The sequence below is a fragment of the Xenopus laevis genome, chromosome 3S (genome assembly GCF_017654675.1).
Source record: "Xenopus laevis strain J_2021 chromosome 3S, Xenopus_laevis_v10.1, whole genome shotgun sequence".
In the NCBI taxonomy this organism is placed as follows: Eukaryota; Metazoa; Chordata; class Amphibia; order Anura; family Pipidae; genus Xenopus; species Xenopus laevis.
In genome coordinates this window covers 28,515,764-28,659,942 of record NC_054376.1, presented here as the reverse complement: position 1 = coordinate 28,659,942, position 144,179 = coordinate 28,515,764, and the positions used below count along the sequence as shown (strand labels likewise).

Here is a 144,179-nt window from a genome sequence, read left to right as displayed (position 1 = left end):
GGCGAATTTGGGGCGTTTCACATCACCAAAAAATTCACGAATTTCCTGCGAAATTCGCAAAACGGCGAAAAATTTGATGGCGGTTTCACAAATTTATTCGCTGCCGGTGAATCACAGGAATTTGCCTTGAATTCACGCCTAGCGAATAAATTCGCCCATCACTATTAGGTGGCCTACATATTTTATCATAGGAAAATGGGGTGCTCATTGGGTAAACTATACAGGCATAAGATCGCTTATCAAGAATGCTTGAGCCTTGAAGTTTTCAGTAGTTTGGATTATCATATTTTATCTTAAACATTAAATAAACCCAATAGGATTGTTTTGCCACCAATATGATTTCATGTAGCTTAGTCACCAAGCTACTGTATTATTTTAATCAAATAATTTAGTTTTTAAAAACTGATTTTCTTTTTCCCCTGTAGTAATAAAACAGTATCTTGTACTTGATCACAACTATAACATAAGATGTCCCAAAACCCAGCTCATGCTTCCACCTATCTTTCGCTTCGGGAGAAGCCCTCGGATGCCACCAGGTCTTAAAGGAGAACTACCCCCCCCCCCACCATAAGCCCCTCCAAGCTTCCAGGCACTGCCCCCCTCTCCCTCTCTTTGCTGTCATGAAGCCTGCCAATGCTTGCACAGTTGGGTCAGGTCAGGAATTCACATCAACTATGCATTCGCAAATCAGCGTTGAGACCTAAAGACTTTTAAGATTTTAAACTTGGGGTTTAGGCTTTCTGGGTATTTTATTCCATGTACAATATTTGTGTCTGTGCAAACACTGTTAGAATTTGCTGTATTAACATAAAAAGAGGCAGTCAGTATGTAATGGAATAAGGGCATGGGGAAATGTAACAGGAATATTCAGGAAAGGGCGACTCTAGTTCACAGCATCGTTGGCTTAGAAAGTGCACTTCCATTCACAATTCAGCTTGTTACTGTAGTGCTATATTTAGCTTTAATTCTCTGCTTTTAATATAGAGAAGCAATGAAGCCTGGCATATGCAGGGTGGGAGGGGATCTAACACATGAGAAGGTTACGGAAAGGTTTGAGGCAGGAGATGGCGTGTGCCTAGGTGCAGAGATGAGACAGGCCATTCCATGCAAAGAGGAAGAGGAAGTGAAGGTACAAAATGATAGATAAATAAGAGGAAATATAATTTATTTATGTTGGCAAAATTGCATATAGAGCAAAAAAATTTGTGTATTTAATTGAGTTGCTATCCAGTGATAGGGGTTGTGAAGGTCTCTCTCTGAAGGGTGATCGGGACAAAGTCAGCATTCTGGCTGTTTAATATGCAATATGGACAGAAATGTGTGGACATCTACCTTTCCAATATCTTATTGCTAAAACCAAGGTTATCAGTGGTGGAACTACCGGGGGAGCAGAGGGTGCAATTGTACCTGGGTCCGCACCCTGCGGTCCGCCGGTAGTTTGCGTGCTCTTTAAAAACCTGCTTCCAGAGCAGTGCACACTTCTTTCAGAGGGGGTGCACGGTCTGCACCTGCTCCCACCCCTCCGTCGTTATGTTACTGAAGGTTATTAAAATGAAGGTGGTCCTCTCTGCTATAAGACTATAAAAGTTTTCATTCATCTAGGCCATGGTATATCTAGTATAAGTAATTCTAGAGCAACTGGACTTTCTGAGTAATCATTGAAGACATTTCACTACTCATCTGAGCAGCTTCTTCAGTTGAACTCACTGATAGGGAAGTCTTTAGCATATAAACTCTTCTGCTATAAGAGCCTCTACTCTTCTTATTAGGCTTTCCACTAGACATTGAAACATCGTTGGTCAGATTTGCTTCCATTTATGCATGGACAATGATGTTGGATGATCAGGCCTGGCTTTCATATTCATTCCATGGGTGTTCCGTTGAGTTGAGGGCTCCAATATCAACTCTATATGGACTGTTATTTGTATAGATGGTTCTTAACATGAATTTATAATGTAGTGACACCTGGAAATGGTGTAAAATGTCAGTTGCAATAATTAGAAGGGGTGTCCACCTATATTTGGACATGCAATGAAGCTAGTCTGTTTTTAATTGAGTGACATGCAATTAGATAAAGAGGTCACTTGATTTGATGTTTAGGCTCCATCCTCTTGCAATGTTGCTCCTCTGATGAAAAACATTATGACCCCCCCCCCCCCAGTCAAACCCAGACTGGCAATGTGGTGTTTCTGGCAGAGGGTCTGCTGTAAGAATCCATAGACAGTCGTTATTTATAGGGCTGTAGGGGGATTCTTTGGGCCTCTGTATACTTGGAGTGCCAGGGACTATTTTAAATTCCAATGTGGACATTCTCCCAGTCCTTCTGAAATATACATATTGGATGAAAAAAAAGTACAGAGGATTAGAAACAAAGAATAAGATGAAGAAAATAAGTGATAAGTTCTTACAAGTCTGGTCAGGCACAATGCCCAATCTAGACCCGCTGACCTGCAATTTGACCCCACCACCCTGCTATACACCCCCTAACCAGACCTGTTACCCGACCCACACCCGCAAGGGTTTACTCATCATCCCACCCAGGGACCTGAACGGCCAGAAATGCAACACTGTGTACTGGAAGTGACATCACTCCTTCGGTGCATCAACCAGGTAAAGGAGCAAAAATTGCTAGATTGGCAATAGACCCAGCAGCTGAATGGATAGCCAGGCAGGGTACATTTAGTCTACCTGCCCGGTTGATGAATTGCTAACTTTCTTTTTGGGTTTTCTTCCGTTATCTGACCAGCTGCAGGTCTCTAATGTAAAGTATAGTGAATCATATGTGTGGTTCTCAGTTAATGTCAAAGATGTTGGGCAGATCCAATTGCCTAGTGTTTTGGCCAGGGCTGGATTTACATAGCGGGCGCCCCTAGGCCATGTCCCCCGCAAATTTTATCATCTGGACTTGAGCAATGGGGATTGACGCACGGAAAATTTAAAAAATGATTGTATCTCCAGTGTTTTTGAACCAATGTGGGTGTGGTTGGACAGCTTACCGCCCCCCTAAAATCCTGCCGCCCTAGACCCGGGCCTAGGTGGCCTTTCCACAAATCCGGGCCTGGTTTTGGCTAACATAAAGGAACAGATTTCAGAGACCTTAAAAGGGAGACAAAGTGGGGAGAAAGAGGGGCAAATTTGCATTTGTCTTTGGGTAGTGTTATAACAGGGGTATAGTTTCCATAATTCATGCAACCAGCAGAAAGCATTTAAGGAGTCCTCTCTCAAAGCACATACCTGAATGGCTGGAATGTGTCACTGGACCTGTAGCAAATGTCTGTACATTGTTTTAATATGCAAGTACAGAGAGAAAACCATGAATTTAGTGACTGCGGCTGTCAATTTGGCGCATGAAGAGCAGGGTCAGGAGGTGCAGAACTTCAAAGAGAGGGATAATGTGGAAAGTTTACGGCGCATCATGAGGATTTTTTGCCATTGCTAACGGTATTCTCACCGTTACCCATAAAACATTCTCTAGTTTAAGAAAACTCAGCCCCCAATTTCTCATTATTATTTGTTAAGCACATCTCTAAAATGAACCGCAATAGTTCCTGAGGCTGCACGGGAGAAAACTAAGGTTAACACAATGTACCCCAAGTTAATTGGAAATATCTCTCAAGTTACAATAACTATGCAGTCATCAGTACTTGTACCCGTCTCCTTTTTCTACCCCAGATTTCTGAATATCTTTCCATTTTTCCATTTAATTTCTCGAAGGCTTCCTGAAAGAGTTAATTTTTATGAAATAATGATCATCTGTAATAAACCTGTTATGTTTATAGCACTGAGAAACTGAATTGTCACTCTCCCGTATCTATGAAACTCATATCAGGTTATTTCAGTCTTAATATTTATCGGTATTGTCATTTATTTTTCATTAGGAAAGGTTGCCAAAGTATCATATTGTTATGCATTTTTCAGTGATTCTGGCCACTTCGGAAGGTTGAGATTGACGCTAGAAACTGTCATCCCAGAATGCTAAGTGACTGGTTTATAGGCACCTTAAGGTGCTGCAGAAATTATAAGGTAATTATATAAGCATTTCTTAACACTCATCCCTGTCATGTGGGGGATGGTTTACTATTGCTCTGACTTATCGTTCACAGTTTTCAGTTCTTTATTGTCTATATAAATGGAACGAAAGTAGAATGTTATAAAAGCCATTTATCAATATAGGCATATTAATTTCTGAGCTAAAAATGATGTACACTGCATTAAATGTCTTGATTTGCACCAGGGATAAACAGCTGCCATTTTTAAAATAGTTTTATGTTCTACAAGGTATTTACTCAGTGGCGTAACTACAGAGCTGCTGGGGGGCCCGGGAGGTATAGGGACCCAGGAGGTATAAGGGCCCCAAGAGTCCCGAATTCATGTACAATTTCAATAAATATTGGTAAAACAGGTCAATGTCTAGACATGTTGGGGGCCTGAAAAATAACTTGCTGTGTCCCCCAGTAATATTTATTTGCTCCACTGGACATACCATCTCCACCTCTTACTCTTTGGATACCTGTACATTGTTTAGACCTGTTACAAAGCTTTCAACTACATTTTTGGGTTCTATAAAGTATGAGAACCACAGCTCTGACTGCCTATATGCTCAATCACACTTTTCTTCAAGGTCATTGTCACGGTCTTATGGTTCCTATAGTTCTATACAGAGTGGAACCACCCAAACCTAGGTTTTTACTTCTAGTCTATCGAAAGCTACAGTACATCACAGTTTTATTCACTACAGGTATTGGACCTGTTATCCAGAATGCTCGGGACCTGGGGTTTTCCGGATAACGGATCTTTCCATAATTTGGATCTTCATACCTTAAGTCTACTAGAAAATCATGTTAACATTACATAAAGCCAATAGGCTGGTTTTGCTTCCAATAAAGATTAATTATATCTTAGTTTGGATCATGTACAAGCTACTGTTTTATTATAAAAGAGAAAAAAGAAAGCATTTTTTAAAATTTGGATGATTTATAAAAAATGGAGTCTATGGGAGATGACATTTCCATCATTTGGAGCTTTCTGGATAATGGGTTTTCCGGATAACGATCCCATACCTGTACTAAACAAACCTACTGATCCTACTTCAGAGAAAATATACAGTATATATGTAATGGTCAGTAGATATGCCAACTGTTACTCTTCAAATTTAGATGGATATCCAGGAGACATACTTCTGGATATGCATTAAAGATAAAATGATACAATTCCGATACCTTCATAGGACCTAACGTCATACAGGCTTCACTTAATTAACCCTGTGTGCCAGATGAGTGACCTAAATGTCTGGTCCCCAGATTATAAATGTCTAGGCTACAAGACCATTTTCCAGAAGCACAATTCATGTAACCCTATCAGGGTACGGTGAAGCATTGGCTGACCCCCCCCCCTTTTTCTGGACCCCCCACACACTTACCTATGCTTGCTTATTTCTTCCTTGTCTCCCCTCCCATTACATGACACAAACCCACACATATAGAGAGGTGTTGGTAGTTGCACTGTTTATTGGGTTTACAGTTATGAGGTTGACAGTGGTTGACCATTCAATTAAGATATGTGTTTCTATTTGCAAATTTTTGTCCCTGTAACGACCTCCTAGAATAAACACCAATTGCTGCTCTTGTTTTACTGTTAGTTGTGGTTAACCATTGTATGTGAAAAAGACTGCAAAATAAAAATTGTTAAAAATTGTTCAAAAATTCAAAAATAAAAAATTTCAAAAAAATTCAAAAATTGTTACAAAAAATCTTTTCACCTAAAACTTCTAAAGTTAAAGTTCTGACCTAAAGTTCTCATTGGCATACTTAGCCCCCTTTCAGACTTGCATCCCACTGACCACGATATGCCCCTTTGTAGATTTTCCTTTCCAGGACACTTTTCAAGTTAGCAAGCTCCCTGTAAGAGATTTGCTCGGGAGATTTCTCAATTCTCTTTTCTCAAACGCACCAATTCCTTGTTGGTTCCACAGCAGAAAGCCCAGGGCCTCAAAAGGGCATTAGTGAACACATCTGCAGGGTTTCCCTTGTGCATCTGAGTGTACCAGCTGTCTTCAAGGTTCCTCATTGATGAGTACATTACACTCCCTATGTCCACAAATTGATAATAGAAAGAGGTCCTGGGTAAAGAAAGGTCTTTTAAAACTTTGGTGTGGGTTGTTTCCTTCTGTCATACTTATAGTATATTGGAGAGGAGATAGATGACCAATGTAGGCTCACACCGTCAGCTGTGTATTTTAAATTGGTAGGCTGTTTGTATGATGTTCCCTGGATACTCGGTCCTAGCATCCACAAATCATGCAAATGTATCATAAAGGTTGGGAATCATACAGCAGACAGAATAACTGCTAATAGGCTTTTATTTTGGCCTAAATCACCATACATGATCATCTGACATTAAAGTCTGTGCTAGGGCCCACCAGCCTGGGTATCTTACATAACCTCAGCAATAGTGCAGGATTTCTGACCAGGCTTTTTGTTGTGGCAGGGTCTGTGGCAAAAATGACATTGTGCTGGCTGTTTATTTGAAGAAGTATTTTCTCATGGATGGCCTTTAGCTCTTGTTGGGGGCTGTACTTTAACAAACAGTTTTGGTTGACATGCTGGTTGGCAGGTTGGTCAACAAAGATGTGTTACTTTCAAAGCTCTATGGTCCATGCTAACCCCCGACAAATTATTCCCACAACTGCTGCTCGGCAAGGCCTCACTATTTGCTAGACCATGGGGTTGTCACCACTATTACGGATTTGGGTATTCAAAATAAAGCATATTTAGTAAATAGGCCAGAATACTGTTCAAACACTAAAGAATAAATATTTCCTTTGAAGAATCCTACAATCCTCTTTCATCAGAGCCTCGCTAGCATGTCTACATGTCACTAGCACTAGAGATATTTACTCTGAATTCTAAAGGGATTGTAGAATTCCAAAATGATATTGCACAGGTTCTTACTAGTTAGCTCCATTGTGGAGCATGAGTACCACCCAGTGGCCAGTTTTTATATTCAGCCAACTCACAATATTAAGCCAGAATTTAGAAGTAAATTTATTTATTGAAATAACATTTGTTTTTTAATTATTTCATTTGGAAGAATGTGAATCTTTTTTTTTGGGGAGATGGCAGTCTTCTGTCTAATTTCAAAGATAAGAACTGGGAGTCAAGGGACTGAAATCTTTACATACCCTGCCCTCCAGGGTCCCTATTCTGAACTATACATTAGGCAAGCCAGGTTTCATTCCAGTGGTTTAATGTTATGCTGGTATTTCATTGTCCTATGGGCAACTCCCAGCAGTGTATAGTGGCCCCTTTAATCACCTTACCCTCAGGTGGATCCTGGTGCACAAATCAAGTAGCTTGGAAATAACAGCAGTCCAGGGGTTGCTTTCTATAACCTTACTTTGGTTACTGTCTCTTTAAATAGCAATTAACCCTTTGCAATCCAGGGTGCTGAATCCCTTTTGCATATGAAAAGTAATGGGAACTGGTATTTACAGCGCGGAGCACACCTCAGGGGGGTTCCACTAGGAAAAATAAAACACACACAAGGTGGGATGCACCTTTTACACCTGCCACCTACTGGACAAAACCTTGAACTACAATGGACCCAGGAAAAGGGACATAGCTGCCTGGGTGAATCAAAGGACTACTTAGGTGTCCAATACAAGGGGAAACTGCCTAACCATATCTAAACCTCAGGGTCTCTACATCTGTCCTTTACCCTTCTACGTAGTGAAGGCCCATCCTCTGGAGAGAGGGTCAAATGTGACCAATGCTCAGCATGCAGGGCCGGAACTAGGGGTAGGCACAAGAGGCACGTGCCTAGGGCGCAAAGTTGGTGTGCGCCACGCACTTACCTTATATGCAGCCTACCCCAAGTCCGGCAAGTGGGACCATATTGAAAAGTGGGTGTGCTCTGTAAAGTCGAAGTGCTTTGCGCACGACCATGCACGCGCATCTTCGTTTGCGCGCGGTTACGCACACGCGCCCTTGTTTGCCCACGCTTAAGCACGCGTGTCCTCGTTTGCGCACGGTTATGCTCGCGAGTCCTCGGCCAGCTGGGTAACAGGTTGCCTGGAGACCTAACCCGGCACTGTCTGCATGTTTCCTAGCCAGACAAGTTATATATTTCCGCCTGGATGGGGTTATACTTACCACGTTTCCATTATTTTCAGAGTCACATCTGGACTGCGCATTCAAAATGGTGCTTGCATCTGATTCACTGGGTCCAAGACTGGTGCGACTTAGATGCACCCATGTGGAAATTCTGGAGCTAACTCTGTAACTTGTCAGTGCTAAAATATGTTTAGATGCAAGTAGCTTAAAGGGGTGGTTCACTTTTAAGTTAACTTTTAGTATGTTATATAATGGCCAATTCTAAGCAACTTTTCAATTGGCCCTCATTATTAGGGATGGGCGAATTTTTTCGCCTCGTTTCGCCGAAAAAATGACGCCCATAGACTTGTATGGAGCCGTGCGTCAAAAAAAAGACGCGCGACAAAATAATTTCGCCGCGCAACAAATTTTTTTGGGCGTCTGCGACATTTCGCCAGCGGCGAATTTTTGGCGAAGCGAAACGGGTCAAATTCGCCCATCCCTGCTCATTATTTTTTTTTTATATAGTTTTTGATTTATTTGCCTTCTTCTTCTGATTCTTGCCAGCTTTCAAATGGGGGTCACTGACCCCATCTAAAAAAATGCTCTCTGTAAGTCTACAAATGTATGTGATTGCTAATTTTTATTACTTTTCTATTCATATACCAGTCTCTGAAATTAAAGCATGGTTGCTAAGGTAACCTGGGCCCTATTCACCAGATTTCTGAAATTGCAAACTGGAGAACTGCTGAATAAAAAGTTAAATAATTCAAAGACCATAAATAGTATAAAAAATCAAAACAGTTGCAAATAGTCGCAGAATATCATGCAGGTCTGGGACCAGTTATCCAGAATGCTTGGTATCTAGCTTTTTCCGGATAATGGATCTTTCCATAATTTGGATCTTCATATCTTAAGTCTACTAGAAACTCAAGTAGCCATTAAATAAACCCAATAGGCTGGTTTTGCTTCCAATAAGAATTATTTATACAGTATCTTAGTTGGGATCAAGTACAAGCTGTAGCCTTAAGTACAAGCTTGTGGCGTTTCCACAAATCCGGTCCTGTACACAATAAAAGAAAAAAGGCAGATTAAGGGTAGAACTCCATGAGTGATTTTCGTCGGATCAACGTCCGGCGACAGTCAATTGGACTGAATGAAAAGTCGCAGGTAAAAACTACATTACATCTGACGCGACACAACTGTCGGATGTTGACGCAGAAAGCAGCGCCTTTATCCAACAGTTGGACCATGTAGTTGTTACCTCCGACTTTTCATTCAGTCCAATTATATCTTGGCGCATGCGACTAAGGTCGGACTGGGCCAGCGGGGTACCGGGAAAAAAGAAGAACACAGTGCGCACGCACATACACTTGTGCACACACGTGCAAACAGGCTTGCACCCACTCACGCACGACACCGGCTGCAGAGCACATCGACATGGGGCCCTGAGACTGAAGCCCCGGTGGGCCTCGGGCCCCCAGTCCGACCCTCCATGCGACTCCATCCGATTTGTTGACGCGTTGATACAACGAAAAATGCTTGTGGAGTTCTACCCTTGGTTGTATAGGGCTGCTGCTCATGTCTGCGGGCCTTATGCAATCAGACACTCAGAGTTAAACCTCGTTGTGGGCCAGTAGTTCCCCTTTAAACATTTAAACATGTGGCATAAATAATGATCACAAAATGTTCTCATTTGGTATTTTTAAAATGAATGTAGAGCTCTTCATTTAAGAAAAACTCATTTCACGCTGCTAGAAGCATCATTGCGGCACATTAAGTAGGATCAAATCTTGGAAGTGAAAAGTAAATAACTAAAAAAGCACATGAAGGGGCTGCATTTGCACAATGTGACTAAGCAAACACACAGAGCAAGTGCAGCCAGACCAAGGGGAGTATCTCCATTTACTCACAGCAGAGTGAATTAAACCCATTTCATAATTCCTACTCAGTCGATGCTGTAGCTGGGCAGAACTCAAGCCCTCTTCTTGTAAAATTACAAATATTAAAATTCATTGATTTGACGTGACTTATCTCTCCCACTGCCATATTGATGTCTGTGAAAGTTCCTCCAGATTGCAGGTCTGATATAAACAGTAGAAACCCTGCGACTCCTCTGTGACTTTTCCCCTGAGACAAATATCATTAAAGTGGAGGTTCACCTTCAGTGTGTTATATGACATTTTATGTTTACATTCAGGGACAGATTTACTAAGGTTGGAATGGTAAATTCAAATTCAGATTTTCAAATTTTTTTTGGTCAAAACTCAAAATTTCAAATAAATTTAAAACCACCAACTCGAATCTGGATTCGAATGTGAAATTTATCACACCTAGACCCCGGAAACAGTCCTAATTCGATATTTTGCCACCTAAAACCTGCCGAGTTCATGTACATTTGAAGATGTTAATGGCCTTCCGGACATTGGAGTTTTCTTTCAAATTCGATTCAGATTTTTAGGTTATTCCTATTTGAATTGAATATATTAAAGTTAAAAAAAATTCACATAACTTCCAAATTTAACCTTTCATATCAAACCCCCTTAGACTTCTGCTACTACTGATTTCTGCTGCTTTACTTTTTTTCTTACCCAATGCTTACCCTACTTATTAAAGTGAAATTCTATAAATACCTGAGAACACCACACTTTTTTCACCCCACACTTTCATTTCCCTGAGGTGTTTTAAGGGAAAAAAATTGCCTGTTTTAGTTCATTCATTTGGGCTTATGTAGAAAAGGTGCATAACAGCGTATGAACTTCCAAATATACCTGTAAATATAAACTTTTTTTTATAAACATGTCTGATTTCATAAAAGGAATCCATAATAGTATGTCTTTGACTTGTAGGTACCATTTCCCAGCCCCCTTAGGCTCACAGTGTCATTAAACCCCCTCACTTAACTTTTTTCTATTGGGAAGTAATGGATTCCCTAGATTTCCCATTGCTTTGCATATTAATAATAATAACGCATATGGAGAGTTGGGAAATGGTTCCTACAAGTCACTCCTTTAAATCTGTGGAATAAGGTATGTCTTATTATGTATTTGAAGTTTAGGTTGTTTTCCCCAGGCCCACCCCCCCCCCTTCCCCGGTGGACAAACCTGTAGACTAGGGTTGCCACCTTTCCCCACCACTAACTCCAGGCAGGGCAATGGTATTGGGGGCAGGGCAATTATGTCATGGGGCAGGGCAATGACATCAGTAGGCAGAGCTATGACATGTCAATCTTAAGGGATTCTGCCCGGTTTCCAAAATTTGAAAAAGTTTTGGCCGGAAATCCCTCCTGAAAACAAGACTGTCCTGTGACAACTCTATTATAGCCCACTGCTCGAACCTCCCACAGCTTGCACCAATCCCTGGCAGTAGCAGCTTTCCCGTTTCGAATTTCCCATCAATCTGGTTGCTAGGGTCCATTTTAACCTAGTAATCAGGTAGTGGTTTGAAAGAGAGACAGGAATATGAACAGAGGAGGGTCTAAATAGAAAGTTAAATAATAAAAAGTAACAATAAAAGCTTCACAGAGCAATAGTCTTTTGGCTGCTGGAGTAAACGGCCCAGTTATTATGGAGCAGATTTATCAAAGGTCGAATTAAAAAAATTCAAATTTCAAGCTATTTTTTATGTACTTTGACTAGGGAATAGTCCAAATTCGATTCAAATTTGAAAAAAAATTTAATATCGAAATTTATCATGTACTGTCTCTTTAAAAATTCGACTTCGACCATTCACCATCTAAAACCTGCCGAATTGCTTTTTAAGCCTATGGGGGACCTCCTCGAATTTATTTGGAGTCAATTGGTGGACTTTGAAAAATCAAAGGGTTTTTTTCGGAAAATCGAATTCGGCCAAATACGGACCTAATCGATCGGAAACTGACCTATTCGACCAAAAAAAACTTTGACTTAATTTCGGTTGGTCTTTTTGAATCTCAAAGTTTTTTTCAATTCGAAATATGCCCCTTAATCTTTAGTCAATATTAATGTAGGCTTAGTTAGCAGATGGGTAGCTAATGGTCTTCTGTGGAGAGCTATGGGAGCATAAATTGCTCTGCATCTCGGTAATAAGCTCAGATGTGAAAGATATTCAGTCCAAGAATACCTGTGACACCCAGCATGATATCTGGCACTGTCACTAGCTGTGTAGAATACCATTATAACAAGGCACTACCCAGGGGCGTAACTATAGAGGAAGCAGACCCTGCGGCTGCAGGGGTGCCAGAAGGTATAGGGGCCCCATGAGGCCCTACTTTATATACAATTTAAATATATATTGGTAAAACAGGTCAACCTCTAGATATTTTGGGGGCCTGAAAAAAGTATTTGCTGTGGGGCCCAATAATATCTAGTTACACCACTGGTACTACCCACCCCTTTCTCCCTAATAAGCATGGAAGGTAAATCACCCCCCAGTCTGGTAATAAGGGCAGCATTGCTGGCACGTTGATGACTACATAGTTAGAACTTCATTAACAGAAGCAAACTAATTATTATCAGCTAATTTGTTTAGCAAATGATGTGGTCTACTTCCTTTAAATGAAAAAAAGTACTTTTCAGGTGCAATTTGCTTAATAAAGGGCATCCAATTTTCCCAGGGAGACGCACAGAGACAGTGTCAGGAGCAAGTAATTTCTCTTCTTCAGGCTTATAATAGTCAAAGACTTGGTGCAAATGTACAGATTGCTCCTCCCCCTCTAATCTTGCTTCGCTTGTAGTAAACTCTACCCCTGTATGTGCCAGTGCAGGAACCAATGCAACACAATTGCACATCCAGCCTTGCTGCAAGATTTTACACAGTCTCCAAATTGATCTCAGCAGTAGTTACGCTGCCCTATATATGCCACCTCTATCAACCCATACCTCCCAACTGTCCCATTTTCAGCCGAACAGTCCTGCTTTAGACAGCTCAACCTGCAGTCCCCCGTTTGTACTGAAAAGTCCCAACTTTCTCTGTGCTGAACAGCCAGAAAAGGAAACAAAGTTTCTAACTTAATTGGCTTTTGGCAGAGAGGCCAGAACAGCCACCAGGTGCAACTAAGATACTTTGTGACAATTTTGAGATAAGCAAAAAAGTAATTGTAACAATTTAGATAAGGCGGTCCCTTGGGAAAAGTTAGACCCTCAGTTAAAATAGCAATTCACCTTCACTGAAAAAAACAGAAATATTTTCAAACTTTCATAACCTGTCAAATTTTGTAAAATGAACATGGGAATTAGGGGGTGTGGCCACAAAAATGGGCATGGTCCATTTTTGCTGCGGCTAGCATTAATGAAACCATTCACACAGCTGTCAACCAGAGAGAAGAGACATCTAGGGGATCTATGCGGCACAAGCCCACAGCCAAATATTTTAAATGAATGTACTGGGCATGTGACCATTAAAAAAATCAATAGAATGCTTAAAAACCATGAGAATGCAGTAGGATAATGGGAGATCTTGGGCATGAGCCAAAATCAGGTAGTGCCAGGGGCATAACTACAGATGAAGTAGATCCTGCGGCTGCAGGGGGCCCAGGAGGGATATGAGACGCCAGGAGGTCCTAATAAATGAGCTATTTCACTTTATATTGGTAAAACAGGACAACCTCTGGAGACGTTGTTAATTTGCTGTGGGGCCCAGTAACATCTAGTTACACCACTGGGTAGTGCCCAAAAAAATAGAGGGAGTTAACAAATTAAAATGGGGAAAGAATTGTTTCCAATTATAATAGATCCTGATCAGACCCCAAAACAGACCAGGCGCCTGAATAGCTGGAGCCTCGGGTGGGCAGACATCTGGAGAACTGATCCTATTTTCTTTTTGAATTCATGTGGCAGCACCAGGGCACTTTAAGCTCTCCTGCAGGCAGGGGAGGCAGACCCTATGCTGGTTAAATACTTTGCAAAAACATAAAAGTGAAAGGGTGAACAAAAGTTCTTGCTTCCCACCCAGGTTCATTTATTCAGAGAACCTACACTAAGCTGCAAGGTGTAAAAGCGGTGAACTAACACACACACCCTCCTGTGTAAGGTTTTGGCTTCTCACTACCCTGGTTGGCACGAACTGGGTGCTGAACCTCTTGTATAACATAGTCTGGCTAATTCTAGAATAGATACAGGATAAGAGGCAAGAGATTCCCCTCAGGTCTTACTCCTATGGGTTTTATTCTAGCTTGATATAACATTGTCCTGTCGTTTTTTTTGTCTCTGCATAGTCACCCCTGGGGAAATTTTGGAGAGACAAACTGGGAACTCAGTGATACCGACTAGCAGAATTTCAGGATACAAAGTCCAAAGCACTGCGGCACACTGACAGGATGATTGTGTTTGTATTCGTGGTATTTATTGGCTCCAATTCAAGTAGACAAAGGGCTAGCAGAATTTCAGGATGACATTCAATCAGCGGAAAGGTGCATATGATATAGATCTAGTGAAAAGCCACAGGGTTTCCATTATAGAAATAAGAAAAGACAGAAGCGGAGTGTGTGCTGGCAGTTATCCTGTTGCCATGCTACTATTTCATTTATACTGTAGAGATAGTCAAGCACCGGGTGTATTTCAGTAGCTGTAGTTGTCGGCTTAGTCTTCTTCTTATTGCCCACAAGGTGGTGACACAGTATAAGCTTATAATACACAAAAGCCATGAATATCTTGTAAATTATATCCTTATAAACGGTGAGTAGTGATGTCATCAGTTATAAACGGTGAGTAGTGATGTAATTTCTGTCACATGACTCACTGAAATTTGTGTATTATAATAAATAAAGTACCCCCAGTTGTAAAATATGAGGATATTATAAGTTACCTCGGAGTTCCATGACCTGTATAAAAACACTCGGCCTTCGGCCTCGTGTTTTTATATGGTCATGAAACTCCTCGGTAACTTATAATATCCTTATATTTTACAAGAGGGGGTACTTTATTCACTATATATTTTATCCATAGTTTCTAGCATCTCTCTGCTGGCTGATTTTATTCTGTCTGACACAAAGGGGCAGATTTACTAAAGGGCAAAGTGGCCATCACTAGCGAATATTCGGTAGAAATCTCACCCGCAGGGACATCGGCAATTTATTAACAGACGTAGAGGACAATCTGTTAGCAAAAGAGACCATCAAAAGCGCAGTTTCACTCCCTATTGCCAGTCGAATTTTCGCTCAGGTCGCTACTCCACAAATTCACTAAAGTGCAAATTTTACAGAACGTTACCCCTTTCACCAGAGTTTCCTGTGCAAGCTTAGACTTGGCAAATTGATACGATGAAGCTACATCCTCCTCAATCTTATGTTGGAAAATCATAAAAGTTCTAAAAAAAAAAAAAGCCATTTTTTCCTTTTTTTAAAGCAGAATTGTCTTCAAAAGTCCTATCTATTAAAGTGTTTTTCTGTTGACATTTCTGTCCCAACCATTTGAGGGGCATGCCACATTTGCTCATGTCTAGGACATTAGAGGGTCTTTTTTGTCTTCATTTGGCTTCCTTGGACATTTTTAATAATAAGTGGCCACTTCCAGCAATTTCACCAACATCTCTAATACAGACATATATATGACCTATATATACCTGCCTTATTCAAACTGACCTAAGCGTAAGAGTACTAACGAATTTTGCTCAGCAGAAATGAACGCTAGCGAAAGTTCACTATGAAATGCTTTGAATGAATTAACGCTAGTGAAACTTCGCCATCGCTCAGGCTACAGAGACGCAACTTCGCATTTTAGTGATTTAGCGTAGTGGTAACAAATGTACACATGGCAAAGTGGCACGAAGTGTGGCAGAGCGTTTGCTTGCGAAAATTTGCCCTTTAGTGAATTTGCCCCATGTGTCTGCAAACTTCAGACTTTAGGTAGCATAGACTAGTCAATACTCTAGGGTAATTACAAAGGTACCTTAAAGGGGAATTCCAGCTTCCAGACCAAAATAAAGAGGCCTGTATAACACAGAACCCCCTAATATATCCATCATAAATACCTGTTTCTTCAAAAAGTATGAATAAATGTAATTTTCTATGCTGTAATCCAGCTGTTTAACAGTTCTTCTCTTTCTGCATCATTTGAAATCCTGGCAGGGAAGGAGGGACTAAAACACTGATGTTACAAATTGTAACAACTTCTCCACAGCTTAAAGACAGCAGGAACTACATAACCCACAATGCATTGCACTCTGATATTCCATTCCTTATTGAAATCATGTGTGCAGGGAATTGTGGGGTTTTGGAGGATGCAGACTGAGGACAGATGGCTGTTGATACAAAGTAACAGTAGTCAGCCAGCTCAGCAAAGTCGTCAGAAAGATAAGCAGAAGAGCAGGGGGCTAGGCTTAGGGAACTGTCGGAATTTAAAATTATGAAAAGTCTGCATATTTTTTAATTGATGTATATTGCAAAGTTGCTTGAAATTATGTTCACTTTCTTAAAAAGCTCAAGTTATGTTTTTGTGGAGTTTCCCTTTAAACATCAGAGTGGCCTGCCAGTTATGAGAGGATCCACCAGTAGACCCAGGTCTTCCAGATCTGGAAGGCAAATTTGCATGTCTAAAAATGTAGTCAAACTACAACTATCAGCACCCCTGAACGTACAGTTCTTTCCAGGGTGGTAACAGAAGCTTTCAGGCTCTATCAAGTCACCTACAAGCTCCCCTATCTCACTTGCATGGTAGCCCCCAAATTCAGAGACTAATTGAACTGTTAGCATACAGGGAAGTAAAAGGGACATCAGTCAGAAGCCCCGTTCCTTATTAAAGGACTAAGAGCCTTTATCAAGGTAATCAGAATTAACAACTCTTATACGCTCCTGCCACAGAGTATACAAGCACAAACATCTCCAATGATTGGTGTAAAATAAAAATTCAATACGACTTGTTGTTAAATAAAATTCCCACAAGATGTCACCATATGGCCTTGTAAGATAAAATTGCATCAACCTAGGGAGGTGTTCTCCATAGATCCATACAGTACATAGAGGGAACGAGTGACTTACCTTGGGGTAGGGAAATGTAAAAGTGAAACTATCACTAATAATTATTGATGGGCGAATAAATTGCCAGGCATGGATTTTTGGCGAATTTCCACATTTCGCCGCCCACCAATGTTTTCATGAAACAAAAATTGTCACCTATAAAAATTATTCGGACACCCATTGACTTTAATGCATATAGACAAATAAATTATTCACGCATATAACAATTGTTGCTCGTGTCAAAAATTGCCCGTTTTTTCAGACAAATTCGTGCATCACTACTAATAATATGACTGAGGAATTGTTTGTTTTCCGCACCTTCTAACCACTTGCCATCAGTACTTGGAAGTTCAATAATTAAAAAATAGTCGTGCTGACAACTCTTGAAACTAAACAATTGGTTTGTACAGAGAAGAAAGGAACTGCTAAGAAAAGTTAATGGTGGCACACAATATTATATTGAGTGTGAAATTAATTGAATATCGCTGGAACATGGTATAAGTGAAAAATCATAACATGATATGTGATTAATTCATGATCACTTCAATCCATAAATAAATTCATTATGTGAAAAGCAAAATCAAGTGTCGTTATTGTGTCTTATCAGAGTCAATTAATAAATGATTGATAGTTAATAGATAAAGTGCTAACAGTGCATAGAGTGCCAATTATCTAATACGCAGTTCACATTCCACTGATATATCAAAAAATTAACCAATTAAAACATAACATTTCATAGCTCCTTTTAAATGAAGAGGGAACTCATAATTTTAAAAACATTTAAAAATAAAGATGTATAGCGATCTGGTATCATGATTGTAGGGAATGCAGCATGTTGTAAGGAATACTTACCTTCGCCGGTCCGGCGCTGCTGCCGCCGCTTCCTCCTTCCTTCCCAAAATGGGAGTCTCCAGCTTGATCTGACACCAGCATTAGAATGGACGCAGCGTCGTGGCACTAGTGTCATGATGTCATCACGTTTGTGTGGCGGCAAATGAGTCCTATTTAAGGCACCAGAACATTAGCCATTGCCCTAATATAGGTTCTACCTATGTGTTCCTGGGTGCGTTTTATCTTGTGATTATTGATTCTCGTGTTTGACTTCGACCTGTTTATTGGACTTTGAACCTTTCTGCCTGCCTTGACCTTGACCCTGCCTTTGCCTGGACTTTAACGATTCTTCCTCTTCACCCTTATCGGATACCTTGAACTGTGTTGGGCTGGTGTTTCCTACTTGGTCCGCTATCCTTACTGAGCCTCTGGGCCCCTTACACATATATACTAAATTAATATACTGGTCCCACCTAGATCTTACATTGACCTATATGCCCTCTAATAAATTGTATCTAGTTTGGTGGGGATCAGGTGAGTGTAGACAGACCAACAATTGATAACATTCACCTTAGTGCATCACTACAGACGTTGAGTCCAATATGGTGTGCAAAGAGAAGGTCAACTGAGTTACACATAGTTACAGATACTGCCCGTACTCTCGGAAGAGACAGGAGTGTCACTGCTCATTGAACTCATGACCCATTCTCTCCTACATCGGGACAAAGCAGAAGGTTCCAGGTGCTACAGTAGAATGTGCTGCTAATTGATTGATTGACAATTATAATGTCACAGTTCAGCTCCTGTTCTCATGTGCTGCCTATTATGGGTTTTGTGTAATACATGACAGGTGACCTCTCAACAAAGCTCTTCAGACTTGAACCTTGAGCAACTTAAGTTTGCACCAACTGTGTTATTCCTACACAAACACGAGCATTGGGGGGGGGACTGCAACCCCTGTTGTAAATGATGGAAAATTTGGCGCAGTTCAACCGAAATCTTTCCCTAAAGGTAGGATAGTGGATGATTGTTATGTGCTCTATATATATGTATTAACACCAGCTAGTATGTCTGGACAGACACACATTTACTGAATTACAGGGCTGCCCTCTGTCCTGTCCAGTTAAATCTATGCTTTTTGAATTTGTTGTTTCCACTGCCAGTCCTTCTGATGGGTCAAGCACTATATATTTTTTAGTAGCAATGAGGCATGTTTATGTGTACCACATGCCGCTAGAAGGCTTCTCTATGTCCAGAAATGTGGCTCATCTTTTGTTTTAATACAGGGGTGCCCAAAAGTTAGATCGGGATCTACCACTAGACCTTTAGCTGTTGATCAGTAGATCTCAACACTATTAACAAACAGCTTGTCTAAATTACCCTCCTGTTTCATGCTTTTCATTCAGATATTTATTATGTTATGGTTACATAAGAAACAGTTGTTTGTTAAATATAGCAATATAAATTCTCTCATAAATCAATATAATATTTTAATAAGTAATATTTTCCATGGAACAGAATTGCTAACAATGCTTTTAAGGATGTAGATCATAATGGGACATCACCCATAGTAAAGTATGGGCACACCTTTCTTAATTATTATTTTATTTATATATATATATATATATATATATCTTCGACATTGACATTGTTTTTATGTTTTAATTTTAAACATTTATATATTTATATATTTAAACATTTAAACATTTATACACTATAAGGGTTGTACTATGCAGATTACTATGTATCACTATATAAATTGTAGCAGATTTTAAAGCTATATATTGAAACAATGTATGTTTGATTCACAGGTCACGCCCGCAAAAGGAATATATCGTGATAATTGAATAACAAGGGCACACATGGGTTAATACATGTAATTGGAAAATGGGTGTGGTCTGGTGATGGGTCACTGGTGGGTGAGTCCCTATATAATGTGTTCATTTGTACCAAAATGTGTCTTGATAAAGGTCCCAGACGCGGACCGAAACGTCGATCAAATAAATAAAGTAAATTTTAAAGAAAAAAAAAATATATATATATATATATATATATTGAAAGGCTTAGGGACACAGCCCTTGTGCAAATCAGAAAAGAAATACACAATGTAGAAAAATACTGAGGCGCACCAGAATTCCTCTTTTGAGGAAATTAGAGAAAAATATAACCATGCAATACAGGAAGGTTGTCGCCCCCTCTGTCTGTTGTTGTTCAATGATTCCAAGCATCTTCTGGTGGAATACTGGAAGTTGTAATTTATCAATAGCTATTATATCCTGCATAACTATAAAATATGTTACAGTTTTATTAGTTATACATAATTAAATACATACCCTGGCCAGAGGAAGATACATGCACCTTGTCAGAATCACCCATATCGGAATTTTAACCCTGTTCCAATGCAATGGAAGGCATTAAGACACTCAATTAGCCATGGTGATAAACAGAGATGCTACAGTAAATACTGTGTTTATTTTTTGCCTGCTTTTCATCTTTCCTCTCTGATTTATTACGTTCTTTATTCAACAATGCTTCCACCATACAGACTGAAGAGGGATGTCTCCAATGCATGACACTCATTTTGTGCAATATTTAATTTTTCTTACTCTCATTCCAGTATATGCTTTACCTCCAGATGTCGGTAAGTTTAACAACAGCTACACTGCAGGTCAGACATCCTCAGTGTATACTATATAATGAAGGAATCTGTTATATACAGTATTATACAGTATAGGGGAATTTTTCCTTAATGGGGACTTTCCTTGCCACGTGGCAAATTTACCTTTCCATATTGTCTTCAAAGGAAAAATGCCAGGTTCTGCCAGCACTGCCCAACATTCAAAATGCAACTAGTCTGGTCAGCCTATACTTCCATTTAGTTAATGATGGTGGATATTCTTTGAGGGAAATTCACTAAAGGGTGAATTTTTAGCTTCGGAAGGCTCTGCCACACTTTGCGCCACTTCGTCAGACGTTAATTCACAGCGCATATGCTAATTCATCAAAATGCAAATTTACATTTCGGCAGACAAATGCTGGCAAAGGTTCGCCAGCGAAAATTCATCAGCGCAAGCATTTCCTATCAAACTTTCACTAGAGTTCATTTCTGCCTAGTGAAACTTTGTTAACACACTTATGCTTAGGTCAATTTGAATAGGGCGGGTACATATAGGTCATATATATATATATATATATAATGTCTTTATTAGAGATGTTGGTGCAAATGCTGGAAGTGGCCACTTATTATTAAAAATGTCCAAGGAAGCAAAATAAATACAAATGAGATCCTCTAATGCCCTAGACATGAGCCCACCCTAACACAAATGTGGCATGCCCCTCAAATGGTTAAAAAAGAATTATTAAACAAATATATTTAACAGTTTTAAACTTTTAAACACAAGTAGTTTAAAATGTGAAAAAACACCAGCATTTTGTTTTTTTTAATGACTTTTCGGCATACAGGATATGATGTCACTGACATACTGACTGAGGAGGATATGGCTTCATCTTATCAGTTCGCCAGGTATAACCTGGCGAAGGAAACTCTGGTGAAAGGGAAAATTTGCACTTTTGTCAATTTGCGGAGTAACGATTACTTGTCTGAGCGAAATATATATACATATACCAGTTGTTCAGCATATACCCATAAATAGAATCTTCAAAAGTGTTTGCCCATTCTGTGGCCAGTAACCAATTTATGGATAGTCAACTTACAAATGCCCAACAATAGCTTTTAGGATGTCTGAATGGAATTTAGGTGGGACAGCATCTACCCCTAAGTCTGTACCCTTGGATTTCTCTTCTGGGTTGGTAAACCCAAGGCCATAATTCTTCTACTTTCCCCATAGGAGCATGAGGCTGCTCACTAAATACCCTAAACTTAGCTCTCACTCCTAGAGAGAGCAATAAAAAGAGCTATCCCAACAATTACCTTCCTTTACTAGGCCTACCTCTATATAGGATATAATTTTCTTCTACCCTCCTGCCAAGGTGGAATACAAGAAGAAAGACTGCAAGCTCTATCTGATTTTCCCTTTTATGCAATAGAACAACAATCCTCCTGGTCAGTTTTGGAAATGCCAGGAGTATGACACAGGATAAGGAAACAGTTTATCCTCCTAAGTGCAATTTAAAATACAACATAGCTGTCAGTAACCATAAGGGGACTACCTGAAAAAATCAAGGGTAACTACTTTATCAGTCCTCTTCAACTCTTTCTAATTCTTGTCTATGCATACCTAAGCTAAGATCTTTTCTCTTCAGGTTTTGAGATATGAAGGGGGATATGTAGCCTGTGCTGTGATTGCCATCCTGTTCCTCATATTCATGCTGGTTTTTGGGATAATTTTCTGCATATTCCAGTCCCATGGGTAAAGAATCTTTGGAAGTTCTGAGGGAATGTGCTGTCAGAGAGTTCCAGTGTCCCTGCTTCTGTTCCGGACTTGCACTGTTGTATTGTAAGTCAACATTTTCATGGTGACTGGGCAGAAGACTCTTTTACCCCAAACACCCGAGTCTCTAGTAAATAACAGTTTATTTATTTCCACCACTTTATATTCCCCAAATTATAAAGCAACTGGGTTTCCTTCAGGAGGGAAAGATCTAATTATTTTTGAACAGGGTCCAGGTATGATCCTAACCACAGAAATAACCATAGATAAACCTCTGATAGTCACTAGAGTTTAGTATGCCAAAGTCCTGGAGGACCTCTACTAACCTAGTCAAGGAGGTCAGAATTGAACAGTGGCACTGAGCTTAGGGGCAGTAAGAGATATTGAGGATGAGGGCTGCAACAGCTATATAGTACTTCACTGACCACAGAAAATAAACCCTATGAATAATATAGTATATCCTTGTAAACACAGATTATCTTGATGCTCACTTCTTTATCATCTAATATATCATGTAGAGCAGAGTGAGTTGATTCATCTCAGAGAGAACTCACATTTAGTTACTATCACAACACAGAATTGATTCTGTCAGCAATGGAATTCCAAGCTGCCTCTCTGCAGCCATTTGACCCCATTTGGAAACCACTGTCATGTTGTTTTACCTCTAAAGCACCTCAAAGTCATTTGGAGAACTTGCTAAATTTCCTAAAAACCTATGGACACCTAAACCTGCAAGGCAGTTAGGATCCATTGCTCCTTTGTCTTTCATTTAACTAATAATAAATACATGTTTTCATTAGTGCCAAAAAAATCTTAGCAAATTACATCAGACATAAACTAAAATTGAGCATACAACCCTTCATCTGCATGCCTATTGTTCACATTGCCCTCTGATGCATTTCTCTCCATTGGTGAGTACTCATTGCTAACAGTATGTGCTTTGATTGCTAATTACATTTAGGATGTAATCACAGTTTAATTGATGACAAACACATTAATAATAAACAATAGTTTGTTTATTTAGACGTTTCCTGGTACAACAGATCCATCACCCTCTGGTGTAAGTAGACGTTGAAGTGTCCAAACTCACAAACTCTCTTTCCTCCTTTCCAAAACCATTTGTAAGAACAATTTAATGGATTACCCATAGCAACCAATCAAAAGGTAGGGTTTACTGGTCTCCTTTTTAAAAGCATACATCTTATTTGTTGCTATGGGTTACTGCCAATTTAGTGCCTTTTATTACATATGGGGGTTTGTGTCTTATATTACATATGGAGGCATCCATTAAATTGTTCTTTAGATAGGATCCTCCTGTCTATACTTCTTCCATCCCTGTTCACTGGCTCCATTGTTACTTCCTATCTTTAATAGGAATGCACCGAATCCACTATTTTGGATTCGGCCGAACCCCCGAATCCTTCACGAAAGATTCAGCTGAATACCGAACCGAATCCGAACTCTAATTTGCAAATGCTAATTATGGGTAGGAAGGGGAAAACATTTTCACTTCCTTGTTTTGTGAAAAAAGTCATGCGATTTCCCTCCCTGCCCCTAATTTGCATATTCAAATTAGGATTCGGTTCGGCTGGACAGAAGGATTCGGCGAATCCTGGATTCGGTGCATGCCTAATCTTTAATCATGGAGATTGCAGTCTGGGATATTGCCCAATGTTTGCTTCTAATAATTAAACTAATATATGTTTACTGCTATGGGTTACTAAACAAGAAGCAAACTTCTAATTTACCTGTGTTACCTCTAAAAGATTTGCTTGAGGTCACAAAAAATAGATACAATAGTCAATGAGTCATTGTGGGAATCGAACCCAAGCCTTCCCAAGGGCCATGGGACACAGAGTTTTGCATCTCAGATAGCATAAAATTGACACTTCATTAACTATGACCACTTTCTATTGACTACAAATGGGAAGCACCACTGCTCATGGCGAAGATCATTGTTCAGAAATATAGACAGGGTTGTATAGAATGAGCTTGCATATTAGAATTGAGCAAATTAGCATCATTGCCAAAAACACAGCAACTGATTATTTCCTTTCACTATTCTAGCAGCAGCGGACTAATCGAAGATAATGGATTATTGGTTTCTTTTTGTGTACTGGGGCAATAAGTGTTTGTAAATGACCCTCGGCAGGTCTTGACACATCTATATAACCTATTGATTGGATTGACATGAAAGGGGATGTGGAAATCACATTAAATTAGATAATACAGCCAGAGCTAATCTAAGAAAGAGGCGATTGATTAGATGGCACTGATTGTAATTAATCGGATGCTGATAAATAATCTAGGTGGCGTCACTCTACTAGATAAATATTATAGAAGTCATGGGTTGGGAAGAAGCATGGTCAATTAGGAAATAAAGCAAATATTAATGTGGGGTGGAACTAATAATATACAGGATATTGACCTGGGAAACGCTCCCTGACATCTGGGTTCCATGGAGTTGTCAATAATACTGGGGGCTCAACCTGCCTGTACAGCGGGGGTCCCCCTGTGAGCCACATTCAAATTTAAAACGTTTTTTAGAGTAACACAAGTATGAAAAAATTACTGAGCGTGCCAAATAAGGGCTGTGATTGGCTATTGACAGTGCCTACGTGGACTGGAAGCCTACAGGAGACTCTGTTTGGCAGTACAACTGGTTTTATGCAACCAATAATTGCCTTCCAAGCCTGGAATTCAAACTTAAGCACTTGCTGCCCATGAGCCACTGTTTGGGGATCACTACTGTACAGGCTATACACAAGGCTTTGAAAGGCACTTATGCTATAATTTTATAATTTTTTTATCCTAAGCATTGTTTAATGTATATATAATACATGAGTTGCAGTAGCACAAGATATATATAGCAATAAAGAAACTTAGTTCCTACCAAAAGATTGTTGACATGGACAAACCCCCATTGCTTTGTAAAGAAAAAGAAAAGTACATGTTCTGTCTACTACTGGGAGTCGTTCTACTAATCCAGCTATATTAGAGATCTTAGCCAGACTACCAGATCATAGGGTAACACTATATAGGGCTTGATTAAGAAGAGACTTAATTGGATGTTCTTGTAGTGTGACAGGCACACAGACATGAATTACTGATGTTGGGTCTAATTATTCATGGTTGTACATAGTCAGGCCCATAATCAAGGGACTGCTCATAAAGATTATCCTAGACAAAAGGCCCACTCCCCAAAATACCTTGAGCCTCTGTAAAATGGAGCTGTATTATGTGTGCAGTAATATAATTAAGGGGTATGCAAGAAATTATATTTATTTTTAGCAGGGGCAGAGCTGTAAACAATTGCTCATTATAGAGCATTGGTATCATGTACCAGGCTATTGTCTGACATAGTGGCATGAGGATTGGGAAGGTATTGTAGCAAACAATAGAAAACGACAGAACAACACAAGGCAATTTTAATATTCTGTAATACTGTCTGCCATGTGTTTTTTGTTAGCAGCACACAAGCAAATGCATAAAGCTAGTTATATAAAGAGTCTTGTTCTACATGTTGATAGTTTCTGGTTAAACTGACCCTTATTGTTCTATGTGCAGGCCCTAAAAAGGATTATTTGTCAAGTCAATTGCACAATGGGGGAGATGCCAATCAGACTTCTGTTGACCATATACAGTCACCAGCCATGCAGATCTATAACACTGACACAAAACGTTGCACTGATTATATGCACTGCTTATGTAAGCCCCATATGACTCTATTTTCCACCCACCACAATCAATATTTGAATATAAAAATAGAAGTGCAGAATTGTGCATTTGAGATATTATTGATGAACTTTTTTAGTTAATGAGCCTTAATGTTCAGGAAAAGCGGTTCCAATGTCATAACATACATAAAAAAGACAAAGAAACATGTTTACTAAATGCTGGTAGATATTTTTAATGTATACATCAAAGACGCTGAACCCGTTGCCCTCTAACTGTTATTTCACTACCAGTCAAAGGTCATTCAGGTCCCCAGCTTTCTTGCAGTGTTTAAAGCACCTCTTTTGTCACACAAGTGGCTGAAAATCGAACAGGCCAGTTTTTATCTTTATATTTTTTCTCTCTTCTAGTGCTGGTCTTATCTGTACATTCTCTCTAAACCAGAGGGTCCAAGAGGAGTTTGCACGAGGGGTCTATGAAGTCACAGAGGTCTATGGTAGTCTGCAGAGGTTCCACTGATCCATAGACAGCCTTCCCCTGGTTGGTATCCTTCCAATAAGGAGGGAAGACAAAGGAATTAACTGAAGGCTTTAGGAATGTAATATTTGATTTAATCATGTAAGGGATATTGTACCTAATAATGTGGTCTGTAGAGGAATATGTATCTGTTAGTTTAAACATAAGGATAATAGAAGACATAGAGATGATTGGATCTATACAAAAACTCAATATCATAATGTACTCTACATTACGATTGTAGACAAGTTCCAGTAAATCCAAATTTCCAACTTTGGACTTTAATTTATAAGAAGCATCGGCTGTTTTTTTTGACATTGGCGAATTTTCACGGGCGTTTCACTAATTTTCTCGCCGGGTGTGAATCGCGCAAATTCGCCACGAATTCGCTCCTTGGCGAATAAATTCACCAATCACTAGTAGTAAAGTTAATTGAAAGGAGATAATTCTGAAAGAAAATTTGAAGTGAAAAAGTGCATAATGAGTGAGGGACTTTGTCGTGCAGTTCTCTGCTTCATACTCTCCAGTTCTAATGAGCAGAGACAGGAAGATTCTCCTGGGAACAAGGTAACGAATCTAAACAAGGGAGACACTGGAAGCAATAAGCACATAGAAAGACAAGCACAGTCATCCTTAAAGCATGATGAGGAAAAAAGAGGTCACAGCCAGACTCGTACAGGAGTTCCCTAACAAAGTAAAATGTTTGGAAAGTCAAAGAACCATGCTAAAGTAAGTGGAGCTTATTGCAAACATGGAGGTTGTTCATAGCAAGAATAAAATACAGGTTTATCGTATCCAGAAACTAATAAAAATACCTTCAACAAAGCTTTTCACTACAGACACTTCGGCAATGAAGATATGGGTACCATCCTTCCCAAAATCATCCAATAATTTTGGTAATCAAGCTTGATTGAATTTTTGCACTCATTTCTCCAACAAGTATGTAACAAATATGTATGCCAAACCTTGTGCAGATTTGGCATCATATCCAAGGTTATAGTGGTAAAAATAAGAAGTGACTATAGAAAGAGATTGTTATAAAAAATTAATAGGAACAACCTTGATTTACTAAATGTCATTGTTGGCCTGGCTTTGTGCTAAGCTTATATAAAGGAGGAGGTTATGTTAGAAAATGAGGGGGCAGAAGTCTTATGGATAGAGTTCTTCCCCAATTGTAAATAGTCCAGCAAATTAATTGTAGGCGTATGCTATAGACCCCCTAATGTAAGTGAGGAGGAGGAGGCGAAGCTCCTAATGCAAATAGAAAAGGCTGTTAGTTTGGGTAAAGTAATGATAATGGGTGATTTTAATTACCCAGATATTGACTGGAGCAACAGTACAGCCAGTTCAGTTAATGGCAACAAGTTTATAAACTTATTGCATGACAATTTTATGGCACAGGTTGTTGAGGAGCCAACCAGAAAAAATGCTATTCTGAATCTAGTGATCTCAAATGACCCAGAACTTATAGCAAATGTGCAAGTCATTGAACCCCAGGGTAATGGTAACTATAATGTTATATCATGTAATGTCTTGTGCAAAAAACAAATATACACTGGGGCAAAAAAAAAACATGATGCATTTAATGAATATAAATACTATATTAAATGTTGTAAATCATGAATCCGGAATGCAAAGAAAGGAAATGAAGAATGCATTGCGGTGGAGGCTAAGACTAACCCCAAAACCTTTTTTAAATATATTAATAGTAAAAAGACACAGATTGAGAGTGTTGCTCCATTAAATAATGGTACCGGTATGGTTGTAACAGATAGAGAAAAGGCAAATGTGCTAAATCAGTTCTTTTCTTCAGTGTATACAATGGAGTCTGATAGTACTCAGGCTCACTTCATAGCTATGTATAGAAAAATAGATCAGCACCTCTGGCATCGGAGACAAATAAACATCAGGAAAAAAGAAAAAAATATATTTTTTTTAAAAACATTGGTGCCAGGGGCCTATAGAATATTAAAATAATACATTGGTGGCAAGGGGATTAAAAAAAAAATACACACAAATTGGTGTTCAGAAGAATTGAACTCGTGGCTTCAGGACTTCAACTCCTTTCATGACTTTGGGTCTTTTCACCACTTCAGGACTTCAATTTCGGCTGTTTTCATGACTTCAGGTCTTTTCACCGCTTCGGGGATTCAGCTGTTCGCCATTTCCGCATTTTCGACTGTTTGGAATCAAAAATGGCCGCACTGCCGGGCCCCCCTTCATGCCCGGGCCCAGGACACTTGTCCCCCCAGTCCCCCACTGATGGTGGCCCTGCACCCAGTCACTGATATGCAATTGCCAAAGTGGCTGCTAAGTCATGCTCAGCACTAATTTATCTGGTTTCATCTGTTCTCCACCCTCACAACATCTTTTTTGATCATTATCCAAGCCATCATTCCGATCTCTAATTGACATCTCATTTTCCCTCCTCAGTAGCAATATCTTCAACGACTGGATTTTTCTTCATAAAAGGATATTGATACGTTCTGTAAGAAAAATGAGACCAACAGCTAAATCAAAGTATATTATGAAATTGGATAGAAAATCCTTAAATCTTTTATCTTGAGCGGCCATGTTGTTATGTTGTCTGCTCCCTCAGTAGATCACCTGACAGTGTCTCTGTCCATTCATTGGCTGATGTAACCTATCATGTTTGTGGGCTCATAGGAATGTAATACTTAAAATGCCTATTTTCATAAAACAGCTTTTCTTCAAGATTGTATATCTGGGCTGTTTTATATAGTATATTTTTTATAGAGACTTATTCAGCATTAAAGTTTCCCTTTAACACCTAGTTTTATATTCAGTGTTTAATTGCTTGGTATATGTCAATTATTGGCTCTCTCAATAATGTCTGTGATGCTTAAAGTCCTTTCCTGAGGCTCCGACCGACACTCGTAAACTTCCATTAACCAATGTGATCTCTTCAATTAGTGTAATGCCTATTTCAATAAATGTGATGGCCATAGCCAATAACAGTAATGGTTAGTCCATTGATTCTTGAGGTCCCTAAGTCCTTTGCTGTAATTTACAGCTCTCTTGTAGCTGTAGCTCATTGTTTTTGCTTATTGCCTGTGAGCAAGTGCCGGCATTGTCCTTTCTCATCCCTCTAATGATTCTTTCCTAGAACTGAAGGAAGCGACGCAGGCTGTAGCTGATGCGAATGTGCCGTGAAATGCCAGCAGAAGGGACAGAGCAAACTGATGGCTGAGCTGAGCCACTACAGACAGAACTTGGATAGGATCAAAGGAACATTAACACCATAGGATGGAAGTGTTTTAAAGGAATGAAAATCTAAGGTTGTGTTGCCCTGCACTGTTAAAACTGGTGTGTTTGCTTCAGAAACTCCACTATAGTAGCCATGGGAGCAGTAAGTCAAAGCTGAAAAAGGAGAAAAGGCACAGGATACACAGTAGATAACAGATAAGCTCTGTAGTATACAATGGGATTCTTCTGATTTTATCTGTTATCTTGAATAGTTGCCCCCATGGCTACACAGCAGCTTGTTTTATATAAACCATAGTATGAGTTTCTGAAGCAAACACACCAGTTTTACCAGTGCAGGGCAACACTACATTAGATTTTCATTACTTTACAACACTTTCATAGTTTGATGTTACTGTTCCTTTAAGGGCTGGTAAAGGACATAATAAAGACTGTTGATATATGATGCCACTGAATCATACTTTAACATGAGATTATTGGCAATTCATTGCGCCTAAATTTGTGGCCAAGTTAGGAAAGGCCATTTTTTGTTTCAGCACAATACTCCCCCATGTACAAAGCACGGTCCATACAGAATGGGTTTGCAAAGATGGGAGTGGAAGAACCTATTTGGCTTGCACAGAGCCCTAACGTCAGCCCAACTGAACTCCTGTGGGATGAATTGGAATTATGTGGATTACCCTACACCAGTGATCCCCAACCAGTGGCTCTTGAGCAACATGTTGCTCTCCGACCCCTTGGATGTTGCTCCTAGTGGCCTCAAAAATGGTGCTTATTTTTTAAATCCTGGTTAAAGGCAAGCTTTACTTGAATAAAATCCATGTCTTCTGCCAAACAGAGCCTCCTGTGGGCTGCCAGTCCACACAGGAGCTACTAATAGACAATCACAGTTCAAATTTTGCATCCCCCACCAACTTTTTTCATGCCTGTGCTGCTCTCCAACTTTCTCTACATTTGAATGTGGCTCATGGGTAAAAAAGGTTGGAGACCCTGCCCCTACACCAACACTGAACCTCTTACATATATAGTAAATAGAAGCAAATGATCTAAAAACCTTCCAAGAAGATAAGAGTAGAGGCTGTTTTATCAACAAAGAGACAACCAATTTCAAATTAATATAATTGGTTTTAGAGTACAAGTTGATCCAGGGACTGGTACGGTTTCCATTTCGAGTCAGCAAATATTTATTTCCCTCTGCAGCAAATTAGAGAGGTTTCAGATGGGTTTTTTGCCTTCCTCTGGATCAACTAGCAGTTAGGCAGGGTCTATATAAACATAAAGGGTTGACCTTGATGGACATGTGTATTTTTTTAACCCAGCATACTATGATATTATGTAGATGATGAAACACAGCAAAAGAACAGGACTGTCCAGCACTCAAGGGATCCACAAGGCCGAAAATATAAGTTAAAAAATAAAGTCTTTATTTGTAGTATTGGTACATCTCCATAGGCCCTATGCGTTTCGTACCCAAAAGGTACTTAATCTTGGGCTAAGATCTCACCCACAGGAAATTAGCTTTTATACAGAAAACAACCAATCAAAAGCAATTAGAATAAAAAAATAAAAAAAACTGGGAACTGTTCTTAAAGAAACAGTGTCCCCCACATGACTAAAAGTGATACTTTTGTGTCCTCTACAGATGGTAGATCCTACAAGATTAAACAGTTCATCAATTGTAAATCAAAAGAGAAATCCAAGTGCAGGACAAATCCACAGCAGTATTCTTTGACTGCAAAATTTTATTGGGAACGTGAAGAACACAACATGTTTCGGGCTAGGCCCTTTATCAAGTGTGCAGGAACATAAACAGACAAATCTATTGTAACACCAAAAATCTAGTTTACTTGGTCACATGCCTGACATGTAAAACCCAGTATGTTGGACAAACTACGCGTAAATTAAAAGAAAGAATTAGGGAACACCTATCAGATATCAATATCCACAAAGATACCAATGTTTCAAAACAATTTCATTCATGTAACTCTTGGGATGTAAAATTCTTCAGCATACATGGTATTGAGAAAGTCAGTTTGGGTAACCTAGGAGGTGATTTGTCCAAAATACTCACCAAGAGAGAAGTCTTCTGGATATTTAGCCTAAACACAAGGATACATTTGGGCATGAATTCTGACTTCAATGTTTCATGTTATTACTGATATTTAAATATGCCTGAAATGCTTATCCGTATGGTGTGCAGTTTCTTGCTGTAATTATGTATAGTTGTTTTTATGGAATATTTTTATGGGATATTTTCACAAATTTTCTTTTCAAAAATTACTTTGTTTTTCATGGGACACTGTTTAAGAACAGTTCCCTTTTTTTTCTTTTTTCTAATTGTTTTTGATAATTTGGTAATTTTTTTGGCCTTGTGGATCCGTTGAGTGCTGGACAGTCCTGTTCTTTTGCTGTGTTTCAGTTTGCCGCTCCCTGAAGCTGGGGGTCTGGGCTGGTGTACCTGGACCACATGATCTATTAGGTGAGCTCTTTATTCTGGAGCACCTATCAATTTTCTTTATTGCCCTAGGTAAACGTCCACATTATTTCAATTATTTAGGGGCAGATTTACTAAGCTCGAGGGAATAATTCGAATTGAAAAAAATTCGAATTTCTAAGTATTTTTTTTGGGTACTTTGACCATCGAATTGGTCAAATTCGATCGAATCAAATGATTCGGACGATTCGAAATAAAAATCGTTCGACTATTCGACCATTCGACAGTCGAAGTACTATCTCTTTAATATAATACTTAGACTTCATACTTCGGCACTTTAAACCTACCGAGGTTCAATGTTAGCCTATGGGACCTTCCCCAGCACTTTTCTAAGTTTTTGGTGGTCGAATAAAAATCCTTCGATCGATCGCTTAAAATTAAAACAAGTGAGGAAAATCAACCTGGCTGGAATATTTCAGCAGGTAACTGAATTAATTCTTTCTTCTCCCTCCAAATATCCACTTCTCTAAAGACTATAACGTACTGGTCAAGAGATACAAATGATACACTATTTCACTTCCACTAAAACTCGCTGTAGGGAGAGCCATTTTACTGCATAAAGAACTGAGAAATACATAAAGAATTGAGCGTGCAATTGAAAGCAATATTTGTTTATTCTCTTCTCTGGTTCTGGCTCTTGAAACAATGTAGCAATAGTCATTTCTTCTCCATGGGGCAATTTCACTAACCTCTGAACATTCGCCAGTGATGGCTTCGCTCACAGCGCAATACTTCGCCAGGCGTAGATTCGCCAGGACAACGCTAATTCACTAAAATCCGAAGTTGCATCCAGACCACCGAACGATGGCCACGCCAGTGTTACTGCGCCAAGCGAAGTTGGGCTAGCGTTGGCTAATTTGAATATGGCGGGAACTTAATGACTCAATGGACGTATATGTTGCCGCAAATACATTACACTATACAAGCCCAGGAAACCTTAATAAAGAAAATAGAGTTGTTATATTGCCCTACACATGAGCCCACTGTATAGTTTATGTGCCATATGTTAGGGAATGTAGGGGGAAGCCGGTTACCCCCAAAAAAATTTACGCTCTTTCGCAGCCTATCACCCTGAAAAAAGGAAAAGACGCTAGTGTTTTTTGGGACTTAGAAAAATTTTCAACTATCTACTCTATTGCATTTCACCTGGTCTGAGGTGGCGAAGGCAAGTCTGACGCAAGAGTTAACATTCAGTAAAATCCACATCTTAGTGAATTTTTGTAGTTACGTCCATTCGCCAGAGCGCAAATTCGTCAGGCGTTAGGGAGCGAAGTACCGCTAGAGTCTATCTCCTTCGCTAGCGAAGTTACGCCAGCAACCGTAAATCGGCAAAGATCCAAAATGACATCACGCTGGAGATTTCTCACCAGTGTTTGTTACTTCGCCCCTTTATTAAATTTGCCCCCATGTCTGTTAATCAGCTGAATCCTACATGGTTTCAGGCATCAGAACCTGAAGTGTGGAGAATATAATCCTATGAAATTGCTTTCAATATGAATTACATTTACTAATAACTTTGAAAACATGGAAAATGTTCTAGGAAAGTACATTGGAAAGTTAGATTCATATTGTCTTTCTTATGGTGGAATTTCCATTTATGGATAGAATGTGCTGTAATTTAACAAGAATTATCCCTCTCCCTCAGTAATTTAGCATTTTTTCTTTTTCTTTCAATCTTATTATTCTGCAGGGTATCACCTAATATATTCTCTCTCTCTTTCTCTCTCAAAATCCATCTGTCCTGCTTTCCTTTAAACTTGTATGTGTTGCCTCTATTCTTCATTAGCGCAAGCTTTACCCTGTAGCTTATGGAATCTTTCTCATCCGATTAAGGATTTTGACTTTTCAATGAAATGCCAAAACTCGTGATCACGCAGGCTTCCAAAAGTATTAGTGGTGAGTTCTAAGACCCCCAAAGGCTGCAGATATGAAGCAAGTAACATGATGGGGAATATTCTGATGTGCAAGTTCCTCTTGTCTCTCATTCCAGAAACAACGAAAGGGTTGGATGCAATTGATGGAAAAATGAATTCCTTGATAAGCAGCGTCCCCATCAAACAATCCACTGAGCCAATACTCAAGGTCTTGCTGGAAGCTGAAGAAAAGAGTTTTGTGTATGGCAAGGAGGCAGAATGTTATGAATATTACAGGTATCAAATATCAGTTGCAGAACAGCTGGGGGCACATGTGACAACACAATATAATAGCATCTGTTGGTAGGAGAAAGAACACAGATTTCTAGCATCTAGATAAAGTATGCCCGTAGGACACAACACAGATTTCCTGGAATGTGGATGAATTGGTTAAACATATTTATTATAGCAAATCTTTTGTTTTTCATATGTAAAATTATTCAACCATGAAAGGTATTTTCAGTTCAGTAAAAAAGATCACAGTTATTCTGCCCATGAAGTATATTTACCTGAATTTATGCAGCAATAGAAACCAAATGATTCTCTTTTTGCTGCCAGGGTTACACTAGAGGCATTATACCCTGAGGGTGGAAAAAGTCAGAATCCGAAAATGCGGCATATCATAGTTAAATCATTACATAGATAAATCGGGTTGAAAAAGACAAAATCATCCAAATGAAAACCCAGCATCCATGCACACACCCCTCCATACTTTTACATAAATTCTATATACCCATACCTATACTAACTATAGAGTTTAGTATCACAATAGCCTTTGATATTATGTCTGTCCAAGAAATCATCCAAGCCATTCTTAAAGGCATTAACTGAATCAGCATCACAACATCACCCGGCAGTGCATTCCACAACCTCACTGTCCTGACTGTGAAGAACCCCCTACGTTGCTTCAAATGAAAGTTCTTTTCTTCTAGTATGAAGGGGTGGCCTCTGGTACGGTGATCCTCTTTATGGGTAAAAAGGTCCCCTGCTATTTGTCTATAATGTCCTCTAATGTACTTGTAAAGTGTAATCATGTCCCCTCGCAAGTGTCTTTTTTCCAGAGAAAACAACCCCAACCTTGACAGTCTACCCTCATAATTTAAGTCTTCTATCCCTCTATCCAATTTAATTGCACTTAGTCTCTGCACTCTCTCCAGCTCATTTATATCCCTCTTAAGGACTGGAGTCCAAAACTGCACTGCATACTCCAGATGAGGCCTCACCAGGGACCTATAAAGAGGCATAATTATGTTTTCATCCCTTGAGTTAATGCCCTTTTTTATGCAAGACAGAACTTTATTTGCTTTAGTAGCCACAGAATGACACTGCCCAGAATTAGACAACTTGTTATCTAAAAACCCCTAGATCCTTCTCATTTAAGGAAACTCCGAACACACTGCCATTTAGTGTATAACTTGCATTTGTATTATTTTTGCCAAAGTGCATAACCTTGCTGAAGTTGTATATAAGTCAATGGGAGAGGTCTCTATCCTATTTAAAAGTTTCAGTGGTCTGTGATGAAATTAGCCTGAAAATCCAACTGTTTGGGACTTTTCAGGAAAAAATCGTGTCTTTTCGGGAAAAAGCCCGAAAAAATTGTATGATTCGGATTCTTGCTTGATTTTTTGTGATAACATGCCTTTCTTGCTTGAGGGATGTGATAACATGCCTTTATGGGTCATTTAGCCTTAGTTCTAAAAAATATCTAGGACCAGAAATAAGTGGCTACTAGTGATGGGGCATTTTGGGGCATTTCGCTGAAAAATTCACAAATTTCCTGTGAAATTCACAAAAATTCAAAGAATTTCAAGAAATTCGTGAAACGGCGCTGGCGTCTGGTTTTTAACACCGGCGTCCGTTTTTGCCGGAATTGCAATGGCGTCCAAAGAAACGAGAATTCGCTGAAAATTTGCGCCCATCACTAGTGACTACCCCAAAATCTCCCTCTAATTTACCTTCAAGCACAGTTTCCAGGAGGGTCTAAGGGAGAACATAGGTACCCTACACAAACTCTCCAATTCAGTATACCCACTAAGCCTCTTGGGTCACCTATGGAGGCCAACCCCCCAGTCAGGGAATCACCAGTATACCCACTACTATTTAAAAATTATTTGGTCCATCAGGGCAATAATGTCAATCAGTGTCGGACTGGCCCACCGGGAGACCGGGAAAACTCCCGGTTGGCCCAGGTGTCAGTGGGCCCACATGCTGCTAAACATTTGGCCTATTTCATGGCCATTCCCTATTTCTAGGAGAACAAAGAGGCTAAATAGATGGAATAATTCATTATAGTATGTAAAGAAAACAGAATGGAGAATAGAGGTTGAATGAGGAGATGAAGAATATTAGTACTGAGAGTGGGCCCCTGGTCTAAGGTTTTATGGTGGGCCCCTGGTCTAAGGTTTTTGGGTGGGCCCCTGGTGTCCCAGTCCGACATGATGTCAATCCCTGAAATCAACACCTGGGTTAATGTTCTAGTGAGAGTCAAAAGATAATGATTCAACCAATATAATTTTTTGTAAGATTGGGCTCTTCAGTCACTATCCCACTTTGTATTGTCCTACTACATTTAAAGGGAGATCAAAACATAGAATAAAGACACTCCCTTAACTTTTATACACTGAGGTTTTACATCAGTAGCTACCAGAAATGGGGCCATCACTCCTAGACATCCCACTTTACATCATTCCTTAAAGTTCATACGAGTGAAAGCAGCTTCACTGCTCCTTAAAAACGGTGGTAGAATCCTTGCAAGGATTACATTTGAATAAAGTAACATCGCTCACATAAGGGAGTGTCTTGCCTAACTATTCAGTAAAATCTAGTCCAAAATTATCCTTGAGATGTGAATTTTTTCTTCTATAGAATAGCTACTCCATATACCTACTCTTGCAGTTCCACCAAGTTTTATTGCTCCTTACTGCGGATTCATTGAGCACCTCAAAAAACTTTCCTCATACCCCTAGTCTCAACTTCGGACCCCTTCTATTCTATTCAGTTGTTCTATTGGTCGCTGCCAGACAGCTGGTTCAACATTGGAGTTCCCAAGGCCATGTGCAAATTCAGTGATGGTCTTTGTAACTGATGGCCAGTGCTGTTACCAAGTTTTTACCAATATACATATGTTTTATATATATCACGTAAAGGTTTATTCTTTTCATACAGCATTAAGGGATACATAGGAATTTCTTTATATTTGCACTTTACGAGAGACTAACTGGCAGGGGTGTTGCTTGGTTTTGAAATGTTGTCAATTTCAATATCTCAGTTCATACAAATGCATAGTTATTGTCATAAGGTGAATGAACAAAGATTTTGAGCATTATGCCAAATTCTGAAGCTGAAAGAATGAATTTCTTACTTTTTTGCCCGGACTGCCAATTTGTGGGTTCTGGCAAAATGCCAGAGGGGCTGCCATAAGTCCCCATAGAAAGTCAGTATTTAGTGGGCTGGTGGCGGCTGTTTGGGCCTCTATGTGGGCTGATTGGGCCTCTATGTACCTGAAATGCCAGGGCCTATTTTAATTCTCAGTCCGGACCTGGTTGCATCATATGTATCCAGCAAAGAAACTTACTGGCAGGTCTTGTCCCTACCTCTGTATCACTGTATATTGTCCTGCAGGACACCTTCCTCTGACTGAAGTTACAATTATACTCAGTATTATACCCAGTTGGGCTTCCATCTCTTCAGCATGACAGAACTGAACCTTTTAGTGGAGAACAACTGTAAATGTACACCCTCCTTAAAACTATCCTGTTACACCTCAAAGCTCTCTGGAGTTGGTGACCTACTCCACTTTCTGATGATTCATTGGTGAGAATTCTGCCTACCAGAACTACACCAGTCATCTTGCTATTATCTAAAATACAGTACATAGATTACTGTGCAAATATTGCCTTCGCCGATAATACACTGTAAGCAGACACGAGGGCATCCTGCTGTTTAGTTCCATGCTAGAAAAACAGTGATTAATGCTTCCAATTGCAAGAACAAGGAATATACCGTTAGATTTACATAAATCAAGTGGGAATCTCAAGTGGCTGAGTTTGTATGCTGAATTTTCCCTGAATCAGAGAGAGAGGATTAGACCTGGAACAATGTTTGATGCAGACTTTCGTTATTGCATGGGTTCTCTCTGCACATGAAAATCATATTAGTGACATACATTTTTCTATTAAGCTAAGATACAATCGTACACACAGTAGCACCACAGAATACAACAATATAAAATAAACTACCCAGTATGGAAACCCTACAAGTTATCTGTGGGTTATTACCTGTTTGCCAATATTACCCATCCCAAGCAAAACAACAGTTATAAACCCAGAGTTACAGTATTTATTAGTACGTCCAAGGTTGCACTGCCTTATATCTAAAATTACCTATATTGAGGAATAATTTAGCAGCATCATTCTAGTGCCAACCAGCAAAACTGGCATTGCTATAAAAGGCTAAAAGACTCAAGGCACACCAGAGAAACAAATTACCTGCAATTGAAATGTTGGCCAAAATAACACATTTAAGCATGGAAAAGCCAAAATCTGCTGTTACTTTACATTTAAGTCCATGGCAGGAAGCTGAAGTGGTGGTAGGCTTTTTTCTGCCAGTGGTGCAACTACCTTGGGTTCCATGGTACAATGAATCCATGTGGGAGGGTCATTTAATTTCTCAGTGAGCCCTTGGGGCTCTCACAGAACTTCTGGTATCCTTGCAGAGCTTTGAGACTCCTCGCACCCCATTCCCAGGAGTAAGGACATCATACAATGCTGTCAGTAACATAGTCAAAGTTTAAGAAGAAATTTGGCAACTCTGCATATTTTTGCAGATTCAACAGTGGAGGCTGCTGCCATTGTTTATGCCAACTGTTACAACTATGTAATATAATTCAAGGTTATTAATAGATGTTGCTTTGGGCTGGTAGTTGTTTCATTAATCCTTTGCATAAGGCAGGAGTAATGCTGATGTTTATGACTCACGTGTGTGTCCCTTGCTGATTTGCAAATAATGAAATCTTTTTTTTTCCCCTTTACTCTAATGGGCAGTACACAGCCGAAATCCAAAGCAAGATAAACAACTCAACGGTGGATCTCTCCAGACTGCCAATTATGGCAAACATTGCAATAAGGACACTGAGTGAGTATAGTAACAGCGGGATAGGAAATGTGCCTTATAACAACATGCTTGCACAGGTGAACATTCCACTTCTCCCAAGGAGAGACGACTTTGTAACTTGGGGAAATCAAGTTCTGCTGCTGGACAATGAGGAACACAGGGCTATTAAAAAATAATAACAAGTTATTAGTATAAAGAATTCCTTAAAGAAATAAAGGGTAACTGCCCCACATGGAGAAATCTTTACTTATTAATACACATATCTTGACAGGTTAATGGTACCAGCATTTCAGTCATGACTAGAGAAATACAGGATATACACGCCTGATACAATGGCCTTTTAAATTTTCAATTTCAATTATGTATACCCATGAGGTCTACCAAGGTACCAGAACCCGTAGCTATGCCTCCAGCAATTATGCAATCATAAAGCTTTGCCGTCATTGGCTAGCACGCAACAACCAATCAGAAGAGTGTTTGCACTAGAACAATAATGGCTAGCTGATAACTGTAAGTTTAGTTTATGGTCTGAGACAAACTTTTGCTAAGATTTATCATATAACCCCCTATTTTATAAATAATTATACATTTATTTTAATAGCCAAAAAAAATGGAAAAGTCCTCATTCTTTCTTTTATATGATGGTAAAGAAAATGTTTATGGTATTACTAAGAAACCACTTTCCTCGACTTTTTAGATCCAGCCTCCCCTCCTAACATTGGATCTTGGCCTCCTTGCATCAATGTTGTAAAATCCGGCAACTGTGCAGGTAATTTGGCTGTACCCAAATATGAATGTTTTGCTCAGAGATGCATATATAGTTCCCAGAGCTCACCAACTTACTTTCCCGTGTTTTAAATAAGCTGGGTAATAAAAACAGCACTAATACTATCAATACTAGTTATGAGTAGTGAAGAGGTACCTGTATGTAGAGAAAGCAGGGACCCTTCTGCTTTTCTGCCAGGGGGTACATTGTATTTATGGGAATTAGATCTCCCTCTAAAAATATATATATATGATATTATCATAATACTAATTATTATTATTGTATTATCTTCTTCCTACCTTCAGAATCGTGCATTGCACTTATGACAGATCCCACTCAAAGCATCGGGGAGCTGTATAGATGATCTGAACCAAAATAGGGTTTTACCCCAAGTGGTGTAAAATGTCAACCTTGCCTAACCTAACTTTACCTAATCCTAACCTATTAGTAATTTAGATCATAAATTAAGTTTCCAATTTGAAACTGGATGGCTTTGGCATAAAAATACAGAGAGAGAAGGAGTTTACCCACTCCCCTTGTTACTCTTGCATGTGATGTGTGAAGGTACTGTGAACAGATGCCTTTTTAGAAAATCTTTTATCAAAGTCATACTGCATGCAGCATAAGCAATGATATACTACCCTGAACTGTACATTTACCCCAAGCTTTTGCATTGATGTGAATGCCAAACTGACATCTTGATCTTTCGATAAAGCAGTAAATGCAGAACTCTTTTTCCTTCACCTTACTAGAATATGATTTTTTTTCTCTAATTGGACCCAAAAGTATCATTGGAATTGATGGCAAAAGTTCTTTATCAACCAGGCAAAGTTAGAAAGACAATCAGAAAATCTGTAAAATTACTTTTTATTTAAAAAAAGGCAGTGTTGGTGATAAAATTGCCATTGGGGTTGTATTAGTGCATCCTAGACACACCTCCCATTGATGTCCCCCTTTCTCACCATATGGGCACATGGACATCATAGAAACTATACTGTGGATCTACCAAGGAGTAGGACATGGACAACCACCAACCACCCTCCCCTTTAGCTCTTCTTCTAGGGATTCCCTGGGCCACCCTTGGCACCAATACATAGATGCCTATACAGAAAATATTGCTCTGAGTGGTATCTTTATGCCATTAGGAAGGGACTGTTTTATTATCTAGCTGGCTTCACAGAGCAAAATACCTGCTGAAGGGATACATATAGTAGGATATTATTAAGCTTTCCAGAACTTTTTCTACCAAGTATTGCTGTTTTGTTGGGCTCTCCTGGGTAAGGGAAGAAAATTCCTGGTGCTCAACTAGAGCATATGATCTCACCAGTTTATACATGGGGTCTGGGTGCACATGCCCCTAAAGCACCTACAGCTCAAGGTGGAAGTATTCAACCGTGAAGAAAATGGCGGAACTCACAGATCCCATGACAGGTAATGTAAAAGAACGGCACATTATATTTCAGGCAAGCTGTGACCAAACACACAGCATAATGCGTTTTGTCCTTGCAGGCACTTAAAGGAAAACTATACCCCCAAAATGAATACTTAAGCAACAGATAGTTTATATCAAATTGAATGACATATTTAAGAATCTTACCAAACTGGAATATATATTTACATAAATATTGCCCTTTTACATCTCTTGCCTTGAGCCACCATTTCGTGACTCTATCTGTGCTGCCTCAGAGATCACCTGACCAGAAATACTACAACACTAACTGTAACAGGAAGAAGTGAGGAAGCAAAAGGCAGAACTCTGTCTGTTAATTGGCTCATGTGACCTTACATGTGGTTTGTATGTGTGCACAGTGAATCCTAAGATCCCAGGGGGAGGCCGTTATTTTTTAAAATGGCAATTTTCTATTTATGATTACCCAATGGCACATCCTACTAATAAAGTATATTATTATGATAATGGTTCATTTACATGAAGCAGGGTTTTACACATGAGCTGTTTTACTCAGTATCTTTTAATAGAGACCTACATTGTTTGGGGGGTATAGTTTTCCTTTAATCATAGATTTATCTTTTATTTATTCTATGTGCAAAGACTACACACTTTTACAAATAGTACATAGATATAATTATAAGATTTTTTTTTCTGTAGTGCTATGGAAAATTTGTAATTAAACCATATTGAAAACACTATTGGAATTGCTTGTATCGGACCATTATTTCAGACCATTATTGGATACTTTACAGCCATAGATTATATACTGAATCCTTTCTCTTTAAAGGACCACTGAAAATATTGAATTTATATGATCAGTCTTCTTATAATGAATTATTAAATATTTTAGAATTCTTGGAACTGCAGACAAAGTAAACATTATGCATGTGTAAATGCATATAGGGCATTATCAGTTTCTTCTATTCCTGACCCTTTAATCCTTAAACTGAAACTATGTCCAAGGGATTATTTTAATGTACATGATTCCCACCAAAATAGAATTTTGTTATTCACTCTTAAAAGTTTGATTTGTTAGTGAGCCAGTGCAGTAGCAACCGTGCTAATATATAAGCGATTGCAGTTAGCAAATATCCTGCTAAATCTGCAATGGAGTTGGCTCCAGCCCTGCTGTGGGACTGTATCTTTAATATTATATAGGGCCATGAAAGGGTTTACAAACTATATGAAAACTCTCCAGGATGTAAGAACCTCAAGGCCTATGTGTGACTCATACAGAACATCCCTGGATCTCCCTGACAGATGTGTGTATAAAGCGGAATTGATGGCATATAAAAATAACATGCCTTCAGGACCCTGAGGATACAGGAATCCATAACCATGTGTGTTGTGATTGTAAAAAAAAAAAAAAAAAGCTGTGAGAAACTGTATTTTTTACAGTTACTGTTGCCATGTTCACTGGGCCAATCACATTACATTCATATGAAAAAGTTTGGGAACCCCTCTTAATTCTTTGGAGTTTGGTTTATCATTGGCTGAGCTTTCAAAGAACTTAGTTGATCCTCCTTTTGCAAATGTAACAACCTCTAGACGCCTCCTATAGCCTTTGGCAAGTGTCTGGATTCTGGATGGCGGTATTTTTGACCATTTGTCCATACAAAATCTCTCCAGTTCAGTTAAATGTGATGGCTGCCGAGCATGGACAGCATCATCAAATCATCCCTTGGATTTTCGATGATATTCAAGTCGGGGGACTGTGACGGCCATTCCAGAATATTGTACTTCTCCCTCTGCATAAATGCCTTTCCAAGTGTGTTTAGGGTCATTGTCTTGTTGGAATATCCAACCCCTGCGTAACTTCAACTTTGTGACTGATGTTTGAACATTATCCTTAAGAATTTGTTGATATTGGGTTGAATCCATCTGACCCTCGACTTAACAAGGGCCCCAGTCCCTGAACTAGACACAGCCCCACAGCATGATGGAACCTCCACCAAATCTAACAGTAGGTAGCAGGTGTTTTTCTTGCCATGCAAAGTGCTTTTTGTTATGACCAAATAACAACATTTTTGTCTCATCAGTCCAAATCAGTTTCACTGTGGCTTGTCTAAACGAGCTCTACATACAACAAGCGGCTCTGTTTGTGAAATAAATACCTTAAAGTGATACTGACACTAAAAAATGAATTTTAGCATATGAATGTACATTAAATGTTACCTATGGGTCATGTTGATCATTTTTTGCTGAGAGGTTTGTTTTTGTATATAATTGTTAGTTGAAGTTCCTAAGCCTGACTCTCTGACTGTCCCATCTCAGCCTGTTAGTTACAGTTTCTAATGCTAATAGACTCCTGCTGGGCAAATATGGCAGCCCCCTCATACAGGAACATAGGGGATCAGACAGGTAATGTAAAAGCATCATGCAAATACTTTATGGCAAAGTTAGAAGTAGCTTGCAAAGCCAATATTATCATAGATGTAAAAAAAAAAGTTTAATTTCAGGTGTCAGTATCTCTTTAAATACCTTTCTCATGATTGGACACACCTGCCTATGAAGTTCAAGGCTTAACGAGCTAATCCAACCAATTTGGTGTTGCCAGTAATCAGTATTGAACAGTCAGTTACATACATTCAAAGTAGCAAAATTACAAGGATACTGTAACGTTCATAGCGGGAAACCGTTGTAACGGGAGTTGGTCTCACACCAGATAGTGGGTGTGGTAGAAGCCCAGGGAAATAGCCACAAATACTTGGAGCAGGCATGGGGAATTTGCAAGTTTTAATGGAACTGAAGATGAACACAGGAAAAAGACTCTGGAACTTGGAATCACAAGAACACTGAACTTGGAACAAGGAATCACAGGAACAAACAAATTCAAACACCTTCACATTACAACTAGTGACTCAGCCCTGAGCAAAGCTCATGGTGTGGTTTATAAAGGGAAAGTAATTGGCAATAGAAAACACATGAGGCTAACAAGAAGGGAGGAGACCAAGGAGGAGACTAACTGGAAACAAACAGAATACAGATCAACAATAATATAGGATCAGAACAGCCCTAAGAGCCTCCAGTGGCTCACTTGGTAAATGCACCGACTGTGCACTGAAAGTCTCGCAACCCCAGTCCCAAATGTACAAATCCTGGATGGTCCTTTACGATACCCACATTTTGCACAGCCAGTTTTTCACATTTGATTTAATTTCAAACAACTGAATACAGCTTCACTAAAAATCTTTGTTCAGAAAACACCCCAGTACTCAGATGTTCCTGGGAAATGAAAGACATACCACTGTTATCTTTTTTGTGGAGTAAATTATTATGCAGGCTGAGAGGGGTTCCCAAACTTTTTTCATATGACTGTATAACAACATATACAGTCTATAATATATTATATGGCCAGAAGTATGTGGACACCCATTCTTTTTTCTTAGAATTGGTTATTTAAGGCACATTTATCATTGGCACCATAGGTACCACATGAGTGTAAAATGACATCTTGACAATTCCTAGATTGCAGGAACAGTTTTATGAAGACCCTTTCCTATTTCCACATCGTAACGCCCCCATTGTCAATATAAGGTTCAGAATAGGTTTGCTGAGATAGAAGTAGGAGAGTTTGACTGGCCAGCACAGAGACAGAAAATTACATTATGTAATTAGAGTAGATTCTTGAATGCATGCTCAGGAACAACCTGACCTTATTGTGTGCAAAAGAACAAATCACAGGAATCATGTTGCCTATTAGGAAATGTCCCTGTCATCGTGTACCAATGTAATATTCTGTATTGGGTTCTGTGTTGGAGGAAAATGACATGTGACACTCCAGGAGGAGTTGTACAATTGGCATGCGAATGTCACTGATGTACCCATGGGCAATTCATCCATCCGTGACTTAATAGGATGGGAGCTCCCCGGGCCCAAATGACAAATAGAGAGAAGTCGCTGGAAAGACAGATTTTGCTTAATACCATTGTGTGTGTGTGTGTGTTTCTAAAAGATAATGGGAACGATACAATAGAGAAAAAAATTGCAACTAAATTGCTTCTTCCTATAATTAATCGAAACATGTCTATTCAAGGAACAATATGAGCCATGTATACAAATTAGCATATCCTCTGATAAAGAGACAGGATGAAGAATTTATACTCTTCCTTACATGCCCACCCATATGGCTTCAACTTGTCTGTCCTTCCGTAGTATCTCTTGCCCAGAGAAAAACATGGGCCCAGGGGAGGAGACATGTTGTGTCCCAAGCAAACAGCCTTCTGGGCAGATATTCTTCTGCTCAAGAGTAGCCAAACTGGGCTGGTAGAACATTGGTAAGGTTGGTAAAAATATTGGAAATTAGCCTGGGAATTTTATTTGGGTGTAACTAATAACTGTTCAATTCAAATAGCCAATCCTTCAAGGTCATTTATAAATAGCACCAAGTGCTGTTCTATAGAGATGTCGCGCAACGTTCGCCATTTTGGGTTCGCCATTGTTGGCGCTTTTTTTTGCCCTCTCACCCCAGACCAGCAGGTACATGGCAGCCAATCAGGAAGCTCTCCCCTGGACCACTCCCCTTCCCTATAAAAACCAAAGCCCTGCAGCGTTTTTTCACTCTGCCTGTGTGTGCTGAAGAGATAGTGTAGGGAGAGAGCTGCTGCCTGTTAGTGATTTCAGGGACAGTTGAAAGTTTGCTGGCTAGTAATCGTTTTGATACTGCTCTGTTATTGGAGGGACAGAAGTCTGCAGGGGTTTGAGGGACATTTAAGCTTAGGTAGCTTTGCTGGCTAGTAATCTACCTTCTACTGCAGTGCTCTGTATGTAGCTGCTGTGGGCAGCTGTCCTGCTTCTGATCTCATCTGCTGACTGCTGCAATAACAGTAGTCCTTGTAAGGACTGCTTTTATTTATTTTTTTGTTGTTTTACTACTACTACTACTACTACTACTATAAGAGCCCAGTGCTATTAGTCTAGCAGTGTTGGGGAGTGGGACTGGTGTGCTAATCTGCTGCTCCTAGTAGTTCAGCAGCACCAACTTTAATTTTTTTTTTTAATATTCATTTTTTTTTTATTTTACTTTTTTTTATTTTACTACCGCTGTAGTAGTGTATAAGTTGACCTTTTAGGCATTATTTGCCCTGTAGGCATTTTTTGCCCAGTGTGTTATTCAACCAACTGCCATCTAGCTGTGTGACCTTGTTCACATTCTGTCTAAATATCCATAATATTACCGTCTCCAGAAAAAACACCGGAGTGACTTTTTTCAAGCAGCCATAATATATTTTACGTAATCCGTATCCACCGCTGTAGTAGTGTATACGTTGACCTTGTAGGCATTATTTGCACAGTGTTTTCTTCAACCCGCCATCTAGCTGTGTGAGCTTGTTCACATTTTGTCTAAATATTGATAATATTATCGTCTCTAGAAAAACCACTTGAGTTACTTTTTTTCAAGCAGCATTCATATATTTTACGTAATCCGTATCCACCGCTGTAGTAGTGTATACGTTGACCTTGTAGGCATTATTTGCACACTGTTTTCTTCAACCCGCCATCTAGCTGTGTGACCTTGTTCACATTCTGTCTAAATATCCATAATATTACCGTCTCCAGAAAAAACACCGGAGTGACTTTTTTCAAGCAGCCATAATATATTTTACGTAATCCGTATCCACCGCTGTAGTAGTGTATACGTTGACCTTGTAGGCATTATTTGCACAGTGTTTTCTTCAACCCGCCATCTAGCTGTGTGAGCTTGTTCACATTTTGTCTAAATATTGATAATATTATCGTCTCTAGAAAAACCACTTGAGTTACTTTTTTTCAAGCAGCATTCATATATTTTACGTAATCCGTATCCACCGCTGTAGTAGTGTATACGTTGACCTTGTAGGCATTATTTGCACACTGTTTTCTTCAACCCGCCATCTAGCTGTGTGACCTTGTTCACATTCTGTCTAAATATCCATAATATTACCGTCTCCAGAAAAAACACCGGAGTGACTTTTTTCAAGCAGCCATAATATATTTTACGTAATCCGTATCCACCGCTGTAGTAGTGTATACGTTGACCTTGTAGGCATTATTTGCACAGTGTTTTCTTCAACCCGCCATCTAGCTGTGTGAGCTTGTTCACATTTTGTCTAAATATTGATAATATTATCGTCTCTAGAAAAACCACTTGAGTTACTTTTTTTCAAGCAGCATTCATATATTTTACGTAATCCGTATCCACCGCTGTAGTAGTGTATACGTTGACCTTGTAGGCATTATTTGCACACTGTTTTCTTCAACCCGCCATCTAGCTGTGTGACCTTGTTCACATTCTGTCTAAATATCCATAATATTACCGTCTCCAGAAAAAACACCGGAGTGACTTTTTTCAAGCAGTCATAATATATTTTACGTAATCCGTATCCACCGCTGTAGTAGTGTATACGTTGACCTTGTAGGCATTATTTGCACACTGTTTTCTTCAACCCGCCATCTAGCTGTGTGAGCTTGTTCACATTTTGTCTAAATATTGATAATATTATCGTCTCTAGAAAAACCACTTGAGTTACTTTTTTTCAAGCAGCATTCATATATTTTACGTAATCCGTATCCACCACTGTAGTAGTGTATACGTTGACCTTGTAGGCATTATTTGCACACTGTTTTCTTCAAACTGCCATCTAGCTGTGTGTATTATCGTTTCCAGAAAAACCAACTGAGTTTTTGTTGTTGTTGTTTTTTTAAAAATAATGCCAGGCAAAGGCAGGCCGCCACGCAGAGGCCGTGCTAGGGGCCGTGCTGCTATGCAATCCTGTGGCCCTAGCAAATTGCCCAGTTTTAAAAAGCCAATGACCCTGAACTCCCAAAATGCTGAAGAGGTAGTTGACTGGCTTACACAGCACACCCCATCCTCTACCGTTTCTAACTTTACCACAACATCCTCCTCATCCTCCACTGCTATGGCCACCCCACGTAACACTTCCTCCACCACCGGTGCCCCTTCTTCACTGGAGTCAGAGGAGTTATTTTCCCATGAGTTTCTTGAACTGAGTAATGCGCAACTATTATTGCCAGAAGAAGATGAAGGAGATAAGGACCTTACACCAGATTTAATTCTGGCAGAGAACACGATAGAGATGGACATAATGAGTGATGAGGAGGAGGTCCCCGCTGCTGCTTCCTTCTGTGATGTGTCAGAAGAAATTGATGCATCTGAGGAGAATGATGATGAGGAGATTGATGTTTTGTGGGTGCCTAGTAGAAGAGAGCAAGAGGAGGGTAGTTCAGATGGAGAGACGGAGAGTCAGAGAGGCAGTAGGAGAATAAGACTTAGAAGAAGCAGGGAGGACAGCCCGCAGGGATCAGTAGGGCAACAACATGTATCGGCACCTGTGTTCAGCCGGCCAACGCACCCGCCATTGCCGCCAATGCCGCCAACTTCTACTGTTACCGCCAGATCGCACACTTCCAAAAAGTCAGCAGTGTGGGATTTTTTTAATGTGTGTGCCTCTGACAAAAGCATTGTAATTTGCAATGAGTGCAGTCAGAAACTGAGCCTTGGTAAGCCCAACAGCCACATAGGTACAACTTCTATGCGAAGGCACATGAGCGGCAAGCACAAAGCACTTTGGGAGCAACACCTCAAAGGCAACAGGCAAACTAAAAGCCACACTCCTTCTGGTCCAGCATCTTACTGCTCTACCTCTGCTCTCCTTGACCCGTCTGAACCACCCTCCACTCCGCCTTCCACCTTGACCACCTGTTCCCATTCCCAGTCATCTGCCACCAGCCAAGTTTCTGTGAAGGCCATGTTTGAGCGTAAGAAGCCAATGTCTGACTGTCACCCCCTTGCCCGGCGTCTGACAGCTGGCTTGTCTGCACTCTTAGCCCGCCAGCTTTTACCATACCAGCTGGTGGACTCTGAGGCCTTCCGCAAATTTGTAGCAATTGGGACACCGCAGTGGAAGGTACCCAGCCGCAATTTTTTTTCTAAAAAGGGAATACCACACCTGTACCAACATGTGCAGAGCCAAGTTACCGCATCTCTGTCACTTAGTGTTGGGCCAAAGGTCCATATGACTACTGACGCATGGTCCTCCAAGCATGGTCAGGGCAGGTATGTCACCTACACTGCCCACTGGGTGAACTTGGTAATGGCTGGGAAGCAGGGAATGGGTAGCTCAACAACAACAGTGGAGTTGGTGTCACCGCCACGGATTGCACGCGGTTCTGCCACCACCTCTACTCCTCCATCGCTCTCTACCTCGTCTTCTTCCTCTTCTTCTTCTTACTCTGCTGCTGGGTCCTCCTTCTCCTCCTCCACACCTGTGCACCCCCAGCTCCCCCTAGGCTATTCGACGTGCCAGGTACGCCGTTGTCACGCTGTCTTGGGGATGACGTGCCTGGAAAGCAAAAACCATACCGGATCTGTACTCCTGTCATCTCTGCAGTCACAGGCCGATCGGTGGCTGACCCCACACCAACTGCAGATCGGAAAAGTGGTGTGTGACAATGGAAGCAATCTGTTGGCAGCGTTGAGACTGGGCAATTTAACACATGTGCCCTGCATGGCACATGTGTTAAATTTAATAGTCCAACGTTTTGTCTCCAAGTACCCAGGATTCCAGGACGTTCTCACCCAGTCCAGAAAGGTGTCGGCCCATTTCAGACGTTCCTACACAGCCATGGCACGCCTTGCTGACATTCAGCAGCGCTACAACATGCCAGTCAGGCGTTTGATTTCTGACAGCCAGACTCGCTGGAATTCAACGCTCCTTATGTTGGAACGTCTGCTGCAACAACAAAGGGCCGTCAACGAGTACCTTTTTGAACTGGGTGGTAGGACTGGATCTGCAGAGCTGGGGATTTTTTTCCCCCGTTACTGGGTGCTTATGCGCGATGCCTGCAGGCTCATGCGACCTTTTGAAGAGGTGACAAATATGGTCAGTCGCACCGAAGGCACCATCAGCGACCTAATACCCTTCGCTTTCTTCCTGGAGCGTGCCGTGCGACGAGTGACAGATGAGGCTGTAGACCAGCGTGACGAGGAGCTGGAAGCGCGCGATTTCTGGTCGGAATCACCAGAACGAACCCAGGCACCTGCTGCAACGCAGGGAGAGGTGCCAGAAGTGGAGTCAGAGGAGGAAGGTGGCTTTGTGGAGGAGGAGGAGGAGGACCAACAGGAGCAGGCTTCCCAGGGGGCTAGTGGTGACCTTTTGGGGACCCCTGGTCTTGTACGTGGCTGGGGGGAGGAGACCGTGGATGATGCAGTCCTTGATAATGAGGAAGCGGAGATGGATAGCTCTGCATCCAACCTTGTGAGAATGGGGTCTTTCATGCTGTCATGCCTGTTGAAGGACCCCCGTATCAAGAGGCTTAAGGAGAAGGACCTGTACTGGGTCGCAACGCTACTAGACCCTCGGTACAAGCATAAAGTGTCAGAAATGTTACCAACATACCACAAGTCCGAAAAGATGCGGCATTTACAAACCAGCCTGCAAAACATGTTGTACAATGCTTTTAAGGGTGATGTCACTTCAGGAACTCATCAACATTCCAGGGGCAGAGGTGCCAGTAATCCTGCCACGAGCGCACCTGCAAGGACAAAGCCCTTTGGCCAGTCTGTAACGTCAGACATGCAAATGTTTTTCTGTCCAAGGCAGCGCCACAACCCTTCTGGATCCACCCTCAAAGAACGCCTCGACCGGCAGGTAGCGGACTACCTGGCATTAACTGCAGATATCGACACTCTGAGGAGCGATGAACCCCTGGACTACTGGGTGTGCAGGCTTGATCTGTGGCCAGAGCTGTCACAATTTGCCATGAACCTCTTGTCTTGCCCAGCCTCAAGTGTGCTCTCAGAAAGGACCTTCAGTGCAGCAGGAGGGATTGTAACTGAGAAGAGAACTCGCCTAGGTCACAAAAGTGTCGATTACCTGACCTTTATTAAAATGAATGAGGGGTGGATCTCGGAGGGTTACTGCACGCCGGAAGACTTGTTCTGACTTCTATGCAGCTGTCCTTCTCTTCAAGCCTCATGACTCCACACACAGCTGTCCTTTAGCGTCCTCCTCCCTCCGCCACCGTTACAAACTAGGGTGCAAACCCTACTGGTTTAATTTTTTCTGGCCTCTGTGCTTCAGTGGCTGCAACCAAAAAAACTGGGCAAACAATGTCTACAAGGTCAACGTATGGCAAAAAATGACTATTTTCAGCATTTATATGGCATATTTTTTCTGGCAACTGTGCTTCAGTGGCTGCGACCAAAAAAATGCATATTTTCAGCATTTATATGGCATAATTTTTCTGGCCTCTGTGCTTCAGTGGCTGCAACCAAAAAAATTTATATTTTCAGCATTTATATGGCATAATTTTTCTGGCCTCTGTGCTTCAGTGGCTGCAACCAAAAAAATTTATATTTTCAGCATTTATATGGCATAATTTTTCTGGCAACTGTGCTTCAGTGGCTGCGACCAAAAAAATGACTATTTTCAGCATTTATATGGCATATTTTTTCTGGCCTCTGTGCTTCAGTGGCTGCGGCCAAAAAAACTGGGCAAACAATGCCTACAAGGTCAACGACGTTGACCTTGTAGGCATTGTTTGCCCAGTTTTTTTGGCCGCAGCCACTGAAGCACAGAGGCCAGAAAAAATATGCCATATAAATGCTGAAAATAGTCATTTTTTGCCATACGTTGACTCAACGTATATGGCAAAAAATGACTATTTTCAGCATTTATATGGCATATTTTTTCTGGCAACTGTGCTTCAGTGGCTGCGACCAAAAAAACTGGGCAAACAATGCCTACAAGGTCAACGTATGGCAAAAAATGACTATTTTCAGCATTTATATGGCATATTTTTTCTGGCAACTGTGCTTCAGTGGCTGCAACCAAAAAAACTGGGCAAACAATGTCTACAAGGTCAACGTATGGCGAAAAATTACTATTTTCAGCATTTATATGGCATATTTTTCTGGCAACTGTGCTTCAGTGGCTGCGTCCAAAAAAACTGGGCAAACAATGCCTACAAGGTCAACGTATGGCAGTTGTTTAAAGAGAACAGTAGATTACTAGCCAGCAAAGCTACCTAAGCTAAAATGTCCCTCAAATCCCTGCAGACTTCTGTCCCTCCAATACAGAGCAGTATCAAGCAGATTACTAGCCAGCAAACTTACTATCATCTGTCCCTGAAATCACTAACAGCTCTCCCCCTACACTATCTCTTCCAAGCACACACAGGCAGATTTTTCAGATACATTTTTGCCCTTGATCCCCCTCTGGCATGCCACTGTCCAGGTCGTTGCACCCTTTAAACAACTTTAAAATCATTTTTCTGGCCAGAAATTTTTTTTTTAGATGTTAAAGTTCGCCTTCCCATTGAAGTCTATGGGGTTCGCGAACCGTTCGCGAACCGCTCGCATTTTTGCGCAAGTTCGCGAATATGTTCGCGAACTTTTTTTCCGACGTTCGCTACATCCCTACTGTTCTACCCCACCATTCCATGCTGTGGTCATCTTGATGGCATTACTGATGAACCAGTGGACATATTGACGCACTTCTACCAGCTACAACTCCTATTGTTACTGATACGTTCAGCCTTCAGCTTATTACTCTGTTTATACATTATTCCCCAGTAAGATAAAAACAGTTGGGTTCAGCAGATACCAACCACTGCTTATTTCGTTTTGTCTCTGATCTTGCTCTTACGTTGCCTGCACTGAGGATCTCTGCTCTCTACCCAACATTTAAGCTAGAGTTCAATAACTCTGATGCCTACCCATAATGGATATGATCACTGACCTACAGTATTGGTCATTTTACGTATTTCCATATACTCATGCCCAGTGGATCAACTGTTGTTACCCAAGAAAATGTGCATCATTATACTTGTGTTTCCTATCTGCTCGTTTGCCCTCTTGTAAATGGGCCTTCTGCAGTCAGCATCTCTGTTAAAAAAATCATGGGCATATTGCCACTTTTATCAGAGAGAGAGTTCAGTAACCTGCAGACTTTATATCTGTTTAGTTTTTCTAAATGGAAATATATAGGATATTTTAGCTTTCTTTTGGCATCACTAAAAGATGAGGGCATAGCTTATTGCTGACAAAAAATACCTCTTCCAAAACAAAATAACATGGATAGCTAAGGTTTATGGAAGCTTCAAAAGAGAACAGACATGTGTCAAACAACAAAACAAATCAATATGGACTCCTAATGAGTTGCCTGCTGTCCAATACTGAAACCCAGAACAAACTACATGAGCATTTGAGTAGAAGGATATGCAGGTTTAATTTTCTAATTTGCCCATCCACTACTCCTGTAGTGTCTGAAATAATCAATTCTGCCCCCATAATTTACTATTAATGCACTGAATGGCAAAAAGTAACAAAATGAAAAGCTCAGGTAGATTCTTTCTTTAAATTAAACTCCCCACAGTAGAATGTATGGCACCGCTCACACAACCTGGCCTTCTTAAATTAACGCCTGGTGCATGGTGATGGAGGGCTCGGCACCCTCCAAGACAGACAATTCCTAAGGATTCACTGGCACTCGAGGCTAGTTCAAGCAGGGACAAACCCTTGCATATTTTATTTGCAGTTGTGCAATGTTTCCAGGTTGTACACCTTTGTCAAGCTTGGGGTACAATGCTTGGAAAAGGGGTACAACCCCAAAACGTTGCACAACTGCAAATAAAATACGCAAGGGTTTGTCCCTGCTTGAACTAGCCTCGAGTGCCACTGAATCCTTTGGAACCATCTGTATACACAGACATCGCTCGCACATTAAAGGCACTCATTTTAAATTAATTCTGTTAGATTTCTTTTACAGATTTATAAAATATATATGTGTATACAGTAATATTCCTTCTGTGCCTCATAATTAAATCATTGACTTCTTCCCAATTTAGCTTCCTAGTGACACATACATAACGTTTCTAAAAATAAATATATCATTCCTCTGCTATGGCTTGTCACGACCTACATGGTCAACGGCCTTTAGCTTTCCATTTAATTGGTGTTACTATAGTAAACCTATAAGGCTCCAGAGAGCTCTCTGTTTCATCATTAACTTATTTATTGCTGGAGTAATGTGCGAGATACAAATAATGTGCAAGGAAAGCTAATAGTCGTCCTTGTTGTGTAAATGTGGTACATTTTTATCCCAGTATCAAAAAAAACCTGGGATGGCTGTGAGCCCAGTGTTGGGCGAATTTGTCCTGGTTCGCTTCCCATTTAGGGCAGGATTAGATGAAGCGATTGGACCCGACACGTCGCAATGCGACTAAACGCATGCGACGTGTCGGATTTTTTACAGAAAACGGAAGTGAAGGAGAATCGCAGGAAACAACTACATTGATCCGACTGTCGGATGAAACGCTGCGTTTTCATCTGACAGTAAAACATCCGACACGTCGCATGCATTTAGTCGCAATTGCGAAGTGTCGGGTCCAAGCGCTTCATCTAGTCCTGCCCTAAATTTGCGAAATGGCACAAAATTAGCGAAACGCGAATTTTGATGCCCGTGTCAATTCTGACGATTGCGTCAATTATGGAGCCGGCGTTAAAGTCAATGAGCGTCCAAATAATGTTGACGTGCGATGGTTTTGACACATGTGACTTTTCAGACGCGTGTCGGATTTATTCGCCGGCGTCGAAATGTGAAAATTCACTGTGAATCCGCACCTGTCGAATTTATTCGCCCATCGCTACCCATAACATGTACCAACAAGTGAATGAAGAATTTCAATGAGCACAAACCAGTTTATCATTATTCCCTATAGTGGAGCAAATTCACAAAACTGGAATCATTTTACTCCAGACTTGTAACCCCCTAGCAACAGCGGTGGGCTCTAGTTAGTCAACGGCAACAACCAAGACACTGATTGGTTGATAGGGGTTACTAAGTCAGATTTAATTTACCCCAGTGATGTGAATTGTCACCTGTGTGTCCTGCATCCATTGCAAAGGGAATCCAATAGGGAAGATCTGAAACAAAAGTAAATCTATAATTATATATTTGTCTGTTTATATTTGTATTTATATGGATTGATTTTACTAATGTTCTCCCTCCTGTTTTTAAATATAATAACATCTAATATTTTTAGTAGAAACCCCCCTCCTCCCCAGCCACTCTCTTACCTGCAGCATGGAAGTTGGACACCAGTTGTGGGCGGAGTTGGATGGGGAGTGGGCGGGGCAAAGTCGGGATGGGAAGTGGGTGGGAGGATGGGGATCGTAATGCAAAATATCTGAAAATCACAAATGTTTTGCGAACATACAAAAAATTTGTACGACAGCTAACGTTTTGATCATGGATCATGGATTAAGCAAGTATATGAAAAATTAGTTAATTTTCCCAAAAAAGGTACAATTCTGAGAAACAAAAGTTCTACAAACTTTCACAAATTGGCCCTGTTAAGATGGAGGAATCGTTAGTCTGGCATTACACAGCTCACTTGGTCTTGTTACTGCCAGGGGAGGATGGTGATATTTGTGTTTCTGGGGAGTCTACTAACCAAAGGCTTTCTATGTAATGTATTTGCTGTTTCGAAGGTTTCCCAGGCTTGTGTAGTGATGCTTCATATACCTCCATTGTAACTTGAATTTGGCGCCGTATGCAAATTAAGCATCGCTAGCGTAACTTCGCTTTGCTTGGTGAATTAACACTAGCGCAACTTCCCAACCTTACACTTCCCCTGAGCGCAACTTTGGATTTTAGTGAATTTGCGCAGCGCTGGTGAAAATACGCCTGGCGAAGTGCGGCGAAGCAGACGCTGGCGCAACTACGGATCTTAGTGAATTTGCCCCTTTGTCTTTGAGATGATTATACATAACTGTATCTCATAGTATAGCAATTCAGGGTTATTCATTCATAGGGGTTGTGAAGATCATTGGCCTCATTTAAGAAATCACATGTATGTCCTCCTATCTTATATTTGATTTTGACCTAAATAGTTATACATTTAGATGGTTATTGAATCCATATCCCTCAGCTGATCAGATGGAGGATTTTTAACTTATTGCACCTAGACAGGAATGGGCACCTTGTAGGAATAGTCCATGGTTGACTCCCCCAGCAGAGCTTCAATAAGAAATACTAAAGAATGAAAAGCTCTGCACATAGTAAACTATACCCAACAATAAAAACCCCACGCAACTCAACATGCTTCCTTCTTCCCAGCCATCTCTGCTGTGTTGCTTTTCCATGAATCTATCCCAGTTTTTCTAAATCCTCCTCCACAATGTCTGCCCCCTGGGGATTTAGGGTTTACGCCTTTGTGACGTGGACCCTGTGTCAGTAGCCAGACCATGTTGCAGTATCTTCTGTCAGGGTCTGTGAAGCCCAACAGCCAGTAGGGGCCAACTTTATTTACTGGCCAATCAGAGGTGCTAACAAGGAGCAGTTGGTGACTGAGGGTTGCTTGGATTTTCCAGTGGGAGATTTCGGTTGAAGGGAGTTGCCTGAGCTTTTATAAAATAAAGAAGTTTGTTTTTGTTTTCATCCTGCAATTGTGTTTTGCTGGAGTTTATTCACGGTATCTCACGTGACAGAAAGTGGTGGCAGCGGTGGGATAATTTTATGCAGAGACTTTGCCAGAACCACATATAATGGAGTATGAATTGGCTGAGCTTCGTCTTCCTATTCTCAAAGGTCTGTGTAAGAATCGTGGAATCGAAAGTAATGGACTAACTAAAGCGCAGATGGCATCTCTTATTGCCCAACACACTAAGGTCACTCAGCCGGGACTGACAGATGTGGCAAGTTTATTGATGGAGCAGACAGGAGGGTGAGATATAGTGAACAGCAGGCAGAGATATAGTTCCCAGCAGTGAGTGATAGAAAGCCGTGTTACCGAGCAGAATACAATGGAGGATTTCAGTGGACGAGTGTTTTACAACAGCAATCTCCGAAAAAAAACAGAATCTGAAACTGAAATTTCAGAAAATGAGACCCAGTGCAAGCAGAGCCCAACAACTTACAGAACTGCTTATGAAAGGTTTCAGAAGAGATATGAGGTTTCCAACAGCAATCTCCATAAAAAATCAGAATCTGAAACTGAAATCTCAGAAAATGAGACTCAGGACAAGCAGAGCCTAGAAATGTACAGACCTGCTTATGAAAGGCCTCAGAGGAGAAATGCATACAGAGCTTTCCAGAGTAATCATTCCAGGTGGAGAAGAAGAAGGAACCGCCGAAACACTGCTTACAATATGTACAGAAACCGCTGGAGCAGGTACCCGCGCCCTCTGATTTCTATTAGACTTGACCTGCAAGGTGGACGAAGGTTTAGATGGTAGTAAAACCAATGGCAGAACACATTGAGAAAATCAGAGCAATGAGCAGAAAAATGTATTTTAAATATATTGAGCATGTAAATGAATAATTAATAAAAGCAGCTCGGCTGGCTGACAAGTGCTTGGAAGGGCAGGCCCAAATCCGCCGTGGACGAAGTAATATTTCTACCACAGCTCTCCCATCTGTTGGGATCCATTCGGGAACAAAACTACGGACAAGTTCTTCAACTCCTTGCCCTGTCTGGCCAGCACCACAACCGCATCATACATTTAACAAGAGCTGTTTTCGCTGTGGTTCTACTACTCATCTTATTGCACAGTGTCCAAAACCACCCAGAACCTCCAATAATGCAGTTGCTCGTCCAGTAACTGCTCTCAGACAGGAAGTGACCGCTGCTCAACAACAGGCTATTCAAGCAGTACAACAACACACCCATGGGCCACTTGTACCCAAGCCATTGGAGTATGTCATTTTGGGCGTCCACTGGAATGACCAAATTTCTCGCACCAAACATATCATCCCAGTAATGCTCAATGGTAAACCGGCTGAAGGATTTCTTGATTCTGGAGCCTACATTTCCCTAGTAGAACCCCATATGCTCTCTGCCTCTGATGTCCTCCCAGGACACAGCTCACTTGGTCTTGTTACTGCCAGGGGAGGATGGTGATATTTGTGTTTCTGGGGAGTCTACTAACCAAAGGCTTTCTATGTAATGTATACAGGTTCTGTTATCCAGAAACCTCAGAATTACAGGAAGGCCATCTTCCATAGACTCTATGATATAATTCATCCTTATTGAAAGATTTAATTCCTTTTTAAATATTTTTTTTGGAAGACCTAAAGTATGGAAATCCAATTTATAGAAAGATCCCTTATCTGGAAAACCTGAGCATTCCGGATAACAGGTCTCATTCCTGTTGTATGTTCAACAGAAAGCCAAAGGCAGCTGTGAAAACCAAGCCAAGAAGGGGAGGATATTTATTAGCAAAGAGAAAGTTTGTAAAAACCCAAGTAGTTAATACACAGATTATACCACCAGCAAGGACAGGCTGGTACAGAATACTTAGAAACATAATTGTTTGATTAAAATGCCAGAACCATTTTAGACCCCTATTGAAAATCACAGTATTAACGGAACTAAGAAGAAAGAAAAGGTCTGAAATGAATACAATTGTTTTAAAACGGCGCACAATGGGCTGATGATTAATCTGAGCTTTCAGCCATTAAAGACTTTGCTAATTATTCTCTTGGCATCTCCTGTTGTTATTTCCCCACTAAATTCCATTGGCTGATAAGCATTGCTCCAAACAATTAAGGGAGGAGTTCAGCAATATTTTTTTTCTTTACCATCCTAATATCTGAAGAATGTATTTGAATACTGTAAAATACACTGTGAAATTACCTTCTGTTGCAATATAGTTTTACTCTATGATTATTTTGCATACACCCAACTTGCATCCAACTCATACTTACAGACAGAAGCTTTTACAGTAATGTACAGGCAGTCCCCGGGTTACATATGAGATAGGGTCTGTAGGTTTGTTCTCAAAGGGATACTGTCTTGGGAAAAGATGTTTTTATATTTCATAACACATCAGTTAATAGTGCTACTCCAACAGACTTCTGCACTGAAATCCAATTCTCAAAAGAGCAAACAGATTTTTTTATATTCAATTTTTCAAAACCAGTAATGTAACTAGAGGGGGGCGGGCCCTGGCCCAATCACACCCCCTGCTCCCCCGGTAGTTACGCCGCTGTGCAAAACCCTGCATCCAGAAAGACACAAACGCTTCAGTCCTACAGACATTCTCAGTTTTCATATTCCCTCTTCCTAATAACAGAGATCTCTGTCTAAGTCTTCTCTGGTTTTACTCCAGCCACCAGCAGGTGGGATATTCTACCAGTTGTCCTATTTAGAATGACAAGTCTTCCAGTTATTATTCTACCAACATCTTCCCTCCGTCTGGCAAATCTGTTAGAATACAAAACCCAGGATCAGCCTTTCTCCCCACAGTAGCCCCTCTAACTAAAACCGGCTGGCAACTTAATTTTACTGTCATGAATCACAACCCTCAGTTCTACCACCTATGTCTAGATCTGGCCAAACAGGGACCAATACAACCTACTGCACTAGCCGCATCAGCCTAAGTCAGTAGTATATAGGACCTATCCAATGGCCTGCCCAACCAATATGTGGCAGAGGGGCGTGCAGATATCTATTGGGCAGTTTGAAAATTCCCGTTGATGCTGTCTCCTGCATATGGGTCCAATCCTTGACTTCCAGGCCACTGATCAGCTCTCATGGTTGTCAACCCCTCCATGTGTTGCAAATTTCTGCATTTCTGGAATTTGAGCTTCCAGGTGAATCATTTTCTCACATCTGCCACAGAGGTATGCCTTCTGCAACTCCTGTTCCAAATGAGCAGACAGATGGCACAGTATGCACTAAGTGAATCCTCTAATCTCTCATTATGCCAATTATAGGAGGAAAACCTTTAAATATACAATATGCTTACATAATTGCAAAGCTGTCTAAGCCCCTGCTGTTTCAAACTCCTGAGGTTTTTTCACTCCAGTTAGTTAACAGACCATTTAAACAGCAAACTAGGAAGAGCAGGTTCCAATGAGTGCTATTTAGTGGATCCGTGTAACAATATCGTGTTTGCAACAGGAGGGTAACGTTTTGCAGAGGAAAGTTATTAAACAACCAAAATATGAATACACAAAACATATTTGGGGTAATGTAATAAAAGGTCTTAAGTTTGCCATCTAACCCAGAGCAACCAATCAAATGTGAGTTTTCAAACCAGTAAACGCAACGTGTGGTTGATAGGGGTTAGTAGAAATGTAGCAAACGTAAGACTGTTTATTACATTACCCCCATTGTTTGCTTTCAAACAGTAAATGCTGCCTATTAATTGGTTTCTAGATGGGTCCCTAGACCGGTTGCAAATTTGCAATTTGATTACTGCACCTCTTTGTATTTAGAAACTGCACTTTGGGGCAAATTCACTAAAGGACGAAGCTCCTAACGCTAGCGCTAATTCGCTAGCGTAGCGCATTTTCGTTAATTCGCAGATTCACTAACGGATGCTGGCGTAAATTCGCTAGTGTTACTTCGCACCCTTACGCCTGGTGAATTTGCACAACGGACGTAACTACGCAAATTCACTGATGTGCGCATTTTTCTGAACGCTACCTTTTACGCCAGACTACCTTCGACACCTCAGACCAGGCGAAGTGCAATAGAGTAGATAGGGATTGCCTCCAAACAAGTTACAAAAATTTTCTAAGTCCCAAAAAACGCTGGCGTTTTTTTCTTTTTTAATGGGTGATAGGCTGAAAAAGATTGAAAATTTTTTTGGGGCTCCCCTCCTTCCCCCCCTGCATTTCCTGACTCATGGCAATTTAACTATACAGTGGGCACATGTGTAGGGCAAAATAAAAATTTTATTTGCTGTTTCGAAGGTTTCCCAGGCTTGTGTAGTGATGCTTCATATACCTCCATTGGAACTTGAATTTGGCGCCGTATGCAAATTAAGCATCGCTAGCGTAACTTCGCTTTGCTTGGCGAATTAACACTAGCGCAACTTCGCAACCTTACACTACCCCTGAGCGCAACTTCGGATTTTAGTGAATTTTGCGTAGCGCTGGCGAAAATATGCCTGGCGAAGTGCGGCGAAGTGGGCGCAACTACGAATCTTAGTGAATTTGCCCCTTTGTCTTTGAGATGATTATACATAACTGTATCTCATAGTATAGCAATTCAGGGTTATTCATTCATAGGGGTTGTGATGATCATTGGCCTCATTTAAGAAATCACATGTATGTCCTCCTATCTTATATTTAATTTTGACCTAAATAGTTATACATTTAGATGGTTATTAAATCCATATCTAGGGATGTAGCGAACGTCGGAAAAAAAGTTCGCGAACATATTCGCGAACTTGCGCAAAAATGCGAGCGGTTCGCAAACGGTTCGCGAACCCCATAGACTTCAATGGGAAGGCGAACTTTAACATCTAGAAAAGACATTTCTGGCCAGAAAAATGATTTTAAAGTTGTTTAAAGGGTGCAACGACCTGGACAGTGGCATGCCAGAGGGGGATCAAGGGCAAAAATGTATCTGAAAAATCTGCCTGTGTGTGCTTGGAAGAGATAGTGTAGGGGGAGAGCTGTTAGTGATTTCAGGGACAGATGATAGTAAGTTTGCTGGCTAGTAATCTGCTTGATACTGCTCTGTATTGGAGGGACAGAAGTCTGCAGGGATTTGAGGGACATTTTAGCTTAGGTAGCTTTGCTGGCTAGTAATCTACTGTTCTCTTTAAACAACTGCCATACGTTGACCTTGTAGGCATTGTTTGCCCAGTTTTTTTGGACGCAGCCACTGAAGCACAGTTGCCAGAAAAAATATGCCATATAAATGCTGAAAATAGTAATTTTTCGCCATACGTTGACCTTGTAGACATTGTTTGCCCAGTTTTTTTGGACGCAGCCACTGAAGCACAGTTGCCAGAAAAAATATGCCATATAAATGCCGAAAATAGTCATTTTTTGCCATACGTTGACCTTGTAGGCATTGTTTGCCCAGTTTTTTTGGTCGCAGCCACTGAAGCACAGTTGCCAGAAAAAATATGCCATATAAATGCTGAAAATAGTCATTTTTTACCATATACGTTGAGTCAACGTATGGCAAAAAATGACTATTTTCAGCATTTATATGGCATATTTTTTCTGGCCTCTGTGCTTCAGTGGCTGCGGCCAAAAAAACTGGGCAAACAATGCCTACAAGGTCAACGTCGTTGACCTTGTAGGCATTGTTTGCCCAGTTTTTTTGGCCGCAGCCACTGAAGCACAGAGGCCAGAAAAAATATGCCATATAAATGCTGAAAATAGTCATTTTTTTGGTCGCAGCCACTGAAGCACAGTTGACAGAAAAATTATGCCATATAAATGCTGAAAATATAAATTTTTTTGGTTGCAGCCACTGAAGCACAGAGGCCAGAAAAATTATGCCATATAAATGCAGAAAATATGCATTTTTTTGGTTGCAGCCACTGAAGCACAGAGGCCAGAAAAATTATGCCATATAAATGCAGAAAATATGCATTTTTTTGGACGCAGCCACTGAAGCACAGTTGCCAGAAAAAATATGCCATATAAATGCTGAAAATAGTCATTTTTTGCCATACGTTGACCTTGTAGACATTGTTTGCCCAGTTTTTTTGGTCGCAGCCACTGAAGCACAGTTGCCAGAAAAAATATGCCATATAAATGCTGAAAATAGTCATTTTTTGCCATATACGTTGAGTCAACGTATGGCAAAAAATGACTATTTTCAGCATTTATATGGCATATTTTTTCTGGCCTCTGTGCTTCAGTGGCTGCGGCCAAAAAAACTGGGCAAACAATGCCTACAAGGTCAACGTCGTTGACCTTGTAGGCATTGTTTGCCCAGTTTTTTTGGCCGCAGCCACTGAAGCACAGAGGCCAGAAAAAATATGCCATATAAATGCTGAAAATAGTCATTTTTTTGGTCGCAGCCACTGAAGCACAGTTGACAGAAAAATTATGCCATATAAATGCTGAAAATATAAATTTTTTTGGTTGCAGCCACTGAAGCACAGAGGCCAGAAAAATTATGCCATATAAATGCAGAAAATATGCATTTTTTTGGTTGCAGCCACTGAAGCACAGAGGCCAGAAAAATTATGCCATATAAATGTAGAAAATATGCATTTTTTTGGACGCAGCCACTGAAGCACAGTTGCCAGAAAAAATATGCCATATAAATGCTGAAAATAGTCATTTTTTGCCATACGTTGACCTTGTAGACATTGTTTGCCCAGTTTTTTTGGTTGCAGCCACTGAAGCACAGAGGCCAGAAAAAATTAAACCAGTAGGGTTTGCACCCTAGTTTGTAACGGTGGCGGAGGGAGGAGGAGGACGCTAAAGGACAGCTGTGTGTGGAGTCATGAGGCTTGAAGAGAAGGACAGCTGCATAGAAGTCAGAACAAGTCTTCCGGCGTGCAGTAACCCTCCGAGATCCACCCCTCATTCATTTTAATAAAGGTCAGGTAATCGACACTTTTGTGACCTAGGCGAGTTCTCTTCTCAGTTACAATCCCTCCTGCTGCACTGAAGGTCCTTTCTGAGAGCACACTTGAGGCTGGGCAAGACAAGAGGTTCATGGCAAATTGTGACAGCTCTGGCCACAGATCAAGCCTGCGCACCCAGTAGTCCAGGGGTTCATCGCTCCTCAGAGTGTCGATATCTGCAGTTAATGCCAGGTAGTCCGCTACCTGCCGGTCGAGGCGTTCTTTGAGGGTGGATCCAGAAGGGTTGTGGCGCTGCCTTGGACAGAAAAACATTTGCATGTCTGACGTTACAGACTGGCCAAAGGGCTTTGTCCTTGCAGGTGCGCTCGTGGCAGGATTACTGGCACCTCTGCCCCTGGAATGTTGATGAGTTCCTGAAGTGACATCACCCTTAAAAGCATTGTACAACATGTTTTGCAGGCTGGTTTGTAAATGCCGCATCTTTTCGGACTTGTGGTATGTTGGTAACATTTCTGACACTTTATGCTTGTACCGAGGGTCTAGTAGCGTTGCGACCCAGTACAGGTCCTTCTCCTTAAGCCTCTTGATACGGGGGTCCTTCAACAGGCATGACAGCATGAAAGACCCCATTCTCACAAGGTTGGATGCAGAGCTATCCATCTCCGCTTCCTCATTATCAAGGACTGCATCATCCACGGTCTCCTCCCCCCAGCCACGTACAAGACCAGGGGTCCCCAAAAGGTCACCACTAGCCCCCTGGGAAGCCTGCTCCTGTTGGTCCTCCTCCTCCTCCTCCACAAAGCCACCTTCCTCCTCTGACTCCACTTCTGGCACCTCTCCCTGCGTTGCAGCAGGTGCCTGGGTTCGTTCTGGTGATTCCGACCAGAAATCGTGCGCTTCCAGCTCCTCGTCACGCTGGTCTACAGCCTCATCTGTCACTCGTCGCACGGCACGCTCCAGGAAGAAAGCGAAGGGTATTAGGTCGCTGATGGTGCCTTCGGTGCGACTGACCATATTTGTCACCTCTTCAAAAGGTCGCATGAGCCTGCAGGCATCGCGCATAAGCACCCAGTAACGGGGGAAAAAAATCCCCAGCTGTGCAGATCCAGTCCTACCACCCAGTTCAAAAAGGTACTCGTTGACGGCCCTTTGTTGTTGCAGCAGACGTTCCAACATAAGGAGCGTTGAATTCCAGCGAGTCTGGCTGTCAGAAATCAAACGCCTGACTGGCATGTTGTAGCGCTGCTGAATGTCAGCAGGGCGTGCCATGGCTGTGTAGGAACGTCTGAAATGGGCCGACACCTTTCTGGACTGGGTGAGAACGTCCTGGAATCCTGGGTACTTGGAGACAAAACGTTGGACTATTAAATTTAACACATGTGCCATGCAGGGCACATGTGTTAAATTGCCTAGTCTCAACGCTGCCAACAGATTGCTTCCATTGTCACACACCACTTTTCCGATCTGCAGTTGGTGTGGGGTCAGCCACCGATCGGCCTGTGACTGCAGAGATGACAGGAGTACAGATCCGGTATGGTTTTTGCTTTCCAGGCACGTCATCCCCAAGACAGCGTGACAACGGCGTACCTGGCACGTCGAATAGCCTAGGGGGAGCTGGGGGTGCACAGGTGTGGAGGAGGAGAAGGAGGACCAAGCAGCAGAGTAAGAAGAAGAAGAAGACGAGGTAGAGAGCGATGGAGGAGTAGAGGTGGTGGCAGAACCGCGTGCAATCCGCGCCGGTGACACCAACTCCACTGTTGTTGTTGAGCTACCCATTCCCTGCTTCCCAGCCATTACCAAGTTCACCCAGTGGGCAGTGTAGGTGACATACCTGCCCTGACCATGCTTGGAGGACCATGCGTCAGTAGTCATATGGACCTTTGGCCCAACACTAAGTGACAGAGATGCGGTAACTTGGCTCTGCACATGTTGGTACAGGTGTGGTATTCCCTTTTTAGAAAAAAAATTGCGGCTGGGTACCTTCCACTGCGGTGTCCCAATTGCTACAAATTTGCGGAAGGCCTCAGAGTCCACCAGCTGGTATGGTAAAAGCTGGCGGGCTAAGAGTGCAGACAAGCCAGCTGTCAGACGCCGGGCAAGGGGGTGACAGTCAGACATTGGCTTCTTACGCTCAAACATGGCCTTCACAGAAACTTGGCTGGTGGCAGATGACTGGGAATGGGAACAGGTGGTCAAGGTGGAAGGCGGAGTGGAGGGTGGTTCAGACGGGTCAAGGAGAGCAGAGGTAGAGCAGTAAGATGCTGGACCAGAAGGAGTGTGGCTTTTAGTTTGCCTGTTGCCTTTGAGGTGTTGCTCCCAAAGTGCTTTGTGCTTGCCGCTCATGTGCCTTCGCATAGAAGTTGTACCTATGTGGCTGTTGGGCTTACCAAGGCTCAGTTTCTGACTGCACTCATTGCAAATTACAATGCTTTTGTCAGAGGCACACACATTAAAAAAATCCCACACTGCTGACTTTTTGGAAGTGTGCGATCTGGCGGTAACAGTAGAAGTTGGCGGCATTGGCGGCAATGGCGGGTGCGTTGGCCGGCTGAACACAGGTGCCGATACATGTTGTTGCCCTACTGATCCCTGCGGGCTGTCCTCCCTGCTTCTTCTAAGTCTTATTCTCCTACTGCCTCTCTGACTCTCCGTCTCTCCATCTGAACTACCCTCCTCTTGCTCTCTTCTACTAGGCACCCACAAAACATCAATCTCCTCATCATCATTCTCCTCAGATGCATCAATTTCTTCTGACACATCACAGAAGGAAGCAGCAGCGGGGACCTCCTCCTCATCACTCATTATGTCCATCTCTATCGTGTTCTCTGCCAGAATTAAATCTGGTGTAAGGTCCTCATCTCCTTCATCTTCTTCTGGCAATAATGGTTGCGCATTACTCAGTTCAAGAAACTCATGGGAAAATAACTCCTCTGACTCCAGTGAAGAAGGGGCACCGGTGGTGGAGGAAGTGTTACGTGGGGTGGCCATAGCAGTGGAGGATGAGGAGGATGTTGTGGTAAAGTTAGAAACGGTAGAGGATGGGGTGTGCTGTGTAAGCCAGTCAACTACCTCTTCAGCATTTTGGGAGTTCAGGGTCATTGGCTTTTTAAAACTGGGCAATTTGCTAGGGCCACAGGATTGCATAGCAGCACGGCCCCTAGCACGGCCTCTGCGTGGCGGCCTGCCTTTGCCTGGCATTATTTTTAAAAAAACAACAACAACAACAAAAACTCAGTTGGTTTTTCTGGAAACGATAATACACACAGCTAGATGGCAGTTTGAAGAAAACAGTGTGCAAATAATGCCTACAAGGTCAACGTATACACTACTACAGCGGTGGATACGGATTACGTAAAATATATGAATGCTGCTTGAAAAAAAGTAACTCAAGTGGTTTTTCTAGAGACGATAATATTATCAATATTTAGACAAAATGTGAACAAGCTCACACAGCTAGATGGCGGGTTGAAGAAAACAGTGTGCAAATAATGCCTACAAGGTCAACGTATACACTACTACAGCGGTGGATACGGATTACGTAAAATATATGAATGCTGCTTGAAAAAAAGTAACTCAAGTGGTTTTTCTAGAGACGATAATATTATCAATATTTAGACAAAATGTGAACAAGCTCACACAGCTAGATGGCGGGTTGAAGAAAACAGTGTGCAAATAATGCCTACAAGGTCAATGTATACACTACTACAGCGGTGGATACGGATTACGTAAAATATATGAATGCTGCTTGAAAAAAAGTAACTCAAGTGGTTTTTCTAGAGACGATAATATTATCAATATTTAGACAAAATGTGAACAAGCTCACACAGCTAGATGGCGGGTTGAAGAAAACAGTGTGCAAATAATGCCTACAAGGTCAACGTATACACTACTACAGCGGTGGATACGGATTACGTAAAATATATGAATGCTGCTTGAAAAAAAGTAACTCAAGTGGTTTTTCTAGAGACGATAATATTATCAATATTTAGACAAAATGTGAACAAGCTCACACAGCTAGATGGCGGGTTGAAGAAAACAGTGTGCAAATAATGCCTACAAGGTCAACGTATACACTACTACAGCGGTGGATACGGATTACGTAAAATATATGAATGCTGCTTGAAAAAAAGTAACTCAAGTGGTTTTTCTAGAGACGATAATATTATCAATATTTAGACAAAATGTGAACAAGCTCACACAGCTAGATGGCGGGTTGAAGAAAACAGTGTGCAAATAATGCCTACAAGGTCAACGTATACACTACTACAGCGGTGGATACGGATTACGTAAAATATATGAATGCTGCTTGAAAAAAAGTAACTCAAGTGGTTTTTCTAGAGACGATAATATTATCAATATTTAGACAAAATGTGAACAAGCTCACACAGCTAGATGGCGGGTTGAAGAAAACAGTGTGCAAATAATGCCTACAAGGTCAACGTATACACTACTACAGCGGTGGATACGGATTACGTAAAATATATGAATGCTGCTTGAAAAAAAGTAACTCAAGTGGTTTTTCTAGAGACGATAATATTATCAATATTTAGACAAAATGTGAACAAGCTCACACAGCTAGATGGCGGGTTGAAGAAAACAGTGTGCAAATAATGCCTACACGGTCAACGTATACACTACTACAGCGGTGGATACGGATTACGTAAAATATATGAATGCTGCTTGAAAAAAAGTAACTCAAGTGGTTTTTCTAGAGACGATAATATTATCAATATTTAGACAAAATGTGAACAAGCTCACACAGCTAGATGGCGGGTTGAAGAAAACACTGTGCAAATAATGCCTACAAGGTCAACGTATACACTACTACAGCGGTGGATACGGATTACGTAAAATATATTATGGCTGCTTGAAAAAAGTCACTCCGGTGTTTTTTCTGGAGACGGTAATATTATGGATATTTAGACAGAATGTGAACAAGGTCACACAGCTAGATGGCGGGTTGAAGAAAACAGTGTGCAAATAATGCCTACAAGGTCAACGTATACACTACTACAGCGGTGGATACGGATTACGTAAAATATATGAATGCTGCTTGAAAAAAAGTAACTCAAGTGGTTTTTCTAGAGACGATAATATTATCAATATTTAGACAAAATGTGAACAAGCTCACACAGCTAGATGGCGGGTTGAAGAAAACACTGTGCAAATAATGCCTACAAGGTCAACGTATACACTACTACAGCGGTGGATACGGATTGCGTAAAATATATTATGGCTGCTTGAAAAAAGTCACTCCGGTGTTTTTTCTGGAGACGGTAATATTATGGATATTTAGACAGAATGTGAACAAGGTCACACAGCTAGATGGCGGGTTGAAGAAAACAGTGTGCAAATAATGCCTACAGGGCAAATAATGCCTAAAAGGTCAACTTATACACTACTACAGCGGTAGTAAAATAAAAAAAAGTAAAATAAAAAAAAAATGAATATTAAAAAAAAAAATTAAAGTTGGTGCTGCTGAACTACTAGGAGCAGCAGATTAGCACACCAGTCCCACTCCCCAACACTGCTAGACTAATAGCACTGGGCTCTTATAGTAGTAGTAGTAGTAGTAGTAAAACAACAAAAAAATAAATAAAAGCAGTCCTTACAAGGACTACTGTTATTGCAGCAGTCAGCAGATGAGATCAGAAGCAGGACAGCTGCCCACTGCAGCTACATACAGAGCACTGCAGTAGAAGGTAGATTACTAGCCAGCAAAGCTACCTAAGCTTAAATGTCCCTCAAACCCCTGCAGACTTCTGTCCCTCCAATAACAGAGCAGTATCAAAACGATTACTAGCCAGCAAACTTTCAACTGTCCCTGAAATCACTAACAGGCAGCAGCTCTCTCCCTACACTATCTCTTCAGCACACACAGGCAGAGTGAAAAAACGCTGCAGGGCTTCGGTTTTTATAGGGAAGGGGAGTGGTCCAGGGGAGAGCTTCCTGATTGGCTGCCATGTACCTGCTGGTCTGGGGTGAGAGGGCAAAAAAAAGCGCCAACAATGGCGAACCCAAAATGGCGAACGTCGCGCGACGTTCGCGAACTTCCGGCGAGCGCGAACACCCGATGTTCGCGCGAACAGTTCGCGACATCTCTATCCATATCCCCCAGCTGTTCAGATGGAGGATTTTTAAGTTATTGCACCTAGACAGGAATAGGCACCTTGTAGGAATAGTCCATGGTTGACTCCCCCAGCAGAGCTTCAATAAGAAATAATAAAGAATGAAAAGCTCTGCACATAGTAAACTATACCCAACAATAAAAACCCCACGCAGCTCAACCTGCTTCCTTCTTCCCAGCCATCTCTGCTGTGTTGCTTTTCCATGAATCTATCCCAGTTTTTCTAAATCCTCCTCCACAATGTCTGCCCCCTGGGGATTTAGGGTTTACGCCTTTCTGTCTGCAGCAGATTTTCTTCCGATACTCTGATTAATCCATTCCTCCGTGTGCAAAGTTCTTATCATCTCATCTACTTTCCCTTTTCCGCTCTGTAGGGACTATGAAGAGTAAATAATTCCTCCACTCTCTGTGGGTGTGTGAATTGTGTTACTCTGCTTTCAGAACTTGATCTATTTTTGTCTCTTTTACAGCAGTAAAAATAGCTCTCTATAAAGCAGGGCCTGTGTGTACACGGGTTTGGGTTAATAAGGTATTTTTCATGTTAGGACCCCCTCTCTCAATGTGTGGGCCGCAATACTTGGGTTCTGTTACCATGGAGATGCGGGGGTGGGTGTAGGATGCTGCACATTATCTGTTAATTTCCTATTATTGTGCTAGTCTGTTGGCTGCCTAAAATATATTCCCATTGGGGAGAGGGGGTGCCCCTGCATCAATAAGTACAGAGATTTATGAAAATTGTATTTTTTTTCAAAATCAAAATCTTATATCACAGCATATTTACTCTAATGTTAGCGTATTTGCACAAGCAATGCTACATTTTATTTCTAGTTAGTAGTATCAATTAAAGTTTTTTAATTTTAAAATTTTTCATTTAATGATCAGCCAATGGATTTTTTTTTATGAAATTGGGAACCCTCTGCTTTAATAGGTGTCGAATTACCTTATACATTTTCACAAAATGAAATGCAAGTGTTTCTATGGGAGGCTTACATTTGCTGGGGGGGGCAACGAGTCTTAGCATATTGTCGAAGCTGTTATAATGAGCCCATCAGCAAACACTGGCTGACCTCTGCAGCATCAAGTGAGAGCAAGGAGATGAGGGCTTGGCCATGATGAGAGAGACAGGAAGGAAACAGTTAATGCACAAGAGGATTTTTTTTTCACAAGACTGAGATAAGAGGTTGGGAGGAGAAGAGATGCTGCTGAGAGTTCCCATTGTCACACACATTTCCAGTCTCAGCAAGTCTGCAGCACCCCCTGCTCAGCTGTGTAGCCAGTCACCATGCAGGTAAGGGCTGCTTGGAGTCACTACCTGCACCTCCATCCCAACCAGCCTCTACCCTTAGATCAGTCCCTCTTCCTTTGCTGCTGTTTCTTTCATTCTGTTTCTTCTCTTGCCTTCCTTGTAATGTTCCATTTCCTTGCATCCCCTACTTCCATCCTTATGTCTCCTTTCCCCTTTTCCTGATTAATGCTCACCTGTCCTCCAGTCATTCCCCTCTTTCCTGCTTTCCATCCTCTTCTTCCAAGCCAGATTCCTGTTTTCTTCTGTCCTTTTTTGCCCATTCTTTCTTTTACTTTGTTTGCCACTTTTTTCCCTTCTGACAGTTGGTTGCACCTGTTCTTTCCTCTTATCTACTTTAGCAAGACTATTTGCTTCTGCATATTTGCCTCTGAGCTTTTCTCCTGCTCCTTCTTTCCCTGGCTCACTCCTCTCATCCCATTCTCGGAGCTGAATATATTTTCCTGTATCCCACTCAGTCCATTAACTGAAGATCACAGGGATGCAGATTGTATCCAGAAACAGCTGCTCCATTCAGCGATCCCTCTCTGGCACCCCCTCCTACTGTCCTACTAATGAGCAGCGCGGATACAGCATTGCACACCCAACCTTTCTATATACAAACTCACCCGATCGGAGGCACAATAACGATCATTTCAGTAAATGGCAGTTTAAAATGACATTTCCCACCATGCACTATTTAGGATATGTTCAACCCTCTCAGTAAAAGGAAAGGATTTTGAAACCTATGGGACCATATTGAACCAGCCATCTTTTACTGAGCTTGCTATTTTGATTATTTATGAGAAACATTCAAAACAACAGTAAATCCTTGAAGATTAGGCATGCTGTAGCAAAGCTGGGCTTTTGAGGGCATGTTCTCACAGCAGACATTTGAACAGTTCAGTAGGAGCAATTGAAATTAAAAGGAATGACATCCTTAGTGGCTTGTGCAATGAAAAATTCAACTTTTTTTGCTCCTTCCCTTCATGACTTCTAAAAAAAGTTCCTCCGTTAGCTCAATTGTTTGAAAATGTATATGTTTTAACTTCTCAGTATACTCCTCACTGTTGAATGGCATCTTCACGGTTTTTCTCCTTCATCCAGGGTATAACTATAGACGGAGCAGAATCTGCAACACTGAGGGGCCCAAGAGGGCCCACTGGGTCACTGACCAAAAACATTTTAAATATAAATTTCTTATTCCTACAGATTAAGGGTTCTTAACATTTTTTTATTGCTATGATCCCAAATACCTTTTATATCTTTTAGTCATGCCACTGCCTGTTGCTATAATTATAAACGAAGCCAGCCAGGCATAGACAAATAAAAGGATGCCTAACAAAGTGATATTTGCCAGATTTGGCAACACAAGTGGCAGGCAATAGATTAATGATCAGATCATTTCTGTCCCATGCAGACCCTGGGGGGAGCAGAACGCATTGATGTAACCCTCACCCAATGGGATTTTGCAGAATTGCTGACTGATATTTAACCATGATCAGCTACCAATCAGAGAAGTGGGGTTTTTGGCCCCATACAAGGGGTTATCAAACTGTGAATTTGTTCAAGTGTGCATGAGGTGTCAACCAGTATCAGCCTGCAACTTTTATTACATTCCCCCATAAAAGTAAGGTTGAACAGGACAGGTTCTTGGATGCTGTCTGGTCAAAATGAGATCTGGAGAAGTTCCTAGAAATGTCTGGTCAGACTGGATCTGGCTTTCCTTGTTGCGAGAACTGTAAAATTGTGGGCAGGATATGTGTGCTTATATAGGTATAGGATCTATAATCCCAGTGGTGTAACTATAGAGGACCCCCCGCAGTCTCAGGGGGCCTGGGGAACAGGGGGGCCCGGATTTAGGGTTGCCACCTGTCTGGTTTTGACCCAGATAACCCAGTATTTTGAAGGGCAGCCCAGGTCAAAACTTCCTCGCTGGTTTTCCAAATAAGTAAAACTGGGCAGGATTCCCCATGATTGACGCGGCGATTGGGGATTAGCCCTGCCCCCATCACGGTCCCGTCCCACTGAGAAGGAGAGGGGTTAGCATGGCAAGGGATAAAGAAGAAATCAATATTACATACTTAATGGGACAGTTACAGGGGCTTAAAACTAAATGAAGATGATCAATTAAACTAAAAAATTAGAACATTGATTATCTGACTGTAGACAGATAAAAATGCGTTTACTTATGTAGGGAAAGGCAGCAACACAAAATGCTACAATGAATTTTAATGATTTCATTGGAAATGTGACATTATGAAACAATGGCATTATACCGACCAGTTATAAATTTAGGGAAATATATGGTTTGTAGGGGCTTTCTTGTGCCGTGCAGATGGTTATCCAAGGTTTGATCACGACTGGGCATTGTTTTATTAGGTCAGTTGGCGATTGGGGCAGTCTGCCCTCCATAATCAAAATCACCCCTATTGAAAACACCAAGCACAGTTGATCTTCGTATGATTCCCAATGTTTTTCAGGTGTCTTCATGTGATTTCCATTGACAACAGTAGGAGCCTTTGGTGCAGGAAAAGGCTACGGGCAAAACACCCATAACTGTAACATGTGCCATGCCAGAGCCGGGCCAGGCCAGCCAGGCGCCCTAGACAACCTGGCCATTTGCGGCGCCGGCTGAGCACGCATATTGGACCTCATACATGCATGCATGAGGTAACGCTGTCGTGCATGCGCAAGCTGGGGCGCATGCGTGGAATGCCTACGTGAGTTGCTGCTGGCAGGCACACATGCGCAGGGCGCAAAAAGACAAGCATATAGTGCACACAGTCAGGGAGAGAGGGGGCCAGACATGGGGTAGGCGACGGAGCAGGTACACGCCTAGCCCCGCCTCCAGATTTGCGCCCTAAGCACGTGCCTACTATGCCTACCCCTAGTTCCGGCCCTGTGCCATGCCATAGAGTGTTTGGATTTCCTATAGAAAATAACCTTGGCTGACATGTTTTATAAAACACATAGAAAAAAAATCAAGTGACCATAATCCCTTTTATTTATATATTTAATGTGGAAATGGTGGGCAGTCTTCATGGTCCATGTTTTTTTATTTCTAGTACTAATATATTAAAATGGAAGATGTTGTGAATTTTACTTCTTAATTTGTCTTCTTTGCCCTTGACACAGTCCTCCCGTTTCTCTGTTCCAAGATCTTTCTCCATGATTCTTTACTTTTCAACACTTTCGTATTTTTTTTGCTTTCATCCCTGTTTGAGTCTTACCTTTCTGTCTTCTTTCTGAATGCCTATAAAAAGAAATCTGCATTTACAGAGCTTAAAAAAAAGCAAAGAAAAACAGGTTTTTATTGAACCAAATATTTCAGCTGGTCGTTATCAATATCAAGATAATCCCCATTATATACCCAAGTGTTCTACAATGGCCGGAAACCACTATAAATCACCAATCAGTCCTAAAAAGATTCATGGACTGTACATGAGGTACTGGAGGCCTTAGTACATACAAAGTGCCCAAAAAGACTAAGGTTGTTACTGCTTAACCTGAAGCTGTTGAGTCCTGATGACCTGTTGAGTCTGGGTTCTCCCAGCTTTTGGTACATCAGCAAAACACAAAATAGGCCAATGGTACTCCTATAAACAGGTGACTATCATCTATGTTATTATATGCAACAGTGTAGGTGCAAACATTATGGAGCAACATCCTTAAAGGAGAACTAAGGTATAATAATTGGGGATGGCAAAATGTTATGCACCCCTAGTAAATATACAGTAATTGCTTACCTGATACCCTGGGCCTGTGCTCCTATTAGCAGAAAATCTAACTGGCCTGGGGATATTTTTGTAGAACTACTTCTTTTCTACAGGCTCAGACAGGTGTAGGGTATCTAGTAAGCAATTATAATCACTGGGGGGGCCCTAATATTTTGGAACCCTTTAGAGATTATACCTTTTGTTCTCCTTTAAATACAGAGCATTGTAGGTGGGACAATCCCCTTCTTGAAGAAGGGCTTTCTCCCAAAACCGTTGCGCCTTCCCTATTTGGCATTTAATAAAACTAGGCAATAGCCACCTGTTCAAAGGAGGGCCAATTTTGGGGTCTTTTGAGAAACTGGAACCCAAAAGTCTGAGCAGACAGTTGACCCCATTTGGCAGGAGCAGCTCGCTATATTCCATATGGTGTCAGTTGAACATGGGACCATTAGTCACAAAATAATAATAGTAAAGCTCCTGCTATGTCTCTTGTGCATTGGCATACATATAGTAGGCTGAAAAAAGTTTGCCCTGCTACAACAAGCAAACACAAAAATAAGCTTGGAGCCAGGCTGAAAGGGATGGCAGTAGGTTGTTAAAAATAGTGTGCACCCCAAAGGTGCTCAGCACTGTGCAAGGGATTTGTTGTCTTATTATTTTGACTCATTAGAATCTCAGTGCTTAAAACAATGTTTTCAGCGCTGTGGTACTGCTTCATTACTTTACTCAAACAATGTGGATTGTTCACTGAGACTTCCGTGATGTCTGAATATCTGTCTGACAGCAGCTTTCATGTCCCTCAGTCTCTATGTTCCCTTCTTCAGACTCCTGTGCTTCCCGTTTTCCCGGTTTCATATTTGTGTTCGACTCAATACATTGGGGCAGATTTATCAAGGGTCGAATTCCGAATTGATAAATACTTTCGAAAATCGAATGGCTTTACTTCGACTTCGAATATCGAAGTCAACGTTTTTTTCACCGTTTTGCGGTCAAAGTAAAATTGTTCTATCAAACAATGAAATCCTTTGAACCAAACGATTCAAAGGATTTCATCCATCGATCAAACGATTTTTCTTCAACTTCAAAAAACTTAGAAAACTGCACTAGAAGGTCCCCATAGGCTAACATAGCACTTCGGCAGGTTTCATTTGGCAAAGTATTGAAGTCGAATTTTTTTTAAAGAGACAGTACTTTGATTATCGAATGGTCGAATATTCGAACTATTTTACTTCGAATCGAATTCAAAGTCGAAGTCATAGTATCCTATTCGATGGTCGAAGTATCCAAAAAATTACTTCGAATTTCGAATTTTTTAACTTTGAAAATTCCGTCGAATTCACTTCGACCCTTGATAAATCTGCCCCTTTGTGTTTTGTTCTTCCTGCTCCGTGTGCCTCTCACTATGAATTCATTTATTCCTTCAGGGTCCCAAGCACACACTTTCTCTGTCCCAAAAATATCCCTATGGCACAATGCTTTAAATAGCCGGTAATGTATGCAAAAATACAAATAAATGAGGAGAAACATTCTATGTAGGGGATAGCTGTGTCGTCCCATTATCTCTTTCATGGACAATTGTTATTCCCCATATTCCATTCTCCATAAATTTCTTTATAATCTCTATAAACCATGCCTGCCCATCTGTTTTAGAGTGATAACTTATTTTACTTTATCGTGATGGGGATAACTACAAAACACTGGCGTCCAGAGTACCCCCTTCAGCCCTGGACCATGTTTCCGTGGTATTGTGCAGAACTTTAAAGTGATAGGGATAACTAATAAGCACTGGTGTCTAGAGTACCCCCTTCAGCCCTGGACCATGTTACCATGCTACAGTCTAAAACATGCATAGGAGACATGCATTATTGCTATATAGCATCTTCTCCAGCTTCCTTGCTGCAATCTCCCTACAGTATTCGTCAGTGATATGGAGACTGCCGAGCTCTAGCTGTAACTGAACCATTGGTTTCTGGGAGGACTGCAGTTTGGACATGCCTATAAACACACGTCTCCCCCGGCTGCAGTACAGTTTTCTTTCCTGCAGTACCCATGCCATTGGTCATTTGCTGCACTATTAACGTCTCCTGCTGTATAATGAGTTCCCTACTCCTCCTTCCCCCTGATTTGAGTTTTACCAGCTTGGTATTCATCATGGATAAGAAAAACTAGGTGTACTTGTCTGTTTTAATTAGCCTCCCACTCTAAATAATGAATGATTGCATAAAAAAAAAAAGAAAACAAAAGCTCTCTATCTCTATTATTTATAGTGGAAGGTGGGGGAAATGGCAGAACTGAGATGGTCTTACAGGTCCATAGAACACAGTACAATGAATATGAGAATGATCCCTTCTAGGCTTACTGAGGCTTGATAGAACGCCAACCAATAGAGTAAAAAAACTCTATAATTAAGAGTCATGTAATTATATCTTGCTTTACATTTAAAATATACAGTATAAGTAAGTAACTTTATGAAAATGTACAATATAGAGAGAGAGGCATAATTAGTAACAGAGATAACCAGAGTGAGTTTTAAATCAATTTTATTTATGGGCAGATCTCCTACAGTACCCCTGATTGCAACCATGGCCTGTAGACTTGTTATTGACATGCCACCATCAAAAATCCAAAGGATATTGATTTTTTTTCTGATTATACCCTTTAAACAATAGGTAGGCAATTGACAAAAATTCAGATTTCTATTTTTGTTCAATACTTTTTATCTAGAAATTCATAGGGTTTTTTGTATTTCTCAAAAACTCTAAAAAAAAAATCAAAATGTATTAAAGGGAATGTGAAGGCAAAAAAATTAAATCCCATTTTTTGTTTCTTGAATGAAAAAAAAAAATCTACAATATACTTTAATTAAAAAATTTGTATCATTTTTATAATAAACCGGACTGTATGCCGTGAAATTCCCCCTTCGTTGTACTTGCTCTGACAGCTGCAGATAGGAAACTTCAGACAGTCCCTAACTGCTCTGCAGGGAAACAATCATATTTTCAAACAGCAGGGGGAGCCTCCACACCTTACTTCCCAGAACTTGAGCAGCTTTGTTTGTTTCCCTGTAGAGCAATTGGCAACCTTGTAGAGATTTGTGTCCACAGACCCAGTGAAGTCTGTATATTCTGATTATTAATCAGTCTTGCTGTATTGCCTTTTATGGCAGATATTATTTGACTTGTTCTGTTTTGATAATTTATGAGATCCCTAAGCTTATCCTCCCAACTGAAGCCCAGACCACACTGAGCATGTGCATAGTCTTGGTCTTGCAAAGTTACAAGATGACAGCCCCCTGCAGCCAACTTTGAAAACATAAACAATTTTCTAATTAGGCTTCTGGTGCAGTAAGCTCATGTTTATGTTTAGTATACAAAATACAGCATTTCTAGAATTATTCTACTTTAGACTTTAGTTCCCTTTTAAGTGTTAAAGCCACGACAACCTCTAATACAAAACTGTGCCAAGTTAAAGCTGCCAAAGTCCCATAGAAATCAATGGGAGCAACGCTGATCCTATAGGGACATTTTTAAATCAATTTGTACTTTTAGAGGTTTTCAGATTTCGCTAGTAATTATCCCAAAAACTTTAATTATCAGCAGAATGGCACCTCCATTCAACAATAACCCATTCCACTTGCAGTACTATGATGACTCTGGGGATTGTGAATTGTTAATGTTAATTACAACATGAGGTGCTCCAAATAAGTGGAGGAGCACCCTCCATTGTAATCAAAGACAAAAGACATTCTGATGGTGTTTTGATGGTGTTTTATTGGTGTCAATTGATGGATTGCTAAGTAATAGGAAGTGCCACCCATGGAGGCTCATAGCAATAAGAATTCCTGCATGTCAATCATTTATCTGATATTTCTGAATCCATAAACATTAAAACACTTTGACATGTTTTGTCCTGACCATCAAATCAAGACAACCAGTTGTGTAACTTAAGGTGCAATCTGCAACACAAACTGACACTCCCCAGCTGCTTGCTTGCGTCCCCCACCAGCTCTCAGGTAGGAGAGCAGCTTAATTGGGGGGGATACAACTTTCAATGAAGCAGACCCTGCAGCCTGTGACCCCCTGTCCACCAAGAGTAGGAGAGTTAGCCACAAAGGTACTTTCTACTCCAAGTCTTGCACCACTCATGACAATTCCATCTGCTTCCCATTCAAGTCAAAGGAACACCTAGTAGGAGATTTTGGGGACTTTTCCATCAGCTTTAAAGCACCAAGTGGTTTTACAAGTTGCATTGCCTAGCCTAAATATGTGGCAGTGCATATTTTTAAGTGGGGGTTGCCTGATAAGCACTTGTTCTGGTCATTTCAAGTCATTGTCATATAAGTGAATTTTGGGCTTTTTGTCATAGGTCATCATTGGGATAGGTCATCAGCACCTTAAAAAGAAATGCTTAAAACAGAAGGACTTTAGAAAAGATAAATTGAGTGCTCTTGCCCTGCTCCTACTTCTATATTGACTTCAGTCATGTTTTGTTGCTACAGGACTTGTATCCATGTGCTTTGCCTAGGAGCTACTATGAGCTTTTCCAGAGCATTGTGAGTTTTTTCTTCCCATGTTTATATGTGCCTATGTAGCTGTGGGACTCTTTGTCTTCGCAGCATTACCTGAAATATTCATGCCATGAGAGTGATGAAAAATGAACTATTTCCGCTCAGGTAATTTCTCACTGGAGCTTGTAATCGTATTTTTCTGTTTCTCTTTTTTTGTGCTTTCAGAACAATAATATAATAAGGCAGTGGAAAGAAACACTCATTCCCCATGCCCTCTTTATTAGACATCCGCTTTTGAAGAAAAGGCTGTGTTTATAGAGAGGAGCTGCAATAGGCAGTCTCAGCGACCCACCCACATGGTTCATAGAGGGGGTCCGGCAGTGAACCCAAGGTTGAAGCCTCAGGTCTGACTGGCTGTGGTTCTTCACATTTAGCTAGGCATATTTTGCACCCTTCATTATATTACCCATAGTATTCTTATGGTTTTTAAGAGATGTACCACAAATTCATGCCAGAATAGATATTTCCTAGTTCTAAGCCCAATTCTGCTGGAAAGAGCATGTGAGAATTTAATTTAACTTCCATTGGATGTACCTGATACCCACAGAAACAAGAATGGGGCTATGTAATAAAAGGCACTAAGTTTGCTCAAGAGCAGAAATCCAGAGCAACCAATCAGCAGGTAGAATTTACTTGTCACCTGTTCAAAAGCAAACATTTGATTGGTTACTGTGGGTTATTGCTACTGGGCAAACTTAGTCCCTTTTATTAAATATGGGGGGTAAGAATAACTGCATTGCTGGAAATGCTACAGGGGGGAAGCACATGGAGCATAGAAGGGATGTTGGGAAAATTAAATACAGGGTTTTCCATAAAGACTGGCACACTGGGAACCTCTGGTGAGTCTTCAGGTTGGGTCCTCACTCCTACACTGCATCCAACTGTCCAGATAAGGGGAAAGAAGAACAGGAAAGGAGGAGAAAAGCAAAGGAGGTATAACAGAGGGGGGTGTAAGAAAGGCAGTATAACAAAGGAAGTATAACCGAGGGGGAACAACGGGGGGGGGGGGTATAAAAGAGAGTTGCTCCCATTTGCCTCAAAGCAGGTGCTTATTTTTGAGTTCCAGGCTTGGAGACAAGTTTTGGTTGTATAAAAACCAAGTGCACTACCAAACAGAGCCTCAATCTAGGTTGACAATCCACATAGGGGCAACCAAATGGCCAGAGAGGGTAAAAGAGACGAGGTATAAGAGAGGGGGTACAACAGATAGGGAATAAAAGAGAAGGTATAACAGAGAGAGAGTATAATACAGGGTTATAACAGAAAGGGTATAACAGAGGAGGTATGTAAGCGGCATTATACTGACTAAATGAACCTTTTGCTATTCAGTAATTTGGAGGAATCAATAAAATCAATACTGTAAAAAAACGTAGCAATCAATAACACTGAAAGCTACAAATAAGAGAAACAATAGAAAAGTGCGCACCAATCCATCAAGTGATATACTGACAAATGCTGCATGAGAGGAGGAAATGTCACTTGTGTGCTCACAAATTCAGCGTTGCCCTGAAATATGTTGGTACATATGTTCCTCGGTGTCACATATAGCTTGTTATGCCATGCTGCTTACACTCTGCACAGATGCTTGTGGCCTGATAGCAGATGTCTCTTTGAATAATGATATTCGGAGTGCATGACTAATAATGGCACAAGAGAAGGCTCATTGACCAATAGGTGCATAAATCAGATGTAAAGCACAATGTTTTTGTACACAATGCACTTCCTCCCCATTATTTCAGATTTAAACCTGAGGAGCAAGAAGGTGCAATGGCTCAGGACTGACCCCAGTTAAATCTTTGCTCAACAATGTATGGCCCTTCAGCTGTTGTTAATGTTAAAAGCCCCAAAACTTGGTCCTGTTTCATTTTGACAAATTTCATATCATGAATATTTGGACGGAGCATCACACCATTAACTGTGCACCATGGCATAACATTGTTCATTTCAGTGCAAAAGGTAATGACCTGCTTAATTGGTGAAAGATGATGAGCCATATCAGCTAAATGTCTAAATTAAGTCTGTACTAACCTTCATGCCGTATATGAGCAGGTGAAATTTTACAAAGCAGTATGTTTGTTTGCAGACAGCCACCTAGTGGCGTTAGAAAGGACAGCATGTACTCAAAATTGTATCCAGAATGCTCAGCACCTGGGGTTTTACGGATAATGGATCTTTCTGTAATTTGGATCTTCATACCTTAAATCTGCTAGAAGATCATGTAAAATTGACTAAACCAAACAGGCGGGTTTTGCCTCCAATTAGGATTAATTATATCTAAGTTGGGATCAAGTACAAGGTACTGTTTTATTATTACAGAAAAAAAGGAAATCATTTTCAAAAATTTGGATTATTTCATTATATAATGAAGTCTATGGGAAATGGGCTTTCTGTAATTGGGAGCTTTCTGGATAACAGGTTTCCGGATAACGGATCCTATACCTGTATATGTTTATCCTGCCATGAATCAGCATGGCAGGATAAGGATCATTTAAAGACACAGGCGCTAAAGTGCATAAGTGCAGTTGCCAAAAGCAACCAACCAGGCCTTTGATTTAATTTTCCAAAAACCAAATGCTTTTTCCTGATTGGTTTTGTTGGTAATTGCTCTTGTGCAGTTTAGCACCTATGTATGTAAATCAGCTCCACTGCTGTTATACATCCCAAAAGTGCCTTTGCCTATGAGCTACAGCCTTTAATGTGATTTCCCTTGTTTTTCTCTGCTTTCTTGCTTACAACCCAGAGGGGTGACCACAATGGGCCCTGCTCTTTAAGAAACCCTGCTGAGCAGCAGTTGTTTAAAGGGGAACTATTTAAAAGAAACACCATCAGCTCTCGCAGACTCTGCCTGCAACCTTCGTCCTGCATCACAGCTCCCACATAAAACACTCTAGATCCGTGTACATGTAAAATGCAGTATATGGATTTATATACCGGTTTCTCTCTTTCAGGATGACGGAAAGGAAAATGATGGCAGTTTGTTGGGAGACCCTGGTCAGACTTCCCCTGAAAAAAAAGACAGTGTGAAATGGCAAAAGCCTCGCCTGTCTCGCAGGACACTGATGAAATGCTGCATGGTGAAATGGATACTGTCCAGCACTTCCCCACAAGGCCCAGGTAATGGAATTTACTTTTTGGTATTTTTCATTTCACATTGATGGCAAGAGATAATCAGGTGGCTTCCTGACAAATAAGAACCTTTAGTCAGCCTATTCTGTATTCTTGTTCATGTACAGCAGTTATTGGAAATCTTCTATTCTTTATTTATGCTATTCTTCTCTCTCTCTCGCTCTCTCATTTTCTCTCTCTCTCTCTCTCTCTCTCTCTCTCTTGCTCTCCCATTCTCTCTCTCTCTCTCTCTCTCTCTCTGTCTCTCTCATACCAATAGGGCCAACCTTAAGGGCTGCTGCCTCCTGCTGTACAAATAAAGTAAAAGTTTATTTATTCCCCAGAATATACAGGTATGGGACTTGTTATCCATATAAAACGTGCACAGAAACTCACCTAAAACATTTATTTGTGCAATTAATCCATATCCATATAACATTGATTAAACTGCAAACATATTAAATCACAAAGCAGTGTCGTCCCCCAGTCTGCCTACCTCATGTCAGCCACTCCCTCCTGATCAGAGGAGGATGTGTTATCCAGAATGCTAGGGACCTGGGGTTTTCCGGATAAGGGATCTTTCCATGATTTAGATCTCCATACCTTAAGTTTGCTAAAAAAATAAATAAATAAATAACTTAAACAGTAAACAAACCCAATCAGATTGTTTTGCAAGGATTAATTATATCTTAGGTGGGATCAAGCACAAGACTACTGTTTTATTATTGCAGAAAAAAAGGAAATCATTTTAAAAAAATTAATTATTTAATTTACATGAAGTCTATGGGAAATGACCTTCCCGTAATTTGGAGCTTTCTAGATATTGGGTTTCCGGATAATGGATCCCATATCTGTATTGTATACCTCCTTTCAAGTAGCTGATGGGAAGCGCTGTCCTACTCAACTGGTGCATGAACATGGCCCTGCACATGCCATGGATCACATAGATGGGGGGTATGAGTCAGTTTTATCAAGAACTACATGACAAGGGGTCGGGTACCCAAACAGGAATAAGGTTGGATTTCCCACTGCATCTGTGAAGAAAAGGAATAAATGTAAAACCATTCAATTGAGCAAATGCCCCCTCTAGTGGCCACACCAAACAATGAATGACTATTCTACTAGAGGCAAAGAATCTCTTTGTGGAGCTGCCAGTGCAAATTGGCAAGGCTGCACCTATGTACCTGTCCTTTGAGCCCTGAGCTGGGAAGCCTTGAATGTGAATGCCATGCCTTTAGCTAATTAGCACACAAGGACACACAATTGCTCAATAATGAAAGCGGAAGCAGGGTACTAATCGGGGATGCTTGAACTCTGATCTCAGCTATAGATAAGTCACACTTCACTGCACTTGAGGAAACGGAACAAGTGCCCACTTCCCAGCTCTTCTGTTTCCCAGAAAGTCACTCGTTCCTTGTGCCAAGCATTAATATAATATGTATCTGTACTTAGTCTATGCGAATATTCAGCAGCCTCCATCTATTATTCAACATTCTTACTGGGACAGGAATACTTGCCAGAGGAGCTGATAAACCAGAAGCCCCGAAAGGGCAAATGCTCTTGCGCTGATGGGTGATTCAGAAATAACAGTGGGTTAGAAATAGCAGTGTATGTTCCACATAAATAACTGGCAGGAGCTCTAATTTCAGTGCTAAGTATGATGCCTGACTTTAAATTGATACTAACAGTGCCAGTTCCAGAAGTGAGTGTTGGCACAGAGATGTAATCATTGAGTGTTCTTCTCCAACAGCCCCTTCCCATAGCTCGATAGAAAACTGTACCATATCTTATTGTATTGTATAGATAGATGATAGACAGACAGATAGAGAGAGTTGGGATGGGTGAATTTTTACGCCTTGTTTCTCGCGGAAATGACGCCCATAGACATGTATGGCATCGTGTGACAAAAAAAAAGACGGGCGTCAATTTGCTGTGCGACAAAAAAAATTTTTTAGACGTCGTGGGCGTCGGCGACATGGGTGTCCCCGGCGGCAAAGTTTTGGCGAAATGAAACGGATCAAATTCACCCATCCCTAATAGAGAGATAGATGGATAGATAGATAGATAGATAGATAGATAGATAGATAGATAGATAGATAGATAGATAGATAGATAGATAGATAGATAGATAGATAGATATAAAGAGTGGATGGATGGATAGATGGACAGACGGACAAACAGAGAGCGGAGGGGATGTATGGACAGAAGGGGGGGATGGATGGAAAGATGGATGGATGGAAGGACAGACGGACAGACAGACAGAGGGGATGGATGAATGAATAAACAGACAGGCAGACATGGGGGGATGGTGGGGATGGATGGAGAGACAGATGGACAGATAGAGAGGGGGAATGGATGGATGGATGGACAGACAAACAGAAAGAGGGGAGCATGGATGGAAAAAGGACGGACAGACAGAGATGGTTAATGGATGGATAGATGGACGGACAAACGGACAGACAGACAGATGGGGGGTGTTTGGATGGATGGCTAGATGGATGGACAGATAGACATTGCGGGATGGATGGATAGATGTTTATAAATAGGTGGATGGATGGCTGGATGGATGGACAGAAAGACAGAGAGAGGGGGGTATGTATTGGATGGATAGATATCATTTAGAAATAGATGCATAATTTAAAACATTTCCCAATTCTTCCTGATAATATCACCCACAGGGGTCAGTGTTTTATTAACGATATAATAATGAAGGCTTCCCCTATTGATAACTCATTGACAAGCAGAGAATTAAAGCCCAGTCATCTCCACTTACAAATATGATATTGTGACTATGGCTCTTCCTTACCCAATCATCACTGCACTTTCTGTGTACTTGGTGGTGTGTGTCCAGGGAGCTGCTTTCCCAACTTTTCCCCCTTATTTCTCATTAATAGTTACAGACAAGCTAACCGTGTGCATCTGCATAGGGATCCCATTAAAGCCTCGGGGGAGCGGAGAGGTAACCCACATTGTCCCATCATACTTTGCTTTCTCCTCTGTTTCCCACTGTCAGGGGTCCTGTATATAAAAGGCAAGGCAATGGGATGCCTCAGGCAGCTTCCGCAGCGTTTATGTTTCCATTAAGAATTCTAGCGGGACGTCAGTGTTTAAATCGCAAAAGACAAAATCAATTTACACACCCTGTCAGGCACATAAATGGAAGATGCCGGGACAGAAGCCGCTTCATTTGATTCTTTATAAATGTATTTTTAAAGAAAATGTTTCTTCTAACAGTGAAACAAATGGGCAGATAGTGTATGTGCAATGGGAAATCAATGGAGACAAGAGATCAGTAAGTTGTACTGCTGAATGGTTAATCTGGGTGCTTTTGATTTTATATTCTCCCATTTATTTTTTAGGGTTTTCTAAAATGTGACTAAAGGTGGCCATGTACAGAGAGATCCGCTCGTTTGCCGATGTCGCCAAACGAGCGAATCTCTCTCTCCGATATGCCCACCTTCAGGGCTGATCTGATTGGCTGATCTGATTGTGGGCACTAGGGCCCAACAATCGGATCCTAACGAATGGGAACGGGCGGGCGGATTGCTGGACCACATCAACGAACAGATGCGACCGCGATCCGACGGGATTTTTAGTCCCATCCGATCGAGATCTGGCATCTTGATCGGGGAAGCCCGTCAGGGGGCCCCATACATGGGCCAATAAGCTGCCGACTCGGTCTGTCGGCAGCTTTTATCGGCCATGTATGGCCACCTTTACATAAATGCTTGCCAGAGAGCAAGTGGAACAAATTAACTGAGTTATTTAGCTTTAACTCAGAAGTTATCCAGTTGGCAATTTCTGCAATCTGGTTGCTAGGGTCCAAATTCTCCTAGCAACCATGCATTGATTTGACTGGAATATAAATAGGAGAGACCTGAATAGAAATACGAGTAATAAAAAGTTGCAATAACAAGACATTTCTAGCCCTGCAAAGCATTTGTTTTTAGGATGGGGTCAGTGATCCCTATTTGAATGCTGGAAAAAGTCAGAATATAATAAAAAACTATAAAAAAAATAAAAAATGAAGACCAATAGAAAAGTTAATTAGAATTAGCCATTAGTGTGAACCACCCCTTTGTACAAATTTTCTCTAAAACCACGAAGGTCGTGAAAGTTATTAAAAGATCCAAATGCAAAAATTGTGAACAGAAAAAACCTGATGCGCTGAGAAATAAAAATACCTCTAAAAATTCAAGTTTCACAGATAATTACTAGCGGAAAAGAAAAAAAAAAGAAAACCTCTGTAAGTCTTAAAAAGAGGTCCAGTTGAAACACGAGTTTTAGAGAAAAAATACGAATCCCTGCCATGATGTAATAAACGTTATACTAACACCGATCCCTATAATATGTATGACCATGTCCTTTGAAGGAGAAAAAAATATTTTAAGACTGACGTTCTCTCCTGTTACTGCCGAGGTTTCCATAGAGTGGAACTGCCCTTCTAAAGGGGCCCACATGTAAGCCATTCAGGTTAACGCAGAAGTTAAAGGGGTTGCTCATCTTTAAATTAAATTTTACTATGATGTAGAGAATGATATTCTGAGACTATTTGCAATTGGTTTTCATTTTTTATTATTTGTGTTTTTTGAATTATTTAGCTTTTTATTCAGCAGCTCTCCAGTTTGCAATTGCATGCATTGATTTAAATGAGAGACTGGAATAAGACTAGGAGAGGGCCTTAATATAAACTTTTCTTGCTTTTATTATCAGCTATAACCAAACAAGGCCTTAGGCTAAGCCCTCCCAAACCTAGCTAACTAAATAGAATAATAAAAAAAAGTAAATTAAAAATTAAAAACAAAGAAAAATCTTTACTGACTGTGTTTTTTTTCTCCTCACGTTGTAAGCCCCGGTCCTGCCACAAGAGGATTGGCTAGGCTTGGAGGAAGAAATTTGAAACTGCAGCCTAGCCAATCCCGTAGTGGCAGGACCGGGACTTGCACTTTGAAGGGTAAAAGCATCAGTGGGTTTCGTCTGAGAATTATAGAAGATTAAAGGGGAAATTGAAGCCATCCCATGTTTGGTCTTTGCAAGGTAGATAATGAGATTCTTATTTTTCGTTTGTTGTCAGTGTTTTTAAAGAAGCAGTCTATCATGCCACTAGTCAGGGACGAAAAAATGCCTTGGCAGTTTGTTCATGTATTATTATGTATTAACAAAGGGCATATCTCCCAACTGTCCCGTTTTGAGAGTGACAGTCCCTCTTTTGACAGCTCAACCCGCAGTCCCTGATTTGTACTGAAATGTCCTTATTTTCTCTTTGAGCTGCTGCACTGAACAGCCAGAAAAGGATACAAAGTTTCTAACTTAATTGGCTCTTGGCAAAGCGCCCAGAATGCATACCTAAGATACTTTTGTAACAGTTTTAGATAAGATAAGAACTGACTCACAGCTTAAAGGGCAATTCACCTTCATTAGCAAAACTGTAATAACATATAAAAACCATAGAAAAGTGTTTGAAATTTTCCTAACCTGCCAAATTTTGTAAAATGGACATGGTGATTAGGGGGTGTGGCCACAAATGGGTGTGGTCAAAACTATTTTGCCGCGCTACGTGTGACAAAACTTTTTGTCCCTCTTTCTGTTTCCAAAATGTTGGGAGGTATGACAGAGGGTCATCATTAAAACTAGAACACCTACCTGGTCCGATAATAAATTATAGAGTGCTAGCTATCAGGGACATAAATGCAAGCGCAGTAATTGCTCTTTCTTCAACGTCAAGCTCTGTGTTTAGGGGACATAAGCACAGACATAAGATCAGGGTCGGAACTAGGGGTACGCAGAGTAGGCACGTTCCTAGTAGGGATGCACCAAATCCAGAATTTGGTTTGGGATTCGGCCAGGATTTGGACTTTTTAAGCAGGATTTGGATTCGGCTGAATTCTTCTGCCCAGCCGAACTGAATCTGAATCCTAATTTGCATATGCAAATTAGGTGTGTGAGGGAAATCGTGTGAAGCAAAGGAAGTAAAAAATGTTTTCCCCTTCCCACCCCTAATTTGCATATGCAAATTAGGATCCGGTTCGGTATTCACCCGAATCTTTTGCAAAGGATTCGGGGGTTCAGCCGAATCCAAAATAGTGGATTCCGTGCATCCCTAGTTCCTACGGCGCAAAACTGGGGGGGGGGCACCAGGCATGTACCTGCTCTGTTACCTAACCCATGTCCTCGACTTTATGTGCTCGTCGCTGTTTCTTTGTACCTCCACGTACGCGCACGCGTGTGCACGCACATTTGAGAGTGACAACTCACTCGGCTAGTGCCGCAACCGGCCAGGTTGCTTAGAGCGCCTGGACAGTCTGATCCGGCTCTGGCTAAGATCAAAATGTCCTGGCAAATAAGGGGTTAAGTAGCCTTCCCAAACACAAAAGTCACCCTCCACCCTTGCAAAAGGCTCTATACTGTACAGAACATTATCACAGTAGTTCAGGTTGACCCGTTGGTCAAGATGATGTATTTTAAAGGAGAAACCTGCTACACACAAAGCAACATCAGGACCAAGTATGGACTGAGATTCAAAATAGGCCCTGGTATTTCAAGTACACAGAGGTCCAAACAGGCCCAAAAAATAGTGAGTGTCTATGGCATCTTACAGCAGCCTCTCTGCCTGAATCCACCTATAGCCATTCCCAAAACAAATGGTTGTACCTGGTAACTAGTTGGTGGAAGTATGTTAAAACATATGGCAATGAGCTGAAATGCTAATAAATAAAATAGCCAATAGGTGGCACTGTAGAGATCTAAGCATCTACTAATATAGTACAGTATATGCTACCCCAAGTTAAATCCTATATTCACTGACTGCAGTACAGTTGTTGTAGCTAAGCCGGACAGATGGAGAGATAGCTAGATAGAGTGATGGAATGACAAGTGCTAATAATCTCTGCTGAGACAGTGAACTCTGAAGCAGGAATATGTGGCTTGATTTCCTTGTCAGCTTCACCCCCCCCCCCACCCTGTGACCTTCAGCGAGTGATTTTATCTCCATTTGCTCAGACAGAAAAATACACTGTAAGCTTGACAGGACAGGGCACCTTGCCCAAATCATTCTGCAGGGAGAGGAAAGTGCAATATAGGAAAAGAAACAATTATAACAGCATATATACCCTTAGCCTGTGGGATTTTTCATGGAAATTCAAAAAACTCATTACTTGTATTGCACTGTTTCAGTCTGTATAGACCTTACATGTCGGTATACAAAGCACAGTCTACTGTTTAAGGAGCACTTTTATAAATGAGAATGATGCGATTAGTGAAAGAACTGGCAGTGTAAGTGAAAAGAAACTGAAGTTTTCTGTAGGAGTAGATCAGATTTTGCTCAGTGTGAATTAGGGATGCACCGAATCCGAATCCTAAATCGAATCCTAAATCACGTGACTTTTCTTCACAAAACAAGGAAGTTAAAAATGTTTCCCTTCCCAAATTGCAGATTAGGATTCGGTTCGGCATTTGGCCGAATCTTTCACAAAGGATTCAGAGGTTCGGTTCGCAAAATAGTGGATTTGGTGCATCCCTAGTGTGAATGTGCATCACTATAACAAAGTCATCTCAATGCCGACCCTTTTATTTGGAAGGATTCTTTAGTCATTTTACATACAACTCATTTATCCTTCCCTCCGTATCTCTTTCTCTCATACAGAAAAAGGCAATTGCCATGGTATGGACACAAGTGTCACATGGGTGGCAGTGCAGTAGGACACCTGAGCTTTTCAGGTACCCTGGTTCGGCCAGTCTGATACTGAGTACTCTACTAGACAGTGTAGGACCCATATACAAGGAGGGGCTTAGATGCGGCAGAACCTCTCTTATACTTTTTAATTTGCTGGGTTTGAGACTAACATCTGATTTTTGGTAATATTTATCTGTATTTTTGTTCATGGGGTAATTTGTAGTCTAGCAATCATTTTTTTTTGTGTGAGCTTAAAGGAGAGGGAAAGGTCTTCTAACTTCGAGGTACCAAATGTTAGGCACCTCAAGTGATCACATGTACTTAGCCGAATCCCCTGAGGAAAACTGCACCGGCTCGGGAGTCTTCCAGTGAGCAACACAGAGCAATTGTCTTCTAGTTTCTCATTTCTTCAAATATCCTGGGGCAGACGCATGCGCAGTAGAGTAAAATAGCTGACTTTTTCATTAAAGTTCACACTACTGTGCATGTGCAGTCGTGCGGAAAAAAAAGAAACCAAAAGCCAATCACTCCATGGTGCTCGCTGGAATAACCCCAGGCCGGTGCGGTTTTCTCCTGATAGGAGCACCGGCCAGTGTTTTCAGGTAAGTACATGCGATAACTTTGGGGTGCCTAACTTTTGGCACCCCCAAGTTAGAAGACATTTCCTTCTTTTTTAGGAGAGCCCTGACCAAATGTTGGGTCATAAAGGGGGCTTATGCCCAAGAGATCTGAAAATCTTGGATAGAAGGTATTCTGCTATGGATAAAAGATATTGAGTGCTGCTTTTAATAAGCAGTTTTGAGCATGGACAGCTAGAGGGAGCACAAGTTCCATCAAGCTGCATTATATTGCTTTCCCTGGAATTAGTGCTATTGGAAAACCTCTGGCCATGTTAATTGTTTGAGTCTGAGACCAGAATTGTAGGGTACAGAACATGATGGTTTGATCACCACTACATTAGCGTTGCCCTCAGTTCTTTAGAAGAGGGAGTCGGAGTCATCTGGCACCGTGTTTGAAAAAATATGCTAGAAGGGAAGGAGGGAGCTATTTTAGGTAGCTAGTGGCCTCTTGATCTCCTTCACAATAGCAGCAATCCAAATACTGTGTGTGCCATAGCTGTAACAGGGTGCACTGGAGCTCATTTTTGGGTAGGGCTCAATATTTGAATTGAAATATTTCTGTGCATTTGGTCAGTTTTAAAAACCAGGGTCATATCCAGAGACAGTCAATAAAAATAAAAGGGCACTTGGCAACTTAGTGCAAATCTTTGTTTTGAATGCAAAATATTCAAATCTTAGAGCATAATAATGATAATAATTCTGGTGTTTTCATCACAATCATATAACACATTTTTGTGTGGTTCCAGATATGTATGCATCCGTGTCCCTTGGCAAATAGAGTGAATGGCTCCCCTGCATGTCCATGTTTTTTGAGCAGCATCTAAAAGATCATATCCAGGCCTGCATTTGCCAGTGGGCCTATGGTGTGTGGAGCCCACTTAATGGGCAAATTCTCTGGCTTTTGTTTAGTAATGTTGTTATTAATAAACCTTTTTTTAATCATGTCTGCTTTAGAGAAATATCAAAATGCTGCAGATTTTTCAATACTTGAAACAGGCTAATTTTGTTTTGTTTGTTTTTGTTTTGGTGTATCACTATTGCCTCTTGATCTAGAGATCTTGTTGTAAGTTGTGTCAAGCATCGGCTCAATTTGTACAGGTTGTGGCCATTTGTGTAAGGGGGAGAATAGGGCAATGGAAGCAGCAATGATACAATGCAACAATGAAATGGCACAGATTTTCCAGAACAATACTCTCACATTGACAAACTAAGCAGAGAAAATTATAGAACAGAGGCCCCAACATTTTACCGAGCTAGGAAAATCTATTATTATGTATTCCAGGGAGCAACATACCATAAACTAGTATACATAGGAAATCTTATACCCAAATTATTGTGCTTTAAGGCTGGAAGAGCAGCTTATCTCCTGTCTGCTGCTTAGCATAGAAATAACAATCCAGTTACTTGTGTAAAATCTTTACTGAATATCTTCTACAGTCTGGGTGCTTAAAATGAGTATTTGCCTTTTAAGAAGTAGTTCCCCAGCACAGTGGATGAGCAGGACTCTAAACTATGGGGGGTGCTGTCCATGGTGCTGAAATGAAATTGCTGGACAGTGAATGATCAGGGCTCTATACAACAGAGGGACGCTGCCCAAGGTGCTGAATGCCTAATTTGTAGTTCTGGTTATGAATAGCCAATGATGTGCAGATAAATACAGCCCGCTGTGCACAATATCCAATGCCAACAAGTTTTACTGAACATTAACTGGGTATGTTTTCTTTTTAATGAAGACTTAAATTTTAAAACCTGGCAATAAGTTTAAAAAAAACCAAGCCCTGTGTCCCGTCCCCCCCCGCCTTATTATAAATGGCACTGCAGTCAGTCCATGTGATGTTGCGACTGCTGTGTTTGAAGTTTACCTCTCTTTGAAGTTCTAAGAGGATGAACTGAGACACAAAGTGATGTCAGATCTCTGTATTTAGAGGAGGAGAATGAATGAATGTGTTGAAGGGACCTTTAAATGCAACCCCCCTCTCATATAACAGCCCAGTTACAGCAGACAATTTATCCACCCTCTCACTGCAGCATTGGGATACCCATTGCAATGGGTGCAGTCATTAGCTATATAAAGGTACAGAAGAGGATCAGCCAAAGAGGGCAGAATGGGTCCCAGACCAGGAGAAGGAAAGGCCATCATGAAACAGGTGAAAACTCTCTATAAGGATTGAGTTTCTGGGGCAGTAACTTTCTTTATCTATGCTTCTGCCGTGTATATAGTGTGTGATAATGATACATGTTTTGTAACGGCTTGGGCGAATTTGACCCATTTCGTTTTGCCAAAAATTTGGCCCCAGCGAAATGTCATTGACACCCATTAAGGTCTAAGGCGACAATTATATTTTTTTGTCATCAGGGGGTCAATTAACTCGTTTGTATGTTTTTGGAGTGTTGGAGGAGACCCATGCAGACTCCTTATACAGTACCCAGGTTGGAATCAAACCCAGTACTACAAGGATTCAGTGCTAACAATTCTGCTGTGTGCCCTTGTTACAATTGCACCTATGACAGAATTTCTGGCCCAACCCCTGCTCTTAAAGTAGGCATTAAAAGACCAGTAACAGAAATGTTTTTTTTTTTTTAAAAATTGTTTCTACTTAACGAAAAAAAACACCAAGACAGTTTTAACTTTAAATTCACAAAGTCTTTATTAAGAAATTACTTACGATTCTCTGCTTGTGCTCCTCTAAAGAAACGGTGACAGGGCGATGATCCATCGTGCGGTGCTCGATTCCTCCTCCCTGCCTTCTATAGGAGTGTTTGTTTTTCGTTAAGTAGAAACTAATTTTTAAAAAAATATATTTTATTTTACTGGTCCTTTAAAGGGATTCTGTCATGCTTTTTATGTTGTAGTTTTATTTCTAGATTACACTGTTTGCACTGCAAATAATTCTTTCTACAATTTAAAATTCCATTCCTGTGTGTAGGCGCCATCTCAGGTCATTTTGCCTGGTCATGTGCTTTCAGAAAGAGCCAGCACTTTAGGATGTAACTGCTTTCTGGCAGACTGTTGTTCCTCCTACTCAATGTAACTGAATGTGCTGAATGTAACTGAATGGGACCTGGATTTTACTATTGAGTGCTGTTCTTAGATCTACCAGCAGCTATTATCTTGTGTTAGGGAGCTGCTATCTGGTTAGCTTCCCATTGTTCTGTTATTAGGCTGCTGGTGGGGGGAGGGAGGGGGGGGTGATATCACTCCAACTTGCAGTACAAGAGTGACTGAAGTTTATCAGAGCACAAGTCACATGACAGGGGGCAGCTAGGAAACTGACAATATGTCTAGCCCCATGTCAAATTTCAAACTTAAATCTGTTTGCTCTTTTGAGAAATGGATTTCAGTACAGAATTCTGCTGGAGCGGTACTATTAACTGATGTGTTTTGAAAAAAAACATTTTCCCCATGACAGTATCCCTTTAAGGTAGGCATTAAATACTGTGCTCCAGGTGCACTTGTATTCAGAGACTAGACAGTCTAGTGAGTGACGTGCAATTAAGGGACGTCCAAGGCCATGCTTATGTTCAGACTCTTATATGGAAGCCACATGATGTGTCTGCTATTATTTAATATTGCACCTCAAAGTGGCAAGTACCACAGAGTAGAGGACATTGTTGGCAAAAACATGAGACATTACACCAACTTTTTGCCTTTCACACCTTCCCCTACTATAAATGAGGCGTAGGATAGTAAATGGGGAACCCTGTATGAAAACATTGTTGCAGGTTTCACATGTTCAATGAAGCAGGGGTATACAACGTATACTAAATAAACAGGACCCACCAGGCCCTCCGGGTCCCCTGCCTCCAGGTTCCCCCACCGAGCTGCCACCCCTCCGCAGCACATGCGCGTGCTCGCACCTTGTATATGTCGTGATGTGCGCCAAGAAGATAAGCCCAGGGAATAGGACTTCGCATTGCTCCTCTCCAGGTCCCCTGCCACTGGGTTCCCCCATCGAGCCGCCACCTCCCCCCTGCTGCACATGTGCTTGTATATGCCGTGACGTGCAGCAAGAAGATAAACACAGGGAACAGGGCTGGGCCTGACGGGGCCCACAAGAGCCGGGAGCCCACCGGGTTTTTTCCCGGTGCCCCGTCTGCCCAGTCCGACCCTGTAAATAAAATATTATTGAAATTAAATGCTTAATTAGAAAATTGAGCTTTCGTTTGAAGGACCTGAAGCACCTAAGCAAGATGGCTTACTACTGCTGTGAAACAAATAAAACAGGATTAGCAGGTTGCAGCAGGGAAATATGGCTGCCCGCAAGGCAAGCAACAAAGAACCTGATTCTATGTGAAGGCAGCACCTGTTAAATCTAACTGCACATTGGCACATCTCTGTGAAATCTAAGAGAAAGCCGAGCCTTCCCATGACCTGTACTGCCTGACAAGGACATGATTAGCCACAATGTCCCTCCTGGGGCCAGTGCCAAAAGCTGATCTAACCACCGTCAAGATGGTAGTGCAGCCTCAACTGAAAATAACATCTGCTTAATTGAGCCCATTATAGACTGCAGGACATTCATTTTTGAGGAAATTATCGAAGAACTGATAATTCCATGGTTGTATTGCCTGCATAGGGATTTATCTACAGCTTGTTGTCAAAAGTTAAAGAGAATCTTGGAAAGTCTATGCACTGACGGTGAGGTTTATCTGCATAGATTGAGGGATTGCTGGGAACACTGTCCAGCTCACAAAAAACTTACCATCATATGTAATAAAAGGCACTCATTTTGCCTAGGAGCAGTAACCCATGGCAACCAATAAGATATTTGCTTTTAGACAGGGGACCAGTAAATGCTTCCTGCTGATTAGCCTGGAAGCAAGCTTTGCTCTTTTTATTACATTTGCACAAAAAAGCTTGGGAAATGCAGAGCACCTGCACAGATGATCCTTAAAGGGGTGGTTCACCTTTTAGTATGTTATGGTATGACCTATTGTAAACAACTTTTCAATTGGTCTTCATCATTTATTTTTTATAAAGTTTGAATTATTTGCCTTCTCCTTCTGACTCTTTCCAGCTTTCAAATGGGGGTCACTGACCCCATCTAAAAACAAACATTCTGTAAGGCTACAAATTTATTGTTATTGCTACTTTTTATTACTCGTCTTTTTATTCAGGCCTCTCCTATTCCTATTCCAGTACGTTATTCAAATCAACCCATGGTTTCTAGGGTAATTTGGACCCTATCAACCAGATTGATGAACTGCGAACTGAAGAGATGCTGAATATAAAGCTCAATAACTAAAAAATAAAAAATAATAAAAAACAATTGCAAACTGTCTCACAATAGCACTCGCTAGATCATACCAAAAGTTAATTTAAATGTGAACAACCCCTTTAATAAGCCCAACACAATATACTGTCAACTCCAATGAGTTACCAATATACAGTTAATTTCTTCATAAATAGTGATTTCCTTCCATATATCTGTGCCTGTGCCAATCAAAACTTATATACTTACAAACTACAGGCATGGGCTCCGTTATCCAGAAACCCATTATCCAGAAAGCTCCAAATCACACGAAGGTGATCTCCCATAGACTCCTTTTTATCCAAATAATCCAAATAATCCAAAATTTAAAAAACTGAGCCATTGGGTGAGCACCTTATCAATTAACTCATGTGGTCATCCTCCAATGGCATTTTCAAGCCTGGGTGATAGATAGCTGGACAGGCCCCGTTCAAGGCCAATATGTTACTGGCTTGGTCTGGAAGGACCAATCCCCCAGCAGGATACCTGATTCTGAGTTGTATACAGTTCTGCAACTGAACCCCTTACAGATTATTTATGGAATGAAACATACACATCAAACTGAGACTATAATGCTTGAAGCAGTCCAGATCAAGATCTACTTCTCTTGTGTGGTTGTGACATTATTATATGAAAGCATGGTGTCAGCTATTTAAGTTAAATTGTATAAATATCGAGGCAGCATATAAAATGTCAAACCCTAATTTTGTCCTTTTTTGCCACACCTTTTTTTGTTCCCAGTAGGAGAACCCCAAAAAATATATTCCATGGGTACATTAATACTGTTCCTTAAAAATAGTATCATCCTTTGATTTATCTACATAGTGTCGGCATATAGACATTGTTTATCATCATTCCTTGCCCCAGTAGAGCTCACAATCTAAGTTCCCCACCGCATGCACACAAACTACTGTCAGCTGCATTTTGAGGCAATTCCTGGACCAATATGTTTTGGATTGTGGGGAAAATATTCACAAACAGACAAATTATTTTCAGGAAATAAACCAGGGACCACAGCACTTCAAGGCACCGGTAGCCAGTGTGCCACCAAGCTGCCACTTACAGTGATTCCCACAGTGGGTCAGGACTCACTTAGGCAGCTTATTAGAAAGTGGTAAGTACACACAGAGAATATTAATAGCTTTAAGTAAACATCTATTTGAATTTTCGGAAGTGGAACCACCTTACTTAATCATTTCTTTGTATTTAGTTACAAGAAAGTTATCACAAAAGGTGTATGACAAGGAACTATGGCCTCTGTAAATACCTCATATGACCAGTGGAATAACTATAGGGGCCTGGCCCCCCCCCCACAAAATATTTTCTCTTGGGAAAATTGACGGATGACTTGCAGCGACTTGTGTACTGTATATACCTTCTACAGCCAAGTGTATATACTTCCTACGGCCAAGTGTATATGTATATATATATATATATACTTCCGACAGCCAAGTGTATATACTTCCTACAGCCTAGTGTATATACTTCCCATGGCCTAGTGTCTATACATCCTAAAGCCAAGTTTATATACTTCCTACGGTCTAGTGTCTATACTTCCTACAGCCAAGTGTCTATACTTCCTACTGCCTAGTGTATCTACTTCCTATGGCCCAGTCTATATATTTCCTACTACCCAGTGTCTATACTTCCTACAGCCAAGTGTACATACTTCCTATGGCCTACTGTATATACTTCCTACACCCCAGTGTCTATACTTCCTACAGCCTAGTGTATCTACTTCCTATGGCCCAGTGTATATATTTCCTACTACCCAGTGTCTATACTTCCTACAGCCAAGTGTATATACTTCCTAAGACCCAGTGTATATATTTCCTATGGCCTTGTGCATATACTTCCTACAGCCTAGTGTATTTAATTCCTAAGACCCAGTGTATATATTTCCTATGGCCTTGTGCATATACTTCCTACAAGTATACATACTTCCTACGGCCCAGTGTATATACTTCCTACAGCCAAGTGTACATACTTCCTACGGCCCAGTGTATATACTTCCTACGGCCCAGTGTATATACTTCCTACAGCCAAGTGTACATACTTCCTACGGCCCAGTGTGTATACTTCCTACGGCCCAGTGTATATACTTCCTACGGCTCAGTGTATATAACTCCTACACCTCGATGTATATACAGTACCTCCTACCTCCTGTGTATATACATTTACCTGCTACAGTCCAGTATTTACCTCCTGTGGCCCAGTGTATAAAACTCCTAAAGCCCAGTAGATATACCTTCTATGACCCAGTGTATAAACCTCCTACAGCCAGGTGTATATAACTCCTATGGCTCAGTGTATATGCCTCACTGGCCAGACACATCTATAGTTACAAATACAAAAAAGGGGGGTTGTGGGTGCATTCCTAAGGCTAAATTATAAAATGGAAGTGCTACTGACCTGGCCATTCCCTGGTCCCCTGTCTAAGGAATTCAATAAATATGCAAGTGCATGTATTTAAAAAAACAAGTTTTTTTTGTTACAAAGTTATGATCATAAAATTGATAAGCCACCATACTATGTCAATGTCATGGTCTCTGGTAAGGAATTTTACCTTTCTGCTTAATAGCATTACTTGGAGTAAATATCTCCTGAACCCTGATTTCAACCTGTGGGCTAGATCCTCCCCCGCCACCTGCTTTTGCGGCTTTTGAGAGAGACTGTCCATCTATAGTTTCACCTTATAATAGTTACACATTTTTGTCCCTGGTTAGATGATAAGTCAGCTGGAGGGATACCCGTAGAGTTGATGGCTTGCTCTGTGACCGGCACGGAGGGTCTGTGTTTACATGAAGCTATTCAGGAGCCTCCATTCCTGCGCTGCCATGATTATCGATCCCAGAGCTAAGTACATGGCTGGCCTGGGCCCAGTGATAGAGAAAAATACACAACAATAAAATGAAAATATTTACAGCCATTAAAATGGGCCTAAATCAGGTGGATGTATTGATTGGGTTCCTGCTTACCACAGCAATAAGGCACTTGCTTACTCATACTTTATTACAGGCAGTCCTCTTTTGTCTTTAATAATTCACAGCGCTAATTGTCTTAAAATACTGAGTTTGAAACGGCAAAGCAGGCAGTTTGTCCTTCCCACCCCTCCGGCTTCATATCCGCTCCTCTCTGCTTCCAGTTCTGCCCCGATTCGACATCCTGTTGTTGAAAAGAAGCATTAGGTGTAAAACTAGACTTGTAAAGCCGTGCCCCGGAGCAAATCATGTCCTATGTCACCTGCCTGAAAGCGAGAAGCCTACATTATTACTGTTAACAACACATCAAATCATTCCAACTGAACTGTCATTAGTAGCAGTTGGTTAAGAATGCTGGGAGTTGTAGTTCCTTGCAGCTGCGGGGTGTGAGTTTTTCCCTACTATAACACTCAGGTCTTTCATTTTAAGCAATATTATTTAGGGATGTCAGGCTCATAAATGTATTTTATGTTGTATGAACAATTGCCAGTATTAAGGGTTTTTAAGCATCCTTTTCAAAGATTTTGGGGGCCTATTTTGTGGGGTGCAGTAAGTTCTAGATACACCACTGCATACGTCTTATAAGTTAGAGTAACTATCTGAGCATTGATTACAAGTTGAGGCAAAGCCTTCTCCTGTCTCCATTTTAAGCCAATAATTCTAGTTTCTACAAAATAGTTTCCTTTTTCTCTGTAATAATAAAACTGTACCTTGTACTTGATCCCAGCTAAGCTGCTTGAATCCATATAATGGCGGCAAAACAATCCCATTGGGGTTTTTTTTTCATGTTTAAATCATTTTTATCAGGTTTCAGATAATAGTTATCCAAATTCTAGCAAGATCCCTTATCCAGAAACCCCCCAGGTCCCAAGCATTCCAGATAATAGATCCTATACTTGTACTTGCATACCTATAATTTAATATGAGGGATTCTCTCCTCTCTCGTCATTCATCGTCTCTCTTTCTTCTTCCAGGATATCCCATCCATGACAGACCCTCACACAAGAGCCTCTAACCTTATTAATGGACATCAGCCTTTAGCCCATTCACCAACACTTTTCTCCATCCATTCTCATTGATCTGTGGTACATTCTGCTGGCTAATCTAAGGCCACGGTATCTTCCCACTGAATCTGCAAAATATTCTAAACGGAAGTTCAGCACCAGCAGAATATAATAAACAATGGGGTTTTTCTTTTATCATTTCCATCTACTTCCTTCAAACCCAGCACCTTTGGTCACGTTTATATAAAGTAATAACATTAAAAGTCCATTATAAAGGTGCACATTGTATAAAGAGAATGAGTAAATGAGCCTAAAATGTGGTTTATGGACATATATTGGCTTGACTTATACTGTATTTTTCGGTTTCATTTTTTATGCATCATCGCAGCCCATAATTGATAATATAGTGAATAAAGTACCCCCTCTTGTAAAATATAAGGATATTATAAGTTACCGAGGAGTTTCATGACCATATAAAAACACGAGGCCGAAGGTCACGGAACTCCGAGGTAACTTAGAATATCCTCATATTTTGCAACTGGAGGTACTTTATTTATTATAATACACAAGTTTCAGTGAGTCATGTGACAGAAATGACATCAGAACTCTCCGTTTATAACTGATGACATCAGTACTCACCGTTTATAAGGATATAATTTACAGGATATTCATGGCTTTTGTGTATTATAAGTGCATTTAAGGTCCTGCGCTACACAGATAATGTCAGATCTATTACATCAACATGGCAGGTTGAGCCACAGGAAATTTCTTTTGTGGCAGTTGCTGAAGCCTGATGAATATTAGCACCGTTTATTTATAAAGCCCTACCATATTCCACAGCTCTTTGCACAATAGTAGTCCCCTGCCCCAGTAAAGCTTACAATCGAATGCCCCTACCACAGGCACATGATCCAGTCCGTTTCATCAGGAGCCAATTAGCCTTTTGATATGTATTTGGATTGTGGAAAAAAAACATGGAGCACCCACATTTAAGATGTTTTGGGGCAGTTGTAGTTGCAAAAAGATTGCGAGAATAAATGCCGTTCTTTAATGGCGGAAGCCAAAGGTGGTGAACTCTTTAGGGGTCCTAAAGTGCATCCATTACTGCAGCAAACTTGCCACTAAAGAACTGCCCACAGATATCATTACTACACCACCAACCAGTGCAATTGTGTCTGAAATGCCTTGTTGATAGGATCATTAATCTGATAACAATTGCAATACAGCCTTGTCATAAAGTACACTGCATAACTTAAGTAAAGAGCAAAGTTGGAGACCAACCCATTCTTGTTTAGATATTTGTGGACAGAATCTTTCATAAATTTGATGCCAACATTATTTACCATGTTCATAGGGATGTCGCGGACTGTTCGCCCGCGAACTAATTCGCGCGAACATCGACCGTTCGCGTCCGCCGAATGTTCGCGAACGTCGCGTGACGTTCGCCAATTTGGGTTCGCCTTAGCTGGCGCTTATTTTTGCCCTCTCACCCCAGAGCAGCAGATACATGGCAGCCAATCAGGAAGCTCTCCCTCCTGGACCACCCCCACACCCCCTGGACCACTCCCCTTCCATATATAAACTGAAGCCCTGCAGCGTTTTTTCATTCTGCCTGTGTGTGCTTGGAAGAGCTAGTGTAGGGAGAGAGCTGTTTAGTGATTTGAGGGACAGTTGATAGTAACTTTGCTGGCTAGTAATCTACTTGATACTGCTCTGTATTGTAGGGACAGAACTCTGCAGGGATTTGAGGGACATTTTAGGTTAGGTAGCTTTGCTGGCTAGTAATCTACCTTCTACTGCAGTGCTCTGTATGTAGCTGCTGTGGGCAGCTGTCCTGCTGCTGATCTCTCATCTGCTGACTGCTGCCTGTAACCCAATAGTCCTTGTAAGGACTGCTTTTATTTTCTTTTTTGTTTTTTTTTTTACTTTGCTACTGTAAGAGCCCAGTGCTATTAGTCTAGCTGTGTTGGGGAGTGGGACTGGTGTGCTGCTCCTCCTAGTAGTTCACCACTACCAGCACCAACCAGAGTCAAAATTGTTACAAAGTATCTTATTTGCACCTGTTAGCTGTTCTGAGCTCTCTGCCAAAAGCTAATTAAGTTAGAAACTGTTTTTTTTCTGGCTGTTCGGTTCAGAGAAAAGAGGGACTTTCCAGTACAAAAGAGGGACAGGGGGTTGAGTGGTCAAAAGAGGGACAGTTGGGAGGTATGCAAGTGCCACCTAGCTGTGTGAGCTTTTTCACATTCTGTCTAAATAACAATAATAATTCCGTGTCCGTAAACATCACCTGAGTGATGTTTTTACAGCAGCAATAATATATTCCGTACCCACTACTGTATACGTTGCCCTTGCAGGCATTGTTTGCCCAGTCTTTAACCAAGTGCCACCTAGCTGTGTGAGCTTTTTCACATTCCGTGTCCAGAAACATCACCTGAGTGACGTAGTGTGATTTCTGCCCTTTACAGCACAAAACGCAGCGCTGTGTCAACAATGTATTTTTCAGATACATTTTTGCCCTTGATCCCCCTCTGGCATGCCACTGTCCAGGTCGTTGCACCCTTTAAACAACTTTAAAATCATTTTTCTGGCCAGAAATGTCTTTTCTAGCTTTTAAAATTCGCCTTCCCATTGAAGTCTATGGGGTTCGCGACGTTCGCGAACCGTTCGCATTTTTGACGCAAGTTCGCGAATATGTTCGCGAACATTTTTTCCGCCGTTCGCTACATCCCTACATGTTCAAACTTCCCCTGGGCCTTACGTACAGGATAAACTGAAGGGGTTGAACACCTACCCCAAACCAAAAAGTTCACTGGTTCTGTAAGAGCCTGGGTCATTTAGACAAGAAGCCTGCACTGTGGTGGTGGGGCATGAGGTTGGGTTTGAGAAGTTATCCATCTGAGGATATATTTGCTGTTAGGGAGATCTGTCTTAATACTTGTACAGGTATGTGACCTGTTATCTGGAATGCTTGGGACCTGAGGTTTTCGAGATAGCGGAGCTTTCAGTAATTTGGATCTTCATACCTTAAGTCTACTAGAAAATCATGTAAACATTAAATAAACCCAATAGGTTTGGTTTGCTTCCAATAAGGATTAATTATATGTTAGTTTGTTAGTACAAGATACTGTTTTATCAATACAGAGAAAAAGGAAATCATCTTTAAAAATTTGGATTATTTGGATAAAATGGAGACTATGGGAAACGGCCTTCCAGTAATTTGGAGCTTTCTGAATAACAGGTTTCCAGATAATGGATCCCATACCTGTACTAGGAATATATGGTTGAAAATGCAACTTGTTTCAATCTACAACCCACCTTAGATCTGATGACGCTGTAGTGTCTTTTGTGACGTGTTTCATTGGATTTTTGGTGTAGTTTAAATTTTTTATCCAGAGCTGACTTTTGGGGATGAAAATTAGGGATAAATACCCTGCAGTCTGCACTTAGTGGGGTCTAAAAGAGCAGTAGTTATAGGTAGGAAGAGTCCATCAGGGCAAGTCTTTCATGTGCTCAGCTTCTGTGGCCATAAAGAAGCTGCATGGAAATTGGGCACCAGTCTGATCATCTTCAGTCTTGCAAGATAAAAGTATTATAGATATTATTTTTATTTTTAAGGAAAACTGGATATTGATGGCACATGACTGCACTAAAGAAAAGTGTATAAACATGAAGAAAGCAGGCACATTAACACCCTCTAATATTCTCACCTCCTCCTCTCTCCCCTTCTTTCCCAAAGTCTCCCCTAAAAATTCGTCTCCTTTATTTCACACACCCCCTCTTTTCCACCCCTGGACTTTCCCCTTTTGTATTTAGTGGTTTGCCATATAATATTTGCTTTTAAATCTCTCTTCTTCCATTCGCCTCCCTTACGGTCTCTCTCTTTTTCCGGCTGTCTCACTCCAGCCTATTAGCTCTCTCACCACATAATTCATCGGAATGTTTTCATGCTGTGTAATGTGTAAGAAGGTGTGTTTCCCCCACAAACTCTTTTCCTGTCTCAGCATTAAGTCTTCAGGTCTTGCTTTTAATGGAGCGGGGATCCTATTTGGATAATGCAGAATAGATTCCACAGTCTAGAGCTTTTATCCATTTAAACATCTTTAATATTTTACAGTGAAAGAAAGGGGAATCAATCTCTGCTTTATCTGTGCTCTCATTATGGGGCTCAAATAACAGCTCTGGCAGAAATGCTGAGAGAGAGAATCGGAGTAAGTAAACTATGTAATCGGACTGTGGGTGGGGAGGAAGAAAAATCCAGGGTAAGGGAGACTTGGAGCCTGAAGGGAAGACAATTAGATATTAGTATAGAATGCACAGGGTGAAGCACAGGGGTTTCAATCTCTAGACCATTATAGAAGCTGTTTAATAAAATTGTTAAACTCTAACTCCCATCACTACCTGACAGCCTTTAGAAGTTGTAGTTCAAAAGCAGCCAGTGAAGACTAAAAAGAAACTGCAGACTTTTTTGCTGGGTCTCTGGATGAAATGGTGAGGGAAGAGACTTCTAATAGAGAGAAATTAGAGAAATACCTTATGGCTGATTAACATAGATGGCATTATGAAGTAACTATAAACAACCAAACTCAAATCACTCTCATAATTCTAACTTGCACTTTACCAACCAAAGCTGAGGGGCCCATTTACTTAGCTTGAGTGAAGGAATAGAATAAAAAAAACTTTGAATTTCGAATGTTTTTTTTGGCTACTTCGACCATCAAATGGGCTACTTCGAACTTCGACTTCGAATCGAACTAAAAATCATTCGACTATTCGACCATTCGATAGTCGAAGTACTGTCTCTTTAAAAAAAAACTTCGACCCCCTAGTTCGCCACCTAAAATCTACCGAAGTCAATGTTAACCTATGGGGAAGGTCCCCATAGGCTTTCTAAGCTTTTTTGGGTCGAAGAAAAATCTTTGATCGATGGATTAAAATCCTTCGAATCAAACGATTCGAAGGATTTAATTGTTCAATCTAACGATTTTTCGTTCGATCGAACGAATTGCGGTAAATCCTTCGACTTTGATATTCGAAGTCGAAGGATTTCAATTCAGCAGTCTAATATCGAGGGTTAATTAACCCTCGATATTCCACCATAAGTAAATTTGCCCCTAAATGTCACCACCACTTGAGGCAACCAGGTTAAAACAAACTAGATGGAGAGTGAGTTCCCCAGGCTTCATTAGAGTTGGGACTTGGCCACACCACTTTTAGATCTGACTATCCAGCCTATGAAATAAATGATTGAATGTCTCAAATCACCTATTTAGAAAACCAGGTATACTGTAGCACACCAGTGTACCTGGTTTTCTACATATGTTTTGGATCACAGGCGGATGGTCCTTTCACTGTTAAGCACCCTACCCAGCAAAAAGGGTTTCCTACAGGTAGAAGCTCTTCATATTTGTGTGGAGTTAAATCACCTATTTGAAACATCCAAAGTTCTGCCCATGTTTGTCTAGAGGTCAACGAATGGGATGAGCAAAACCAAGTCTAAAGGGGCATGCCAATACCCTTGTGGCAAGGAGAATGCTGGTTGGCTCCATTCCACTCCATTCTGCCCTATTACCACAACAATATCAGTTGACCTTGCCTCTTTATCTCCTAATAGTCAATATTTTATCCAGTTTGGAGTGCTCACCCTTCTGATCTACACCCAATATGGGTGTCAAGTGCTTAATCTGGATGACCTTCTCCTAGCCAACAGGTCCTGTATCCAATGTAAAAAATGAACCAGCAGCACATGGATTTGAAGTGAAGCAGGTGAATTTCTTGTTTATTTAGCCCATGTACATACAAGATATGGGCAATGTTTCCAACCTTACTGGGCCCTTTATCTCCTAAGAGTCACCTAGCTCATCATCTCCTTCTTTCTGGAGTAGCTCTACTCTCTTATTTAATGTTATTGGTGGGATGATGTTAGTTGTAGATATCTAACTATCTGAGCATTGATTTTATGGCCAAATGATCCTGGCTCAAACCGGAGTCCCATGCCAACTTAGATTGGAACACTGCATAGACTGCAAGAGTGGGAAATATTTAAGTGAGACTTGCCAAATCATGATTTCTGTATCTCCATGGCCAAAAGATGAATTCTTTATTTCCGTGGCATATTATTTATTAGAATTGCTTCAGAAGTACATCATTGTTCTTACATAAGAGTCTAATGAGGTGGTCCTCATAGAGACTGATAAATGACATTATGGAATGGTGAATATATATTTTAGAAAGGGACACTATATAATGTGTGAGGGGCAGATACATCAAATGCTATCTCAAATTCCAGGTGCAAGTTAGGTGAATTGCTACAACTTTGTTGAGAAATAGCTGCTTTTATATGAGTGCCAACTGGAGAGAACAGTGGAAAAACTTTTCCCTCGGATGATTAAAACAGCTCTTGGACTTTGCCCCAGTGTAGTGACAGATAATTTCCAATTGGTTGGCATGGGTTACTGCACAGCCTGGTGTCAGTAAATGAGCCTGATTCTTCTAGATATGGTGGAATCTCGTGAAGAGATTGCCCTTGTGCTTTAAAATGTGATTAAGGAAAAACAAAGCTGTTTCACCAGACAATAATTAACAATGTGTTCTTGAAGTACTGTATTCCATTGACCTTACTGTAGAATATTAAGCTACTATCCTGCTCCTTCCTTTATCCCTCCCACCCTTGTTTCCTTCTATTTCTCCTGTGTCACCCCAGCACAATACATTACTTTCACGTGTACGGTTGAAAATCCCTCCAGCTCACTTTTCAAAACCGCGGGCTTGCTGAGATAAGTCTTTTTCTTCCTTAAGACCATCACTCCACCGCTGTCTCTATAGAAACCTTTATCTCAATCAATTGATGTAAGGAGAGAGTGGTACTTCTCTGACGCTCCTCCCTGTCCCACACAGGAGAAGAGAGGGAGGGAGGGAGGGAGGGATGCTGAAGGGGGTGAAGTTGCATACAGCTAGATAGTTTTTCAGCATCCAATGGGAGGATGTTGGGCGGGCATCCAAGGACTGCACAACACCGTAGATAGATATGCCTCATTGCCTCTCTGTGACCCAGCAGAAGTGACCATTTGTGGTCACTTCAGGAACTGGCCGCAATTGCCCAAAGTGTCTCCTTTCACAATGACATTAACCAGAAAACATCTTTGAAGTTTGCCAAGTTCTTGAATTGCGCCTTGAAGCATCTTCTACGAGGCCTGGGCACTGGGGGTCCCTGAGTCCATCCTAAACCTTTATTCTCCGAGGATTTTGTTCCAAAGTGGGTGTCTTTCTGTGGATGGGGGATTGAGTTTTCTGAAGACTTTGGCTTGGGAGAAGAAGAGCTGGCGTCCAGGGTGATTTGTATGCCCAGACCTCAGGACCCCTTGCAGGGGAAAGCTGGCCTGCCATGGGAATCCAGGGCATGGAACTATGTGCAATTGCAGTGGTTATTGCACTCTTTGTAGCTGTGCTCAAGCAGTTTGGAATCTTGGAACCCATGTCAATGGAAGGTAATCTCTGCTTTCTTCTTCAGCTGACCCCTATAATCTGTTTTAGCCATTTGTTTACTTAACTCAGGAGGGAAACAGTTGTGAAGGTGAATGTTGTAACTTTATCAGTGCTACTGATTAACTAGTCAATATTTACTCTCCGCATGCTGTATATGAACTGGAGCCTGTTACTCCATAAGGGTCAACCTATAATCTAGACTGTATATCACTTGTTAACTTTATTCCCCAGCGAGAGACCCCCCCTCCAAATTAAAGCACCTACACAGTTAATTCATCACCACAAGGTTTAGGGATTCCTAAATCTAGAAGATAATGCAAAATGAAATTCTTTAGAAAGCTGATGCATACTTCCCATTATACAACAGCTGATGCTGAACTAACAGCGCAGGAGCCATACGTTTCAAAAACTTTTAACACAGTCATCGTTGACTTGCACCATCCATTGTCACCTCAAACAACAACAGTGCAGGTGGTGCCTAAACAATTTTACCGTCAAACCCATCCCCCAAAAAACCCAGAAGTTCAGATGAATGTTGTGTTTGAAATCATTGTCCAGCTCCCCACAATAGATTGCAAGTTTTTGTGAAATGCTATAATCGTTGTGCTTGGCACAGTTTTCATCTGGGTTGAGTCCAACTGTGCAACAAATAAAAGTAACTAGCACTTCAGCTAGTATGACCTCTAGACCCGGTCTGGCATGTACAGGTACTGACCATTTATCTTTATGCAACATTGAACCCTTGCAGTCTGATGCTAAACTGATTCATCCCCCTGCCCCTTTGGTTTAACCCACTGTACCAGGGCTTGTGCTGCACCAGCTCCTAAACAAACAATGGTATCGTTTTCCAAGGCATATTTATAGCTGTAGATGTAAACAATCTTAGAAGTTTATATTTCAGTTGGTCAGATTAATGTGATATAATCCAAAAAGCATAGTTACTCAATAAGGCTTTTAATATTTATCAGATGAATTACTTCTAGAAAGGCTTGAGAGAGGCCTACCCATAAAAAGATGGGTGTCTGGCCCAGCCAAGGGATAATTTCTCATAGTATAATGAAATAATAGAAAAACTAACCACTGTAGGTATAGTGTAGGGATATTAACCATGACCAAAGCTCAGCTCTCACCATCTGCTTGGCTTACCCTGCAGGTTTTCCATGTTTAGTTATTTCCAGTGCAGCACAGTATGGCATAGAATTTTCTGGACCAATCAATCATAAATTCTCCACCCGTTAATTCTTCCTCTGCCGAAATGCAGTTCAATGAATCTACTACGCCTTCTGAAAATCGATATTCCCTCAAGATTGTTTGGAGTCTGCCAACCTCCACATTTATTTGGCGACCTCCCACCCCGCAAATTTCCGCTCTGTCATTTAGAGTTTGAGAAATACTAAAGGGGCATTCAGAATGAGGAGAAGGCAAATGGATGTTTCTTGAAAATTCTAATTTCATGTCTCAGGACTGATAAAAAATAAGTGGATTTAGATGATATTACTGTACATTTGATCCCAATGCTGCAAACTCAGGGCTCGGAGAGATGACTTAGAATTATTGTTCTCCAGCTTGGTGCAGGCAATACAGAATAACTGAGTATATACCAAAGGGAATTGATGTATGCTTTTTGCTGTTTGGATCCTAGTCAAGTAAAATGGTGCTCAGTGAGGAAGGAGTTAAAACCCGGAGGGTTTTCCCATTCTAATGTTGCCTCCCTAGACAATGCATCACTTCTCTCAAGAAACTCTATCTGGGCCCTGTGTGTGATGCATATTCTTATTCCCTGTCTGTAGGAGAGTTTATTTTTAGGAATGGGGTTGCTTTTTCGCAGTAAGGTGGAGATCCTGGGGAGTGGGGGAGAGCAGGCTGTAAGATGAAACGCTGCAGTGAGCATTAGAGTATCAAGAGAGATTCCAAATTTTGGGAGCAGACGGGGTATTGGGACTATACTGGCTGCTTATAAAATAAAAACATGTACACAGGCTTAGTGCTACATCTGAATTAGGCTGGTACTGCCATGTTTGGCACAGTAACTTGAGGGCCTATATTATTTACCATTACATGTAGATCCCTGGGCCTAAATTTGATGTGCTAAAGTGCCTGGAATAATCTAAAATCAGGTTCATCTGTTCTGAGCACTTCATGTTTATGGGACATCCAAGCAGGGCTGGCTACCTTTAGTCCTAGAAAAGTTCAGTTTAAGGGGTGAAAGTCAATGGCACTGGCCAAGCCATACGCCAATTAATCCAATATAGAAAAAACGCCAATACCTTGATATGCTGCAACGGGGGTGATAGCATTTTTGCTATACCTCTAGTCCTATGCTTAGCTAACCATGCTCAGCAGAAGTTGGAGGTAGGAAGACATGGGAAGCTAAAGAAACCCCACCACAACCAAACCAAAACACATGGGTGTACATTCGTTTGGGGGTCTCTTTCAAAAAGATAAAAAATTCATGCAGAATGTACACACAGTTTGCCACATTTTATCAGGGTTCAGTAATGTTTACATGTCATGCCACGTCTTCAGCACTCCACAATCCATAAGCAGCCTAGAACTTTTTACAAGCAGAAGTGGTACAAAGTAACCAGCTAAGCTAATGGAGGGGTCCAAAAAGAAATGTCGGTACACATTGCAGCAAATACAAGAGGTCCTCTGCACTCAACTCATTATCAATATATTGAGACATTTTGTGCCTTAAGCTTCTAATAACCCTTTAAACAAAACAGGGATTGTTTGTCCATATATTGCAATATAGTTAAGCTGGCCAACTACGTCAAAGTCATCCCATATCTGGCCAGTCCTACACTCAATTCTCATCTGATTCATTAAGAATTCTATTGCTTCATTATACATTTTACAAAGGGACTAAGTTTTACCTGCAACTTACTTGCTGCTTTCAAAGTAAAACTCCCAAACTTGGCTGCCCTTTTATTGGCCACTAGTGGGATCACCAGCTGGGAAAGGTGGGCGCTACAACATGGAGCTGGCCACTGCTCCTGTATAACTATAACAAACAAGGGAAAGTTGCTGCAACACATAGCAACCAATGAACAATTAGCTTTCATAAGTCTTGTCAATGTAGAAAAACAATTGAAGACCGAGGAGACTTCTTGCTCTCAGTTTATGGCAGTGGCTGCCATAAACTGAGAGCAAGAAGTCTCCTCGGTCTTCCATTGTTTTATCGGACATTTTCACGAAAAAATCGTAACTCGACGCTGGCGAATTTTCAAGGTAAATTTGCGAATTTATTCGCCGGCGGTGAAACGAGTAAATTTGCGGCGAATTCGTGCCAGGCGAATTTATTCGCCCATCACTATTTGACACCAGTAATGTAAATTGCATTTTTATATTTTATGAAATGTGAGCCCTTGAAGTTGACTCAGAGGACCAGGTTTGGCCATGGGAAATAATGTTAAAAACCCTGTCAATGTTCCCTACTGAATTTTGGAAGTCTGAACCAAGAAGTCTAAAGACCTCTGGTGTTAAGACAATGTAAGATTTACTAGGCCACACTTCACTAGTACAATAACATGTTTTCTGTGGCACCCATTCCTTATGGCTTCTGTTTCCCTTTAGTGCAACTAAGAATTTCATTCTATCCCTTAACTACCTTATTTGTTTGTTTATTTATTTATTTATGTATGTATGTATGTATTTATTTATTTATTTATTTTTATTCTAGACATTTGCAAAATGACGTCTTTAAGTAGACAAAGAGCAGTAAAAATGATATATACAGATATGGGATCTGTTATCCGGAAACCCCTTATCCAGAAAACTAGGAATTACCGAAAGGTCATCTACTATAGACTCCATTATAAGAAAATAATTCAGATTTTTAAAAATGATTTCCTTATTCTCTGTAACTAAAAAAATAGTACCTTGTACTTGATCCACACTAAGATATTCATGCTTATGGAAGGCCAACCCAGTCAATTGGGTTTATTTAATATTTACATTATTTGCATGCTTTTCTAGTAGACTTAAGGTACGAAGATCCCAATTACGGAAAGATCCATTATCCAAAAATACCTGTATTTATATCTACAGTATAAAGCTGTACCAACCTTCAACAAAAAAGAAGAGCAAACCTTAAGATATTAAGTCACACTAAGCATTTTTTTTAGGCAATATGTATACGCCAATCAAGCCTTGAACTTTCCTAACATATTATGGAGTTTTCATCTCCAACACATTACAAATAGGTCCTGCTGTGCTCGGTGATATATACAGTGTGCTGTTAGGGAGGGGGCAGCTGTGGGGGTTTAGCTGAGGGTTTCTATAAGCAGAATGCCCCTCCAAGCCTTAAACCCTGTGATTAAAGCACAAGTGCAGCTCAAACACTCATTGATCTCTTGTTTCTGTCCTCTGCCTTGAAGCTTCTTCTGATTTTTAATTTGAACAATAATGTGAATTATATTTACAACAAAGCATATTTTCAGTGTGCCAGGGGTCCGTTTTTGGGTTCTTCAAACAATAGTCACCCCTACTCCCACCAGTTTAATTTGGAAATAGAAGGCAGTACAAAAAGATTTGCAGAGCCCCTCGAGAAAATTTTGACCATGCCCATTTTTGTGGCCACAACCACCAATTACCATGTTCATTTTACAAAAATTGGTGGATTATGAAAGTTTGAACACATTTCTGTGGTTTTTAAAGTGTTGTTACAGTTTTGCTAATGAAGGCGAATTGCCCTTTAAGAAGCAGGTCACAGTTTCCCCAAGATATCTGCTTATCTTAAATAGTTACAATTGTTTCTTTGCTTATCTGAAATTGTTACAAAAGTATCCGTGCACCTGCTAGTATTCTGGGCTCTCTGCCAAAAGCCAATTAAGTTTTAGAAACTTTGTATCTTTTTCTGGTTGTTCGGTGCACGAGATCAAAGAGAAAATCGGGACACTTCAGTAACAATCCAAGACTGCCTGTTGAGCTGTCAAAGTCAAGCCTGACATTTGGGAGGTATGATTGACTGACATTGAGGTCAAAGCAATTTTCCCCTAAAACCATCTAGTTTCAGAAACAGCATTACCAAAGATATAATTTTTCTGTTACTAAAGAACAATTGGAGAAAAGATAGTGAGTAAGGTGTACCTAAATTTCATATAACCAAGAACCTCATGGCATCGTTGTCCTTAGCATACTGGTATTGAAGCCCCCAGTGCATGGATGTCCTAGCCAAACCCTTCTGTGTTTTCTCAATAGGAGTAGAGCATATACTGATACTAGGGCTATAGCTAATAGCCCCCTACCCCCTGGCCAAAACTGCCATCAAGGAATTTGATGGTGGAATTGGTATGAAACAGGTAGCCTACCTAACAGAAAGTGTGCAAAATTGTGTGGGCCAGCACCACAGTGGACAAGATATTGTGTGTGTAGATTCCTCTTTCCAAACAATTTGAGTACTCAGGCTCCAAATAATTATGATTCTATTGGATTGGCCTTCTGAGAAAACAAGACAGACCAATGGCCCAATCTGGCTTGTGCATGGGTCAGCAGCAGACCCTTAGATCATAGATTACAATTTGCAGCCCTGTCCTTCCTCCTACATTGTGGTTCTCCCAGGGACTAGAAACAAACTGAGTTAGATTCTATGGGAGTAACTCCACCAACTATTTGATTCAATTCCCTGTTTTTTTAACCAAGGAGCGACCTGAGAGACAGAAAACTATAGACCTTATTTTCCTATTTAATTCTTATTTAATTTTTATAATTTATTAGCACTGGTCACTTTATTAAGCAATGAATTGTTACGTAATGGAGAAAAATGTGATTTGGAGCAAAATAACCAAGGGAAAAAACACCTGCACTTTATAACTAATTACTTGAATTCATCTATTAACTGTTTTAAATAATTGTGAATTATAATTCATTAATTAATTCATAATCAATTGTAAAGCACTTGCACTTTTATAATACTTAACTGGATTAATTGATTAAGGTTCTAGTAATTAATTGTTATACACCGAACTAATGGTGTACTCCTCTGACTATATATAAAACCATTAAATGAATTAAGAAGTGGCAAATTAATATTTTGAAATGAATGAACTGGTCTTAAAGAGGTTGCTCTCCAAGTTGCATTGAAAATTGTTGTTAAGTGGGGATGGTAATGTAACAAAGTAAACATTTTCAAACAATGTTTCTTTCTCTTTCTCTCCTTTTAAATATCGTTTTGAATAAATAATCCTTGTGTGTTTTAAGAATTTTGGAATTTAAATAAGAGGAATTGGTAGTATTTGTATCAATTCAGATTAATTTCACTGATTCAACCTGTTAGCCATGGGCCAGTTACTATGTAGAAGTGGGCCAACACTTCCTCATTAATTGGCCCACAGGTGACTGGTTGGATCAGTGGAGATAGACAAATATAGTGAGCATTTAGGTAGGCTAGCAGCAAGACATAGAAGCAAGACGCAAGCCCTTTTGGTTGCATAGATTGTCTCTCCGCAGAGAAATGATGTCTATGCAGTAATAATGGGCAATATAAGCAATAGTAATCCTAATGTATCAGTGCAAAATCCCATGCAGACAATATCCTGAAAATTTAAATAATTCATAGATAATAGAGTGTCCGTCAAACTGCCCATTAGGTGCATTTCCCTTTTCTAAAATCCACATGACAACCATAAATCAGGTCTCACATGCCAAAACATCTTCTGGGAAAGAAACTAAGAGTAGGGGGATTAAGAGCCAGGGATGGGCCTACAGCCAACACATCAAGCATTCAAACCAAGGGTATTCACATATTAACTATTTGTTTGTGCTATTGTTGGAATGCTGGGAACAGTATCTGGAATGCTAAATAACGGTTTCCTCTGGAATAAGGGTTTAACGTTCCAGAAAATGAGTAGCATTTTAATGTTCCAAAAGAAGTCTATCAAGAATATAAGAAGTAACCTTTTCGAGCAGGGAGTTTTTAGATCTTGGATCTATAGCAGAGATCATGCCGGCACATATTCTATTTAAATGTACATTCAGCAATACCTGCATGAAGTGCGTGACTATGTCCTTAGTTCGTGTGACTCTGCACAAGGTAAATCCGCCTGGCAATGTGGAGAGAAGAAGTTATTGACCCAAAACCATCTTTATATAGCACAGGCTATATGAAGCATTTAGAGGAGCTGTGAGAAGCAGGAGTCATGTAAGGTCATGGGAGTGGTTAGACCGATAATGGACAGTTATACTGACACCTTGCAAACAAAAATTGGAGACTCTGTGTTTCAAGTATTCTAAGCTGAGTGTGACTCTCTTTTCTTTCCAGATGACAGTGAGACTGATTTGGAACTATCCACCGTACGACACCAGCCGGAGGGGCTGGAACAACTGCAGGCCGTCACCAAGTTCACTAAGAAAGAACTGCAGTCCTTGTATAGAGGCTTCAAAAATGTGAGTGGCATCTCTGTGCCCCTTTAACTTTCCACCATGTTTATAGCCAATACTGTGCTGGTATGATGCTTGGCAATGCCATCCTGTTATAGTTACCCTGTATTGCTCTTTGCTATGGTAGAATACCACCCACAGCACCTCACTTTTTCTGTTTAGTGTCAATCCTGCACTTATTGTCATTCTACTCTAGTCCATTCTTGCCTTTTGGAATTTATTGTCCATGACATTGTCCTTATCAATTTCCTTCATTTGGTATATGGCTTGCTCTAGAAGGGCTGTCTGTAAGAGGCTGCCTATGACCAGGGTATATTGATGACCAACAGCCAACCTAAACCCTCATTTAAAAACAGTATGGCGTCACTGCTTTATAAAATACTTTTTTTTCTACCTACTTTGGCATTGGCTACTCTAGAGTACAACAGATTTTGACCCAAGACCACAGCTCCTTTAATAAATGGACATTATAATGGCAAATTCCCAGGGCCAATCGGGGCAGGGGCACAATAGCCCTGCATACTGTTTGCTTATGGAGGGTACAATTCTATTCATAGCACAGTACATCCCTACAAGGGGACAAGCAGCTTGTAGCACATACTGTAAGCAGGAAGCTTTAACTGGTGCTCCTGCCTCATAGAGTTAATATATTCTTAGCCCTACCAAATGCAAGCGTGATATTGTACAGATAGATAAATATTATTATTAGATTGTAAGCTCTACAGGACAGGAACCTCCCCCTCTTGTTTCTTGACACTTAGAAATTAATTTGGACTGTAAACGTACTTTTGTACTTACTGTATGTAGAGTCTGTTATTGTATTGACCCCGTCTTTTGTGTTATTGTATTGTACATAAATAGAGCTATATACATAAAAATATACCTACATACATTTGTTTTTATTATTAAGGTTTTGCCCTTGGGAGTTGGGGATCTTGGGATCTGGGGAGGAAATTGGAATAATAATAGGAAGAAATTGTGCTAAAAAATAGTATTGCTTATGAAAGGAAATTGGGAAATTTGGTTCGTTATCACACCAGAATTCATCAGCATTACAAATGTATGTGTGTTAAAGGAACAGTAATGCCAAAAATATTCAAGTGCTTTAAACTAATGAAAGTATAATGTACTGTTGCACTACACTATGGTTTATATTAACTGTGTAGCCACGAGGGCAGCCATTTAAAGCTAAAAAAGGAGAAAAGGCACAGGATACACAGCAGAAAAGCTGTCATTGGGTACTAAATAAAAAAAAAGCCATTTTAATAAATAAGGGCCACCCCTGGGATCCTACCATTCACAGTGCACACAAAGAAACTAAGCAAACCATACATGTTAGGTCCCATGAGCCAATTCTATTTGCATTAGACAGCACTGAAACAAGGCAATTTTTCTTATAAAGCCTTTATTTAGAGGGATTTTTCTAAGACAGACATACAGCTCAGTAACATTTCAGGCTTACAAAAGCCTTTCCTAACTAATTTCCCTGCCATGAATGCATAATTTAACTTTTTGCTTACTTAAACCTGAGACCCCAGACTCTTTTCTGTTCCTTCTCATAAACCATCTTTTATTTAAATCGGTCCTCTTGGATTATGAATTGTGTGCAGAAATCTCACAATCATTGTGTAGGATCCCTACACGCCTGGGACCCCATGCAACTGCTTCCTCTGTAGCTATGCCCCTGTATCCAGGGATGTTCTTCTGAGTTAGTATTTCTCAACACGTTAAAAATTTCTCTTTCCATCACTAACAGGTTAAAAAGTTGGTGGTACACATTTTTGAATTTCTATAAAACCATTGGATTTGTGCCATCTGGATCCATAAGAAATATACCAATTAGACCGCTCCCAGCTTCCCTCTCCTGCGCTGCTCTGTGTATTCCTTGCTGGGTGCTCAGTCTGCAGCGTCCCCACCGCTTGTCACACACCAAACCGAAAAGAATGATGGCACTCCATTAAAGGAAAAGGCTGGTTTATTACAGATCCCACAGGGATCTCAAGCCCTACGCGTTTTGGGACTCAATCCCTTAATCATAGGCTGCCTATGATTAAGGGATTGAGTCCCGAAACGCGTAGGGCTTGAGATCCCTGTGGGGTCTGTAATAAACTAGCCTTTTCCTTGAATGGAGTGCCGTCATTCTTTTTGGTTTGGCATCTGGATCCATAGACTTCTTTTAATCTAGTTATTGTATCACTTCCTCAGTTCTACATGTCCTTTCTTCCTACAGACGGACCAAGTCGCAGCTTATTGGCCTGTGTGTGGGGCCATCCGGCGGGCTTCTCCGATCAGTGTCGGCCAGATCTTGATAGTGCAGATTAAAAAATCCTGTCAGATCACGGCCGCGTCTATGCGTCTATGCGGCCCCGAGATATCTGACCGCCCGTATGGGATCCATTATGATCCGATCGCTGGGCCCGATGTGGGCATATCAGGATCTCTACACCTATGGCCACCTTAAGTGTATTTCCTAACCACAGTCTTTAGCCTTACTCTTCATCAATATTTGTTTTTGTTCTTTTTGGTTATGTCCCTAAAGAACCTATTTTTACTGCCTGTGCTATTATTTGTGTGTATCTACAGGTACATTCTTATTGTATGTGATGTCGTATTTGTGCTATTCTATAACCAGTGCTCCATTGTCTGTTGCAAGTATTATCCAAGCTAGCCATACTTGGGGTAATATAAGCTGCCGACTCGGCTTCTCAAGACCAAATCGGCAGCTTATTAGACCCATATAGATCAGGCAAGATAGAAAATCCCATTGGGCAAGGGGTCAAATGATCGGATCAGCCCAATTTGGTGAATGGCCAAATCTGGCAAAGCTCCATTTGACTGGTGAATTCATCAGATAAGCAGATCTTGCCATGACTCTATATCATGGGACAGCCTACCTTATTTTGCATTGTTATTCTTTGCCTGTGTGATATCTTGTTTGGTGGGTCATATGTCTGTCCGGTGGGTCAACTATGCATCAAGGAACCATACAAATGATTATATGGTTATAGTTACAGGACAGGCTACTGCTACTGCATTTGTTATAAACTACATATGTTTTTATTTAATTGAATTAATGGCACATAATAAGAATAACAATCCATTCTGCTTAGAGTGACATCTTAGATTTCATTTTTGTTGATGGTGCTGAACTACTGTAACCTTCCAATTTGCTTTCTAGGAATGTCCAAGTGGTTTGGTTGACGAGGAAACGTTCAAGTTGATCTACTCACAGTTTTTCCCTCAAGGAGGTCAGTACACTCTTTATGACCTACGTCCATGTTTCATTCTGCTCAGTGAAGATTACAGTGATGGTCTTTAGCAAATTATATACTGTACAATGGGACGTGACACAATGCTTCAACTTAAAAGGAAAAACCTATAGTGTATGATTATTATATTTGTATAACAAATAGCCTTTAATTAGTTTTTCAGATATTGTTTTCAGTTGCTTAGGGCAGAGACACATGCTCAGATTTGGGGAGATTTAATCGCCCAGCGATAAATCACCTCTTCTTCGGGGTGACTAATCTCCCCGAACTGCCTCCCGCCGGCTAGAAACGAAATAACTGGCGGGATGGCACTCGGAGCGCTTCGTTTTCTGAAGTCCCCAAAGTTTCCTCGTGAGGCAACTTCGAGCGACTTCGGAAAATGAAGCGCACCGATTGCCATCCGGCAGGCGATCTACATTCTAGCCGGTGGGAGGCAGTTCGGGGAGATTAGTCGCCCCAAAGAAGAGATTTGTCGCTGAGCGACTAATCTAACTGAATCTGAGCATGTGTCTCTGCCCTTATAAATACAAAACTTAGTCAAGTTGAAGTTGTCTATGAACACCTTATCTTATCAATTATTTTGATCACTGTCACTGAGAGGTGATATACAAATTAGAATGTGTCTTATTTCATGACATTGGACCACTGCAAGGTGCTACATGTGTCCCAAAACACTTTTATGTATCATAGGGTATTGGTTTGGCCATATAGCATTTTGGGGTTTTGGAAGGTCTACCTCCATGCAGATTTGACAGTTAAAGGAAAACTATACCCCCCAAACAATGTAGGTCTCTATTAAAAGATACTGAGTAAAACAGCTCATGTGTAAAACCCTGCTTCATGTAAATGAACCATTATCATAATAATATACTTTTTTAGTAGTATGTGCCATTGGGTAATCATAAATAGAAAATTGCCATTTTAAAAAATAAGGGCCGCCCCCTGGGATCGTAAGATTCACTGTGCACACATACAAACCACATGTAAGGTCACATGAGCCAATTAACAGACAGAGTTCTGCCTTTTGCTTCCTCACTTCTTCCTGTTACAGTTAGTGTTGTAGTATTTCTGGTCAGGTGATCTCTGAGGCAGCACAGATAGAGTCACGAAATGGTGGTTCAAGGCAAGAGATGTAAAAGGGCAATATTTATGTAAATATATATTCCAGTTTGGTAAGATTCTTTAATATGTCATTCAATTTGATATAAACTATCTGTTGCTTAAGTATTCATTTTGGGGGTATAGTTTTCCTTTAACTAAATTAACTTTTACTATGGTGCAGACGGATTCTGACAGGTTAGAATATTGTTGGTATGCCAACCATGTATAGGGTATGCCCACATCTAATTAGCACATCCATTTTCATTTAGATCATGCCCATGTTAGTAGCTATACTTGAATTATCTTTTTTAGTGCTCTGTCCTGTCTGCACCCTAAAATGAATATTGACTCCCAGCTTTAACTGGCACAGTTACTCCAAGCATCAGTTTGCACAGTAACCCTAAACATTTAATGGGTCACACTTATCAGTTTAGGAGTTTTGGGGCCTCCTTGAATCTTTATTAGTCTCTGCCCATGGTTTAGGTCTAAAGCACATGGGGAGATTTGTCGCCCGCGTTTTTTAAAAGTGAGTTTTGCGACAAGTCATTCCTTTTGTTTGCACATGCAACTCGCATTGCCTCATGAGGAAACTTCTGGCGACTTGGGAATACGAAATGCTGCGTGTGCCATGCTGCAGGCGATTTTTCATTATAGCCGGCGGAAGACAGGGGAAAGCCGGTCAGGGAGATTAGTCACCCCAAAGAAGAGGCGATTAGTCGCCAGGCGACTAAATCTCCCTGAATCGCCAAGTGTGAAAAATTGCCTGCAGCATAGAACACGCTTGTCGTTTGGTATTCCGAAGTCGCCCGAAGTTGCCTCGAGAGGAACTTCAGGGGACTTCAGAATACCAATCGACGCATGTGCCATGCCGCAGGCAATTTTCATTTTAGCCGGCGCAAGACAGAGTTAAGGCATTTGGGGAGATTGGTCGCCACAAAGACGAGGCGATTCGTCGCCAGGCGACTAAATCTCCCCAAATTGCCCAGTGTGACCTTACCCTTCTGCGGCTGACACCAACATGACAGCACTTCCCTAGATCAGAGAGTGCTGAGTTTCTCTTTGATCCATGCCAGACAATACAATGTGGCACAGAAAGATCAAAATGACCCAGCACACAAAGGATTACAATTTCTATAGGCTGAGCTGTTCGGTAATTAAGATTATCTTGAACATTGATTATCTCTTGTCCTAATTAAATAAATATACCATACCCATGTTGTACTGGATTTTACCATCTGTAGTTAATAGGAGGAGACTGATTATTAGATTAATGACACTAGCATTCATTCACAGATTTTTGAAAAAGATTTCCTTACACTTTCAGATGCCACAATGTACGCGCACTTTCTCTTTAACGCCTTTGACATGGACAGGAACGGCGCAATCCAATTTGAGGTAATAGAAAATGGATTGGATTGTATTTTTCCCATAAAAACTCTTGACTCTTTGGGTCAAATATAACCAATGGTGAGCAGTGGACTGGATACAAAAAGTTAAATGCTGGTCAGTGTGGTGCTTTTTTTATTAAAATAATTTAAAGGAATACTGTCATGGGGAAAATGCATCAGTAAATAGTGCTGCAGCTAAGTCCTGCACTGAAATCAGTTTTTCAAAAGATGCCCACAGTCATGTGACATGTGCTCTGATAAACTTCAATCACTCTTTACTGCTGCACTGCCACATTGAAATTATATCACCACCCTTCCGTCTCACCCTGCCCCCCCCCCCTTCCCAGCAGTCTATCAACAGAATAATGGGAATGTAACAACAAGATAACAGCTCCCTGGTAGATATGAGAATAGCACTCAATAGTAAAAATCCAAGTCCCACTGTGACACCTTCAGTAGGAGAAACAATAACCTGTCTGAAAGAAGTTCCATAGTGAAGTGCAATCCATACTGGTGACTCGGGGTTCAGAAACACTGCAGTAGGACAAGACTAATAGCTTCTTCTTGTGTCTTCATTTTCATCTCAGGATTTTGTTGTCGGTCTGTCTATCCTCCTGAGAGGGACTGTCCATGAAAAGTTGAAATGGGCTTTCAACCTGTATGACATTAACAAGGACGGATACATCACCAAGGAGGTATGGGAAAAGGCCAAGGCCCATATAGAGAAACATTGGTATGAAGTTGATACATGGTGATTTAAATCAAGTTGCCCCTTGCACTGCTGAAATTATATTATATATTGCATTATATTGTATTTTTACAAATCTCCATAAGAAATATTTGACGGCAATATTAACTTCAACAAACGGCTCACATGCATACATGTATATATATGATATGTGTTTATATGATATATAATATATATATATATATATATATATATATATATATATATATATATATATATATATGATACATATCAATAACAAAATCCATCCTGAATGACGCCCTGAATGCTTGTTCCATTAGTTTCTAATCTGCAATCAATGCAGGGCCCTTAGGCTACATCCACACAGGGCCACATCTAGGCTATTGCTGGGTCTGGATGCATGCAGATCCAGGAACATGTGCTCCCAAGCTCTCTATGCTGGGCCTTGTTAAGCCAATGACTTTACCTACGCATTCACGTATCTTGCATGCCTTCCTCCCCCAGCAGGTGCTCCAGACCGGACCCAGCTGTGCAAATAAATGTAAAAAGAAAAAAAATTAGAAGTGGGTCCTTGATCACACTGTGCCCCTAGGCTATAGTTTAGGGTTGCCTGTGAATGAATCCACCCGAGTATCATAGGGTGAATGTCCATGTGCCCTCCCTGTTTTGTGTCATTAATATGTACTTAATTGTGCACTTAGCAGGATGGGAAAGTCACATATCTTATTTTTTCCTTAATTTATGGTTGTTATGGCCAGGGCCGGATTCCTGTCTTCGCCACCCTGAGGCCTCTTCATGCCGCAGGGTCCTTGTGTCCAGCACTGTCGCACAGTAGGGCCCTAGCGCCCGTCAATTTTGCATGCAAGCCCCTACAGAAGCTTGCGCTTTCAGTGCCTCTTCGAATGCAGCTACTGTCTTGCCGCCCTAGGCCTGGGCCTTTGTGGCCTCGCCACAAATCCGGGCCTGGTCATGGCTGACAATGGACACATGGCCACCATGTTTGAAACTTCCCTTAGTCAAGAGTTGAAAGGGATACTATTGTAAAAAAAAAATGTCCGAATTATTTATCTTCTATTCTGCCTCACTCTAGCTTGAAATCTAAAATGCTTAGCATCCATGACTAGCAGCCTTAAAGAAGACTGATCTTGAGAAAATATTACTTTTGTTATTGCATTTTTTTTAATAATGAACTATGATATGTCTGTTTAGATCCCCTGCAATTTGTATACCGGTCTGTTATTCAAACCACTTTTTGGGACCCAAGCAAACAGATTACATCTTAATCTGTTAACTAGAAAGGAAGACAAATATGTCTATCTGGAAAATATGTCTTGATGCCATGGTCTATATCATAATAAAACTACTGTACATTTTATTGTGAACTAAACCCAATGTGAAGTACTTTCTTTTGAAGGATTCAATTCGAATCCCGGGACTTTCTTGAACATCTTTACTTGCCCTTTGAAGGTTTAGAGAAATGTTTTGTTTAATCACTCTACCTTTAAGCTATATCGGGCAAACAATCACATGTTGTAACCAAAGAAAGATCATCCACGGCACACAATAATAGTAATTTGAGTCAGCTGCTGCTATAAATAGAGAGTATATTGACTAAGTTCAGGCTCATGGTTGGGAGACGTCATATATTTACATATTGGTCGATGTTAGTCGATGTTAGTTCTCACAATATGGAATAAGAAAAAATTCAAGCCTTTTATATCTCTCCCAATATGTTCCAGGAGATGCTTGCCATTATGAAGTCCATTTATGACATGATGGGTCATTACACTTACCCTTTGCTCAGAGATGATGCCCCTGTAGAGCATGTGGAGAGATTCTTTCAGGTGAGTTGTACTGAAGGCCTTGCACATGTCAACTGCCTGTTTGCCCCTTTGCTTTCTCACTGCAAAATCCTCTCTCTTGTAGAAGATGGATCGGAATTGCGACGGGGTTGTCACCATTGATGAATTTTTGGAAACATGTCAAAAGGTAAATAAACTCACTCAACGTGTTTCTTCTCCCCTATTTCATCTATACAAAAGCTCAAGGGGAAATTTTACGTCCAATGCCACAATGGACTGTTTTGTGGCCTCAATATGAGATGCTTTGCAGGCTATTTTGATACCAATCATGACCAAAATCATTTACTAAGTAAATACACTATGTGAAAGTTCAAGAAATCTGATTTTTAAAACAGTTAGAATTGTTTGTATAATGTAAATGATCAGCTCACTATACCTTCTGCAAGATCTCCCCTATCTCCACTGCAGTTCTAGCTGAGGCAGGCATCTTGGATTTCACTGGCTCCTCCTACCTATATCTTTCCAGCCAACTGTAGCTCTGAAATCTCGCACATGCTCAGTTGAAATTCCTTGTTGCTTATCAACCCTTCTAAGCTATTTTCAAATCAGCCAAACCTGTGTGTTAGCTGCTGTTAGCTGCTGCAGGTGGCAGCACTTCTAGTGGATACTTCTAGTGGAGGAGTTTACTAAAACAAGGCATTCTGGGTAGAATACTCAAAGCAGTGTTACAATCTGAGCATGCTCCTGAAATTTGCACATTAGAGTCTCTGTTAGAGTCTCAATATGGCCTCCGTCAGTGAAAGAACCCATTTGACAAAGTAAGGGATTTTTTTAAAACCTGCAGTTTTTTCAAAAAACTATATATGTAGTTTGATTAAACGTGTTTAGCTTGTACTGGTCAGATTGTTAATATGTGTTTGATTTTGGCTGTGATAGGTGCCCTTTAGGCACTTGGCAAGGAATCTTTTCAGCCTGTTTTGATTAACTGCCCACAAGTGAATGCATTATAGCAGGGGTCAACAAACGGTTTTACCTGTGAGCCACATCTAAATACAAATAAATTTGGGGAGCGCCACAAGCATTAAAAAAGGTCCTAGGGTGTCCAATGAGGGCTGCAAATGGTTTTAGTAGGAACTATATGTACTGTCAGATTACAGGTGGGTCTTTTTTTGGAGGTACACATGTTGTTAATGCCTCCAAATCAGAAATCCAAAAATGAGCACCTGCTTTAAGGCGACTGAGAGCAACATCAAAGGGCTTGGTGAGCAACATGTTGCTCGCAAGCCACTGGTTGGGGATCACTGTATTAAAGCAAGGGAGCCCTGGAATTATCATGAGCCTGCACTCAGTAGTAACTCCAAGACTCCTTTAAGCTTTATCAGTGCCAAAAATGGAGTCAGCTTTATGAGGAGGCCTGTGTGGTATATAAAAATGTAAACCTAAACAAAAAAGACAAAACAATCCCATGGCAGAGTTGAAGAAAATCAATTGGAAACAACAGTGCCACCTTCTGTTTGTGTTGGCTACACTTGGTAGAAAATTAAGACGAAAGCGAAATCAGGAAAGTCTTGTGATGTTGCTCTGTATGGAACTGGCCATGAAATAACTCTTCACTGCTCATTAACCTTTCTAAATAATATACAAAGCCCAAAAGACTGCAGCACACTGACAAAGTATATCAATTTTGCTATGTGATTTATATTTGCTCCAATTCGAGTAGACAAGTAATGGCAACGTTTTGGGGTCTCACAGGGCCCTTTATCAAGCCCGCAGTCATACACACCACTCAGTGTTAAATAGCAGTTAGTGAGGGTGGGTGAAAGGTTTGGTGAAGTGTAGTGATGAGAGAATTTATTCGCCAGGCGCGAATTCGCGCGATTCGCCGCCAGCGAATAAATTTGCAAAACGCAAAAATTCAACGGCGTCAAAAAAATGTTTCCGAAAAAACGGACGCTGGCTTCAAAAACGGGCGCGGCCGTCAAAAACGAGCCGTTTCGCGAATATTTCACCGTTTCGTGAAATTCGCAAGAAAACTGCGCAAATTCGACCATCACTAGTGAAGTGCTGGCCAGGAACAACAGTTTCAATTAATTACATTCCTGGACTATGTATCACAAAAGTATCCCATTGTTAACTAGTCCCTTCATTTTGCTCAAAGAAGTGTGCCAGCACTGTCCAATTGTCCAATTCCAGGACCGTATTCAATAACCTTAACCTTTTTAAGGTTATTGAATACGGTCTGGAAATTGGATAATTCTGAGTGCTGGCATTACCTTCTGCATACACTGAGAGACCACAGACCAAATGTGGACTATAACTTGCAAGAACTGTAATACACAAGTGTCTCAGATCATCCTAAATTTCCTAATTTTTCTAATTTTCAAATGAAGATTTTGTGATTGATAATTTCACTGATGAATGGCCATTTTTCTTTGTTGTTCATTCATGATGAACTTCACTTAGATTGATTCCGATTGTATATAATGAATGATAAAACCCTTGTGCACATACAGTAATATCTTTATGGACATTTGTTTCAAACTAGATGGATCATAGGATACAAGACACTATGGGGGTTATTTATCAAGGTTCAAATTTATCTCAATATTTCTAATATCCAACTCTGGGCAACTCCGAATTCCCGAATGGACCTTATTTATGAAGAAAAAAGCCCAAAAAATAGGGTCAGGCAAAACTCTGAATTGTTCAGAGTTTTCCACAAATATTAAGATATTTTTTTGAGTTTTTTGCACCAAATCCAAGAAATAATTGGATATCGATACGAACATCAGCGCAGACACTGGGACCTTCCCCATTGATCTATACAGGACCTTGAGAGGTTTTAGATGCCGGCATTTCGGATTTGGAGTTTTTAGACCACTGGACTTTAATAAGTCTTGAATAATTTGTAGTTATTTTTTTTTTTTTTTGCTCCGAAAACTACGAATTTTTCGAGCTTCAGATATTCGGACCTTGATAAATAACCCCCTAAGACTTGTTAACAAGTGGATACTTTTGTAATACATGGTCCAGGAATGTGATTAATTGAAACTGTTGTTCCCGCCCAGCACCTCCCCTAACCTTTCCCCACCCTCACTAACTATTTAACACTGAGTGGTGTGTATGACTACACTAGTCACTACAGGCTTGATAAAGGGCTCTGTGAGGCCCAAAACGATGCCGTACCTTGTCTACTCGAATTGGAGCCAATAAAAAATCACATAGCAAAATTGATCTACTTTGTGCTTCAGTCTTTTGGAATTTGTATATGACTTTCCTGACCCATGGCAGGTTGGGTAACTTACTACTAAGCCCCTAATCCCAAGGGATAATACACAGAGGTTGAACATTTCGTGTGTAACCTTTCTGAGTAGACAAGGTGTTCCTTTTCTAAGTAATTTTATTTTCTACCAACTGTATCCAGTCGGCTGCAATAAACTGCTAATATCTAGAAAAAGGTTAATACATAATGAGTGGAAATTGCAAAAGCGCTCAGAAGAGCACCCTGAACAATGTTATATTAATATGTTTCCAGTGTTTAAATTACCTTTAACCTTCTTTGGAGAGTTGGTTCTGGTGGATACTATTGAGAATGTGTGCTTCTTTTAATTATAGGATGAAAATATCATGAAGTCCATGCAGCTTTTTGAGAATGTCATTTAGAAGAGGACGTGACTTTTTGTCCATGCCAGCACTAGACGGGACCCATTCAAATCCGTGCCCCCACGTGGATCACAGCCACCACTCTTTCCTTCTGTCACAAGCAGTTGATGGATGGTGTTATTGTTCTCCCAGGGAACAGAGGATCATACTTACTGCCTGCCTGTTTGCACTGATCCCTACTCTTCACAACAAACTCACCTTTATAAAGACTGTTTTTTAAAAAAATATATATAAATTAACTAAAATAAAAAAAAAGCACATTTATCTTTGCAAGAGTCAGGATTCTCAATCAGGGATTTTTACATGAAGCTGCTCTTGCCTGAGCACCTTTACCCTTACAAAGTTGGGAGGGGACACTGACCCACCCCAGTAGCTGCATCAAAGGGTAAGAGAGAGTTTATGATCTGATTTCCTGAAAACCTGCCAAATTTCCCCAAAAGTTGTACATAAATAACAAAATGCACCATTAGGAGAATGGTTAAGAAATGGCAAAGAACTGACTTTAATTTCTCAACTATATGATGCTTGTTTTTAGCCAATAATAATTTGATACCAAGGAGGCCATACTTGAATTTACATTCATATTTTATCCAAACATTTCCCAATACATTACCAGTCTTAAGTCTTAGTTTAGAGAGCTCCAATATCTGGTATACACAACCAATAGAAAGTCATCATGAAACATGACATCTACTGATGACATCATTATGCAATATCCTAATAATGTTGTTGTTTTTTCCATTAGTGTCAAAGTTTTATGAGATTTGCATTTTTTAATCATTGGTCATGAAACAAAGATGTTGTCCCAGGTCGGTTGCATGGAAACAATGAATCAGGATATTTTGGAATATGTAAATGTTTGTTGGATAGGCATGTTCTTTTGATCAGAGAGGCTTTTTGCATTGTCTTTGTTGTCAATTTGTTGTGTCTAAAACCGGGGTATAAAGGTTTAGGAATGTGTCCTTGGGTACAAACATGAGCTAGTATATCTGATGAGATGAATCAGATTACAAAAGAATAAAAAGAGGGCGTATGTCTTACAGGAATTGTTCAGTGTAAAAATAAAAACTCAGTAAATAGATAGGCTGTGCAAAATAAAAAATGTTTCTAATATCGTTAGTTAGCTGAAAATTTAATGTATAAAGGCTTGAGTGACTGGATTTCTAACATAATAGCCAGAATACTACTTCCTGCTTTGCCTGATTGGTTACCAGGCAGTAACCAATCAGTGACTTGAGGGGGGCCACATGGGTCATAACTGTTGCTTTTGAATCTGAGCTGAATGCTGAGGTTCACTTGCAAACTCACTGCACAGTTATGTCTTATGTGGCCCCCTCAAGTCACTGACTAACTCAGAGTTAGAGAGCTGAAAAGCAGGTTAGCAGTAGTGTTCTGGCTATTATGTTAGACATTCAGTCACTCCAGCCTTTATACATTACATTTTTGGCTAACTAACTATATTAGAAACATTTTTTATTTTGCACAGCCTGTCTATTTACCCTGTCTATTTTCTAATATCCATCATATGGACATTAAAACATTTCCCATTATGATTATTTGCTATTACCTATTGTACCTAATTAATTTTTCAAAAAATTCACTTGCCCTTAAAATGAAGATTGGCACTAAATTTGGCCATTAATTTCTACTACTTCCCGTGCCCTGCCCCAACCATTGGATTAAAATATGGAAGATGTGGGTAATGGAATAATGCCACCTTGGTAGCTGAAAGGCATTAATTATAGAAGAACTGGCACAGGCCTCAAATGTATGTGACCACTACAGATAACCCTGCAGGAATGGAGAGAACTGTAAAGTTATCCTTGTAGAAACCTCAGCCTGCATTTGCCATTGGAGAGCTGACCAGACCAGTCAGGCAACTCTTCTCTCATTTACTTCATTCTCTAAGTAGAGCAACATAACAAGACATTCCTTTTCTAGTGAAATTAATTTTCAGCTGACTGTTGACCAAATGAACAGCAGGTAACACTGCTGTTTCAATTTAATTGAAAAACTGTATCCTGAAAACAAGACAAAAAATACTTTATCTAAATTGCAAAAAGCAGCTGTAAAATTCCTTTAAGGCTAAAATGCGTAAAGCCTACAATTAGCCTACAAGTCCCGATTATATTCTTACACAATAATGCTCATTTATCACAGCTATGCAAAGTCAGCTGCAAGCAGAACAATGAACAATGAATGCAGTAATTTGATTGGTTGCAATGGGTTACTGCCCATAGGCAAATTTGCCCAGGGTTGATAAATGACCCCCAGTGTTTGCAATTTTATCAGAAGCCATTTACTTGTCTGTGTGCATTTGGAATGCAGGAGGAAATGAGAGTACCCAAAGGAAACCCATGTAGTCATGGAGAGAACATACAAACTCCTTGCAGATAGAGCTCAAGCTGGAATCAAACTCAGGACCCAAACACTGCAAGGCTTGGGTCTTGAGTTTAATTACATTACCAATGGAGTCACTGTGCTCTTTTCTTTGTAATGTCACGTCACTTTAGGGTAAGGGCACCCAGGATTCTTCTGGGCGACAATCTCTCCGAACTGCCTTCCCCTACCTTCCCGCCGGCTAGAATGAAAAATCTCCAGACGAAGCGCCATGAGTGCAATCCCGCTGGGGATTTTTCATTCTAGCAGGCGGGAAGGTAGGGGAAGGTAGTTCGGGGAGATTGTTGCCCCGAAGAAGAGGAGATTTGTCGCCAGGGCAACTAATCTCCCAAATCTGCTCATGTGCCTTTACCCTTAAAACAAAGTGTAACACATATCAACAAAACTGCTTTATCAGAGGCCCAAACTCATTGAGAACATTGCAATCACAGCTAATGGCTATGCATTTCCTCCCCTTGCCTAGACTTGGAAGTGAGATAAGATGAAAGCACAGAGCTAGCAAGATGGAAAAGTAGATTCTGCTGACTGGTCTAACTAACTTCTGATGGAAATGTGATGCTCGGTGCATTAATGTGATACTTTGCCTTTTAGATGTGGGATACACAGACACTTCCGCTGAGTGTACTAGGCACAGTTGGCTTTCTGGGGACTTTATTCTCTATATTATTTTTTAAATAAAGGAATGTTTTATATGTATTTCATCAATAAGTAAGACTGGCTTTTTGCACCATGCATCAGCATCTCTATGGAGCATGTTCCATTCTGACATCCATAGTGCGAGGAGTTTTTTGTTCCATTTTTAATAGAAAGAGTTCCATATCATATAATTATAATATACAATACCGGAATTATAGGACATATAACACACTTGTAGTAGAATTGAGAGACATGCATGGGACATGCAAAGCTCAGTAATACAGTATTTCAATTAAACTTCTAATAACTGTAAAAAAATTGAAAGCCATTCCTTAGATTAAAAAGGCCAATTTTGAAAAAGTACAGCTCGCCATAAAATGCAGGGCTGCCCTTATAATGGCGATTACCTGTGTCTAAAGGATAGTGCCACCTTCATGTATTTTTGATCAGGTGCCAAGGTTCAATCTGAAGCCACAATCAGATTTGAGTGTAATCAGTTGGAGTGTAGTCCCACAATTTGCCCACGATGCAAAGATTGATGAAATTACGCCAGTAAGGAGCATGTTACAATGAATGGCCAACTGCCTGCGTGCACATCAAATGATGAGTTTGTTGGTTTTCAGCAATGTGTTATTTCATGAACATGATCATGAGCATATATACAGTCATATATATATATATATATATACTGTATATACAGTCAGGCTGTGTTCTTAGGGGAAGTTGTTGTGTATCCCACCCAACAATTACAGTATGAATAATCACTAATTGAAAATTTTCTAGGAAAAAAAATCACCAATTTCCTGCCTGTCTGTGTTCCACATCATCACATTTGTTGCATCTAGAGTTGGCAACTTTTCTTGAAAAAAATACCTGCCTTCCTATATTTTTATGCCTTTGCCTTATTAATTACATTAGGATCAAGCTACATTTTTACCGGCCAGGCTGGTAAAATACTGGCCAGGTGGCAGCCCTAGTTGCTCACTGTAGTGACAATCAGGGCAATAACTTCATTTAGAATACTGTGCCAGACCCTACTCAATAACGGTAACATTAACAATTGCTCATTTCCTCTCTGAACAAAATTAAGCAGTTGCTGTTAGTATGTGTTCCACACCACCCTATTCTGATTTGCTCGTTCTATTACTCTTTATATGCAATTCCATGCAGGAAATCTATCATTTAATGGCTGTACATGAAATCTCTTTTTATGGAATTCTTTGCTAGCCTTCTGAGCTTCAAGTTACTTAGTGGTATATTTCATGGTTATTTTTGACTGCTACTTTTTTTGTCTACAAAGCCTCTCCTAGGTTCTAACTATGAGCCCAGTTACTCTCCTGAAAACCTGTGACCCACCAATAGTGAATGCATTCTAGTTATCCATGCAGATGGTCCAACCAGAATTGTCTGACCTATGCACAGCCAAGGAAAGTTTGTGGCTCCCTACTACCAATTTGAAAAACCATCCTAATTTCTGTTGATCCATGTCTTTCTTTACCATTCTGATTGTTACAGTCCCCTACAGCATAAATTCATTTTATAATCTCTTCGATCCAATCCATCATTTTCTCTCCCCATACAAATGACTCTTCTTTTCTCTCGAAGGTTTCTAGCGCTGGTGTAGCTGCTCCATTGTATAAATCTAAAATACCCCCCTGATTTATTTGTTCTACCAACAGCAAGAAGTCCTCACCTCCCGCATCTCATATTGGAGGATTTTTCCCATTACAAGCTCCAGTGTAAGTTCCATACACTGTGGCAGCTGGAAATTTGCACTAGACCCCATTGAAGGGGATGTATAGGAATGGATGCATGTTGTAAGGAGACACATTGCTCCTATATGCACACACCTCACCGCTACAGATGTGTCTGGGTGTCAGCACTTGATGGTCAGTCACTGTATATTTTATTAATAAAGAACAAAAATGCACTGAACTCAATGTGTTGTGTAGGTTTTTTATGCTTCGGTTACTGCCAGGAGTATCCTTGCTTTGCAGTCTGGGTGGGCCCCCAATGCGCCAGTCCGGCCCTGCTAGCACTTCTGTTCTCTGGTCAGGATGGAAAAGATCAGCAATGATGAAAGGAATCGTGCCTAAGCAGCCTTCCACCATTGCAGCCACAAATAGCCGTGCAAGCATGAAGAGCCAGGACCCCTGGGGTTGGGAAAGAAATAAATAAATTGAACACTTTATTAAGATTCAGACTGAATGACAGGATTTGGACTTCAGTTAAGGCTATGGGCACACAGGCTGTTGGCTCCAGCTGTTGAGAGAAGCAGATCTGCTTAGTGCCCCCTGCTCCATTTATTTGAATCCTATCAGCCTGTGTGTGATCAAACACAGCGGAGCTGAAGATGAAGCTGATGTCAGTATTTGGGCTAACAGTCTGTTTGTGAGCCCCATTAAAATCAATAGAGCAGGGGCACTGAGCAGATCTGCTTCTCTCAGGCTGAAAAAATATGCAGGCAGACAACAGCCGGAGCCAACAGATGGAGCTAACAGCCCGTGTGCCTAAAAGTGGAATAAAATCTAGTTTACCATTAAATTTACATAAACTCATTCTGTTACTGAATGGCACAATCAGGGGGTTTTCTGGTTCTCCTCATGCTTATTTCAGCAGACCTCAGGGCCAGATTTACATAGTGGGCGCCCCTAGGCCCACTGCCGTTCATTGTCCCTGTCCCCTCCCCTTTATTCGTGCAAATTTTCAAAATCTGGACTGGAGCAATGGGGATTGGCGCATGGGAAATATAAAAAATTATTGTACCTCCAGTGCATCCCCAGTGTTTTTGAAACAATGTGGATGTGGTTGGGCAGCATGCCGCCCCCCTAAAATCCTGTCGCCCTATGCCCGGGCCTAGGTGGCCTTTCCACAAATCTGGGCCTGGCAGACCTTATGTCTATTCTTCCAAAACTTATTGTGGAGAACACTGCATATCCGCGCCTTTACGCCGCCTGAGGTGGCCTTCCTCCTCACGGCGCTCGCATTTTCAGTGCAGGAGGGGGTCGGGGTGCTGCACGACGCTAGTGCAGAGAGAGCAATTGCACTCTCTGCACTAGAAGAGTCAAATTTCCGGGTTTTTTGGTAACCAGGGGGGCGCTGCCACCTGAGGCGAGTGGATCAACTCTCCTCATTGGTGGAGCGCCCCTGGTGGAAAAAGTGCAATTGCACTCTCTAAAATAAATAAGCTGAAGCCGGTGGTAAGGGGAGGGGCAGAATTTTTAAAAATAACATTACCAGGGACGAAAACATTTATAAAATGTACAGATGGTGAGGAAGAAACCTGATTAAGTCAAAAGATTTGTCCTAATCCAGTTACACTTCACACATTGAGCACTAACTTGGTTGAACTGCTTAACTACGAATATATACTGGTCCACAAAGTCTTCAAAGAGTATGTAGGCAAATAATGTGACCATCCATACGGCACATTTATGGGAGATCTGATGGGGAGTTTCCTTCTCTACCCTCTGCTCATCTTTCTGCTCTTCATTTATTACATTTCTCTCTATATATCTCACTATTGTGGGTTTAGCTTTGATTTCTTGGAATATCAATGTAATTTGTATAGCTGAAAATACTGAAATGATGACAGGTAATATTATTTACACAAGAGTTATGAATATCCTGTAAAATTTATATTTATAATCGGTGCTTAGTAATGTAATTTGTTTGACATTTATTTGCCAGAAGCCACAGATTGCCAGTCTGAACCTGCCTGGAAGAATTAGTGGGGAAACAGATATGGAATAGGCAAGGAGAGGCTAGCTGGTCTCATGATGTGCAACTTAAACGTGCTGCTGTGCATGATACAGTAAAAATATTTTCTGGAATTTTGCCCACCCGAGCACTTCCTGAAAGGTTTAAGCCCTAGCCAGCTGCCTGCACTGTCTATCACTAGTTCTGGCCTGGGGTCATGGGAAACAGTTTGGATTCTTGACATAAACTGGCCAATCAATTTAAAAGACAACACATTTATTGTTACAGGTCCCTGTTGCACTGCCAATTTTAGAAAGGCAATTAACATCTTCAAAGGGTTCAACGTCCTCTGCCATTGACTTCTACATGAACTCGGCAGGTTTTAGGTGGCGAACCAGGACCGGAACTAGGATGCATAGGGTGCAAAGCTGCCTCATAAGCAGCCTACCCCTAGTTCGCCACTGAAAAAAGTGGATGCCATTCTCTGACGTCAAAGCATGCTAACGCAGGCCTGTCCGCGCCCCCATGTGGGGGTGTGGGCTGGAACATGGCCGGCTGGTTTGACTGTGGCGCCTGGCCGCCATTGCCCAACACTGTAGTCCAGGTGTGATAAATCTCACATTCAAATTTGAGTTGGTGGTTTTAAATTTGAATTTGTGAGTTTTGACCATTCTAACCTTAGTAAAGCTGGCCCTTAGTCTTTTAAAATGAATTTTCAGAAGTCTTTTACTTAAATAATGTTATCACACAATCTGCAGTGAAATCACTTGGCGTCTAACAGGTCTCTGCAGAAATGCTGAAGATCGATCCTGATGCCGCTAAGCTGAGGAGCATGCAGTGTGCTATGGCATCTCTTCCAGCAATGGCAGTGATCAAAGGGGATTTTCCAAGCTCCTGTGTTCCAAACTCCTGTGTTCCAAACTCCTGTGTTCCTGGGGATAAATATACTAAATAAATATAAATATATTATGTTAATATAATATATAAGTGGAGAAAATTCGCCAGTGACGGCATTGCAGCCATCGCAAAACTTTGCCAGGTGAAAATTTGCTCAGACAACATTAATTTACTAAAATGCAATGTTGCGTCAAGGGCACCTAACGCTGGTGAAATTTCACTAGTGTTACTTCGGCAATCAAAACGAAGATGCTCTAGCGTTCAATTATGCCTATTTGCATATGGCGGGAAATTATAAAGTTGAATGGACGTATATGTTGTAGCAAATACATTACATTACACAAGTCCAGGGAACCTTAATAAATAAAATAGAGTTGTTAGATATATATAAATTGTATAGTTAATGTTCCATATGTTAGAAAATGTATGGGGGGAACCCGGTTACCCAAAAAAATATGTAAGGACTTTTGCAGGCTATCACTCTGAAAAAAGTAAAAGACACCAGCATTTTTTGGGACTTAGAAACTTTTTCCACTAAAAATATGATGTAAGTAACAGAAGATTGAGGAAGATCTGTGCACGATCCAAGAAAACACGGACACTCAAAGGCAAGCAAATGCAGGGTTATACCCTTGCGTATTTTATTCTGCAAACGTGCAACATTTTGGGGTCAGACCCCTTTGACCGCTAGTGTCTGCCTCTTTCACTAGAGAAGTTACACCTGCGCCTGTTCAGTCAGTGAAGTGCCTGAAAGCGGTAAAGCTGGCGAATTGTCACCAGCGTCACTTCGCCCTTTAATAAATCTGCTCCCTAGTTCCCTTGATTCCAGTGTTCCTGATCCTGTGTCCTGATCCCTACCTTCATGGATTTCCCGGTATTGACGATGGCCTGTTCTGACTACAATTCCTGCTTGCTGTGTTCCTTCCAACTGCTACGGCTTTCCCGGTTCTAACTGTGGCCTGTTTCTAACTACTAAGTTTACTCTTTATTAAACTGTGTTTATTATGACTTCAAGACTCTGTCCTGCCATCTACGGGTATACCCCAGGCTTCCGGCCTTACCTATTAACTCCTGAATACCTCTCTGCAGTGGCAGAGCATTACAGACACCTTAGCAAACTGTCTTGGTTACCAGACCAAATAAAGAGAAAAAGTGAAGGGCCGTCTGGCAGCCACTTAGTCTCCTGATGAAGCTGCTGAGACAGCAAAACACTTTGGGCGGGGAATTTGTGGACCAAGATTTTCAGATTAGCACCCATATGCTCCCATACGCAACCTAGACTGGCAGCAGATTTCTAATGGGCCTGAATGTGGGGAAGATTGAGTGGTAGGAATACTGGGGTGAATTATTTATATGGAGGTTGTGCATATTGTTTGAATGCCAAATCTGTTTTGCTTGCAGCTGCTCTTTGCTTGAGGTTCTACAGACTCAGGTCGAGATGCAGCGTGTACTTGTCATATGGAAGCTCTGCATAACTGGACTGACAGAAAGTGCATTTTAGGGGAGTATACACAGTTATGAGTGTTTCACTTCCCTGTTTTCCCTTGACTGACAGTTAGAGCTCAGGTTGTCCCTTGTTCATAGCAGAGCAGCTGCACAGAGTTTACTGTTGGCCAATGGAGAAGAAGTATTCATTGAATAAGTGCAAGCACAGCAGGTGTATTGTGCAGCTCTGCATGTCAGATGCATGGCAAATAAATGGAGATGCATTTGAAAGTGCTTAGAACACAAGTTTAAGTATTATTAACGATAAAAAAAAATGTTCCTTTTAGAGAAACAAAATAAAATGTGTATATTTTCCCAGCGAAGCTTTAGGAACATGTAGAACTAAAAACAAATAAGCGCCTTTGCAATTCACATAAACTATTAGTGTTTTAATGAAGTAGGTGGCGTTGTGTTACATTCATTATAGTAAAAGTTAAAACATCTAATATCTTGAAAACTAGAAAAAAAAGAATTCCTGTAAATTTAAAAAGTGCTAAGAGGGCTCGGAGCAATGTGTTGTACATTCATTTGTTTTCAGGGATTATGTTTAAAAAAGGGGGTTAGAAAGATATCGTGAAAGGAATTTAGAAGATGGCAGGTATTGACAGGTAATATCTGGAGGACTAAATGTAAACTAAAATGTCAAAAGAAGCCCCTGTTGATCATTCCAGAAGTGTGATCAAAGTATGAGATATCAACCCAAGACAGGGGCAATAAAAACATATCTTTTAAATCGATTTATCATATAAAAAAATTTACTTTTAACAGTATCATATCATGGTTAGTGATAAGCGAATCTGTCCCTTTCCGCGTCACCGAAAAATCAGTAAAACGCATTGAAGTCAATGGGCTTAACAATAATTTTGATGTTTGACAATTTTTATGCACGTGGCAATATTTACACGTGCAACTTTTTTGTCCAAATGCATTAAAGTCAAAAAAGAATTTTCACAGCGAATATTTGCAGCAGTTTCGCCGCAGGTGGCGAATTGTGAAAATTCAATTCAAATCCATGCCTGGCAAATACATTTGCCCATCACTAATTATGGTTATTTCATTGTTAAGGCTAGTCACTTGGGAGCACAGCCTCCGTATAAAAAAATTCACCCCAGTATTCCTACCACTCAGTCTACCCCAATCAGGCCCATTAGAAATCTGCTGCCTGTCTAGGTTGGGAGCATATGGGCATACCTCCCAACATTTTGGAAATAAAAAGAGGGACAAAAAAGTTGCCGCACAGTGTGGCAATTTTACTTTTGACCATGCCCAATTTCGGCCACACCCCCTAATTACCATGTTCATTTTACAAAATTTGGCAGGTTATGAAAATTTTAACATGTTTCTGTGTTTTTTGTTCAGTTATTACAGTTTTGCTAATGAAGGTGAATTGCCCTTTAAGCTGTGAGTCTAACTTCGCCAAAGGGATCTGTTATCTTATATTGGTACAATTACTTATTTGCGTATCTCAAAATTGTTACAAAAGTATCTTATCTGCAGCTGTGGCTGTTCTGGGCTCTCTGGCAAAAGCCAATTAAGTTAGAAACATTGTTTCTTTTTCTGCCTGTTCAGTGCAGAGAAAATCTGGACTTTCCAGTACAAACGAGAGACTGCGGGTGGAGCTGTCAAAAGAGGGACTGTCTCTCTAAAAACGGGACAGTTAGGAGGAATGGTATGGGTGCTCCCTCTGATCCCGGCTGAGAGAGAGTTTGCTTGTGTATTCGCTGGCCCGGTGCTGCTGGCAACCAGGTAGTGGTCTGAATGACAGACTGGAATATGATTAGGAGAGGACTTATAGAAAGATATATCTCACAGAACAGGCTAAGTCCGTTTCAGGATTCATTGTGCCATAAAGTCTAATAGACTGAAGGAAGAGGAAAACGAAATAAAGGGAATGGAATCTTCTATGTTCTAATGCTCGGGACCTGGGCATTTCCAGATAAGGGATCTTTTCCTAATTTGGATCACCATACCTTAAGTCTACTAAAAACCATTTGAACATGAAATAAACCCATCATGCAGCTTAGTTACCATCAAATACAAGCTACAGTTTATAATAAGTGAGAAAAATGAAATCATTAAAATATAAAACTTGTTTGCTTAAAGGGGTTGTTCAACTTTAAATTATCTTTTAGTATGATGTAGAGAGGGATCTTCTGAGACAATTTGCAATTGGTTTTCACTTTTTATTATTTAAGGTGTTTGAGCTCTTTCGCTTTTTATTCTTCAATTTGCATTTTAAGCAATCGGGTTGCTATGGTCCAAATTACCCTAGCAACCATGCACTGATTTGAATAAGATACTGTAATGTGAACAAGAGAGACCTGACTAGAAATACGAGTAATAAAAATTAGCAATAACAATAAATGTGTAGCCTTACAGAGCATTTGCTTTTGTGAAGGGGGTCAGCCCATTTGAAAGCTGGAAAGAGTCAGAAGGAAAAGGCAAATAATTCATAAAGTAAAAAAAATAAAATAATGAAGACCAATTGAAAAGTTTCTTAGAAATGGCCATTCTATAACATACTAAAAGTTAATTAAAAGGTGAACAACCCCTTTAAAGGAGAAGGAAAGCTACGGAGGCATTTTATTGCCAACAGATTAGCTGCAATAGTGCAAGCTAGAATGCTATATTTATTCTGTACAATGCTTTACCATACCTGAGTTACCTCTGTTTGTTTAGGATAGCAGCTGCCATATTAGCTTGGTGTGACATCACTTCCTGCCTGAGTCTCTCCCTGCTCACTTAGAGCTCTGGGCTCAGATTACAGCAGAGAAGGGGAGGTGGGAAGAGGAACAAACTGACCATGCTCACTCAGGTTTAAGCTGAAGGCAGGAAGTCTGATACAGAAGCCCATGAGTACACAAAAGAAGGAAAGAAATGCTGTGTTTCTTTTGACAGAGGACTCAGAGCAGCATTACTTTGAGGGTTTACTGGTACATTTAGGTGGACCTTTCTGATAAGGCTTACTTAATTTTAACCTTTCCTTCTCCTTTAAATAGGACTTTGTGTGAAATGAAGCTTTCTGTATAGTGGGTTTCTGAGTTTAGAGATCCCTTGTTTTAAAATGCTGTCATTTAAAACAGTGACCACAGGATGGCAGTATTGCTATATCATAATTCCCCATATTCTTTGCAAAGTTAGTCCTGCTCTGGATCTGTTAGAAGTTGGATGGATTTCCCTCGCACAAAAGGTTTCAGCCCTGGAAATGTTGTTTTTTCAACCTCATCTACTGTGTAACTATAGAGTTCATAGAGTTGTATGTGACATTGGTCTGTTGTGTTGGACTAGGAGGCTGAACTCTCCTCTGTCATTGGAAAAAAGGGCAAAAATATCAAGGTAATTTTGATGCCGTTTCTGTTCCACACACTCACAATGAACATGTAGTTTGTCCTACACTTGCTCCAGTGAATAATCAGGAACAGGAATTAACCCCACTCCTTCTTTGCAGAATGATTCCCAAGCCCAGACTAGGATTCAGAATAGACCCCGGCATGTCAAGCTCATAGGGGCCCAATGTATAGTGACAGTCTATGGCATGTACTGTACAAATTGCCAGTCCGGGCCTGCTGATTACTGTAAAGAAAGAGTTAAAATAGTTTTCACCATTAAAGTAACTTTTAATATGATTCAGGCAGTGAAATTCTGGCAGACTTTACTATTTCCTTTTAAATTTTCGGTGGCTTTTGAATTATTTAGCTCTCCATTTTAGATATTCAGCCCTTAGGTTGCTACGGTCCAATTGACCCTAGTAACCAGGCAATGGCTTGAATGAGAGACTGAAAGATGAATAGAAGAGACCTGCATAGCAAATTAAGTAATAAAAAGTAACAGTAGCAATAAAATGATAGCCTTACTGAGCAACAGACATTTAGTTTCTGGGGTCTATGACCCCTATTTGAAAGCTGGAAAGAGGCAAATAATTCCGACAATATAAAAATATAAAAAATAAATAAATATGACCAATTGAAAAGTTGCTATCAAAAATTATATAACATACGTAAAGGGGTTGTTTACCTTTGAGTTAAGTTTTAGTAAGATGTAGAAAGTGATATGCAATTGATTTTAATTTTTATTATTTGTGGTTTTTGAGTAATTTAGCTTTTTTTTAGCTTTTTATTCAGCAGCTCTCTAGTTTGCAGTTTCAGCAATCGGTTGCTAGGGTCCAAATTACCCCAGCAACCATGCATTTATTTGAATAAGAGACTGGGATTATGAATAGGAGAGGCCTGAATAGAAAGATGAGTAATAAAAAGTAGCAATAACAATACATTTTTAGCCTTACTGAGCCGTTGTTTTTTAAATGGGGTCAACGACCCACGGTTTGAAAGTTGGGAAGGGTCAGAAGAGGAAAGCAACTCATTCAAAAACTATAAAAAATAAATAATGAAGACCAATTGAAAAGTTTGAAAGCTGGAAAGAGTCAGAAGAGGAAAGCAAATCATTCAAAAACTATAAAAAATAAATAATGAAGACCAATTGAAAAGTTTGAAAGCTAGAAAGAGTCAGAAGAGGAAAGCAAATCAATCAAAAACTATAAATAATGAAGACCAATTGAAAAGTTGCTTACAATTGACCATTCTATAACATACTAAAAGTTTACTTTAAGGTGAATCACCCCTTTAAAGTTCACAAATGTGCGAAATTCCCCTTTCATTATGTTTTTCAGAGGCAATGCCATTCAGTGACAGAAAGTGGCAGTAAAGCTATATGCAGAAAGTGCACACATATCGTATACAGTACTTGTATAAATTATAAAATAAAGATCACAAACATGCTGACATAATAACTGGATCAGATTTTAGTCTGTTTGCTGCTGACCCTTCTAGTTGCTGTTTCTTTCTGATGCTGCTTTTGTTCAACCTCCCCCCAACCATCCCAGCTCTTCTAACTTTGCTGTACAGGTATGGAATCCATTATCCGGAAAAAAACCATTATCCAGAAAGCCCTGAATTACAGAAAGGCAGTCTCCCATAGACAACATTATAGTCAAATAATCCAAATTTTGTTTGAATGGGACTGCGATAAAATGGGGTCAGTTTTGGGAAACCATAATATTGGGGATTGGTATCTTCCTCGCTGCATTGCAAGGCATGCCTCTTGAAACTAAGTACAAACTTCCGCTTCCGTTTCAGTAGTCAGAACCAGCAGTGCAGAGGGACAGATTCTGCTTTCATTAGCAGTTACAATACACTGTAAAACCAGCTGCTTAGAATGATATTTTCTTTGATTAGTCATTTTTAGGATTACAACCCAGAGAAGCGGTTAGTTGGAGTACACCCTAACAAGCAAACAAGGTACTGTAATGGTGTTATGCGTATTATCTGTAATACATCAGTCCACTAAATGTTGGGTTATTTCTCTTTAGACCAGTCAATGTGTTTCTTGGCAAATTGTAAGCTCTTCAGTACTTTTTTTTTCCAACAATGGGACTTTGCGGGGGCTTCTTGCCGATCTTCTAAATGTAACAGTATCACAGGTAACTTTACACCTTCTTTCATCTTCCTGGAGTTGATCATTGGCTGAGTCTTTGCCATTTTGGCTTTTCTTCTATCCATTTGAATGGTAGTTTTCCATTTTCTTCCACGTCTTTCAGGTTTTGGTTCACATTTTAAAGCATTTGAGATCATTTTAGCTGAGCAGCCTATTATTTTCTGCACTTCTTTATATGTTTTCCCCTCTCCAGTCAACTTTTTAATCAAAGTGCGCTGTTCTTCTGAACAATGTCTGGAACAACCCATTTTACTATAACTATAACCAACATGCACAGCATTTGCTCCTTCCTTCCTTAAATAAGGGGCGTAATAACGCCTGTTTTATCACAGAATGAATGAGCTCACTAATTGAACTCCACACTGCTATTATTTGGAACAAGCTATTATTATTTGGAACAAGCCTCAATTAATGATTCAATGACACAGAATCAGCAGCAGCATGTTGGTTCTGTTGAGTTCCTATTACTCTACTACACCTACTAGTAAATTATATGCCATGTAAAAATATAATTTCTACCACCAACAGTGATTAATCAGGTTAGTAATGTCGGACTGCTACTATTCTGAACACAACTGTATAAACAAGCTGCTGTGTAGCCATGGGGGCAGCCATTCAAAGCTGAAAAAGGAGAAAAGGCACAGGTTACACAGCAGATAACAGATACAGTAAGTTCTGTAGTATACAGTAGGAGCCTTCAGTACTTATCTGTTGTCTACTGTGTATCCTGTGCTTGAATGGCTGCCCCCATGGCTACACAGCAGCTTGTTTATATGAACTATAGTAGTGTTTCTGAAGCAAACATGCCAATAGCACCAGTGCATGGCAACAGTACTATATGGTCATTCCTTTAAAACACTTTAATTTTTTTGGTGTTATTCTTCTTTTAAGTGGGTTTGGGAAGGGGCACAGTACACTAGGACATCAATTCTGTCCCATGCCTAGCTCATGCCTGTGCAAGGACTACCCTGCAAATCAAGAAAGATGGCACAGCAACACTTCAGTGTCAATTACTGTACCTTAGCCTTTGATCTGCTTGAAAATAAATATTTTACTCATTTATTATTTTGGAGGAAAAACTTCCCAAGGTTAGTAGAACTAATGTTAAGTCTGAGTACTATGCAGGCATGGCAGTTGATCGCTGGAAGCCTCTAGTTGGTGTCAGAAACAGTATGGCAACTCTCTTTCGAATGGAAAGACAAAATGAAGAAACTGCATGTGGCCAAAGGCTGACTAGTTTGGGGCCAGTTTTCTAGAGCAATAAAGGTGTCCTGTACATGGTGCTTAAAATACATTTCGTTTCCATTAATATCAGAGATGAACTGTTTTGTGCTATCTGAGAACAAAATGAAAATAAATGACTCTGAATACATATAAAATGTAGATGTTTGAATAGCCCCCATCATTTTTACTGTAACTGTAATCAGGTAAATTCTGCAGTGAGTTATGAACAGAGTCAAGGACAATGAGTGGAAACGCTGAATGTCATTTTGGCTAAAGGAATATGAGATAATATAGTAGGGCTTGGAACATTCTTGACATGGACAAAATGATCTTGCAGTATAAAAAGCTCATAAAATAGTCCTTTCGACCCTGTTTATGGCCTTATTAAATGGAAAAATCATTTTACCAAGCACTATAACTCCGGAACTCCGTTACCAACCATTCTCTCAATCAGAGGGGCAGAAGAATTACACATGGCAAGTTTCAGGAAGAAACAGGTGCCTGACTCAGTAGACTGTACACAATTACAATGTATTACAAGACCTGCCCAAGTACAGGGGCTGTTTCTTCGATGAAGGATTGATTTTGGGCCAATGCGATTTGGGCATAAGCATGCATCTCTAGCGTAAGATGGCGACTTTATAGATGGCTTCTTTTTATATGGGGGCACATTACAAATACTTTTTTACTATCATTTAGCCAAAATGTATGTACAGTGCCACCGTTTAAAGGAGAACTAAAGCTATTTTTACACAATAAGGTCAATTGCACATGCTCTCTACCCAAACCATACCACCCAGACTCATAAAAGTGGCCCAGTTCCTTAAAACACCTAAAGAGCAGAGCCAACACAATGTTGTGTGTCGAGATTGCGAGTACCATTGGGCAGCCAAAAACATGATATGACAAGACCAGACATGGCAGCCATCTATCCTGATGGACAGCTATGTGTGTGAAACACAGGTAAGAAGGAACAGGGACCCCGTATAGGAGTCTGGGTGATATGGTTGAGGAGGAGTGCCCTATTGTGTAAAATGGGTTTATTTTTCCAATTAAAGCACATCTGGTTTTGGGTTCACATTGTGCTGCTATTCAATTTAATGCAGAGATAAGAAAAAGGAGGGGCCAGAGGAGGTTTTGGCAAATAAAAAGCTTATCACTTATGACACAGGGGATTTTCTATTACTTTAACATTGGCTTTCATTATGGCAACGTCTTGCAGGGATATTAAATCACTGATCCCTAAGCTATTATGGAATATCTACAGGTAATGTAACCCAAAACTCATACTGAAAATTTATACACACTCACCCCAAGATCCACAAATGTGTTCACAGCACAGACGGTCAGGGAATGTTCCGCACACTCTGGACACAACAGATAAATCTGAGAATGTAAGGGGTAGATTTATCAAAGGTCGAGGTGAATTTTCGATTTAAAAAATTCAAGCTATTTTTTGTGTACTTCAACTAGGGAATAGTCCAAATTCGATTTGAATTTGGAGTCTTTAAAAAACTTTGATTCGAATTCTAT

At 40.6% G+C, this 144,179-nt stretch overlaps 1 protein-coding gene across 2 annotated transcripts; it reads left to right on the top strand.

Annotated features, from left to right (window-relative positions):
- Positions 1-70,781: 70,781 nt before the first annotated feature.
- On the top strand, positions 70,782-127,079 carry LOC108712760 (calsenilin). 2 transcript variants are annotated; one of them, XM_041588146.1, is made up of 9 exons: positions 70,782-71,107; positions 82,336-82,501; positions 114,765-114,889; positions 118,062-118,131; positions 120,578-120,648; positions 121,229-121,336; positions 123,090-123,194; positions 123,277-123,339; positions 126,768-127,079. In XM_041588146.1, exons 1-9 carry the CDS (start codon positions 71,102-71,104, stop codon positions 126,813-126,815), a joined length of 762 nt encoding a protein of 253 aa, XP_041444080.1. In that variant the 5' UTR covers positions 70,782-71,101; the 3' UTR covers positions 126,816-127,079. The 2 variants fall into 2 exon arrangements, with proteins under 2 accessions (XP_041444080.1, XP_018110649.1); XM_018255160.2 differs by lacking the exons at positions 70,782-71,107; positions 82,336-82,501 and adding an exon at positions 107,236-107,505.
- Positions 127,080-144,179: the final 17,100 nt, after the last annotated feature.

Coding starts and splice junctions, on each gene's coding strand:
- LOC108712760 (XM_041588146.1), top strand. Junction 121,337..123,089: donor ACGGATACATCACCAAGGAG/GTATGGGAAAAG, acceptor AATATGTTCCAG/GAGATGCTTGCCATTATGAA. Junction 123,340..126,767: donor TTTTGGAAACATGTCAAAAG/GTAAATAAACTC, acceptor TTTTAATTATAG/GATGAAAATATCATGAAGTC.